Here is a 144,179-nt window from a genome sequence, read left to right on the forward strand (position 1 = left end):
GTCTCTCCCCATTAATCCCGGAACATCTCCTGGTGGTGAGGCAGTGGTCAGGGACTTCCCCCTGCCACCCCCCGCAGCTGGACACCAGATGCTTTCCATTGCTTCTCGTTTATTCATTCCCATTAAGACCTCCTTTACAGGTCATACAATGCAGCCAGGGTTCGACCCCCACCCCATGAACAGTTTTACCCTACATCCAAGGCCTCATCTCTGTTAGAAAAGACAAGCTATCAGACTAAGCCTACCACCCTCCAATACCTAACCAAATCCCAAAAGATCAAGTAGGAGAGCGACATGAGTGGCGAGCTGCAATACTGCATCAGCAGTTTGGCGTAGTTTCGATCCCCCACTCGGTCCCTCTTCAGAAACCCCCAGATAAAGACAGAGTGGGTCAGCAAAAAAAAGTCCTCCCCACCCCTTTCCTTCTCCCACATACTACCTCACCAAATATCACAAATGTTCCCTATTCCTACTTTCTTCGCACCCACTTTTCATCCTTATATCAATTATAGCTTGAATAGGTTTACAGAAATTGTATCTTGCAGTGTTGATCATCTGATCATACCTCATTTTAAACAGTTAAAGCTACACTAAGTAACTTTTTTTTTGTTAAAAAACAACAAAATGTTATTAATGAGAGAGTGCAACAAAAATCCATCCTCCAAACCATGTCTTTACCCAAATACACTTTGAAAAACCTATAATAACTTTTTATATTTTAGAGCTGTTGGGACGGATTTCGCGGGAAATTGCATACATACATCATTCGCCCGTGCGTGTTGACGTCATATCCGTACACAGAGAAAATAAGATCCAGCTACTGTAGTGCTTGTATCTTGTGGGAGTAGCGTGAAGCTGAGAAGTTGTTGTCACATCGAACGAGAAAAATTTACCATGGATCATTCAAAATGGCAAACCTCCGGAGAATCACCAGTTGTAAAAACAAAGAAACCCCGAACAGAGCAGAGTCTACAAGCAAAAAGGGAAAGTGACAAGAGTCCGTAATAAAACCCGAATCAACATCGGCTTGGCTTTTCAGAGGTGGCGACAACTCCGAGATCTGAAAGGGTTTAAAAGTGATCCAGAGATGGCTTTTTTCTTTCTCAACAGTTAAGATATTTTATTGCTATGGTTTATGAATAGTTATGTATAGTTGTGTAATCACACACACACACAGGTCTAAACAAAGTCAAAACAACAGCATAAGATATGGCACTTACCTGCTCAGGTGACGTTTTTGGATATCCGTCTTTTCCATTCTTTCGTTATTTATTTGTCCATTCACTCTGATAAGATGTCCTGTATCCTTATGTACACCGGTGCCTCGAACCACATTCATCAATGCAGAGGAGCAGAGCCGAAGCACAACTTGCGTCATTAACAAAGCAATGTTCTTCCGCAAGACCCGTGCAGTTTTATTTTTTAACCGCTTGAGGGCCAAATGTTACATAGTGTAGCTTTAAATTATTAGAACTGGTAATTGACATAAGTCCACATTTCATGTGTTTTTGTAAATATATTTAAATACAGTTATGATAAATTATGATTACTCAATGCATTGTGTTATCTTGATTTATCACCATTTTTTTTTTTTTTTTGTGTGTGTATGCTCTTGTAGCTTGCAACTGTGACCTTTTTTTAATTGGGTGGACTCGTTTCTCTTTTTCAAACACAGGAGAAATGCCTGGGACCTGATGGTATTCCTGGTTATGACCATGTTATTAACCTGGCCAACAGTTTGGTTGACCTTAGAAACCAGGGATTTATCACGGAGCAAAATGTGGATGAGATTGTCACTCTATGGGACAAGCTATCAGAGCATGACAAGGGCAGTGTCCCACAACTGGGTGGTCATGAAGACGAATTGCACTTCTTGACACCTTGCATAGATGGCCAGAAAAGGTGTGAAATGGTTTCATATGCAGACATTGTATTGGATTTGTTTTGGTGTGTTAATTTACCTGCACTCTTTGTTCTGTATTGAAATTTCTTAAAGATACTTTTTGTATCTTTTGCCACAATATCAGCCGCCTTGTTGAAGCCGTTTGCCTGGCTCTCAGCCGCTTTCACCCTGCCGGTCAGACCATTGCAGGTGTCAGGGTGAACAGGTGGGCTGCCATCCTCCAGGATTACAGCATGATTAGGGCCATAGTCCTGGACAACACTGTGATCATGGCCCGGACGAGGATACAGCTGTTTGACATAGACCAGCGGACACTCTGCCAGTGGTGGGTCTGGTAAATTAATTGTTAATATGCAGCTGTGTAGCTGTATCATTTTGCTTTTCACATAGATTTATCCATCACATCTTTATTGTACATAGGTATAACGCCAGGAGACACCGGCAAGAACATATGGTTTTAAACCAGTGCTTTGTCCACATGAGTGCTCCCTTGGAGGCCTCTGCACCCCTTCCTCCTGTGCTTAAGGCCATTCATCATGGACCTGTAATTAAAGTGGAGGTGGTTGCTTCAGGACTGGACACGTGTGTTCAGGGCCATCCTCTTCCAGTCCAGGGGAGCCCCAAGCCTCCTAATGCACCCCTTTTGCTTTCAGTCCCAGAGCAAAGAACTGCTGCCACCACAACCCCTAGTCTAAAGGTGCCCAGGACCACAGCGTGGAGACGGAAGAAGGCAGAGGAAGAAGCTGCTCAAAGAGGGTTACCTATTAAGCGGCATTACGAACAGTATCTTTGTCAAAAGTGCGGCAAACCGAAGACTAAAGAGTTTGGTCATAGCCAGTTCCATGGGATCCACTTTTGTGCCAAAGCCGCTGGAAAGAGTGTAGAGCAGTGGATGAAAGAAATGAAAAGTGGAAAGTCTGGACAGGGATCAGTGACCCAAACCACACATTTTCTGTTTTAACATTTTTGTAAATTTCCATTGTTTTTATTGTTGTATATAGTTTGTCAGTACCACTTGGATTGTAATTGTCAGCTGTTTAATGTTTTTCATTGTTCTTTGTGTGATTTCTGAAAAGGCAGTATGTTTGAGGAGCCTAACTGGGCCAGATGTCCATGTTTTAGCATTGGAAGATGGAAAGGACGTTTTAGTTCATTTAATTGTTTGGTGTAGTAGCACAGAAATGACACATTTAAAGGAATATTCTGGGTTCAATACAGGTTAAGCTCAGCCCACAGCATTTGTGGCATAATGTTGATTGCTACAAAAATTAATTTGGACTTGTCCCTTTTCGTAAAAAAACAAAAACAAATCTAGCGCGTGTGGAGGCTTCATGCTATTTTCCGCGGCATCCACGCACAACTCACCACGTGCCCCACCGAGAGTGAGAACCACACATTATAGCGACCACGAGAAGGTTACCCCAACCGGGCCAATTTGCTTGCTTAGGAGACCTGGATGGAGTCACTCAACATGCCCTGGATTTGAACTCGCGACTCCAGGGGTGGTAGAAAGCGTCAATACTCGCTGAGCTACCCAGGCCCCCCAAGTTTTATTAAATTTTACAACTTTGTTGCCATAATGACGTGACACTGTAAACTCTAAAACGACTGTTAAAACGACGATTTAAACAACTTTACAAATCAAATAATTCACAAGTTTTAACAGAAGAATTAATGCAAGTGCTTTTATAAAATTATAAGCTTCACATACACTTCCGGTCAAAAGTTTTGAAACACTTACTCATTCTTTATTATAATTTATCACATTTTAGTATAATAGTAAAGTCATCAAAACTATGGAATAACATAAATGGAAATATGGGAATTATGTTGTGACTAAACAAAATCCAGAATAATTCAAAACTGTGTTATATTTTAGCATCTTCAAAGTAGTCACCCTTTGCCTAGAATTTGCAGACATGTACTCTTGACATTTTCGCAACCAACTTCTTGAGGTATCACCCTGGGATGCTTTTTAAACAGTATTGAAGGAGTTCCCATCTATGTTGGGCACTTATTGGCTGCTTTTCTTTATTATTTGGTCCAAGTCATCAATTTCAAAAACTTTTTTTTATTTTTATTTTTTTTAATTACATTTTAGTTTTGTAATGAAATAAATTAATATAGTAGCACAATTATATTTTTGTCTACAAAACTAATTTCAAACATTTAAGCATACACCTTCAGATCAAAAGATTTTAAGATCATGAGAAACATTTCAGTCAAGTGTTTCAAAACTTTCGACTGGTAGGTATATGCCCTTAAACCCTCAAAAATCGGCCCCATTCACTTCGATTGTAAGTGACTCACTGTAACCTCAGTTTTTGCTTTTTTTTTAAAGACAAGACAACATGCTACAAATGCTGTCAGTTGATCTTATCTTCTATAATTGAACCTGGAATATCCCTTCAAACTTTAAATTAATACATTTTACATTGTTAAGATTGAACAATTCTTCTTGATTTGCTTTTATTATTTGCTGTAATTGAATGTGATTATAACTGCTTAACACTATTATATAAAAATAACCTTGGAACAACTCGTTTTTTTGGGGGTCTATTCTTCTTGATTTAGAACTTCTTCACACCACATAGGTGAATGGGTTGTCAAGACCATGGTAGCTTTAAATTAAATAAATTTACAGATTGATTTTGATCATATTATCTTCAATTTTGTATTTTTCATTTTGTTGGAGAAGATCGCTGTGTCTATAGTCGTCTAGCACATGTTGACTTACAAAACATTGAAAGCAACCCAAGTATTAGAAGTATACAATGTCTTTCAGACAGAAAAAATCTAATCTCAGTCACACTCTTGATAAAATAAGTTATCATAAAGGGAAGATAAGGATACTGTAACATTCTTAAAAAAGGGGTGCAGGTCTTAAGGCCATTCCTTTCAGATCATATAATGTGCATTTCTTCTCCTTCCGCATGGACAAGCTGAAGTTTACGGACGAGACGTAAACAATGTGTGTGTTAACATGATTTTAGTGTGATAAAATCAAACATTTTCTGTGTAAAGTTATATCCAATTTTACAACTTTGTTGCCATGACAACGTAACGCTGTAAACACTAAAACTCTAAAATGACTGCAAAACTGATGATTTAAACAACTTTAAAGCTAAAATAAATTTTACCAGAAAAATAAATGTTAGTGCTTTTATAAAATTATAAGCTTCACGTTTCTGCCTTTAAACCCTCCAAAAATTTGCCCCATTCACTCTCATTTTAAGAGCCTCGCTATTACCCAGACTTTTTTTTTTTTTTTTTTTTTTTTACAAAAAAAACAAAAGGACGGACAAGTTGATTTATTTATTTATTTTGTGGTAATCAACATTATGCCACAAATGCTGTTGATTGAGCTTAACTTGTATTGATCCCGTTTTTTAATTTAGCCTTCCAGTCTGACCAAGCTGGTGCTAAGCTGGTTTAGCTGGTCGACTAGGTGGTCTGCCTGACAAGTGCCCCAAACCCCTCTAAAACCAGCATAGACTGGATTAAACTGTTTTAGCAGGTAAAAAAAAAAGAAAGAAAAAAGATGAATCCACAAACAATGGATTAAAGTAACAACACTGTATATATCGCTGGGAAGATTCCTTGGCGTCCAAGAATTATTTTCTTTTTTTTTTTTTTTTCTTGGCGCCCAATAAATGGACTGCTTGCACCTATGTCTATGGTGCAAAGGAGTTCTGGAAAGAAGTAGCCTGGCTTATTTTCTCTGCTTACCACAAACTTTTTATTTTTGAAATAATCAATGTATTGTTTTTGAATTGGGACTCAGGGTCAAAGGAGATGGATGACAGGTTAAAACTGCTAACTCTCTGTGGCCAATTTCATCTCCATAAATGTAAAGTCACTGATTCTAAGCCCAGTTTTAGGCTTTTCTGTGTCGATCTAAAGTTATTCTATGACTCTCTTTGTTAATCATTTAACAAGAAAGTCGCTAAAACTGCTCTGTTGATTAAAAAAATTATGGTTTCATTATAAGTGTTACCTCCTGATTTCCTGAAGGTGACACAAATTTTTAAGTTTCATGTTATTTTATTCATTTATTGTGTTTAATTTCTATTGCTTTAGATGTTTTGTGAATTATTTTTAATTTTAGTAGACTTTCTCCGTTTATTGCATCTTGTTTGAAAATGTACTTTATTGCCTTGCTATACCTCGAGTTTCCTGTTTTCTTAAGTGTTTTTTGTTTTTGTTTTTTGTGATATATGTATCCCCTGTAATCTTTGTTTGGGGGGGGGGGGGGGGGGGATAAAATACAATACAAATAGTTAAGGGTTTCAATACAAACAGCATTATGTTAAATTATACAAATTAAACATCTTTACAAATCTTTTGGCTTTACTATTTTTTACAAAGTTTAATCATGTTTTAATATCCTTGTAAGTTTGTCAAAAATAGGTTAATATTGTTTTTCTTTTCTGACCATTTCAACTTATTTAAAAAGAATCTTCCATAAATAATTATAAAATTGATAATAAAAGAAAAGTTAACTTCTTTGTTATTGTAATGAAAATAAAATGAAACATTGTTTTCTTAAGTGGAAAAAGTATAATTCGTTTTCTACACATAAACTGAGAGACATCCTTCCAGAATCTTTTGACAAGATGGCAATTCCAAAATAGGTGGGATAATGTTTCTGGTTCAAATTTACAGAATGCACATTCATTATTAATTTCAATTTTACATCTTTTAGTAATATAATCTTTGACAGGATATATTCTATGAATAATTTTAAAAGTTATCTCTTTAATTGTATTAGTTATAAGGTATTTATTACATTGATTCCATGTATTTTTCCAAATTAATATCCCAATATGTGACACTAGGGGGAGTATTATTGCTTCTGCACATAGATCTGATATTGCTATTATTACATTTTCTAATATCTACACCTTCTAGAGGAATAAAAGCTATAAAATTTTCTTTTTTACAGATTGGAAAATCTGATAAATTCCTGAACAGCAATTTACTCCTCCAGGGATGGATCTCAATAATTATTCAAACTCTTTGTGACTAATGGAATTACCAAAACGGATAATTTTTTTTTTCTATTATGTTTTATATCTCTATTATTACATGCGCCGTAGTTGCCTAGTTCCCGAAACACCACTTAAAATGTGTTCGAAAGAAAAGGCTGGTGGTGTTATTCCTCCACAGTAGAGGGTACCAACTCAATATCCCTCCATCACACTGTCAGAAATACGTCACATCCGGTGACTCACATTGGAGCCAATGGAATCACAGCAGGACAGGCGGTCTATAGACAACTTTAAATGCGCCAGCCTGGCTGCGGCAGGAGAGGGAAGCTTTGCTGGATCTCAAAGTTTGAAGAAGAGAACGCTGCAGATTATAATATTACAAAGTCAACGAGATGTCAAGCGAAAGGTAATGAGTTCTAATGAGCAAGCATGATATATTAATATGCACTTTATATTGAGCATGGTTCCCTAATGTGGAGACTTGAACATGTTGCTCTAATCTACATTTGCACTCTCCCTCCACTTTGGTGTATTACATGCTTACAATTTAGTGTGTTGCAATGTTAAAAAAAAATGCGTATCGATGTTACAGGCCTACCTATTTTTAACATGACCTTAGGTCGTTTGTGCAGCGATCCACAAGATTGCATTTAGTAAAACTGTTGGGTTCGAGCATGCTGTTGGCGCGCGCCAGCAGTCACCAGTCCCGCGAGCTCAGTTTTCAAATGGTGGCTTTATTTGTGCAAATCTTGCCAAAGTTTACTTGCATCTTTCTATAAGGTTCAACTAATGCATATTTTGTTTAGGCATTGTAAAAATACATAAGTATGAGTACTATGTTTGATATAGGCGCGATCAGAGGTGGCTCGCGACAAATGGCGGGCGTCACAGATCTTGTGAAAGTGAGCGTTCAAGTTTAAAACTCAGTGTTCAGTTTTATTATTATATTACGCATTGTGTAGTGAGTAAACATGCAAGCTACGATTTCTTGAGCTTGTAGGCTGAATTTATAGCGTAGGCTAACTGTTTAGGTTGCTTTCTCCTTTAAAACCACAATATCCCTCTTTTTTTTTTTTTTTTTTTTTTTAAATCACAAGAAATATTCTAATGCTAAATGTTTTCTTGTTATTATGTAGGCCGCTTAAAGAGCTCCCATGTCTGAGCGATAATTTGGAGGGATCCCTGTGCTGGCCGCAGAGGACTAAATTGAAAAGAAAGCCCTCCTGCAGTGGGATGCTTGACACTGAAAACACTCCAAACGAGCTCATCCAGCAGTGGTCGCCCCCACACAAAAAGTCCCTGACTTCTGCCAAAGGGAAAGAAAATGAGGAAAACGTTTTTGTTCTTGCCAGACGTCCCAGGAAAAAGAGAGAATCAACAGGTTTGTCACTTAGAAATGGCTGCGCTTTAGTGCAATAATGAACTGCAATCTGATTTGAAGCATTGTTTCTGTGTTTGTGTCTTGTGAGGTAACTGGGACTTTACTGCATCACTTTTGCATTTCTTTAGGCTTCTTATATTTATTTTAACAAGGTTCCCAGTTAAAGGGTCATGAAAAACCTAAATATCAGGGAATATTCCATTTGTTTTCCAGGCCTGGAACAAATTAATTAAAAGCATGCTTAAAAGTAATGGAAAATTCTATAGTGAATATGCATTATTCTAGTTTCATATATTTTATATGCATATGCCCTTGTGCTGTGTTAAACTTGCTCGCAAGCCATGGTGATGTCCTATTTGTGAACAATAATTTGAGTCCTTTTTCAAAGAATCAGTCAAACCAGTTCTGAATGATTAATTAGGTCTGAATTAAATAGATTTTTAAAAACCCTTATCTGTTCATCACAAATGACTGGAAAAGTCATATAAATTCAAGTGTGGGAACCCTGTTTTCAGCTCAGTTGCACTGATTTCTACCATTAGTGATGCTTGCTAAAGCAAACGAAAATATAAATATGCAGTTAACAGGGTTCAGGCATTCTAGGGCTTCCAAGTACATGCGTAAAAATATATTGAGTATTATTTAGATGGTTCATAAATTGAGATGAAGTGCCATAATTTTCAGAACCATCAGGACCATAGAGATATGGCCTTTTTAAGAGGCCTTATTACTGACTGTTACTGCACCACCTATTGTTCGATCGCCACCAAATTTTGCATGATTGGACTTGATGGCACCTTGGACAAAGAGACTGCATGCAAAATTTCAAGTGGATTGGACCAAGGGGCCCATATTTAAGAGCTACTTTAGGTTTGTTATTGTAGCGCCACCAAGTGGGGGAGGCGCACAGTTGTTTTTCATGTGTCCTCCGATTGACCCTGTACATAAGTGTCCTAAATTTGGTGAGAAACTCTCATTCTCTTTAAAGAGTTCTAACCATTTAAGTAAAAGTGGCTTGACCCACTTCTTAAATTTTGGCGTGCCTTTGCGACGATGAATGAAAAGTTCAAACTTTTTATTTATTTGTATATAATTATTGATATTGGGACTCCAGAGAATGTTTCTGCACTGGTTTGGTTCCAATTGGGTGAATGGCCTAGGACTAGTTAGAAAAAGCAGGTTTTGCAGAAAACCAATGTGGCAGAAATTTTTCATGATGGAAATTAAATCTGAGATATACGTTTTGTACGGCTTGAACCACTTGAGTCAGTGACATACAATTGAGGAGTTATGGCCCATTATGTGCTTTTTTTTTTTGTTGTTGTTGTTGTTTTGTTCACTGTAGCACCCCCTATTGGCTGATCAGGGCGAGTCTATGCGCATGTGTAGCCAAAGTTTCAAGTCTTTAGGTCTTAGGGTTTTGTCTGCATGATCAGTTTTAGGGCAGGAAAATAAAAATAATAAGGAAAATCTTAACAAAAACAATAGGGTTTCAGAATCTAGTTGAATTTTATTTTGGAATTTTTGGAATTGTTTTTAAGTTTATGCAAAACATGGACTATACGGGATTGGCTAAATTGTTAAATTACTCCTCCCCCAGCAGGCCTGTGTTGGGACAGTCTGCCAGATGAGCTGCTGCTCGGCATCCTATCTCACCTCTCACTGAAAGATCTTCTCAGGACGTCCCGCGTCTGCAAGCGCTGGCATCGTTTAGCGTAAGTTTTAGGTTTCCCTTCCCTGCTAAGAAGCTGTTGGAAGTTTTACTCTCGTGAAACTTGTGTTTGAGTGTAGATGTCATAGAAATGACTCCAGTGAAAAAAATGCCCTGTTTGCAGGTTTGATGAGTCTCTGTGGCATAGTGTTGACTTGGTGGGAAAAGCTCTGTTAGATGCTGAGCTTGGGCAGGTGCTCTCTGCTGGGGTCTTGAGACTGCGCTGTCCACACACCTGCATCGGCCAACCCAGTTTTAAAAGTACAGAGTGAGTAATTAATGTTTTTACAGTGCCACAGTTTAGTCATGTTGTGTTAGTCCTGCTTTTATTGCTGTTTCAAACAGTTGTAAGTTTATATACCATCTGTATTACAGAAAGCTTCATGTCCAACATATGGATTTGTCAGGCTGCACAGTGGAGACCTCAGTCTTAGAAGACATCCTGTCCCGTTGTAGACATCTACAGAATCTCAGTCTTGAGGGTTTGTTGCTCTCTGATAGCATTATTCAGTAAGTAATGGTGTACTGCACGACAAATACTTTCATATCCTGTTGTTGGAAGTACTACAAAATCTTTGTTCCTTGTTGTGTGTAGCCAATAGTAAGCTAGGGAATCGACCCTTTGCTAAGCTCCACCGTAAAAGCATTTCTGACCAATCCTATCTTAGCATTTCTCTTACAAGCCATTGCTTTTTCCCCAACGAGAGTCTATGGGAGTAAAGTGTGTTTGATTTGATAATAACTAGATGTTAATTCATTCATGTATTGATAAAGGTCATAGGAAAGACGGTAGTAATTAAAGAGTTCACAGCATCGTTGTGTGTTATGAGAAGTTCTGTTTACTTTAATGTTATCAGGTGTGTAATTGGCATCAAATGGCGCTTTTCTCTTTTCAAGTGACTGTGATAATTGTTTGCCTTGATTCTGATTCACAGTCTCCACACTTTTCAATAACATTACTTTTCAATTGAACAATTTATTTTACAAAAAGTGTCAGATGAATATGCTATTCAATGTCAAGTCTTCATTCCAGCCCATGTAAGAATATTATCAATTCCGTTTATGAGAATATTTTGCACCATTCACAGCAGTCTCCCATTCTTTCCTATAGGGAGTTCTGCAAAGCTGGTCAGAGTGAGTAACAGTAGCCAAGGGGGTGGAGCTTAGTGAAGGGTCAGTTGTCTGTATATAATTTGCAGTTGTATTTTAAAAGGATTCCCACAGTGGAAAGCCTGGAATTATCAGGGAATTTTAAAATTTAGATATTTCCATGGCTGGAAATAAACAAAATCTTTAACCCTCTGAGACCCAAGCATTGATATTGTTGAGATGTGTGTGTATATTTTATATATATATATATATATATATATATATATATATATATATATATATATATATATATATATATATATTTATTTATCTTTTGAACAGTTAAAAGGATAGTTCACCCAAAAATGAAAATTCACTCATTGTTTACTGACCCCCGTGTTGTTATAACCCCACATGACTCGCTTTCTTTTTCTTAACACAAAGGGAAAAATTGAAAAACAATTGTGCTCAGTGTGTGCACAATGGCAGCTTATGGTGACAAGCTCTTCAAGCTTCAAAAGGACACAAGTATAATTCAGAAATCTAATAAATTATTCCACGAGACTCATGATTGTTCTGAATGCATGATGTGGTTTGGTTAATAACAAACCGAAATCTAATGTATTATCTAGTAAAGATCTTGACCGACCGTTGTTCTCCTCTGCGCATTCTTATGACTGCACGAGAGCAACGTTTCATGCAGCCCCCACTCACGAGATGGGGCATTCAATCAAAAACTAATTTGCTTATCTAAAAACAGGTCCATCACAGCGATACTAACAACAGAATACAACATAGCTGCACACAAACCAGAGAACCGAACTTACAAAACATGTCTGAGTTTGTAGTTGGAGAATAGATGCATTTCTATGCCCAGCCTTTTTTGTTTGAAATGGAGTACTCAATCAAACTGAGAGAGATGTCTGTCACCTCTTCTCTATTCTGAACCGGTGTGTGTGTAACAGACCAATGCCTGAAGATAGGGAGACCTCAGCCAAAACATTCAGTAGGTGAAACCTTCTCGGCCAAAAGCAATTAGTTTTAATTTAGCAAGTGAGGTGCTTCAGTATAATGTTATGAGGGTTTTTGGACCGGTGCCAGTTCACAGCAGATGGAGTTACCCAGCATGATCGACAGAATGTACCGTCGCTTGTCACGGCTCATTAGGACAAAAGCTCTGATTAACGTAGAAAAGATAACTTTAATCGTGTGTCGTTTGCCGTCACTGCTGCTAATTATTCTTCTGCATTCTTTTGAAGCTTGAAGAGGTTGTCACCATAAACTGCCATTGTATGACATCACTGAGCACAATTTATTTTATTTGTTTCACAATTTCTCTCTGTGTTAAAATTCAAATGGGGTTATAACAACACAGGGGTGAGTAAACAATAACTGAATTATAATTTTAGGGTGAAATAACACATTTTGCTATTTAAAATAAATATAAATAAATGATGACTATTAATATTGATATTATTTATATTTAATGCTTTATATCTTGAATACAATAATTTTTCCTTTTTTTATGACAACAGCAGAGAAAACAGCTGAAAATTATTTGGAATAGAATGATTTAAAGAATAGTCTCAATTGTGTGAGAATAGAAAAGGTTTGACCACTAATGCCCAACGTTGCAGTTTTTGCTACACTTTGAATATTTGTTTCAAATTTATGAAAGCTGGTAAAAATATATATATATATATATATCACCAGTCAAACACTACTTAAATTTGTTCTGAAAGTGTCTGAAATTGTGTCATCTAACTGTGACCTTTTTGTGTGACTTTAGCAAGCTGTGTCAGTTATTTGTAAATATTTTTTATTATTATTTATTTATTTTATCCTGCCGAAACTGTTGATACAGTTCAGAGTGTCTGCTATTATGTGTAGTTTTGCCTACACTATTTTTAATGAGAATTAGGTATTAATTGCTTTAAATAAACATGGCAATTCTGCTACGCTGGGTCTCTGAGGATTAATTTAAAATTCATGGAAATAATCATGAGTTCCAAGCTAATTTGCAAATAGCTTTTTATGCTCTGCTCAAAATATTTCGTTGCATATACAATGAGAAATTTATAGCCAACGTCTCTAAATTGTTTTACAAATCTTTATCCATATTCTTGAACGATTGAAAAAGTCATGGGAATTCATTGGTCAAAAGGTGTGAGAACCCTGTATAAAGACCATGAATCTTTAAACAAAAATTATCGTTCTATTTTATAGCTATCTGTCTCAAAACCCTGAGCTTGTCCGACTGAACTTGTGTGGTTGTTCTGGCTTCTCATCTGAACCTCTGGCTGAGATGCTAAAATTGTGCACCAGGTAAGATTAATCCAAGAACTTTTTCAGTTTTTTTTGTTGCTGTATATTATGATACAGTATTACTGACCATCATGTTCAATAACCTACCCCCCCCCCAGACTTGAAGAAATAAACGTGTCATGGTGTGACTTCAAAGGTCTCCATGTTCAGGCCATTGCTAACAACATTCCCTCCAGTGTCACTCAACTGAACATCAGTGGTTACAGACAAAACCTCAGCATGGAAGGTGAGGACAGCATTGAGTTTTACTTTTGGATTGTATTTTGTTTCACCATTTCATAAAGTCTATTTGACTTGTTTTTAGAAGTCAAGTCCATAGTGGAAAGATGTCCAGATCTCACAAACTTGGATTTAAGGTAAGGAAAAGATTTTGGAAGATCACGGTAGATTAGTTGCTAAATAGTAAATAGCATGCGGTTAATGTTTGCTTTTTGTGTTAACATTACAGTGACAGCGTACTTGTGACAACAGACACTTTCCCAGTCCTGCAGCAGCTTTACTCCCTTAAACATCTGGCCCTAAGCCGCTGTTATCAGATCCACCCAGCATCTCTTGTGTAAGACATTTTCATTTATGCATTTGGCAGAAGCTTTTATCCAGAGCTACTTAGGGCATTCATGTTATACATTTGATAATTTTGTGTAAAATAAAATATTATTTTCTCCCTCTCTCTGCATCTACAGTGACTTTGAAAAGTTTCCAAATTTGCAGACCCTGGAGGTCTTTGGGCTAATACAGGATAGCTACCTGCCCATTCTTAGTAAAGGTCTACCACACATACAGATCAACACTCTGCCTTTCTCTACTATAGCACGTCCCAGTTCATCGATGCGGAAGGATCACACTCTTTGGGGAATGCACTGTTGGCTTGTGTACAAACATTAATGTTTTTTTCCAGGACGATTATAGGGTAAACAAAAAATCTTGATGGTTTAACTCTCTACTCCTGTTTCCATTTTGAATTACTTGTGATTTTAAATGTCTTAAACATCACTGGTACCCACCAACTTTTTTTAAAATATATATTTTTAAATGCTTTCAATTTTTGTAAAGATGACAATGGTGTTACAGGTCCTGACAATCTTGAATCGAGTGGTATTTTAGTCATTTACACTGCAGTGAAGGTGAATGTGTTAAATTGTAATTGATGGAATCTGGCTACACATTTAAATTTTAGTGATCTGTTAGCTTTGAATGTTTGGTATCATCCAGTAGGTGTTCATTTTTGAAAATGTTGCAAGTTTCACTAGTTGTGTTGGTTCAAATGAAATCTAGATAGGTTCTACTTGTCAAATACAAGATCTGTGTTTTCATGTCAGGATCAAGTATTGAGGTATTAAGTTTAAAAATGAAATGGTTTTATGGTAGTCTTTTATACTGTTCCAGAATTTTGTGGGTACACAAAAGCATTAAACCAGGTCAACAAATGTTTCCGCAAGAGATGTATTGTGAATCGCATTTCTTCCATTTTCCTGACCAGTTTTAACATGGGAAAACTTGAATGAACTGCGCTTGTCAATAGCAATGTATTTTTATAAGTTTACAAGGTCTGAATTGTAAATAAATGCTTTTATTTAAAGCCATTCTCATATGCTTTTGTTTTGTGAATTTATGAATTCCTTTATATTGTGGTCTTTGTTAAAGGAATAGTTCACCCAAAAATGAAAATTCTCTCATGATTTACTCACCCTCATGCTGTCCCAGATGTGTGTGGCTTTCTTTCAAAGTTCTGGCCACCATTGATATAACCTAAAAATCTTAATTTGTGTTCTGCAGAGGAAAGTAAGTCATCCCCATGAGTAAATGAGAATTTAGTTTTTTGGGTGAACTAACCCTTAAGGTGTCCGCTTGAGTACTCTTTCATCTACCACTACATAGAAAACGCATACGGTTTACTACCCAACAAATCTATAATTAAATGTTGCAGCAAACTACATAAAGAATGCAGACACTTTAATGAAGCATCAAGGATATCCACATGTAGTTGTTTCACACAAAATGTTCTTGTCAAACCAGCACCTGAAGGAAAAAATACTTTGACCTGTCGGAACAGTATTCCCACATCTAGACATTTGCTCTAGTGTGGACTTCAGAAACGCATTAAATATCTCAAGTAGGTTGCAGTTTAAGAAAGCATTGACTTATAAATTTATAAGTACCTCTGTACACATTTGGAACAAAAGTGCAAAAGCTCAAGTATAATAAATAATCTTGAGAGCTTGTGATTTAAAAAGCATAAATCTAAATTTGTGAACTCCAAAACAAAACTGTCTAAATATTAAAGCTACTTAATCAGAAAATGTTTCTGTAATGCTTCTGATTTTTCACTGAGTACGGACTGTAAAGAGTTCTAGCATACACCCAACATCTGACATTGTGACATAACACGTGGCACTCAGTCTAGTACTGGTGCATCAAGGGAAAAATATTTAAACATTTATTTGATGATTGCAACCAAGAGCGTCATGTAAGGACAGGCTACAAAAGTGTGAAATACCTGAAATTTGCAAACACAATTGTCCCATAAAAAACAGTCAGAGTTGAAAGAACCCCTGTGCACTTATTCTAGCATTATCCATTTTAAGTCTCAATAAATATGTATGCTCATTGAGCAACAGTAACAAAACGATTTAATCAAGTATGACAGTTCGCAACAGGTCCTCTTCATTTAAGCAGATAGTAGCAATGGCACCATCATTAAACTCGAAGGATGTCCCACCATCTACCACCATGCAGGCATCCCAACACCTTGAGCGGACACAAACCCTGTCAACAAACAACCATTAATACTTCACAGTATTTTCATCAAACATACACTTATGGAGATTAGTAATTACTTAATAATGGAGATTAAAACTCACTTGTTTGCAAAACCTCTTTGTCGGCTACTGGAAAATACTCTGTTGACAATGGGCTCTCTTATACTGAAGAACATTTTGCTCTCCTCTGGGCTGAAGATCAGAGACTCGTTGTATGCTTGTGTCACTGAACACAAAAATAGGTCATTGATTACAATGTAATCATATAAATTAAATAAACTAACTTATGAGGACGAGTAACGCAACGAAATCTAGCACTACTAAGTAACTGAATGGAATTAAAGGTCGTTCACCCCAAAATAAAAATTCTCTCATTTACTCACCCTCATGCCATCCCAGATGTATATGACTTACTTTCTTCTGCAGAACACAAATTATGATTTTTAGAAGAATATTTCAGCTCTGTATGTCCACACAATTCAAGTGAATGGGTGCCAAAATTTTGAAGATCCAAAAAACTCATAAAGGCAGCATAAAAGTATTCCATATGAATCCAGTGGTAAAATCCATATCATCAGAAGCGATTATGATAGGTGTGAGTGAGAAACAGATCAATATTTAAGTCCATTTTTGTTATAAATTCTTCTCCCTGCCCAGTAGGGCGCGTAAGCATGAAGAATGTGAATCACCAAAAACAAAAGAATGTGAGTTAAAGGAATAATTCACCCAAAAATGAAAATGCTCTCATTATTTACTCATCCTCATGATATCCCAGGTGTGTATGACTTTCTTTCTTCACCAGAACGCATTTGAAGAAAAACAGAAAAATTATTTGGCTCAGTTGGTCCTTAAAATTCAAGTGAATGGTGATTTCTCTTTTGAAGGTCCATAAATCACAGACACTCAGCATAAACGTCATCCATACGACACCAGCTGTTAAATTAATGTCTTCTAAAGCGACACGATTGCTTTTGGTGCAAAAAAGATAAGTACTTATTTTTAACTCTAAATCATGCTTCCTGTCGGCAGCGGTACACGCGTATGATGTAATCGCATTGGCATTTGAAACATGCGAGAACTGACGCACGTGCGTCACAGCCAGAAGAGCAATGCTGTTTACAAGTGAGGAGGAACGCTGTACAGTAGCTTGGTTGATTTTGGTTTAGATCTGTTATTATCTATTCTTTACTCACAATGGTGAATTTGTGTGCTCATACTGGATGTCTCAACCGAGTGGAGAATGTGAGATTACCTCGGTATCCATGGTAACGTGAATACGTCACACGAGAGACCGCTTGGACTCCACCCTCTCCTGAAGTGTTGGATTATAGTTAAAAAGTCCATAAATACTGATTTGTTTCGCACCAAAAGCAATCGTGTCGCTTTAGAAGACATTAATTTAACCACTGGAGTCGTATCGATGATGTTTATGCTGACTGTCTGTGATTTTTGGACCTTCAAAAGAGAAATCTCCATTCACTTGCATTTTAAGGACCTACTGACTTAAGAAATGTTTCTATTTTTCTTCAAATGTGTTCTGGTGAAGAAAGAAAGTCACACACCTGGGATATCATGATGCGAGTAAATAATGAGAGAATTTTCATTTTTGGGTGATCTAGCCCTTTAAAGTTAAAGTGGAGATTGAGCAGGGAGAATTTATAGTAAAAAAGGACTTAAATATTGATCTGTTTCTCACCCACACCAATCATATCGCTTATGAAGTCAGTGACTTAACCACTGTAGTCTTATGGATTATTTTAATGCTGACTTACTGTATGTGATTTTTGGAGCTTCAAAATTTTGGCATCCATTCACTTGCTTTGTATGGACCTAAAAATCTAACTCTAATAAAATCTTCATTTGAGTTCAGCAGATGAAAAAGTCATACACATCTGGAATGGCATAAGGGTGAGTAAATGAGAGAATTTTCATTTTTGTGTGAACTATTACTTTAAGATTTTATGGAACATAAAAACAAATTATAATCTATTCTACTACAGATAATGAAAGAAACTGTATTAACTTACCACTCTCAATGAACTCTTGATTTAGAGGAAGATCTAAACCAGTTTTTGATTTACCTAAGATATAGAAAATTGTACTTAGAACATTTTAAACATATTCATGAAACATGGGCAAAACAAACTTGTGCGCAAATACTTGTGTTTCATGAATAAGGCCCATACTGTGTATAAAATACAGCATATTTATTCGAACGGCAGTCATTTTTGTGTTTCATACCTATTTTAAGGACATCTTCCACTGCCTGCTCCACAAGCTTATTAATATTGTAGGACCTGGATGAAGAAACAAAAATTCTGGTTATTTCTGATGAGCTGCAGTAAGAGGTCTTCATTGAAACAACACACAGACACACCAGGCTTTAGATCCAGTTCCAGTGCAAATGCTTAATCCAGAGCTCTTCTGCTTCTCCCATGGTCCGTCATCGATGGAGATCTCATAGTATGAAGCCCTATGAAATGAAAGGGTAAGATGGGGGTTGAAGGATTTATACTGCACCCTGTGGCAGACAGAGATCCACAAATAAGGGGAGATGGGGGGGATGCATGGAGTGGAGGAGGAAAACTGGATGACATGCAATGGAGGAGAGTGGTTCCACAAAGGTTCCACGATGTCAAAAGCAGGCTAAGATATATACCTGGAGGAAAGGGATTCTCCAATGAAGATCTCATTGAGACTACGGACAGGGAGTAGGTGTGGCCTTGCCAGGCTGTCGTGTGTCGTACCTGTCGCAAAAACATGATAGCATGTAATCTCTGTGGTTTTCGGTACAAATGATTTATAACAGTGTTTCCAAAACTTTTTCACTAGGAATCCTGATTTTAAATGTGATGTCAGGGACCCCCCACAAAAATATTAAAATTCTGTATCCTGAGACCAGAGCATGACTGCTGTGTGCATTTTCCATTTCCCTTTTTTATTTGTAACTAGTAGCACCTAATAAACAAGCAAAATGCAAAAGAAGAAAAAAAAAAATCCTAGAGCAAATATTTTTCCTAAAAAATTAGCATCCAATCACTACCAACCATGTTAAAATAAAATGTTGCATTATAAAATCTGAATCAGTGTACTGATTACCATTGTCCCATGTCTGCCAAACATGTTAAGTGGTCCAAACATCATCTGCAGCCTGAAACTTTTAGTCTGATTTTAGGAGTGGATGCACTTAACTGCATAGAAAGTTATAGGATGCACCTTTGCTGCCTATTTAGTGAATGACTTAACCTCCAGTGTGCTGTCTGTCTGCACTAGTCACATAACAGTCCGAAATGCTAATTATTTTACTCCTAACTCCATATAATTCCTCTGAAAGCAACATTTTTCAGCTTTTGGATGAATACATTTATTCTCAATGTGAAACAGCACAGTGAATATAGGAATAGAACAGTATTGTACAGTGATAAAATAAAACATAAAATGTATATTACAATTATGCTAAATTACCCAAAGACATGTAATGTTGAAAGTTATTCAAAATAACTAAGATTTTTTTTTTTTTCAACTTGAGGGAATAAGGTGCCAATTTCCACATATGTGGACATCATGTTTATCAGCGCGCTGACGCCATAGAAGAGCTTAGAAGGAAATCGCCGCCATGCTGTTGTGTCACGTGACACGGTTTGCCAGAAATTTAACCCTTAAATGACAGTGTAGAGTGTTGTGAACAGTATTCAGTCGGTTTATATTAATTTAAATTATGCGTTGCGTATAGCAAAGCCAAATTACAATGTCCACACACAATGGACGCGGGGTCGCACGAGATTGAATAATTAATATTGAAATATTATTTTATTTATTAATATGAATAATTTATTACATTACTATAAATTAATTATTTTATATATTTATAATTAGTACAATAATTAACTGTAAAGTTAAAAATCACGTTATTTTTTTAGTGACCCCAAGGTTGGGTAACCCTGCTTTATAGTCACACCATCAGTGGCATAACTACAAGGAGGGCAGAGTTACGCCACTGACAGAGTGACCAAAAATCAGGGTTACCCAACCTTGGGGTAGCTAAAAAACGTGATTTTAAAGATGTAAAAAAATTAAATACATTATTATAATAATTATAATAAATATTAATAATTTTAATATTTATTATTTTAGTTTTATTTATTTATTATTTTGTATTAATTATGATCACTTCCCCAGAAGGTGAAAACGATCGAGGGGTACACCCACACCACCCCTCAGAAGGTGAAAAAGGTCCCGGTACAGGTGCTTTGCACTGATGCCCATAAGCTCCAAGTTACGCCACTACACAACATGCAACAAGATGTAAACAGGGAACAGTGCACAGCTAGGTAAGCTCTTATAACGCTAGCAGTTAAAATAGACTAAAAGTAGAGACAGGATAAACAGGTACACAGAGCAATGGTAAACACAGAACAGGAACCGTACTTCGCTGGGTCTCTGTGGTGATGCGGTGCGCCTTGCAGTGCTGCTCCAGGCTCAGCTGCAGCTCGTGCAGGTCCACTGGAGTGGGGTTAATACCCGTGCCCTCCAAAAACATTCGGATACGCTGACGCCACTGCCACCTAGTGGGGATACTGGCATTTAAAAAAAGATATAGTGGGAGTGTATCATGATTAGCATGAAACGGGGTCCCCAAAATGGGCAAGGCTTAGCATCTCTGAAGATGTCAGGTATGTTGAACTCTTCATTGAGTATTTTCAATTCAATAGCTATTACAGTTAATCAATGACATTATTTAAGTGCACATTATCATCCTGCTCAGTGCTGAAGCAGCATAGAACTTCCGTGAGAAAGATTGTCACATGACCCCATTACTCTTCTCCACACTGGTTAGGCTGGACCAATCACAGACATTTGTTATTATGGGATTAGGAATTTTATATTTATATTTAGGAATTAATAGATTTAATGGATTAGACTTTGTAGCGGACAAATCTCTCCATTGAGACAAAAAAAAAAAAAAAAATGGCCTTACATTTTTGAAAGCAGCTTAAATGGGCGTGAGCACCTCCCCCCTCGCAGCACACCAGTTTTGCCCCATAAAAAATAACATTAGCCACCCAATGGGTACATAAAGTAAATCTCAAGCACTTAATATGTGGAACTCTTATATTAACTTATAAATTAATCTGACAACTTCTGCACTAGAGGGTGGTGCAAGAAGCACTTTTGTCAAGTGCTTGTCCAGCCAGGATGGAGAAAAACAACTGATTAGAATTTGGATTACTTAGCAAACTGGATTACTGCTACCAAGAAACAATTAAATAAGAGGTTCTCACCTGAACTCACCCTTCCTGAGTTTCCGTAAGGCCTCAGAAAAGGCATGTGTGTAGCGCACAGGTAAACACAGGTGACCCTCTGACCTTCATATACAAACAGTATGGACACATTATATAGATATAAAACAAAATAAAAATGTAAAAATATTATTAATAAAACAAATAAAAAATCTAGGAAATTTTTATTACCTTTCTGGATCTGTATTGACCCCCAATACAGGCTTGTTTTTATCAAACACTTTACTGGCAACTAGTAGCATGGTGCCATCACCTACAAAAATCAACAAGTCTGTTAGAGTTTTACGAAAGGATTGAGGTCACTACTTGCCCTACGCATTTATAATATGACAGTGCATGCAAGAATTAGGTAAGAGATTAACAGCATATGAAACGGAAAAACTGGAAAAACATAGGTCAGACTAATCAGTAGCGAAGCACCAGCAACACAAAAAACAATAATTAAGATTCTAGAGGAGCATTTAACAAACGGAGTCCTTAGCGTCCTGTGTAAAAAATACACACTTCACTGCAAAACAAGCAAGCAGTCAGATCAGTTTAGCTAAAAAGCTCTAAAAGTAGAGAGCCCAAGCGTTACCTCCAGCGGAGATGATGGCATCTGCCCATCTTACGGTGTCCTCGTCATACTCTCCTCTTTTAACAACGTGCACCTCTATCCCTTCTTTCCTAGAATGAAGGACATTAAAGCAGGACTGTCTGGTCATTTATGCGGTTGTCAATCATTTCAGACAAATACGGTCAGAAGTTTTATTGTTGAGCATCATCTTACTGTAGACTGTCCACAATTTGTCCAACACTGAGAGTGTGTATTTTGTGTCTCTCCAGAAGCCCACTGTAACTCGATCCTTTCAAGGCAAGCTGTGATATAAGAAGCAGACAAATTGATGATCAATATAATTATATAAATAAATAAATACAAAAAAATATTGCTTCTTGAAAATATTATAACAAGTAAAACAAAATACAGCACTGTTTTTGGTTTATGAGTGGTTTAGTATCAGAATCAGAATGAGCTATATTGCCAAGTATGTTTACACAAGAAATTTGTCTTGGTGACAGAAGCTTCCCGTTTACAGAGAAAACAACAACAGGACACAGATAAAAAATGAAAAGTGGTTTAATTCATATCTTCTGAAGTGATCAAGTCAGTTTTGGGTGAGAACAGACCAAAATGTAACTCCTTTTTTACTGTACATCTTGCCATTGCAATCTCTAGGCATAATCATGATTTCAAACTCGATTACACTTCCTAGTGTTTGACGCATATGCAGAGGGCTAGATGGTGCAACAGGAAATGTAATCAAGCATGAAACAGAGATTATTTAGCAGAGACGGGCCACTTTTATTAAAATGAATGGGAAAAACTGGAAAATTGGAATTGGAAATTGGATGTAGAAAGGAAGTCCCGCCTTACAGGTAAAAGAGCCAATCACCTTTTAGATAGAGACATCACCTGTCAATCAACTCTAGCACGTGCATGCGCATTAGCTATACAAGCCAGGAAAATTAGTGTAATATGAGGTAAAGAATCACAATTTATGATACCAGTATTGTCAGATTTTATTGCTGATTTGAAATGTTCTTTGATCTCAATCTTGACCGACTGTTTTTGAGATTTTAGTCTCTCCATTCAAGTAGATTGGAGTTGCACTGGCATGACTGGAAATAGCCTCCTGAGAGCGTTCCAAAGACGGCCGACATTGGACTGACTTGCTAGAAAGACTTTGCTTGAAATTATGATCGCCAAAGAGACTGCTGTCAAGATTTATAGTGAAAAAGGAGTTACATTTTGGTCTGTTTCTCACCAAAAACAATTAGACTACTTCAGATGGCATTGATGAATCCATTGGGGTCTTATGGATTACTTTTATGCTGCCTTTATCTGCGTTTTGGAGCTTCAAATGTCTGGCAACCATTCACTTGCATTGTATGGACCTACAGAGCTTAAATATTCTTCTAAAAATCTCTGTTTGTGTTCTGCAGAAAAAAGAAAATCATACACATCTTAGATGGCATGAGGGTGAGTAAATGATGAGAGAATTTTCTTTTTTGGGTGCACTAACCCTTTATCTAATCGTCGATTTTTAAATAAATGTATATCTATATCTGTTATCCAAATATAAATATCCTCCGTAAACCTAAATATAGCAGGGCATTATGGCAATTATCATGCGAATACATTTTTTTATTTTCAATTAATGGCTACCATTACACTCACCCCCTAAACCTCACTCCCATCTGGGTCACGGCACCACTGTGCTAACAAGGAGGCTAAAGGCTACAGCCCCTAGTGTCAGTCGCTAGTGCGCCTCTTGAGGACAGGGGAGTGAGGTTTACACACACTGCACAGCATGTACCAGCTGGCTACCGTTACATGTTCACAAGTTGCTTACCAGATGTTTAAGATCCTCCTCAGACAGCCCCGCATAGCGATATCTCTGCTGCTCAAATTCATAGCGAGTGGTCTTGGTCACGACCGCTACCTTGGCAGGTCTGAAGCCGCATTCAGCTTGCGAAGCAACTTTACACACAGCTGTCTGATGAAAACACAGACGACTACAATAGCTCCCAGTGAAAACCGCCACAAATGGACTTCCATACGAAAGTGATTTTCTTAAAGCTCGAGACAACATTCTCCTACCGCAAACCAGTGTTAGGAAAATATTTAGGGGGGGAAAGAGTATAAGGTGATTATTCTAAGATGAGTTTGGCAGCTTTATTTGTCATTGGGGCTTAAGTCTGCTTCCTAGACCAGGAGGTGCTGACTACTGACCACCAGCCAAAAGCTTACTGACAAACTAAAAACAAACGTAACAGACTACAGCCTTATGGTTCAGAGATGTCATTATTTAATGTTTGCTGCCAAGTTTTGGGCATTAAAGTGTGTTGACAGGTGCTTGGCAAAGCAATCTGAAAAATAAAACCGGTGTAAAACTATGAACCAGACCTGTTAAGTTTGTTTTCTAACAATCTGACACACTAAAATAATTTATCCACGTCTGATCACGAGTTACTGGGAACAGGTGTAAATTCATATAACCTGCAACATTCAATTACAGACAGTCAGCTAACAATGGCAAAGTAACATCTTATTTCCTGAAAAAAAAAAAAAAAAAAAGACAAAAGCAGCTATGAAAGTGATCTAACTTGCTGTGGCAAAGCAGGCTCTCGCCTAGTCTTGGTAGCACAGGTCACATTTGCTGAAGGTTTCGTGCGCGATGTCCTTTCTAACCCTAACCCTAAGTACACAGCATGAGTTTACATGAACAGCTAGCTGATTACAGCTGTCAGTTTTAGCATTGCAAAATGCAAATTGGCCAATAACTCTCTACCTCTCCAAACGCACTAACCGATCACATCCCCATTATCTGTCCACAGACATCTGAACGACGAAATGCGCGAGTCTGAGCGATATACAGAAACTTTAATAGTAAAGTCTGCCTAAATGCAACTCTTCAAGTCACACACTTGAGGCTAATAGAAACGTCAGAGCCCACGCTTCTTCTTCTTTTTCTGGCGGTTGGCAAACCAGCTAATGGTGCATTACCGCCACCAACTGGACTGGAGTGTGCAACATCGAGAATAGGAGGTAAAAAAGGAAGACTAAATTATGTAAACCAGTTTCTTTTAGATATTCCGACAATGCATCATATGCTATGTACTGACCAGATGAATATTGCAAAAAAAGTCTAGAGATATGTTGATACCCTTGTTTCGTAATTTTTGTATGAGCTCGATTCTTTCCTCATCATGTGCTTCACAGGAGAGAAGCACATGCTTGACCGATTCCAGCTGATCACAGTGTATACAGTTTCCTGATACATGCTTTCCTATTATATAAAGTGAACTGTTCAGACCAGAGTGTGCAATACAAAGACGGGAGATTATTGTTTGTTCCTATATATTGTTTTATTGCTTGATGTTATATATATATATATATATATATATATATATATATATATATATATATATATATATATATATATATATTATTGCCCCTAACCACATCCTCCAAAGTTTTAGCAATAAATGCATTGAGTTAATATGCGTTATTAATAAATACTGTATATCCTTTCTTATATGCTAAAATGAGAACTTTCCTGACCCATGACTATATATATATATATATATATATATATATATATATATATATATATATATATAAACATCATTTATATGTTAAGAATATATTTATTTTATTTGTTTCGATTATTTGTCTTCTTTATCTTATTTATGTATACATTTTGGATGGTTTATATATACATACATACATACATACATACATACATATATATATATATATATATATATATATAAACATCATTTATATGTTAAGAATATATTTATTTTATTTTTTTCGATTATTTGTCTTCTTTATCTTATTTATGTATACATTTTGGATGGTTTATATATACATACATACATACATACATATATATATATATATATATATATATATATATATATATATAATTTTTATTTTATTTGTTTATTTTTTTCCTCCACCTGTACTTGTCTTTATGATTGTATTCATACATTTTTGATCTTATTGAACATTTATTTAGAAAAAACTCCACAATTTTACCACCATTTGTGGACTTTTCAGACGGTCCCTTACCCACCGTAGGCAACTTTTCCAACTTATATCAATGTTAAATTGGTGATCTGGAACGATTTCACCGTGACGCCATCAAACTCAAACTCAAAATTATTATTATTTGTCTATTATTGTGGTCTTCTCTGATAAAAGCCATGCTCAGCAGTTTAAATAGGCTACTGTAGGAAAATGATACCGTAGACCTGCTTTGTGTTTATAATTCTTATACTGAAGTCAGTAGATTTGTAGCCATGCAAGTTTTAATAAAGGAGAAGGTAAAGACGTTATTGAAACTCACTATTATTAGACTATTATTGTTGTCTTTTTGGATGAAAAATAATGCTCAGACTGAAGGAAGACCATAGATCTGCTTTGTTCTTTTAATGCTTAAACACTTTAAAGTCTCTTGGTAGATTTCGGTCATGAACGACTCAAAATGATTCACTGACTCACTAATAAGCACATAAGATGCTCATTTGTCGCCACCTAGTGACATTTCCAGAAGGGGTCACTGAACTAATCAGTTAATTAAATTTAACAAATTTTTGAAACAGAAGCAAGCCTCACCAAAATACTCTTTATTTTGCAGCTAATTCTGCACAATTGTAAACTTGAATAAACTTGAATCACTAAAATAGCTGGAATTGGTGCTTTTAGCTTATTCTTTAAAAAATATATCCCCAGAAAAAATGTTCGTGGACCAGTGATTGTCTTACCTTTTTCGCCCCTCATGAGTTTGCATCCCTTTAATTTGTTGTGGCATTGCAAGAACAAATCTACAAATTAGAAAAGAAGCAAATTTGTTGTTTTTCATTACCCATTTAGCGCTCTTGCCACCTGTGACACAGCATAGCCTACCAATGTGATTTTTTATTTATTTATTTATTTTGCATAGCCGAATTTCAAACAGTACAAGTAAACACGCTACTAAGACGGACAGAAAACATGGACAAGTTCTTGAAAAGGAAAAATATTGACGATGGTTAGCCTATGTGGGATAGTGGTGTGCCATATAATTTTTTAGTTGTAAAAAGTGTGCCATGGCAGAAAAAAGGCTGGGAAACACTGGACTAGACAACACTAAATTGTAAGATCATTTGGGAAAATCCCGTAGTACAGTAAAAAAAAAAAAATAATAATAATAATAAAAAAAAGATTAATAAGGGATTTGAGACTGTATTAATGCTTTACATTGTCTTTACAAGTCTTCCGATTCTAGTTTGTAAGGCTTTTATGGAATAAAACACCACTAAAATTGACAAAAATACCCCCGAAATTCAAAACATAAGGGCAAAAAAAAAAAAAAAAAAAAAATTCAATTTAAGTTTTGACATAAAAGGGATGACAACATAACATGTAAAAATGTTTTCTTTGGTTAAAATAAAATGTCACATAAAAGGTATAAAGTGCCCCTGAAAATTAAATCCAGGGGGAAAATATCACACCTTCATAGAAAAATTCATTTCTGACCCTTGTAATAGTAGATTGACTTAAAGATGCCCTCAGCAAATTTTTATTTAGCCTATATTTTGCACTGGCTGATATGACAGTCATCTTGGACTTATGGCACATTTTACAGAAAACTGTTGAAAAGTCAAATGTTTCCAGTTACGATGCCTTTGTAGAAATCTGCTATTTGCTGTCAATTTATTCTTCAGGTGAAAGTGTTGAATAATAGGTGGTTACAAGGAGTATTCAGTTTTACTCAATTCTCCCATGTTCATATTACTCAGAAATCATGTAACCAAGGGAACTTAAATTAACTTAAAGGAAATTAATTTGTTGAGTTGATTAAAAAAAAAAAAAACTGCTTTACTTAATCCATGTGCATTAGGACAACATTAATATTTTTTGTTAGGTAACTGGGCAGAGGATTTCTGGTTCCCAGCATGAGTTGTATGGGACTCGACAGGATAAATGTTAAAATTAGGTGTTATTTTATGTGTCTTTGTGAAGATGATGGGAGATTTGTTAGTGTTTAATTATTCATTATGTTGATCTAGAAGAATTTCTGTTATTGTAGTTTTGGGGGTTACCATCATGTGAAGAGTGAAGTTTGAGCCTATGTTGAGGACCAATACATTTTTAGTTTTGTACATATTGAATTCCATTAAGCAACTGGTGTGCTAACTATAAACTAGTGAATAAATTGCACTCGGCAGTGCTTCCCACCATCATGTTTATTAAACGAACATTTCCTGTAACTAGCTAGCAATAGCATATCACTAATAGAGTTTTATTTATTTAAGTTATTTAGACATGTTAAATTGTGTTGTGTTTACTTGATTCAGTTAGGTCCCCTCTACTTGAAGAATTTAAGTTGAAATTACATGCTTATTTTATGAAAACTCATTTCAAACATGTGGAACCACTGTCCATGACTGAATCAATTTCAGCCAAAGAGACTTGTAGAATAAAACGGCTGTTTTTAGGCCACTGATTGGAGTTATAATCTCATCTAAGTGTAGCCTACATAATTTTAAACAGATTTTTTAATAATTTCTTTAATAATCTTTAGGCATTTGAAAAGGAGTTGTCAAAGTAGTTTGATATGGGCACAGCAAAATCGTGTAACTAGAACAGCAAACAGCATCAGAGAGGTTTATTTGAAGACAGGCTCTCTCATTTTGCTTTATTGTGCAGTGCTGGGTACCCCAGGATACTGCTCTACAGAATAAATAAAGAGTACTTGCCTATGACTAGAAGACATTTGTTCAGTGTTACTGCATGAGTGATCTGTGTATTTCTATAACATTAATACAGCAACATAGGCTTTGTGCATGACGGCTACAGCCTTAAAGGGATATTCTGGGTTAAAGACAAGTTTAGCTCAATCGACAGCATTTGTGGCATAATGCTGATTACCACTAAAATGTATTTAGTCTCCTCCCTCCTTTTCTATAAAAAAACAAAGGTTACAGTGAGGCACATACTATGGAAGTGAATGGGGCCAATTTTTGGAGGGTTGTAAAAGCAGAAATGTGAAGCTTATGATTTTATAAAAGCACTTACCGTACATTACTTCTTCTGTTAAAAATTGTGTATTATTTGAGCTGTAAAGTTATTACAATTTTCATTTTTAGTCATTTGAGGGTTTTAGGGTTTGTTGACATTACATCGTCATGGTAACAAAGTTGTAAAATTGGCTATACCTTTACACAGAAAAGGCTAGTAAGTGATTTTATCACACTAAAATCATGTTAACGCATATTGTTTGTCTTGTGTCTATACTTTTAAAACAGTGATTATTTTGACGTTTACTGATTGGCCCCATTCACTTCCATAATTGTCTCACTGTAACCCAGATTTTTGCTGCTTTTTTTTTTTTTTTTTTTTTAAGAAAAGGAGAGAAGAGTCAAAATGTATTTTGTGGTAATCAATATTATGCAACAAATGCTGTGGATTATTCTAGGTGATATGGGGCAGATAGAAGAAGAGGCGCTGGTATATCTAGAATCACAGATCAAGAAAAATGTAACCTTTCAATATGTCACCTTGTCCCTGGACTATACCACTTATGGTAGGTTCTAATTCTGTTATAAGATGCTGTTTGTCTCTACTGTAAATACACTGTAAGAAGAGGTACCCTGCAATTATTATCTTTAGGAGTTATTACTATCTGATTTAACCCTTACTTGTTTTGATGGTGTAATGAAGTTAGGTTGATTCAGACAAGTTAAATAATATTTTTGACTTGCATAAAACCAGCTAATGTAGGTGTTAGACATTTTTAAAGCACATACAATTTTTTTTCAGTGTAGCCTTCTTGTTGCATCTGAGTTGACATTATCCCGTCAAAGTATTATATTTATCCACAATTTCACCCATTGCGTAAATTATTAATTAGTTGTTGTGATACAAATGTATCATAAGTTATAGAAAACGAGTCCCAATGCATCAGAACTGGTTATCATCCGTAGTCCTTAGAAACCGGCCACTAACGCTGCCAAGATTAGGTAAACAACCACCACGTAGAAATGTAGGCTACTTTTTGCACAGCGGCCCCTCTTGTTATGTAAATTCAATTACGTTTTAACAGACGCTGACGCACAATAATACCACTGTGCAGGAGCACTAACTCTAAAACACACACACACACACACACACACACACACACACACGTCAGCTGGCATTAGAACAATAAACATTGAACGGAAGGTCTTCCCTTTCAATTGAGAGCAGCGGACAGCCAGAGTCCCAGACGCATTGACGGCGGTTCTGACGTGACGGTTCGGTGAGATTTTATATCTTTGCGATTACAGAACTCACTATATTTTGTTACTAATACCATATTGCCAAGATGAAAGTGATCATTGTAAACGCGTAAACATTTGGTTGCCTAGTGTCACAATTTTGTGGACAGAAAGTAGGCAACAAAGAATAGAGAAAGGGACTTTTGCGCGTTGGTTGAGACTGAAAACTCTTCCAATAAGTCTTTCCTAATAAAAAGAGCATGTTTGTAACTTTCCAGTCACATGCCATTGATGTTATGGTTACTGCTTCATTACATTGTAACAGTAGATTATAAACTGGGTTGTAAATAATACGTGCTAAATGAAGCACTGTAAGCAGCTACTTAAAGGGATATTTCACACAAAAATGAAGATTCTCTCATCATTTACTCACCCTCGTGCCATCTCAGATGTGTATGGCTTTCTTTCTACTGCAGAACACGAATGAAGATTTTTAAAAGTGGGCTATATCTCAGCTCTGTAGGTCAATAAAATGACAGTGAATGGTGGCCAAAGGTAGCATAAAATCCATTCGATTCCAGTGGTTAAATCCACAACTTCAGAAGTGATCTGATAGGTGTGGGTGAGAAACAGATCAAAATGTAAGTCCTTTTTTTACTGGAAATCTCCTTTTCCTTTTTGCATTCTTCGTGAATATCGCCACCTACTGATCAGGGCTGGTCAAAGGTGCAGATTTATAGTAAAAAGGACATAAAAATGCATCTGTTTCTCACCCACATTTATCGCATGACTTCTTAAGTTATGTATTTATCCAATGGAGTCATATGGAGTACTTTTATGCTGCCTTTATGACCTTCAGATTTATGACCACCACTTCCATTGAATGGACCTACAGAGCTGAGATATTCTTCTTAAAATCTTCGTTTGTGTTCCGCAGAAGAAAGAAAGACATACACATCTGGGATTACTTGACGGTGAGTAAATGATAAGAGAATTTTCATTTTTGGATGAACTATATTTTAAGTAGCTACTCACAGTGCTCATTCAGCACGTATCATTTACAACCCCGGTTACAGCTATCCCTTTACAACTATCACTTTAATGAATGAGCAGTAGGCAAATGTTTCTTTACACTGCAAAGGTGGCACAGAAGCTGCATCTGAAGTGGTGCATTGGTGTATTTACAAAGACTGTTTATTGCTGCCCAGAGAAGGCATAAATAACCTACATTTACACAGCAGTTACAAATAATGTTATGGGATAAATATTTAAAATACACAATTATGAATATAGGAACATTAAATGAATGAACATATGAAGATATACTTTAAAATGTTAAACTTAAACTGACAATATCAATAAAAGATTAAAAACAAATCATTAATTAATGAGGAAATTATTATTATTGTTTCAGTAGGTTCTGAGTTTTGATTAACGTGATGAAGTTGATGCAACATTAAAATAACAAGCTGTATATTCAAGCAGACAACAACTGTGGTTAATTTAAAAGTTTTTTGAGGATCTGTCTTTATTAAATGACCAGCATGATGTAGAAGTTAAGCTAAATAGCGTGCTTCATGTGATAACATCTAAATTAATTGGTTTTTATTGAAGTCAAAAACATTATTTAACATATGTCAACCAACTGGAATACATTAGATGACAGTGACATCAACAAAAAATGTTTTAAGGGTTAGATCTGGTAGAAAGATAAGGTAACAATTGCAGGTTACCACTTTTTATAGTGTGCCCACAAGACATAATTCTGATTTGATTGATCTTGTGCAGTTCATCAAGTCTCAAACAACATATATTTTATGAACGTATTGATGGATGATACGACAGTTATTATATTGTTTGTACAATGGCAGAACCCTCATTCGTCTCCCTTATGGGCACAACACTGACCCAGTTGACCCAGCTGAAGTTGGGAAAGCTAAAGGTGGTACGCCAACAATTACTGCAGCGAAATGAGCATCAGCCCTTTGTCTCCTGTCTGGCTGGACTTTATAGTTGCCAGTGGAGATGCGACCAGCGCACCCATGCCCAGCCGGGACACTGCTGCTGCTCTAAGGTGCTCCCATATATTGCAAAACACAGCTAATTTATCTGTATATTACTTTTTTATAAAATAAGTACACAAGTTTAGTATTCATCTGATCAAAGTGTACTGTACATAGGCCTTTAAAATGAGAGGAAGTGATGCAAACAAACAGAGTATTGTTCTTTCTCCCATACATTCTACAAGCTTTTGCATCCTTATATGACCTTATGTGATTATTAAAATTACTTTCAGGTCAGGTGGAAAGTGTAATGGCAGTAAGCTAGATATTTGTGCATTATATATTATACATAATATACAGTATGATATTATATAATGGCTTTAATAGGCTAACTGTCTTTAATCTTGCAGCTGGAGTGTGGCAGTTTCGCCCTGATCGTTCTGACCTTTTGTCTCAGTCTGGTGTTCCTGTTCTTCTGGGGTGAAGCACAAAATGACTACAATGACTTTGACTGGTTGGTGTCATACACAAAAATGTAGGGTACAACGGGTCTAAAGGCACACCTTAAAGGTGCACTCAGTAATTGTTTCTTATTAAAAAAGTTTTGAAAGTTTTGTGGGTTTTTGTTAAATGTGAGCCAAAATCATCACAATTAAAAGAACCAAAGACTTAAACTACTTCAGTCTGTGTGCACTGAATTTATTTAATACATGAGTTTCACAATTTGAGTTGAATTACTGAAATAAATGAACTTTTCCATGACATTCTAATTTATTGAGATGCACCTGTATATATATATTTTTTAAAGAAGGTGGTGAGGGGGGCTTTTGGGGTAAAAGGCTCCCAGGTGGTTTATATTGATATAGTGTAGATACTGGGGCAATAGTTACAGGGCACAATTTGTCAACTTAGGTAAATACATTTAAGACAGCAAGATGCTTTTTTAGTAACAAATTAAGATAATGCTTATTCAAAATAACCACTTCAGAAAAGGGTGCATCACTTCTTGTTCATTTAAATCACATCTCAGTTATTCTATAAACAAATTAATCTCCATTGTGATTGGATCAGTCAGTGTGAGCCCACTTTGAAAATTCTTCATAACAAATCTGTATACAAATAATTATTTTGTCTCAAAATAAATGTGATAATTTCAGAGATTTTGATTAGCTACTCTGGTGGCCAAAAGTTTGGAATAATGTACAGATTTTGCTCATTTGGAAAGAAATTGGTACTTTAATTCACCAAAGTGGCATTCAACTGATCACAAAGTATAGTCAGGACATCACTGATGTAAAAAACAGCACCATCACTATTTGAAAAAAGTAATTTTTGATCAAATCTAGACAGGCCCCATTTCCAGCAGCCATCACTCCAACACCTTATCCTTGAGTAATCATGCTAAATTGCTAATTTGGTACTAGAAAATCACTTGCCATTATATCAAACACCGCTGAAAGCTATTTGGTTCGTTAAATGAAGCTTAACGTTGTCTTTGTTGTTTTTTGTTTTTTGAGTTACCACAGTATTCAATAGACTGGCATGTCTTAAGGTCAATATTAGGTCAAAAATGGCTAAAAAGAAACCGCTTTCTCTAAAAACTCTTCAGTCAATCATTGTTTTGAGGAATGAAGGCTACACAATGCTTGGAAAGGCCAAAAATCTGAAGATTTCATACAAAGGTGTACACTAAAGTCTTCAAAGACAAAGGACAATTGGCTCTAACAAGGACAGAAAGAGATGTGGAAGGCCCAGATGTTCAACTAAACAAGATAAGTACATCAGAGTCTCTAGTTTGAGAAATAGACACCTCACATGTCCTCAGCTGACAGCTTCATTGAATTCTACCCGCTCAACACCAGTTGCATTTACAACAGTAAAGAGAAGACTCAGGGGTGCAGGCCTTATGGGAAGAATTGCAAAGAAAAAGCCACTTTTGAAACAGAAAAACAAAAAGAAAAACAGACATTGGACAACAGATAATTGGAAAAGAGTGTTATGGATCTTAACCCCATTGAGCTTTTGTGGGATCAGCTAGACTGTAAGGTGCGTGAGAAGTGCCCGACATAGATGCCACATCTATGGCAAGTGCTACAGGAAGCGTGGGGTGAAATGTCACCGGAGTATCTGGACAAACTGACAGCTAGAATGCCAAGGATCTGCAAAGCTGTCATTGCTGCATGTGGAGGATTTTTTTGATGAGAACTCTTTGAAGTGGTTTAAGAAGTTCAGATTTTAAAAATAAATTGTAATAGTAATTTTTCATGTTATTAATGCCCTGACTATATTGTATATGACTGACACATTATGATCAGTTGAATGCCACTTTGGTAAATAAAAGTACCAATTTCTTTCCATAAGAGCAAAATCTGTACATTATTCCGAACTTTTGGCCGCCAGTGTATATACATTTGCAATATTTTAAAAATGATTACATTTGAGATCAAATTGCCTCAAAATCAACCTTTAGACATCACAAGAAATGATCTAAAATTTTGCAGTGTATAGTGACAAACAGGTGTTTAGGAAATTCCTGTTGAAAATTTTGATGCTATTTAGTGTTTTTGGGGAAAAAAAAATTTGAAGGAGCCTTTGACCCCAGGGGGCTTTTAGCCCGTTGTACCATATATTGTATACACGTAAACTTAGACATGTGCCAAAAGTAGTTTCTTAACAGACTAAATAAACGTAAATATTTGTTTTTAAAAATTGAGAGATGATTCAAGAATAATTAAGAACTTTAAACTCCCCTGAAGGAAAAAAAAATAAATAATCAGGTTGGTTGGTTTTGGAGGAGTTTTGGGCACTTCAAGGTGGTCTGGCTTGGCTGAGAGACCCTCTTAAACCAGCTATGACCAGTTTAAACCAGCTAAGACAAGCCAACCAGTATAGGCTGATATTAGCAGTTTTTTTCAGCAGGGTTAACAGGGATATTAGCTGTTAAAAAAAAAAATTGAATAATTTTCCTCTGTTTGTCTCTAGGTTTAATTTTGGAAATCTTGGCTTCTGGTTTCCGTGGTCCATAGTTTTGTTGATTCTTGCTGTTTTTCTGTTCACTTATGTTGCATTTCTGCTGGTATGTGTTATGAGAGCATTCATTCTCATTTCTTTACATAACCCCACAATTATGAAACCAGTATTACAGATTAATGTGCTCCATTATCACAAATCACTAAATCAGCTTACTGTATTTTGTCAGCGTAGTATTCTTTTGCTTATTAAGCTTAACTGTATAATAAAATGTTACTGAAAAGTCTTTCTATTAAATCTAATAAACCCTTAGCTATAGAATGCATATACTGTACATATGTACATATGCATTTACAGTAATGAGTTTTCATTCATAGCTGCTTGCAGTTTGTCTTCTCTCAGAAGGCCAGAGATTATATTTACATTGGTGTCACAAGGTAACTTCTTCCACATCTTACCTATTATGTATAATAATAAATACTGAAAACTGAGAATTGATGGTTTACATAGAACACATCTCTTTTAATAGATCGGCATCTTGTTAACTTTGATTCTCTCCGTCGTGGCCACATTGGTTCTCACAGATTTATGGAGCAAGGAGTGGATAACTGTACTATTATCTTTTCAGGCAGGTTCACAACCAAATGTTTATCCCACATACATCTACATCATGCTGATCCTCACTATATAATTATTTGTGACATTTCTCATTTAGGTAACTGCTCCATATCTACACATAGGTGGTGTGCTTTTAATGACCTTATTATCATGGCCAATAGCCTTGCATGTCTTCCGGCCTAAAATGAGAGGTAAGACTGATTCCCTATCTGTCACTCACTCGATGTTGTGTCGATGTAGTGACACTAGGGGTCACACTTGGGAGCCCGAAACACCTCTGGTCTTTGATAAAAGGCCAGTGAAAATTGGTGAGTGGTATTTGCATGCCACTCCCCCGGACATACGGGTATAAAAGGAGCTGGTATGCAACCACTCATTCAGATTTTCTCTTCGGAGCCGAACGGTCATGCTCATTGAGCTGAATTCTCACGACTGTTCATTCACCTCTGCTGGATCTGATGGCACATTCCAGTGGCTTCTCCCTCCTCTGCACTGGTGCACTGCAGAGAACGCCCCTGGGCGCTTCGGCAGAAAAAAGAGAACCCATTCTATCAGGGGTGTAGCAGCCTCCTGGGCCCTGGCCAGGGGTGCCTCTCTAACAGACATTTGCAGAGCAGCAGGCTGGGCAACACCCAACACCTTTGCAAGGTTCTATAAGCTCCGGGTGGAACCGGTTTCATCCCAGGTAGTGGTACACAATACAAGCGGATAAGCCAGGGCTAGCCGGCCGGGTGTATCGCTTGCACATAGCGCCTTTCACCTCCTCTGAGCTGAAGACTTGTTCCATTAATTCCCAGTAGTGTTCACAAACTATGTTCCCTGGTTGACTTCTTCCGAGCCCTGTGGCAGTTGAGTTTTCGGAGAGACTCACTGCTGGCCGAGTACACGTGCTAACTAAGAGCCCTGTTCTGGGGTAGGTGCTCCGCATCTGGCGGTTCCCTGTAAGGTATCCCACATGTGATGTATATCTTCCGCTAATTTATTTCCCTGTTGGCAAACTGCGTCTTCCTTGAGCATGAGCCCCCTCTGCCACAGTCTCCATGTTTGTAGCAACTCCTCCCCCGTTGGGTAGTATCTACCGTGAGACTCTCCACATGGTCGGCAAGACCATGTGATGTATTTTCCACTTAAATATCCCCCCCTCTCTTTGGGCGAGATGTGGTCTCCGCAGTGTCCTCCCCTTGGGAGGGACACCCCCCGACTAGACCTGGTGGCCCAGTCGGATAATCCCCCTTCTTTTTTAGGGAGTGGAAAAAAAGAAGGGGAAAAGAGGCCACGACTGGGTTAGCCCTTTTGGGTAGTCGACTTGTCCCCAAAGGGCCGTTCGACACTCATAACTATGTTGGGGGAGGTTACGTGTCAGCCTGGTGCGCTGGCCACGAGGCACACAGTGGTCTGCCCCTCACACACCGCCAGTTCACGTAACACAGTTCAGCCAGTTGCAGCGTTTTGTATAGGGACCCCTAGTGTCACTACATCGACACAACATCGAGTGAGTGACAGATAGGGAATGTCCTGGTTACTTGCGTAACCTCCGTTCCCTAATGGAGGGAATGAGACGTTGTGTCCCTCCTGCCACAACGCTGAACTATCCGCTGAAATGGCCGGACCTTGTCTCGGCTCCTCAGCATAAAACCTGAATGAGTTGTTGCATACCAGCTCCTTTTATACCCGTATGTCCGGGGGAGTGGCATGCAAATACCACTCACCAATTTTCATTGGCCTTTTATCAAAGACCAGAGGTGTTTCAGGCTCCCAAGAGTGATCCCTAGTGTCACTACATCGACACAACGTCTCGTTCCCTCCATCAGGGAACGCAGGTTACGCAAGTAACCAGGACGATTTAATACCATCTTGCCAAATATATTGTGCATAAAGGAGGACAAACACATGATTATACTTTATATAATGGTTTGTTTGCACCACAGTGATGTCATTCTAATACTAAAATAAAGTAATAAATGCATGGACCTTTATCACAGAAAGTCCATCTTCTTATTGTGAATACAGTGCATATTTCATTAATCTTGGTCAGTCAGTCATTTGTGGTACAACTCCTCGTGAATTAACCAGTGTTTGTGTTTGTTTAAGTGAGACGGATGGTTATTCTGGGGCTGTATGTTGCTGTTCTAGTCACTCTGTACCTGATACCTCTGGGTATGCATTCCCCCTGCATTAAAGATAGGAACAGCTTGGGGCCAGCTCCTGCTTTAATTGGACACAGGGGAGCACCAATGGTACGCTTCATTATTATTCTTTGCCGTTTTAGGCTCAAGCACCAACCTTTGAATATAACCATTTGTTTTGCTTTTGTAAAGGTGAAGTTTGTTTTGTGATATTAAAATACTCTCTTGTATCCCAGTTCAATGTGCAGAAACAACTATAAGCAAGCCATTTGCAAGTTGACTTCTAAGAAGCAGATAAACACTGTGACTGTTGCACTTTTAACACTGCTCTGTTTGTTGGAGTGGTTAGACATGTCAATTTTCAAATAAAATTAATAAAATTAAAAACAATTTAAATGATAACATGCACTGTATATGGCTGTGTGGAATTTATAGAACAGCAATTTATTGTATGCATATATATATATATATATATATATATATATTTATATATATATACAGTACTGTGAAAAAGTTTTAGGTACTTGTGAAAAATTTTGCCTAGTGAGGATTTCTTCAAAAATAATGCTATGAATAGTTTTCATTTATAAATTAACATCATACAAAGACCAGAAAACAAAAAAAAAGCTAAATCAATGTTTGGTGTGACCACTTTTGCCTTCAAAACAGCAGCATTTCTCCTAGGTACACCTGGACACAGTTTATCTTGGTTGTTGGCAGATAGGATGTTCCAAACTTCTTGGAGAATTCGCTGCAGTTCTTGTATCTATTTAAGCTGTCTCAGATGCTTCTGTCTCTTCATGTAATCCCAGACTCGATGTTCAGTGGGGGGCTCTGTGGGGGTCATGCAATCTGTTGCAGGGCTCCCTGTTCTTCTATTCTATTCTATTTGCAAAAGGAATGTTTGGGAGTCAAAAATGTGTATTTCATTTTGACTCAATAAAGCTGAAGATATAAATAACCATCTTAAGACAAATGTTTTTGTGAAATATCTTATGTGCGTAAGACTTTTGCACAGTACTGTATATATATATATATATATATATATATATATATATATATATATATATATATATATATATATAATATCTGTTGTATTTCCTCTCAGCTTGCACCTGAAAATACCTTCATGTCTTTTGAGAAGGCAGTGGAAGCTGGAGCTGATGGTCTGGAGACTGATGTCACTATCAGGTCACTTGTAGCTCCAAAGAAAGCCTCTTTAAATTATAATAGATCTATAATGGTGTTCCTCTATTAACATCGTTTCATGTAACATCTCTTGCTGCAGCTATGATGGAGTACCTTTCCTCATGCATGATAAGAACTTGCGCAGGACAACTAATGTGGAAGATGTGTTCCCTAACTGGACAGAAACCTCACCTGCCATGTTTACATGGAGAGAGTTGGAGAGGCTCAATGCTGGATCCTGGATCTTCTCTGTAAGGCTAAGAGATGCATTTTTAATCCCATATCAAGGAGTATAGTGACCCAAAAAGAATGTAGGCTACACTTAAAAATGGATGAATGTTTTTGCATTATATAACAAAATATCAAACCAAGCGGCATTTATTTTAAAGAAAGATAGCAAAAACACACATATCAACCAAAGCAATAAATGAATTGTTTAAAATTAAGACAAAAATACTGTATCTTTCCACTTTCTGGTTGTCAGAGTTGGTGGATCATGTCCATAGTTAATGTGATAAACGTGCTAGGACACCAGAGTGAACTCGAGGGGGACTGACTTCATACATCCACTAAAAATGTCCTTGACACCAGATGATTAAAAGGAATTGCTAAAATGGCTCAATAAAGTTATTTTTGCAGATGCTACTTGATTTGATATTTTGTTATCTAATGCAATGAAATTCAAAAAGTACATTTTGGGGGCACTGTACAGTGTAAATGTATTTTGTTTGGGTAGAACAATGTTAGAACAAATCAAGAGATTTTTTTCCTATTTAAGAAATCTTTAAACAAAGAGTATTTTAAATATTCATTTCCTGGTTTTCTGCTAGCAAGACCCTTTTAGAACAGCTTCCTCTCTGAGCCCAGAGGAGCGGATGCAAGCTCATAATCAGTCTGTGTGCACACTGAGGGCCTTCCTGGATCTGGCTGCTCAGTATGGGAAACTAGTGATCTTTGATCTGTACCGGCCACCCAGGGGTCACCCTTATAGGGACACTTGGATATCCCGCACCCTGGAAGTCCTCAAGAATGAGTCATCTATTCACTCAAGTCAGGTGTGCCGTTACACTGTTAAGCCATTACACAGTAGTGCAATTGAACTTTAAACTTGTAAATGTCTATCTATAAATGTATTGTTTTTTTGCTCTGTATTTATGTTTTGTTTTGTTTGATATTTCTGTAAAGCGATCTTGGGTTATTGAAAGGCACTATATAAATAAAACGTATTATTGTAGTGGTAGTAATCAGTCAGTGTGTAACTTGAAAGTAACTTGGACATTCTGAGCGTCAGGCTAGAGTGGAACCCTCCACTCTCCCCTGAACCCTCGCGGATCAATGATTGGTTCCTGGGCCCAGAGCGCCACTCACGGCCGCACCCCGCCCCGGTTCCTTTCTTCCCAGAAGTGCATGAGGAACTGACAAGATAGTGGGGGGCACCTTTTACCACCCGGTCCCGATCTTTCAGCGCCCCTGCTCTCACTACCTTCGATGGTGGGGCGGCCAAGGGGTATTCGGTGATCCCCCAGGTGGATAAGGTGCTCGCGGTGCACTTGTTCCCGCAGAGTGCCACCACCTGGCGCGGGCACCCGAGGCTCCCGTCCAGGGCCTGTAGGTTTACGTCATCTCTGACGGCTAAGGCCTACGGTGCCGCTGGACAAGCCGCCTTCGCCCTGCACGCCATGGCTCTCCTGCAGGTACACCAAGCCAAGGCGTTAAAAGAGCTGCACGAGGGTAGTTCTGACTCGGGACTGATGCAGGAAATGCGCTTGGCGACCGACCTCGCTCTCCGGGTGACGAAGGTCACGGCGCGGTCTCTTGGGCAGGCGATGTCCACCCTGGTGGTCCAGGAACACCACCTTTGGCTCAACCTGGTCGATATGTGAGAGGCAACGTCGAGTGAGTGACAGATAGGGAACATCCTGGTTACTTGCGTAACCTCCGTTCCATGATGGAGGGAATGAGACGTTGTGTCCCTCTTGCCACAACGCTGAACTACCCGCTGAAATGGCCGAGACCTTGTCTCGGCTCCTCAGCACAAAACCTGAATGAGTGGTTGCATACCAGCTCCTTTTATACCCGTATATCTGGGGGAGTGGCATGCAAATTCCACTCACCAATTTCCATTGGCCTTTTTTCAAAAAGCAGAGGTGTTTGGGGCTCCCAAGAGTGACCCCTAGTGTCACTACATCAACACAACATCTTGTTCCCTCCATCAGGGAACGGAGGTTACGAAAGTAACCAGGACGTTTTCCATGCTTGTTCAATGAACCATAAACAATTAATGAACATGCACCTGTGGAACGGTCATTAAGACACTAACAGCTTACAGACAGTAGGCAATTAAGGTCACAGTTATAAAAACTTAGGACACTAAAGAGACCTTTCTACTGACTCTGAAAAACACCAAAAGAAAGATGCCCAGGGTCCCTGCTCATCTGTCATGAACATGCCTTAGGCATGCTGCATGGAGGTATGAGGACTGCAGATGTGGCCAGGGCAATAAATTGCAATGTCCGTACTGTGAGACACCTAAGAGAGTGCTACAGGGAGACAGGAAGGACAGCTGATTGTCCTCGCAGTGGCAGACCACGTGTAACAACACCTGCACAGGATCGGTACATCCGAATATCACACCTGTGGGACAGGTACAGGATGGAAACAGCAACTGCCCGAGTTACACCAGGAACACACAATCCCTCCATCAGTGCTCAGACTGTCCGCAATAGGCTGAGAGAGGCTGGACTGAGGGCTTGTAGGCCTGTTGTAAGGCAGGTCCTAACCAGACATCACCGGCAACAATGTCGCCTATGGGCACAATCCCACCTTCACTGGACCAGACAGAACTGGCAAAAAGTGCTCTTCACTGACGAGTCGCGGTTTTGTCTCACCAGGGGTGATGGTCGGACTCACATTTATCATCGAAGGAATGAGTGTTACACCGAGGCCTGTACTCTGGAGCGGGATCGATTTGGAGGTGGATGGTCCGTCATTGTCTGGGGCGGTGTGTCACAGCATCATTGGACTGAGCTTGTTGTCATTGCAGGCAATCTCGACGCTGTGCGTTACTGGGAAGACATCCTCCTCCCTCATGTGGTACCCTTCCTGCAGGCTTATCCTGACATGACCCTCCAGCATGACGAATGCCACCAGCCATACTGCTCGTTCTGTGTGTGATTTCCTGCAAGACAGGAATGTCAGTGTTCTCCCATGGCCAGCGAAGAGCCCGGATCTCAATCCCATTGAGCATGTCTGGGACCTGTTGGATCGGAGGGTGAGGGCTAGGGCCATTCCCCCCAGAAATGTCCGGGAACTTGCAAGTGCCTTGGTGGAATATTGGGGTAACATCTCATAGCAAGAACTGGCAAATCTGGTGCAGTCCATGAGGAGGAGATGCACTGAAGTACTTAAAGCAGCTGGTGGCCACACCAGATACTGACTGTTACTTTTGATTTTGACCCCCCCCCCTTTGTTATGTCTTAGTTGTTGAATCTTTTTATGTTCATACAAATATTTACACATGTTAAGTTTGCTGAAAATAAAAGCAGTTGAAAGTGAGAGGACGTTTATTTTTTTGCTGAGTTTAGTTTGTGCCCTCATGAAAAACATTAGTATACAGTCTTGTACCTTTGTCTTTCTGTCTGATTTTCAAATACTTTTTTGCTTAAAATCAAAGCTTGCAATCTTGTGATTCACCATGGAGCTGGTTGGTTTGGTTCATGGCTTGGAATGCTTTTATAAAGACTTTAAAGAAATCCCTATAGAAGAAATTAATGGGTAAAAATATTACAGGAATCAAGATGGCTGAAAAAGTGGACGGGCACTGTTGCGCTCTATTCCGTTTGGTGGCGCAGAAATCACACACTTTCAGAGACCATACTTGCTTTTGGGACGTTAATGAATTTAAGATTACTCTTTCGTGTAGGATGCACAGTATGTGCTTTGTTTGGAACTATCTAATGCATTCATTGTTTCTCAGGTGTTGTGGCTGCCTCCAGAGTTCAGAGAGTTTGTACAAGAAACAGATCCTGAGTTACAGCAGACCACAAGCGAGCAAGCACCAGTGGAGGACCTTCAGCTCAGAAACATAGTTAAACTCAACATCCACTACAGCTCCATGTCAGAGAAAGTTATCAGGCATGGAAAGATGAGCTAAAATCATAAACTATTCAAGTAATTGTTGTATAACGTATTCTTAAAGATATTCTTTGTTATAGGTTATGTAGATTCTAGATGCATATTCTTATAAGCCTTCAGTGTTGTGTTTTCTTGTATATGAGTGACCTATTATTGACCACAGAAAATATGCTGCTGCTAACATCAGCACTAACCTGTACGTGATCAGCGAGCCGTGGCTGTATTCTCTTGCCTGGTGTGCAGGGGCTCACTCTGTCACCACAAATGCTGTTCACATCCTCAAGAACCTGCAAAGACCACTCTTTCTGATGGTAAAGTACACACGTTAGTACATATGTCTGGTCATCGGCACTCTATTTCATTGCAGTTTTTTCTCCCCAGTCTCTCTCATTTACTGTTTCTCCCTCAGACATCAGATGAGTACAAGCTTATGTGGACTCTGACTGATATGGCTTCCTTTGTTCTTGTCCTGATAATCTTTTTGTTTCACTGGTGAGTACAAGTACAGAATTTTTTATATAGAGTAAGGACATGTATTTATAACTGATTTCTTAAATGACCATGCTGTCTGAAATCACTTTATATTCCCTATAAAGTGCACTGAATGGGGTGTCAGCCATTTGTAGTGTTGTTGTTGTCAAATAGTTGTTGAATGGTAACAAAGATGGGAAATGAAAACAGTGTTTTGTTGTTGAATGGCTGCTATATTATAACAAAGATAGTAAATAATTGTTTTTGTTGATGAATAGTTGTTATATAATAACAAAGATGATAAATAATAATTTTTTGTTGTTAAATAGATGTTATACAATAACAAAGATGGTACATAGAAATAGTTTAAGTAGTTGAATAGTTATGTGATAACAATGATGGTAAATAATTGTTTTTATAATAACAAAGGTGGTAAATAATTATTTGTTGTTGTTGCTGAATATTTGTTATATAATAACAGCGATAGTAAATAACAATTGTTTTTTGTTGTGCAATTGTTGTTAGATAATAACAAATATGGTAAATAAGTTGTTGTTGAATAGTTATCATATAACAACAATGGTAAATAATAACTGTTGTTGTTGAATAGTTGTTATATAATAACAATGATATTGAGAAATTATTGTTTTTGTTGTTAAATAGTTGTTATACACTAACAAAAATGGAAAATAATAATTGTTTTCAGCCATTAACTCAGCTTAATGCCATGTGTTTTATCTTTTTTGACTAACTAATATACTATTTAGTGAACTATGTGCCACTTTCTATTGAGGGAATAGTGAACAAGTTAACGAGTGAGCATTTTTCTCTATAACCCTGGTGTCTGTCTAGTTATGTACAGTGTTGCTATCTGTATTGCAGGTGGAGGGAGCGTGGATTGGCTCTATGTGTGGGAAGCAGTTAAATTCTTGAAAAATGGATTATACATACAGTTCAGGACAGGTAAAGAGACATTTAATCTCTCAAACCACCTCCTTAAGGCAAGTCATTAAAAACTGAAGAATTAATCTTAATCTTCAAGACCATTATACTGATCATGTTTTACCTTCCCTCGAACAGAGATGAATGATGTGTGGTCTTTAACCAGCATGAGTGGCTCTGACAAGCCGGGACTATCTCTCTGAAGCACCCAGTGATGCCTAATCTTCAAAAATCATCTAATGATGCTCAGTTATTCAAGCCTATATGGACCACTTTTTATCAAAAAGAAAAGAAAGAAGAACTATATCACTGTTAATATTGCTCAGATGTCTATAGTCAAAAGCCACAAGTGACAGACCAGACAATTTAGAAATCATAAATATTTGGTCACACCTGACAGAACTCCTACTCTGAAAAATGACAGACAGGTGAGCTGTCTGCACATGATATGATGTTTTATAAAAACAACCATACAGTTATCAAATGCCAAATTCTGGCTACCTCACACACAGACTTTATATTTTACAAGTCCAAGTATTATCAGTGCTTCTGTAAAGGTTTCCATTTCATGCATGAACAGAAATATGATAAAATGTTTCCTTTACTAAAATATTAGTGGATTTTGAGGGGTTTTGTTTCATCTTAAGTAGTATTAAACCCCATTTTCTGATTTCAGCTGAATCATTACTCCTTGACTGGACCTAACTGTGTAAGAAATAAATGGTCATAAATAATTTCTTTGCTAATGTTCCTTTTTGTCTTGTTCTAAATTAATGTAGAACTGATGCAAGTAATATTTAAAATAAGCCACAAAGCGAACCCTTGTTTGTCTGGTTTGCTCAAAGGTTCTGACACTGCAACATCTTTAAAAAAGAAAGTTGATTGATCTGACTGGTGGGTGCCATGTTTTGTTCAAATCACCAAATGTAATCATTGTTTGGTTAGTCTCCTCTTTGCCTGCAGAGTGCAATATGATCTGTACGTGTTTGATGATCTCAATCTAGTTTGAGTACATTTCAATCTCTGATATTTGCTCATAGATTTCTAATTGTTTGGATAATTACCTTGTTTATTTACCTTAACTATGTTTGTGAAGACTTACAATCTTACCCTTGTTGCTTGAACAAATTCTGGCAAGAGCATGTTGTTTTCCATTTACTTTTTAAAGAAAACTAGTTTTGCACTCACAAGATTTGCATAAAATGTTACATCACGATTAGGCAATATAATTATTTTTTTTGTGTGTGTGAGAACAGATCTAATTTATAACTAAATATTTTTCACATGTTGCACACAAAAGGATAAGTTACTGTAATATTAACTATTTTAGGCTTATTTTCAGCACCCATCACCTTTGTTGAATTGTCAATTTATTTCAGCATTTTTTTATAACAATAAATGTTCACTTATTGTTCATTATGAATTCATCAACTAAGTTAATCTCTACTTGTTCTTGAAATTACAATATGTAGGGTTTTTCTCATTTCATTTTAGCTGATTTACATAATCAGAACATAGCAAAGTAAAGGATAAGAATATTATATTTTTTCTTGTGCGATGAAGCTGAAGTAGATGCAAGCCAAGGCTGAAGCAATTCAACAGTTATGCAGAACCAAATTCAATACAGAGTACAGTGTAAATATATGTTTTTTTTTTTTTTTCAGGTTTTGATCGCAATTTGCTTGATATAAAATAAAGATAAAAAATTATTTTGGAGTACTTACTTTCGTACAGTCTTCCCTGTGTTTATGATGTCTTGAATGTCTTGAATGTCATTAATCTCAATTAAACAACCATGCCATCTTATAGACAATCTTGTTTTATTTATATACAGCAGCTTCCAACATTAGAAATGACCAGAATTATAAACTACAACAAATGCATATATTCTAAAAACTGAAAAAATCAATTGAATAAAGTCTAAAGATGCAATCATTTATATCTAAATATCTTGCGAAGAAAACAGATTGTAGTCATATTACAGAGAATTAAAGTTTATAAAACACATTTTAATACTTATCTCTGCAATACTTGGTCAAGTCTTTACAAAGGGAAAGAAGAGTCGATATTGCATACTGAAATAATATTCAGAACAAACCATGTGAGGATCTTTTTAGACCTAATTACATTCTAAAGTCATTGATTGAAGGAAAACATTCATGTGCCAATGATTTCGGAAAACAAATAGGAAAATTAAGGATTAAAATGACATAAAAGAAATTGTATATGACTAGGATGAGAATCAAGTGTAGTCTTGAGGTATGTAGCAAAACAAAATATTGCAAAATTTCTAAATCTTTATAATGTATTTAATTGGCAAAATGAGATGCGCAAATCATTTAGACAATAAATAATTCGCTGAAATCAATAACTTTAATTCAGGACAAACTGTTATACTTTCAATTTGGTGTCAGAGTAAGAAACTGTGAGGGGCAGGGGACTTCAAGGCAACAAGTCACGGGCTCATTGTAATGTACGGATTGTCAATTAAACATGTTCTTCATTGACATTGACAAGAATTGCTATAAAATAAATTATACTCACACTTGTCAATTAAGGCTCCAGTATGAAAAAGTAATGATACTAAAAATAGAATCAGTTTAACCTCGTGTATCAAAATGATGTGTCTAAAAAATAATGAGAAAAACTCTGCCAGCTCTGCAGTACCATATAAATATGCCAGCTCTCCATAAATGTTGCATGAATGTCTAAATTCTTTTTAGCTATGGCAGAATACATGTTTAAGGGTTGTTCACACTGTGTGTCTTACAAATAAACCATTGAAAACCTTTTGTGCTACTTGTTGTCTCCACGCGAACTGCGTTGCTTGGTCATAGTAGTCAGCATCTGACTGATGTAAGAGGTCAGAAGGTCATCCATCTTGTATCCCTGAAATCAAAGTCTGACTGTGAAGTACTGTATTGCTGAACAATGCAATAAACTGTGAAATCTACTCAGCATTTTCCAGTCTTCTACGACTCACCAATAAAGTCTCACACAGCAGCTTGCTGCCTCTCACCAGGTTACCAATAGTGATGTGGAAATAGCTATGTCCACTACTCCAGTTCGAGATTTTGGTGAAGGGATGCGTACCCAAAATATCCTGTAAGCAGATGAGCAAATGTCATACAGTGGCCCTGTGTTTAAAGGTGTCTAAATAGTTTTTGGGGTCACTGTATAAAGTTAAAAGCTCAAAAGTTTTGCTTGACTCAAAAGAGAAAGAAAGCAGTTACTGTAATTTCTATAAATGCAACATTTAACCCTTGTGCGACCTTCGGGACATTTTTATCTTTTTCATTTTTGTTTTTTCAATCATTTTGGCTGTGTTAATACCAACGGCATACATTTTGCCAAAGGTGTGTATTTTTGGGGGAATTTTGATATTTCAACCTTAGTTCCTATAATACATCTATAATACACTGTACACAAAATAGTTACACTCAGGACCTTAAGGACAAAAATGTACCCATTGAAACCCATTAAAACCGCAATATTTGATCCCAGTGCCATTAAAGCATAAAATCATGAATTCTTTGATATTATGCTTTTATTCCGAAGCCATGGCTTCAAAATTTTATTTTTTTATATTTTTCCACCAGATGGCGCCATTTTCCCTCATGTTTAGCCTATGGAGCAAATACATGCTTTTTCCTATTTTCGGTTTGCTGTATTATAGAGCACTGCAGTCTAACTGAGTAAATGATGCAGCTAAAATTGTGTGGGTGTGTTTGTATGGATGTCAGAGTGTGTTTTGTATGTGTATTGAGAAATTTGTGCGTGTGTAAAAAATAGCAGTGGCATTATGTAAACAACTGGCATTTAAAGGGTTAAAATCCTGAAAATGAATGAATATTTGGTAGTTATGATCAGGACTGATGTTGGTTAAGAAATCTAAGTCAGTGAAAGTGGAAAATAATATTAATATATAATATTTTTATGGCAGTATTTTTGATGCTGACATTCTTGTCCTCAAAGGTCCTCTGAGTAACTTTTTTTTATTGACACACAAGGATTAAATATGTACTAAAAGCTACAATTATAATATAATTAACCTGTCATTTGCTGTAGCTCCATAACCTTTTCTTTTTTAATCTTTATGAGCACCGTGTAACCCTACCTTTGTTTTTGGGTCAATCAGAGTTACACCGAGCTTGTTGATCGCAATCAAGAGGACTTCTGGGAAATTTGGATCTGTGGATTGCTGTGGGAGAATATCAAACATGGCATACAAGTTCATCTTACAAAGAATAACAGACAGATTTCTAACAAAATGATGAAGAATAGAGAAAAATTTGATTTTTTTACTAAGGTAAGCAGATACTCGGGATAGCATTATAGTGCATTGTGACAGACTTGCCTTGACTTCAAAAAAGGCAGATCCAAAAGTAGGCCACTTGTAAATGATTTCTAAAAACATACGTTTTGCTTCCTCTTGAGATTTTCCTGCATGCTTATTGAAGTATGTGACAATGGACTGCAGAAGAAACAAAAAGACAGACACATTCTCTGTATTTACTTATGAACAGTACTTTCTTTTCATAAATGAGTACACACTTGTGCCGAGTGATTACATAGAAGGACTTTCATATAGTGTTGTTATCATTAACGAAAACTAAAACTGAAACTAACTGAAAACATTTTCGTTAACTGAAATAAAAATCAAAACTGAAATGGTTGGAACTAAATTAAATTGCTTTTCATTACTCCAAAACAAACTAAAATAAAATAAAACTCACTTTTAATTAATTTTATTTTTATTTTTATATACACAGTAGGATTATATGGGCAAAGTGGGGCACTTTTGGAAATTATATACTTTTTTTTTAATCACTGATGCAAAAGCCACATAACCTGACATAATACCTTTATAGAAAGCTAAGGATGTCACCTACCTTAATCAAAAGTAAAAATTAAGAAATACTCAATAAAGGGAAGTATTGAACCTTTGGAGACCCTCTTTTGACCAAATCCCAGAATTTTTTCAGGTATCGTTGGTAAAGTGGGACAGAGGAAAAATTATTCTATAGAAAATATCTACAAATTATTTGAATTAATTTTTATACACAGTACTGTGCAAAAGTTTTAGGCACTTGTGAAAAAACGTTGCATAGTGAGGATGATCTTCAAAAATAATGACATAAATAGTTTTCGTTTATCAGTTAACATCATATAAAGTCCAGTAAACATAAAAAAGCTAAATCAATATTCGGTGTGACCACCTTTGCCTTTAAAACAGCACCAATTCTCCTAGGTACACCTGGACACAGTTTTTCTTGGTTTTTGGCAGATAGGATGTTCCAAGCTTCTTGGAGAATTCGCCACATTTCTTCTATCTATTTAGGCTGTCTCAATTGCTTCTGTCTCTATGTAATCTCAGACTGACACGATGTTCAGTGGGGGGCTTTGTGGGGGCCATGACATCTGTTGCAGGGCTCCCTGTTCTTCTATTCTAATCTTTTCTATTTGCAAATGTAATGATTGGGAGTCTAACATTTATATTTCCTACTGAAACACTAAAGCTGAAGATATAAATAACCATCTTAAGACAAATGTTTTTGTGAAACATCTTATGTGCCTAAGACTTTTGCACAGTACCGTATATATATATTTTTTACACACTTTCACATCATAAATCATCATATGTAACATTTGCAAACAGTAAGTAAACTTTCACTTTTTTTATCACCTTAAAAAAATTTACCTCAAATTTCTATCTCATTTTCTTTACCATTGCTTTTTCCACCAGTGATCATGAAATGAGCTCTGCCACACATCCTGATGTAAAATCATCAATTTAAAACCTCAAAAAGTTAATTGTTCACTTCTCAAAGATTAGTTAAGTAATGATTTTTAGCCATATGGATACAATAGGGGTCAAGCTTAACTGTCCCACTTTACCTATCTTAACCCTATATTATAACATTTAAAATATGTACTGTACAATCTACCCCAAATAAAAATGAAAATGCCACTAGACAGAGACAAGACTGCCCTGAGAAATTTAATGATGTTAGATATTTTAAATGATACCAGAAAATGCTTTAGTTGGGCCTGGGTATCTCAGTGGTAAAAAGACGCTGGCTACCACCCCTGGAGTTCGCCAGTTCGAATCCCAGGGCGTGCTGAGTGACTCCAGCCAGGTCTCCTAAGCAACCAAATTGACCCGGTTGCTAGGGAGGGTAGAGTCACATGGGGTAACCTCCTCGTGGTCGCTATAATGTGGTTCGTTGTCGGTGGGGCACATGGTGAGTTGAGCGCGGATGCCGCGGTGGATGGCGTGAAGCCTCCACACGCGCTATGTCTCCGTGGCAATGCACTCAACAAGCCACGTGATAAGATGCGCGGGTTGATGGTCTCAGAGGCAATTGAGATTCATCCTCCACCACCCGGATTGAGGCGAATCACTACGCGACCACAAGGACTTAAAAGCGCACTGGGAATTGGGTATTCCAAATTGGGTGAAAAAGGGGGAAAAAAATAAATAAATAAAAAATAATAAAAAAAAAAAGAAAAAAAAAAAAAACGCTTTAGCTTTGGCAGCCATAAAATACCAAAAACAAAAACCGAAATAAAAACTTTCTAAACTGAAACTTGAAAACACTGAAAAAATGAAAACCAAACTAAACTAGCAGACAAAGTGTGAAATATAATGAAAACTAAACTAAACTGAAATGACAAATTGAATATAAAATAGAAATAAAAACTAGATTCAAAAACTTTAATAACCCTGCTATTATGACAGTGCTAAAGTAGGACTAGTGCTAGTCACTCACCCGTTTCCAGTCTTCAGGTGAGAGCTGCCGGATCAGGTCTTGAGGAACAAGCTCTTTCAGCATCTTGTGGAGATTGAGAAACTGTGATTTGTCTTCCTCAAACTTCACCCTGTAAATTAGTGCAGCCAGCTGGAATGCCTCTTCAAGAGAGCACTTGTGGTAGCCACGCAGGTACTTTGGAAGCTCCTTGAGTTTTAGAAAAATGGAAAGAGCAAGTGAGTGATATTGTATGTGATACTTCACAGACGCTCTTGTGCCAACATCTAGTGGAAATCTTTTCCTAATGACTGTGGGATTAATGCCTATAATTTAAAATTAAATTTTAAACAAGCATACTGTACATGGGTGTAGTATATGGGTGTCCACATACTTTTGCCCATATAATGTAGTTGGAAGTGGACCTGTATTCACAGCTTAAGACCAGAATTGCGAGTTTAGTGAGAGTGTTTCTTACCTGGTAGTAATGGAAAATGGAGTCAGCCATAGGATCTTTTCCTGGTACAGTATTGGTCCACAGTTTCTTCATGAAAAACACCTGATAGACCAGGGAAGGCACTGTGCCTGTAGAGTGAAGAGAAGCATTGACACCTCTCATGTTTTCTCTCATGTACACACAGGTGCTAAATATGTGATAATTATTACATACAATAAATAAACTAACCGTCTTTCGCAACTCTGGCTTTTTTAATCCAGTCTGTCAGATGCCGAACAAAGTCAAAAAAGAAATCCCCTTCTGGAACACTTATCACCTGAAAAGTTACATGTTTGGAGAACCACAGAATAAATCATTGCAAATCCCAGAACTGACATATCAAAAAGATATTCTACATCAGTTAATGGCAACAAGAGCAGTATGATAAAAGTGTTCAGTAAACAGCTAAATGTATTATTCATAATTTTCAGAATAAACAGTTCTTCTGACAAGGAATGTAGTGAATAGTACTGTTTGTGGTTGCTAGTTGTGTTTATAATTTAACAGCGGCTTCAAACACGGCTCACATAATCAGAATTCAGAGTTGACTCTATCTGTTTTATGAATACACATGAACTGACAAAAAAAACAAAAAAAAAAACTACTGACTACAAAACCCTGCTCTGATTTTAAAACAGTTTGTCTGTATGTCAGATCAAAATGCTTTGTTACCAAGCAACAACATGTCATGAACTCTCACAGGATAAACATCTTTATCTCATCTGAATAGACATTTACATCAGACATGACATCCTCTTAGCCTCACCTTGTCAGAAATTTTGACAAACAAGCTGAAACCCTCAGAGGACTGGAGCAGCATTCTGCCAGCGATGTTTAGACAGAAATCTTTGGCTTTTGTGCTTGATTCAACCTCAAAAGCCTATAAATAAAAAAGAGGGATTTTAGAAGAAAGATCCTGTATCAGATGCCAGTCACTGGGTTTTGGAAGAAAGTCTACTTCAGCAAAAAGTGTAAAATACAGTCGGGCCCACTAGTTAATTTTTTTTTCTACAGATTTAAATGGAAAAATTCAAGATTTTCAATGTGGTCTCAAATTTTGGACTATGCTCCTAATATTTTAATTTATTTTTATTTAATATTTTTCTTTAACTATTCTCATTCTAAAGTAAAAAATGTATATAGAAAATTTTAAGTTTTAATAATTGAATTATGTTTAACATTACACAGTTCAGTTTCATGGAATTTAGCTATTAAATTGAAATGCATAAATCTTAAAAATAGACTAAATATATGTTTTTTTCTGTAAAATGAAAGTCTGGACCATTTATATATGTTACATATATAACCGATCAGCCACAACATTAAAACCACCTGCATAATATTGTGTAGAGCCCCCTCATGCTGCCAAAACAGTGCCAACCCGCATCTCAGAATAGCATTCTGAGATGCTGTTCTTCTCACCACAATTGTACAGAGCGGTTATCTGAGTTCGTAGACTTTGTCAGTTCAAACCTGTCTGGCCATTCTCTGTTGACCTCTCTCATCAACAAGGCATTTCCATCCACAGAACTGCCACTCACTGGATGTTTTTTGTTTCCGGCACCATTCGGAGTAAATTCTAGAGACTACTGTGTGTGAAAATCCAAGGATATCAGCAGTTACAGAAATACTCAAACCAGCCCATCTGGCACCAACAATCATCCATGCTATAATCTAATCAGACAATCATGTGGCAGCAGTGCAGTTCATAAAATCAGGCAGATACGGGTCAGGAGCTTCAGTTAATGTTCACATCAACCATCAAAATGTGGAAAAATTTTATCTCAATTATTTGGAGCATGGCATGATTGTTGGTGCCAGATGGGCTGGTTTGAGTATTACTGAAACTTCTAATCTCCTGAGATTTTCACACACAACAGTCTCTAGAATTTACTCCGAATGGTGCCAGAAACATCCAGTGAGTGGCAGTTCTGTGGATGGAAATGCGTTGTTGATGAGAGAGGTCTACGGTAACTCAGATAGCAGCTCTGTTCAATTGTGGTGAGAAGAATAGCATCTCAGAATGCTATTCTGAGATGCTGGTTGGTGCTGTTTTGGCGTTACAAGGGGGACCTACACAATATTAGGCAGGTGGTTTTAATGTTGTGCCTGATCGGTGAATATATATATATATATATATATATATATATATATATATATATATATATATATATATATATATATACAGTATACAGTATATACACAGTATATACTGTATATATACTATATTAGTCCCTATAACTAAGGAAACTATGCAGGCCAGATTCCTACTATATTAAAACCAAAAATAAAAGGAATCTCCAGAGTCTTGAGTCTATTCATACTTCATCTCACTTATGCCGTTTTCCCCAATAGTACTGCATAACTCTGAGCTTAACTGAGGATTCAGATGAGGTCAGAGAACAATGGGGTTTTCTCTCAGCTTCCTCATGCATAAATGAACACAGCCAGGCATGAGAGAGAGAGAGAGAAATTATTTCTCCCACAGGAGGCTGAAACACAGGTAACAGATGCAACATGCTGTATTGTTTTGAAAACACTCACCTCATCTGTGTCATCAGGAAAGTACACTTTATGAAAGATCTGGGTAGTTTTGTGCTGTATGGCCTCCACTTCTACAAGGTGAGGAGGGTACTTCCTGGATCCGTTTCTGTCAGAGGCAAAGAACATTTTCAAACCTATTGTTTTGAGTCATTTTTGACTTGGTAAAGAATATAAATAAATAATACTGTATATAATACTGAATATAAATACCACATCATTTTTGGTGTTGGAACTAGGCTTTTTGTCATTGTCAAGAATATCTAAACAAACACAATAAAAAAGCTAATTTCATTTAATAAAAATGTGCTCCGTAAAAAGTGCCATCTGTGGTCTTTACGGTCAAATTTGACCCATATTTGAAGAACAAGTTATGGACTTTCACCTTTCAACCCTCTGCAGACATGTTGGAGAAAGAATCGACATTGGCAAGAACATTTTTGTTTTTACTCGCCAGACTACTGACAACATGTAAGCATAAAGCAACTGAAAACTGAAAAAGATATTAAGCAAATCGAGAAGAGGGTATCTTTACATATATACAGTTTTCATATATAATGTATGACTTCATGCAAAATAGTGAGCGAGACTGTTCATTTTATTTTAGGTTTCACTGTGACGAGGAGGAGGCCGTGGCCAGGCCGTGAGGGTGCACGGCCAGCACTGAATCAGCTGATCAGCGGGAGAGCGAGATAAAGGGGAGCCGGAGACGCCCCGGCCTGAATCGGGTGAGGGAGGAGTGTGACAAGGAGGAGGGCGTGGCCAGGCCGTGAGGGTGCACGGCCGGTGCTGAATCAGCTGATCAGCAGGAGAGCGAGATAAAGGGCAGCCGGAGATGCCAGTTTGGGAGAGAGAGAGATGCACGCAGCCGCGCTGAATGTGTGTCTATGTCCTTATGTTTTATATTGTTTTAAGTTAATTTATATCATTAAAGTTTATGCTGACTCTTCATCCGGTTTCTGCCTCCTCCTTGCCCATCCTTTAACTGTTACATTCACTTTTGATCATTTTAGTGACAATTTAGCTTGCGTACAAATGCATAAATTTCACATTCTATCAATTTATATGATGTGCTGAAATTGCACTTTTAATAATGATCCAAGCTGTTGTCACTGTTTGAAATTTCATACACATTTTTAGCACAATATTCACAAGGTTGCAACCTAATAATAAAAATAAAACATTTCTTAGGACAATAGGAGAGAATAATTAAAATAATTCATGTAAAAATAGAAAGATGTGTTTGCATGTGTTAAAGTGAGACTTACCGCAAGGCTTTCTGTAGTCTCTGCATGCAGTCTGGGGCAACTGGATGGAGTTTCTTGGACTGCAGGAACTTTTGGACGTGGGGAAGGAGCATGTTACTGGGAGGGAAGAGACCAGTGCAGAGCCAGAGCAGCTCCCAGCCCTTCTCCTCACTGTACCTGAACACCAATACATACATCAAACCCATTAGAACAAACAAGCAACATGTTTATAAAGGGAGTTTTGTGGCTTTTAGTCCATGTCTATTCACTGTGAACCCATCTACAGTATATACTAGTGTATTCAATTTTTTTAAAATGTACTTTTAACAGATTTACAGTCTTTTGGTACAACAGAACAATAATATTGATGACTCATCCTGCACTAAAAATTTGGTGGAATCAAATGCTCTCTACAATGAGAATGTCCCTCCCCCTCATACCACCTGCAGCCAACTAGCAAGTAGGTTCATAGATGTGACGTAACTAATGTTTTAAAAAGGGATGATCCTTTTGATATGTCCTGCCCAAACTTATAATTTCAGTAAGTTTCAAACACATCAACACAAGCCATTTCATGGGGTCTTTAACATAAAATAGCTTTGGTAATTTACAGGCTTACCACTAGGTGTCAGACTGCTACAAATGTGTGACTAGTGAACCATTTTCACAGTAAGAATTCACACTGGCTGTGTCTGCATAGACCTGACTCACAGTAGCGGCATCTTTGATTTTTGATGGTAATGACAACGAGGCTATGAGGGATAGATGTACAGTTTCTTCAATGGGCTGTACAGTTGTTTATTTCTTTTTGAATCGACAACAGGACAAAACACTCCAGACAACATGAGAAAATTAGATGTGATCTAAGAGCTTTTTGATAGCTTTATGCAGTGCATGTTATTGAAGAGATGGTAAGTCTATCCCTCACAGACTCATTTTAATTCCTGTCAAAAATCAAAGATGGTGCTACTGAAAATGAAGTCTGTTGGCTGGGTGAAAGACCTACTTCACTTGATTCTCAGTCAGCTGCTTGATGATCTGGCAGAAGATCTCATCTTTCAGAGGCTCAGCCTTCAGAGCTCCCTCAAAGATCTGATCAGTGAGCTCATTGACTGGACGACTTCTCTTGGAGGGGTAATCGCCCATATACTTCATGATAGGTACAGTAGAGTCAAGGGTCAAAATGAGCAGCTAGACATTCAGTTGAAAACATTGTGAAGTTAAAGGGATAGTTCACCTAAAAATGAAAATTCTGTCATCATTTAATAACCTTATGTTCTTCCGAAAACCTGGATGACTTTCTTTCTTCCATAGAACCCAAAAAGAGATGTAAGGCAGAATTACAGCTTAAATTACCATTTACTTTTATTGAATGGAAAAAAAGATGCAATGAAAGTATATGGTGACTGAGGCTAACATTCTCCTTTTGTGTTCCACGGAAGAAGGAATGTCATATGGGTTGGAATAACATGAGAGTGAGTAAATGATGACAGGATTTTCATTTTCAGGTAAACTATTCTTTTCACACTTTTAACTGTTATGCAGAGGATATCAGTGAAGGCCTGGCAAGCATCCTGGGCCAGCTCATCATGGTTGAGGACTTTCTTCAGCAAAGGCTGTTTGAGAGGTTCTCTGGTACAGCACCACAGTTTATCCTTCCCTCTGCCTTTAGTCATCACACGACTCAGTGTGCTCTTGACAGGATGTCTACAGGATGGAAAGATACAAAGAACCCACAGGAATCACAGAGGAAACAAAGGCATATGAGATACACATAAATTGCATAATGAGTGTAAAGTAAGCTGGGTGAGATGTAAGCAAATTACCTGAAGTGATCATAGGAGAACTCTTCCAGAGTGTAGGGTTGAACCTTTTCTCCACTGTCCAGCAGATTCGGCTGGGACAAACTTATAGAGTCCTTGCGCTGGTCTGGGGACATGGCAACCAGCGTCTGGAAGAAACGGAAATGAGAAGGTGAATTTGGAAGGACTATCCAGTGTCTTAAATGTGAAGTGCATATTTTTCAATGGTTTTTTATTTTATTTTTTATCCCCTTTTCTCCCAATTTGGAATGCCCAATTCTCACTACTTAGTAGGTCCTCGTGGTGGCATGGTTACTCGCCTCAGTCTGGGTGGCGGAGGACAAGTCTCAGTTGCCTCCGCTTCTAAAACAGTCAATCCGCACATTTTATCACGTGGCTCATTGTGCATGACACTGCGGAGACTCACAGCACTGGAGGTCTCCGCGCTACTCTCCGCGATCCATGCACAACTTACCATGCGCCCCATTGAGAGCGAGAACCACTAATTGTGACCATGAGGAGGTTACCCCATGTGACTCTATCCTTCCAAGCAACCGGGCCAATTTGGTTGCTTAAGAGATCTGGCTGGCATCACTCAGCATGTCCTGGATTTGGACTCACGACTCCAGGGGTGGTAGTCAGCATCAATACTCGCTGAGCTACCCAGGCCCCCATATTTTTCAATGTTAAAATACCCTCCTATCCCAGTTTAATATGCAGAGACAACTACGATATGTTTGAATTTTAGAGTTATTTTTAACATGGATGACTTTTAGATTAATTTATCTATTTAGAGTTTTCCAATGTGTTTTTGTCTGTATTTTTTTTTTTTTTTTTTGCCTCAATTCAATCCTTGCATTGCAAAGCAAAAAACAAAAAACAAGCAAAAAAACAATTTTTTTGATTTCTTTTTGATTTTTTGTCTTAACTAATTTCTTTGCTTTTTGAGCATTTTTCAAATACTTTTTCAAGTAATAGCGTATTCTGTTATTTTTCTCACAAAAAGCACCATGCTATTAAACTTAATTATTTATTTATTTTCAGACATGGTCTATGATAACCCCATGTTTTGACATGTTTAATAGAAAAACCACAGTATTTTTTTTTTACCTAAGAGTACCATGACAGTATCATCAATGAATATAATAATCATTCAGTACCATGGTATTACCCTGATAACAGCACAGTGTCTGTTATAGGGCTCTAATGTTTTTCTTGTCTCATCACTCTTTTCTTTTTTCTCATCTCTGCTCCCTCACTTCATCCAGTCATCATAACTGACACTTCTTATAGTACTTTCTCTTCATTTATTTTTAATATTCATATAATGTTATTTTACTGTATTCTGTTATTAATATATAATGGTTATCATGGTAGACTACATGTCTAAAAAATGGTAATACCATGGCATTTTTCTGAAAGTGATTAGTCTAATAGCTTATTAGTTTCAGCAAAAACCAAACTGGCTTTGGCTGTACCAGACAGTTCTTTCAGTTTATAACAGTTTCTATAAAAGCCATATTGAATTTCTATCACTGAAAAGACACTAGTGACACTAGTGGCGCAGAAATCACACACTTCACTTTTGAGCTCTTCTTGCTTTTTTTTTTTTGGCTAGATGTATTTGTGCCTTTGACCATAAATAGCTTGGTTTACCATGTTTAATACATTTAATTTATTTACTAATATAATAATTAGGGCTGTTAATCGATTACAAATTGTAATCGAATTAATTACATGATGTGCCAGTTAATTAATTTCAATAAATCACATATATCAGGATTTACTGAGAAAGTCCCCAAAATAAAGATAATTTAGAATATACAGTGGTGCTTGAAAGTTTGTGAACCTTTTAGTATTTTCTATCTTTCTGCATAAATATGAACTAAAACATCATCAGATTTTCACAAAAGTCTTAAAAGCAGACAAAGAGATCCCAGTTAAACAAATGAGACAAAAATATTATACTTATATTTATTGAGGAAAATGGTCCAATATTACATATCTGTGAGTGGCAAAAGTATGTGAACCTCTAGGATTAGCAGTTAATTTTAAGGTGAAATTAGAGTCAGTTATTTTCAATCAATGGGATGACAATCAGGTGTGAGTGGGCGCCCTGTTTTATTTAAAGAACAGGTATAGATCAAAGTCTGATCTTTACAATACATGTTTGTGGAAGTGTATCATGGCATGAACAAAGGAGATTTCTGAAGATCAATCCACAGTCAGACAGATACAAATGGAGAAAATTCAAGACCATTGTTACCCTCCCCAGGAGTAGTCGACCAACAAAGATCACTCCAAGAGCAAGGCGTGTAATAGTCCACAAGGTCACAAAGGAACCCAGGGTAACTTCTATGCAACTAAAGGCCTCTCTCACATTGGCTAATGTTAATGTTCAAGAGTCAACCATCAGAAGAACACTGAACATCAGTGGTGTGCATGGCAGGGTTGCAAGGAGAAAGCCACTGCTCTCCATAAAGAACATTGCTGCCCGTCTGCAGTTTGCTAAAGATCACGTGGACAAGCCAGAAGGCTATTGGAAAAATGTTTTGTGGACGGATGAGACCAAAACAGAACTTTTTGGTTTAATTGAGAAGAGTTATGTTTGGAGAAAGGAAAACACTGCATTTCAGCATAAGAACCTTATCCCATCTGTGAAACATGGTGGTGGTAGTATCATGGTTTGGGCCTGTTTTGCTGCATCTGGGCCAGGAAGGCTTGCCATCATTGATGAAACAATTAATTCTGTATTATACCAGCGAATTATAAAGGAAAATGTCAGGACATCTGTCCATGAACTGAATCTCAAGAGAATGTGGGTCATGTAGCAACACAACGACCCTAAGCACACAAATCATTCTACCAAAGAATGGTTAAAGAAGAATAAAGTTAATGTTTTGGAATTGCCAAGTCAAAGTCCTGACCTTAATCCAATAGAAATGTTGTGGAAGGACCTGAAGCGAGCACCAACCAACCCACCAACATTTCAGAGTTGAAGCTGTTCTGTACGTTGGAATGGGCTAAAATTCCTCCAAGCCAATGTGCAGGACTGATCAACAGTTACCGGAAACGTATGGTTGCAGTTATTGCTGCACAAGGGGGTCACACCAGATATTGAAAGCAAAGGTTCACTTACTTTTGCCACTCACAGATATGTAATATTGGATAATTTTCCTCCATAAATAAAAGTATAATATTTTTACCTCATTTGTTTAATTGGGTTCTCTTTATCTACTTTTAGGACTTGTGTGAAAATTTGTTGTTTAAGGTCAAATTTATGCAGAAATATAGAAAACTCTAAATGGTTCACAAACTTTCAAGCACCACTGTAATATTTAAAATATTGACCTCTCTCATCAACAAGGTGTTTCCATCCACAGAACTGCCACTAACTGGACGTTTTTTGTTTTTGGCACCAATCTGTGTAAACTCTAGAGACTGTTGTGCATCACAATCCCAGGAGATCGGCAGTTACAGAAATACTCAAACCAGCCCGTCTGGCACAAACAATCATGCCACGGTCGAAATCACTGAGATCACATTATTTTCCCATTCTGATGGTTGATTTGAATATATCTGCACGATTTTATGCATTGTGCTGCTGCCACACAATTGGCTGATTAGATGATCGCATGAATAAGTAGGTGTACAGGTGTTCCCAATATAGTGCTCAGTGAGTGTTAACAGTATATAGTTCAGCATTTCTACAATACAAAAAGTGGCTTAAAAGTCTAAATATTGTTTGTTTTATTTCCATATCATTGAACATCACCCTATTATTGGTCCACTTCCATCTGAGAAATGTGTAATTGCTGGTCTATGTACTCATGCATCAGACTGATGCTTTTGGAGCATCTCACTTTGGTTGCATCACGTTTCACTAGTTTTCAGTGTCTTTAGTTATAAGTGCTGTGCTTTTAGAATGCTGTGTCAAGTTAAATGTGGTTTGAAACATTGAAAAACGCATCTCGAGATCCTAATCTCACTAAATTAATGATTTAATTCGACAGCGCTAATAATAATTTATAATTTAATATAAACACACTGACCACAATATCATATTGTGGCCTGGTGATGGTAGGCAGCACATAGACGCAGTCTGCAGGGAAGTCTCCTCTCTTCTTGGTTCTGTCATTGACTCCATGAGCCCAACCTGAAGTCAGCACCTGTTCTCCAGTGTGCTCATCCAGAATGATCAGATCTCCCTTTGAGAAGCTTAGGAACGAAGAGTCCTGCCCAGCTGAAAAAACAAAGTCTAATCACATATGCAAAAATAAGCACTTATGTTTCTCTGTAAGAAGCTGAATAGGGCTTTTTTAATTAAGTTGGCCCTTCTTGTCTTTACCCAAAGTTGCGGTCAGAATCAAATGCACTGACTATATTCTTGGTTTCTAGGACTGCAGCCCATATGGCCATCACTGCATATTCACTTACAAGGGTAGTGGCTGTCCACCAGGGCAACCACAAACTTTGACCTTGAACGGAGGCCCTCCAGAAAGGCGACAACCAGGTCACGAATGTCTTCAGCATTATTGGATGTGAAAGTGTATTCATCTCCTTTAATAGTGGCCAGAGTGAAGCTCTGTCCTTGCAGCTTTCCTCCTCTGCATTGGAAGAGTGGGCATCCACAGTTACTATATAGACAATGCTTACATTAAATGAAGTAGGTTTGGTTGAATAATCTACCACACCTGCTGCTGGAGACTGCAGTGATCTCAGGGAAAGAAAGTTCCAGAAGGACCTGCTCCTGCTCATCCACAAAGTAGACACCAGTCCAGTTCACTGCCACTATAACATCATTCTTTGGGAGACTAGGCCCTGTAAACATCCAGAAATACCAGCCTTTGAGACTTTGGCTTTAGCAGATCTAATCAATCACTATGGTCTACTACTTGTTTTAAGTGATTTACAGCCATTTATAGACTTACCATCTCTTCAATGGCACGAATGGTATAAAGCTGTATTAAGCTCCTAGATCACATATGGTTTTCCACAACTCATGTTGTCTGGAGTTCTTTGTATACTGAATGTTCTTAGACAGATGTTTTATAAATGTTTTGTCTGTAGAACGATCCAAAAACACTTTAAACTGCAGTACAGCCATCTGAAGAGACTTTAAGTCTATCCCGCACAACCTCGTTGTCATTCCTGTTAAAAATCAAAGATGGCGCTAGCGTGGATAAGATCTATTGCAGGGATTGTTTGTAGTTTTGAGACTCATGTGATTTATCTAAAGAGAAGACTCACCTCTGACCCATCTCTACTTACCAACTTGACTTAGTGTTTTAAAAATATAATCTTTGAATGATTGCATTCACATAGTTAAACAGAATACCATTGTTGTAAGATTTCTAGAATTTTCTGTACTGTTCACCTGTCAGATCTAAGTACTTGTAAGAGATGATGTCAATTAATTTGCATATGCCTATAATTACTGTTGTTTCTGTATTCTAAGTTAGTTTGAGGTTAATTCCTCAACTCATTTTCTGTTTCTGTCTTTTTCCTTTGGAAATGTGGATAACTTTCTCTTCAGTAAACTCTCTCTCTGTTGATTGAAACTTCAAATTTGACTCCTGGTCATCATTGTAACATACTGGTCTCTCTCATGGGAATAACTGTATGTCCTTACATTAAACCTAAGCCCGAACCCCAACCCTAAACCGAGTTCCAAAGAGATCATGTTGTCATTTAAAAGCTGATTGGTTTGGGCCAAGGCTTAGATATTTTTTTAAATGTCTGTAAGGAAAAATTACATAGAGCTCTAGTTAGCTTACCTGAAAATTTGAAGGCCTCATAGAAACGTGAAAAAAGCAAAGGCCACTTAAATCGAGCGAAATCCACCACCTCCTCCTTAACCCTCTTCGAGTCAAACCTCTTCTGCGTGTAGATTCCCTGTGGACATTCAATCATCAATATCTTCCTCTCAGAGCACCTTAATATTGGTAATTGTCTCCAAGACAACCATCATTCGTCTCGTCAACTGCTTACAAACATAAAATGTAACAACCTCATGCATTACCACACTGCCAGGACGATCCATAAAATTGATCCCTAGCATAATTAAACATTCATGTCCATCGCTTTAGCTAACGAAAGGTAGAAGGGAAACTAAAATGGCCTTTATCCTTAAGGGAAGGAACATGTGATAAATGGTCCCTCAGGAATTGTCAATGATATCTCAACCTGCTCAGTCAATCAAAACTGCTGACTTAACTATAAATCCATAATAAGACAGTAACTGCTTAGTGAGCCTCAAAGAATTTGCTCAAATAATCAGGACCTTGTGTTTGCACTCATATGGCAGACACTGGGAGAGAGTGGTAGACGATACAAGGGTCGCCCCTGGAAACTTGGGAAGTTAATCATAGGCCTGTGAGGTGATATTAGTGGCAGGTGGAGATACAGGTATTGCTGTTAGATAATGAGACATGTTGTCCTTGAGAGAGAATTGAGAGGTCAGTGAGGCTCAAGCTGACACAGTAATGAAAACATAGATGTAGATATGTGGCGGCACATTATGGGCTGCAACAATGCAGTGCCATTAGACTTGTTACAAAATGGAAATTGTTAAAAAGATTTTCTTGGTTGTGGTAATGCAGCCCTATACTGTTCTATAATATATAACTATCCTTCTAAGTAAACTGTGCCCATTGTACCTAAACTTTTCAAGAAATCATATCTTCCCAACTCAGGCCCAAAGTACCAGGGCTAAAACCACCAAAGACATTGGGGAACCACCTAAGGGGGTTGCAGCCCCCCAATATTCAGATTAGGGGCCCTATTTTAAGAGCACTATGCACTAAACACAGCGCTATGCTTTAAGTCATAAGGACTTTTGGAAGTATGGAAATGAAATTTATTACCATCTGCTGGTGGAATCTCCAAACTGCAAATGCTGAAACTGAATTTAGACTTTGCACTGAAAACAGATGTGGTACTGAAACGTCTTAGCGCATTGACCTATTTCTCAGGAAAATAACAAATTGTGCTTTGCGCCACTTCATTAACATACAATTTACCCACAGTTTGCGCGCATACACACGCAAACACTCCCACCCATGCCTGCACTGGCACGAAAATGTAGCTCTCATGAAAATAGAGCCCTAGAGGTCAACAAATATGGGAATGTTAATGGCCAATTCTTAAACTATTAGCCTCAATCTTAAGTATTCTGTTACAGCCTTGCGAAGTACCAAGAGTGATGTTTTGTTTATTGATACTAACTCTAAAGTGCTATATTGATTCAACCCCATCGCAGTAAATTCGTATATACTTATTTATATGAAAAGATATAAATGAGTAAATTCTAGTATTATAACAGATTATATTACACATATAGTTAAAACAAATGAATCATGACCATAAAATTTCTCTTTCAAAACATGTTTTGTGCTAACTTTGTTCTTATAAATATGTTTCAGGGATGAAGTTTAGATGTTTTTGAAAAATTCCAGGAATATTTTGAGTTCCACTGAGGAAAGAAAATAATTTCTTTAGCAAACATCATCACTCCACCAATATTACATATATATATATATATATATATATATATATATATATATATATATATATATATATATATATATATATATATATATATATATATATATATTACATACACACACACAGAACTATATATTGTTGTTGTCTTTTACCTTTTTGTGAGTTGATATGATGACTTGAGCCCATTTCTCTGTGGTTTTGGTGGCAGTAATCTCTCTGTCAGGGATGTAGGATGGAATGAGGCTAAGAAGACGGTCCGGTAGAATCTCTGACCCATAGTCCACATAATACTGCTGAGAGGCCAGCTCGGCCAGGTCCTCCTCCTGACATAATAGAGCACATAAATGCTTAAACACATGGTTAGCACAAGTAATTTATTTATTAGTAATTTTTAGTAATTTACACTGGCGGCCAAAAGTTTGGAATAATGTACAGATTTTGCTGTTTTGGAAGGAAATTGGTACTTTAATTCACCAAAGTGGCATTCAGTTGATCACAAAGTATAGTCAGGACATCACTGATGTAAAAAACAGCACCATCACTTTTTGAAAAAAGTCATTTTTGATCAAATCTAGACAAGCCCCATTTCCTGCAGCCATCACTCCAACACCTTATCCTTGAGTAAGCATGCTACATTGCTAATTTGGCACTAGAAAATCACTTGCCATTATGTCAAACACAGTTGAAAGCTATTTGGTTTGTTAAATGAAGCTTAACATTGTCTTTGTGTTTGTTTTTGAGTTGCCACTAGACTGGCATGTCTTAAGGTCAATATTAGGTAACAAATGGCAACAACAAAAAAAAGAAACAGCTTTCTCTAGAAACTCTTCAGTCAATCATTGTTTTGAGGAGTGAAGGCTATACAATGCTTGAAATTGCCAAAAAAACTGAAGATTTCATACAAAGGTGTACACTACAGTCTTCAAAGACAGATGACAACTGGCTCTAACAAGGACAGAAAGAGATGTGGAAGGCCCAGATGTACAACTAAACATGAGGATAAGTACACCAGAGTCTCTAGTTTGAGAAATAGAGGCCTCACATGTCCTCAGCTGACAGCTTCATTGAATTCTACCCGCTTAACACCAGTTTCATATATAACAGTAAAGAGAAGACTCAGGGGTGCAGGCCTTATGGGAAGAATTGCAAAGAAAGAGACACTTTTGAAACAGAAAAACAAAAAGAAAAGGTTAGATTGGGCAAAGAAATGCAGACATTGAACAACAGATAATTGGAAATGAGTGTTATGGATCTTAACCCCATTGAGCTTTTGTGGGATCAGCTAGACTGTAAGGTGCGTGAGAAGTGCCTGACAAGACAGCCAGATCTATGGCAAGTGCTACAGGAAGCGTGGGTGAAATGTCACCTGAGTATCTGGACAAACTGACAGCTAGAATGCCAAGGATCTGCAAAGCTGTCATTGCTGCACGTGGAGGATTTTTTGATGAGAACTCTCTGAAGTAGTTTAAGAAGTTCTGAATTTTTTTTTCAAATTGTAATAGTAATTTGTCATGTTATTCATGTCCTGACTATACATTGTGATCAGTTGAATGCCACTTTGGTGAATAAAAGTACCAATTTCTTTCCATAAGAGCAGAATCTGTACATTATTCCAAACTTTTGGCCACCAGTGTAGTTCAATGTGAAATATGCACACAATAACTCTCACCCTATCACAACGGTACTCCCCAAATTTGACCCCGCGAACGATTTGTTGATAGACAAGGTTAGTAGCCACACTGTCTTCAGCAGGGTTGTGCCAGGGCGTGAAGATTTCCTTCCTGAAGAACAGCCTCCAGGGGGCGTTCCGCTCCTGAGCTCCCTGCTCTTTTGCATACTGCTCACACTGAGACACAGCATCCATCACATGGTCCTTTCCGCTGCCCAGAGACGACACCTGAGGAGGTAGTATACACATTGTTGAGGGTTTTAAATTGGACCAAAAAGATAAAAAAAAGACAATACATCAAGTATGATTCTCTATGGGAGTCACGTGACGCTATGCGATGGTTGGTCGCTTATAGGCGCGCTCCGCTTAAACTTTGCTACAATTATCCTTTAAGAAATTTTCACCGGTGAGAACTGTAATAGTTTTGTTTGTTAAACTGTGCTGGGAGGGCAGGATGTGGAAAAATTCGAAATCATCGGCCTATGGTGACATTAAAAAGCACTTACACTCTCACACGTCGGACGCCTCACAGGATCAAGATACCAGAGGTCCAGTCGATAGTGACAGCAGCGAGCTTCATGACGTAGGTTGGGATATCTCTAACATTTATGCAGCGTTGACGATAATTTCGACCGACATGGAGGGCCTCACAGAAATAAGTCGAGCGATCACATCTATGGAGGTGAAACTTTCCACCTTGATCACAAGAATGGACGATGTTCAAGTCAAGTTTCTGGAGTCGGCCAAAAGAGAGCTACAGGCTAACCCGCCTTCTTCCAGGGCTGACTTGGAGTGGGTGTGGGAAAAACTAGAGGATATGGAAAATCGGAGCAGAAGTAATAATGTTTATTTCATTGGAATCCACGAGGGAAAGGAAGGTCAGGATATGGTGAAGTTTTTGGACAGGCTTATTGATCGACACAGCAGGCTGCCGGCTCAAGATAGAGCATGTGCATAGAGCTCTCGGTCAGCTTCCCGGGGCGGGTGACAGATCACAATTTATCCTGGAAAGACTCATGTGGTCGGCTGACAGAGAATATGCTCTACGAGTAGCGAGGAATAAAGGCAATTTGTGCTGGGTGGACCACAACATCATGGTTTTTCCGGACTTTGCTAGATTGACTCAAGCAAAGCAGGACAGATTCAAAGAGTGTAAAAATTTGCTGCACCAACAGATGGTAAGCTTCACACTGCTCTATCCGGCTAAGCTGAGAATTGTCGGCAAGGATGGGCGTAAGACTTTTACATGCCCACGACAAGCTATGGCCTTCATTAAATCAATGGAGTGAGTGGGTAACTTTGTCTGCACTCGATCAACAATACAGACTACATATCGTGCATTTTAATGATGCAGCCTGAGAGGGTTTGTTGTTCTGTTGTCTGCCCACTGGCTCCCTTTGCTATCTTGCTGTAGAGCTCATTTGCTAACATTGTGGGTTCGATGTTCTTGTTCACTGGGGCCTATTTTATTTTTTTGATTTTTCATTTTATTGAAAATATTTATGTACAATTTAATGGCATGGTTTATGTTAAGAAAAAAAGGGGGAAAAAACAACAAAACAAACAAACAAACAATATATACACATATACAGTATATGTACAAATCACAGGACTTGAGCAATCTGGTAGCAATAGTGTTGCGGAAAGTCTTGTGAGTGTGCATGGTCCGTCGGATTTATAAGCAATGGACACCAGTTGGGAATGTTATGTGCAAGGTTGAAGGACATTATTTTTCTGTTCTGTGGGTTATTAAGGATGTTATGGTTACATCATTGTTGGATAGTGGTCTATATAATTTAGCCTTGGGTACACAGTTTATCTTTACATGTCAATATGTCACACTTTAATATAGGTAAAATGTTTCTCTCCACGTTGAATGTTAATGGGCTGGGGCACCCTATAAATAGAAAGAAGGTTGTATCTTTTTTTAAGCGTACAGTTTTTTATATAGTGTTCCTTCAAGAAACGCACCTTTCTTCACAGGAAGCTGAAAAACGTGGCAGGGCATGGAATGGGCATGTGTTTTGTAGTGTTGGTTCGAGTAAGAGCAGGGGAGTAATCACACTGATAAGTAAGCATTTACAATTTAAATGTCTCAAACAGATTAAAGATAATTTAGGAAGAATCATTATTGTTTGGGCTGAAATACAGGGGAAAAATGTGATTTTGGCTAATATTTATGCACCCAACACTGATGATCAGAACTTTTTTATAGATCTTGAGGGTAAGCTACAAGCTGCTGGGATCCTTCATGATATGGTTTTGGGTAGAGACTTTAATCTTTTAATGGATCTGCACCAACAGATCATAGTGATGCAAAGGTGTGTAGACCCTTTAGAGCAATGTTGACACTTCAGAGGATGTGTAAAAATCTTGGTCTTACAGATATTTGGAGACTTTTGAACCCATCTGGGAGCGACTACACCTTTTTCATAAGTTCATAAGATTGACTCTGGAATAGATTTTTTTTTACATTTTATATCTAAGTCACTTATTCCATCTACCACTGACTGCTCAATTGGGAACTTTTAGTTTCAGATCATGCTTTGATGTGTTTAGAAATAGATGGCTCTTTAATACATCCCTTCTACAGGAACTAGCAAATAAAATTTTAAAGATTAATTCATTAAGAAGTTAATGCTTATGTAGAAACCAATTGGTCCCCAGTGTCCTCTGTGGGTATGGCATGGTAGGCGCTTATGGCAGTTCTTAGGGGGCGGATCACACAATATGCCTCAATCATTAAAAATATCAAAGCGCAGGAATTCATAGAATTAGAAAAGAGTATTAAAAGTGCTGAAACAGAGCTGAAGTGCTGAAATTCATCCAATGGTTTTAGAGAGTTGACTCAGCTAAAATATAAGTACAATACTATTTTGTCACAGAAGGTAGAGTTTTGGTTATTCAGGGAAAAACAGACATATTTTGAGTCGGGGGACAAGGCAGGGAGACTTCTTGCCAGATATATAAAACAGACAGATTTTTTTTTCCACCATTCCTTCAATAAAGTATCTGGAGGCAATATATTTACTGCTCCCACAGATATTAATAAAGCCTTTAAAGAATTCTATTTCGATCTTTATAGATCCATTAGAACATCCTAAATTGACAAATGATCAAAAAGACTTTCTTGACTCAGATATTACTTAGCTTGTTGAGGTAATTAAAGCCTTGCCAACAGGTAAGGCACCGGGGCCAGATGGTTTTGCCACAGAATTTCTTAGATCTTAGATCACAGAACTGGCTCCACTTATGTTAGAAGTTTACACAGAGTCATTAAAGAAAAGTGAACTACTGCCATCAATGGCGCAAGCCCTGATCAGTCTCATTTAAAAAAAAGATAAAGACCCAAATTAATGTAAAATTTATCATCCAATTTCCCTGATCCAGTTAGATATAAAAATATTGTCTAAAATTCTGGCTAATCGATTAAGCACATTAATTACATTGATTATACATATAGATCAAGTGGGGTTTATACGTGGTTGTAGTTCTTCTGATAATATTAAAAGTTTTATAAATATTATGTGGTCTGTAGCGAATGATCAGACCCCAATCGCTGCAATCTCACTTGACGCCGAGAAGGCGTTTGATAGGGTGGAATCTTTTTAAGATTTCAAAAATGTACGGGTTTGGGAACACTTTTATTGGGTGGATTAAGTTACATTATAAACAACCGGTAGCAGCAGTGCAAACAAATGGATTAATTTCTGATTATTTTTCTTTTGGTAGGGGAACCCAGCATGACTGTCGTCTCTCGCCTTTATTGTTCTATCTTGCCCTGGAACCATTAGCAGCCACAATAAGAAAAGAGGATGATTTTCCTGGCATTGTGTGGTGCATAATCTTCTACTCTACGCAGGTGATATATTATTATTTGTCTCTGACCTTAAAAGATCTATGCCTAGCCTCCATAGAATTATTAATACTTTCTCCAAATTTTCAGGATATATGGTGAATTGGTCTAAATCAGAAGCTCTAGATTTGACAGCATATGGCCCTGTCACGGCTTTCCAACCTGGCACCTTTCAATGGCCCAAGCAAGGCATTAGGTATTTAGTAGGGGTGTAACGGTACATGTATTCATCCCGAACCGTCACGGTACTGACGTCACGGTTCAGTACATGCAGTCAGACGAAGAATACATCTGAGACAGGCGATCCACACTCCAATCCAGAAGGGGGTGCGCGTGGTAATGCAACGCTGTTTGCTAACCACCACAACAGGAAAAAGAGCAGAAGAAGAAGAGACCATCTATGCACCAACCCAAAACAAGAATGGCTTCTACAAATGCACAAGTTTTATTTTTCACTATTCTATTATTTTTTACTTTTATAACACAAGAGATGATTTTCAGCTTTGTAGCTGATTGTGACCAAATACCTTTTGTTTTTTATTAACCCTACAAAAATTATGGCCTATGCAAGAGTGCATTCTGTTTACTGCTTAGTGCTTAATACACTAAAGGAGGCTATACTGTACCAACTTCCTCAGGGGGGACTAAATGCCCCTAGGTGGAACAAACTGTAATTTGCATTACTGTCTGTTCAAAATAAATGAAAAGAAACCTAGCATTTGGGATTTGTTGCTTTTTCCTGTTGTACCAAACTCGTATCGAACCGTGACCCCAAAACCGAGGTACGTACCGAACCGTGACTTCTGTGTACCGTTACACCCCTAGTATTTAGACATTTTATTTCCAGCAAATTTGAGAGATTTAGTTAAAGTTAATTTTGACCCATTAATGAAAAGGTTCTCATGTGATGTGGATAGGTTGGCTTCACTACATCTGTCTATGGCAGGGAAGCTCAATGTTATAAAATGATGTATCCCCAAGTTCAATTATCTACTACAATCTCTCCCTCTAGAAGTTCCTCTTTCTTATTTTAAACAATTTGATAGAATATCTTTTATTTGGAATGGTAAACAACCTCAGCTGCATTTCAGTAAGTTACATAGACCAGTTGACAAAGGAGGCTTAGGCTTCCCCAAAATTTTGTTTTATTACTATGCTTTTAATCTCAGACACCTGGCCCATTGGCTTCTTCCACCTGAGAGAGCCCCTCCCTGAGACAACATTGAACATGCGGTCCTTGCCTCAATCTCACCATTGCAATGTCTTTCTTTTAAATTGCCTAGATAAGCAAAAATGCATCCTATTATTTCACATTTACAATCAGTGTGGAGAAAGGTTTCTTGCATGTTCAATTCTGATCATTACCTAAATGTTGCCTCAAGAATATGGCTGAACCCCAAATTATGTATTAACAAGTCCCCCTTTTTCCGGAAAGAATGGATTGAGAGGGGTGTTGCTACACTTGATGACCTTTATGAAAACAGAGCTTTGAGATAATTTGAAAATATAACACAGCAAATTGGGATTTCTAGGTCTCAGTTTTTCAGGTATTTACAGTTGTGCCATCTACTTTATTCTATTTTTGGTGGTAGTACACAGCCCCCTAAAGCTGCAGACACACTCTGAATGGTGCTCACAACTTTTGGAAAGGGTCATGAAACGTCAGTGTTGGTGATGGGGCCTTAAGTGCTCTTAAGAAGTTATGGGAAAGAGATTTGAACTTGGTATTGGAGGATGGGGAGTGGGAAAGGATTTTAAAAAAAATATTAAAACTATGTCTAAGGATGCAAGAGTTCGCCTTATTCAGTTTAAGATTTTGCATCGTTTCTACTGGACTCCCTCTAGATTGTTTAGACTTGGTCTAAAAGACACACCTACATACTGGCAATGTCAGTTGTAGGATGAAGACATGGCCCATGCTCTGTGCTTCTGCGCTAAGATTCAAGAAATTTGGGTAAGTGGGGCCTGGGTATCTCAGCGAGTAAAGACGCTGACTACCAACCCTGGATTCGCGAGTTCAAATCCAGGGCATGCTGAGTAACTCCAGCCAAGTCTCCTAAGCAACCAAATTGGCCCGGTTGCTAGGGAGGGTAGAGTCACATGGGGTAACCTCCTCGTGGTCACTATTATGTGGTTTGTTCTCGGTGGGGTGCATGGTGAGTTGTGCGTGGATGCCGCGGTGGATGGTGTGAAGCCTCCACAATCGCTATGTCTCAACAGTAACACGCTCAACAAGCCACGTGTTAAGATGTGCGGGTTGACGGTCTCAGATGTATATTGGGTGATGGGGCGGTCATTAAAGTAGATGACAAATATACAAAAAGATGGGTCCAAACTAGTGTAATGATTGGCAGACAAATAATTCTTAGAGGATGGAAGTCAGTTGGTTTTCCCTCATTTCAAGAATGGTTCACCGAATTGGGTAGGGTGGCGGCATTTGGAAAGATGTCATATAAACAGCTTGGCAAAATAGACAAAGATGGTAAGAAATGGGACAGGTATTTGGCCATTCTGGAGGGCTCTCAGTGAGGACCATGTGGAGAGAAACAGAATTGTGGTGGTAATTGTAAATTCTATTCTTTGTGGAGTTCTTTCTTTTCTCTTTGTTTGTTGATTTGTATATTTTTTATGTTCTCAAATATTTTCTTTTGTTTGTATGCTTATATGTGTGCATGGTGTAATTTAGGCTTTGACCACAAGGTTATTTGTTGAGGGGGATGGGTGGGGTTGGTGAGGGGGATATAATGGGAGTTAATTTGATTCTGGATATGTATATGTTCTGTTTATTCCATATTTCACATAAGAATCAATAAAAATGTTAATAGCAACAAAAAAATGTATGATTCTCTATAAAACTCTTATAAAAAAAGCAAAAAGCAAAAACTATGCACAAAGACAAAAGATGGATTCAATGAGAATGAATAAGAATAAGGCTGAAATACTGCACACAAAAGCGGCTCAAGTCTGAGAGTGTGGTAACATACCTTATCGAATAGAGCAATGTATAGGGAGAAACCAAAGCGATCCTTCAGGCCAATTTTGTCTGACAGAGCATTGCAGAGCTCTTCCGCTGTAGTGGCAGAGTCAGTCAGCAGGGTCTTAGTGGTGCCATCCATGAAGGTCACCGGCAACATGATGGGCTTCTTAGATTTAGTGGCCTGGAGGAGGAAAACAGAAATACCCAGACAAATAATTGCTTTTTTGCCTGTGAATTTCTTCACAGCAAGCTCTAATGGGTTTTGTGTGTCACAATGAAATACCTGCAGCTCAAGCCAAGAAGGAGGCTGAGTTCTTGTCTTGTTGACAAATGTTCTTCGTAGTCTCTCCTCACAATAGGGTGCAAATCCAGGGGGCCCACTGTTAATGAATGTCCGTAGATGCTGAAGAAATATACAGATCAAGTCACTCCAAACTGTAAGAAAGAGTAAGCTGCACAATAAAACCAGCCTAAGCTGGTTTGCTGGTGTCCCAGCCTGGCCAGGTTGGTTTGTTTTTAGTGGGGTTTTGTGCACTTGTCAGCTAGTCATGCTGGGAAACCAGTTGGCTGACCAGATAAACAAGCTCAAAACTAGCTTTGCCAGGCTGGAAGATTTACTTAAACCAGGAGGCAAGCAAACAATCTTAGGCTGAATTAAGCAGTTTTTTTTAACAGGGCCATCCATCACTATAAATATTTTGGTTTCCATTAACTGATTGATTTAACCTTTAGAGAAAAATGTAAAGTGCGTTCTTCAGATCTTCAATTTGCCATCCTCACTTCCTGTTCATATTAAAGGAATACTTTCTCTCATTATTTACTCACCCTCAAAAATAAGATTTTTAGAAGAGCAAGTGAATGGTGACCAAAATTTTAAAGCTCCAAAAAGTACATAAAGGCAGCATAAAAGTAATCCATACGACTCCAGTGGTTTAATTAATGTGTGATCTAATCTGTTTTGGGAGATAACAGACCAAAATGTGAATCCTTTTTCACTTTACATCTTGCCATTGCAATCTCTCAGTATGATCATGATTTGAAATTCGATTACACTTCCTAGTGCTTAACGCATGCGCAGAGTGCTAGGTGGTGCTAGGTAGTGTAATAAAGCTTTAAATCATGACCATCAAGGAGACCGCTGATGTCAAGATTTATAGTGAATAAGGATTTATATTTTGGACTGTTCTCACACAAAATCTATTAGATCGCTTCAGAAGACATAGATTTATCGCCTGCAGTCTTATAGATTACTTTAATGCTGCCATTATGTGCTTTTTGGAGCTTTAAAGTTTTGGTTACCATTCACTTTCAATGTATGGACCTACAGAGCTGAGATATTCTTCTAACAATCTTTGTTTGTGTTCTGCAGATGAAAGAAAGTCATACACATCTGGGATAGCATGAGTGTGAGTAAATGATGAGAGAATTTAAGTTTTTTGGTGAACTATTCCTTTAAATCATTAGGATCACTGCAAGAGTGTGAGATCTCATTTTCTGCTGATTAATTAAAAAATTAAGAGCAATTAAAGTGTATTACTTTGACAAATTTTTCAGATGGCGCAAAGCAGCCCACACAGAGGGACAGCAGAATCCAGCCACGGGCATGACTGCTTTTGGATGGGTTCTGACTCAGCTGCTTACAGATCTGACAGTAGATCTCATCTCTAAGAGAGAGGTAACAAACACAGAAATCGATTCCATGTAATACGGTTTGTATACAATGTAAATCTGACAGCACAAGTACACTTTTGTTTGGAATGTGCTATTCAATGACCTTAAGGCAGGGCGTAAAATGCCATTGCCAATGATAAAGTGGAGTTTCTCTAAATTGGAGGTGGGCCTGTCTTCCAGCATGCTGTTTCCATGTAGGCTGTAATCACTGTCTGTCAGCAGTCTGGTCACCTAAAAGAGCAAATATAGTGTATATGATTAGAGGCATTACATAAGCTAGTGAAAAATGAATATCTAAAAAAAATACTTGGATATAATACTCTTTGCTTTTATTGAGGCAAACAAAAAAATGAATAATCAGCCAGTGGCAAACCTCCTCTGTAAGCTTGGATTTCTTCTTCAATGTGAGGGACACTAGCTTATGCCTTGCACTGTTCCTCTTCTGGATGTCAGTAGTGGAACTCTGGAATCAATAATAAAAAGATTTCATACATGTTATATTTTGCAGAGGTTAAAGTCACATTCATTTTTCTTAATTAAAGCAATAGTTCACCCAAAAATGAAAATTCTGTCATCATTTACTCATCCTCATTCCATCCCAGATGTGTATGACTTTCTTTCTTCTGCTGAACACAAATGAAGGTTTTTAGAAGAATATTTCAGCTCTGTAGGTCCATACAATGCAAGGGAATGTGTACCATCATTTTGAAGCTCCAAAAGCACATAAAAGGCAGAATAAAAGTAATTCATACAACTCTAGTGGTTAAATCCATAACGTCAGAAGCGATATGATAGGTGTGGGTGAGAAACAGATCAATATTTAAGTCCTTTTTTACTATAAATCTCCACTTTCACTTTCACCTTCTCATTCTTCTTGTTTTTTTCCGCGTTTCACATTCTTTGTGCATTTCGCCACCTACTGGGCAGGGAGGAGAATTTATAGTAAAAAGGACTTAAACATTGATCTGTTTCTCACTTTCACTTCTCATGTTGCTTCAGAAGGTGTGGATTTAACCACTGGAGTCATATGGATTACTTTTATGCTGCCTTTATGTGTTTTTTGGAGCTTAAAAATGTTGGTACCCATTCACTTACATTGTGAGGACCTACAGAGCTGAGATATTCTTCTAAAAATCTTCCTTTGTGTTCAGCAGAAGAAAGAAAGTCATACACATCTGGGATGAGCATCTGCATGAGGATGAGAAAATGAGCTGTTCCTTTAAAAAGTTTTAGCCCTAATGTTCACGGATAGACCAGTACCAAACCAGTACTAACCAGAATACTCCAGTCTGAACTAGCATAGTGATCCATGCTAGTCTAAGCTGGTCTTTAGAGCAGGGTTGTCCCAATTAAAGTTTTGAAGTAAAAGTCAATATTTTGCTTAATTCGATATTATATTGATAATATGTGAATATTATTTCTCACTCATTTATACAGCAATATCTTTCATTCTTATCCAAGACATATTGCCTCACCTCCTCTTCTCCCTGCAGGGCCTGCAGCTCCCTTTTGTAGGTCCGCTTTCCCAACGTCTCGTAGATTTTAGTCATAACTGGAATCTTCTCACTGCCGTCACTAATACTGATATGGTATTTGGGTTCAGGGAGATCTCCCATAAACCTCAACACTGTGATCCACACAGCAAGAGCCGCCTAATGACATGAGTGAACCATCATTTAATACGAGTAATGCAGCTTAAATATTAGATAGTCAACCTGTCCAACCTCGGATAGGTCAAATCTGTTTATATAACTGGCTGAAAAGAGGTTTGTGATAAGAAGATGCTTACTAGCTGATCTCCTTCATCCTCATGAAACAGCAAAGGTTGCTTCAGTGGTCGCCTCAGATATGTATGTGTGGCATTTCCCTGGAAGTAAGTTGCAGCAAACTTTGCAAACTTATACTCTGATAGGTCTTCCTCTTCATCATCAGGAAGAGGAAGAGCCTCGTTAATGTCATCTTCCTCATACTGTCTTGGAACATACTCTAGATCCTGTTGCATCAAAACAAAAGCAAACCAAATGCAATGCAACCAGCAGGTGTACAGCAGGGATACTCATCAGGTGGTCCACTAAACCAATTTTTTTTTGTTGAGAAAAATATACATCTGAAACAAAAATACAATATTAAGTTGACATCTACCAAAGCTGAAGTTCAGAAATTAAAATTCAGCTAAATGTTTCATTGTTCATCCTACATTAAAATGTAATAATTCAATTGTAATGTAAAAGTATAACGCTCTATACATCAGTAGTTATTAGTAAACTAGTAACAGGGAGTCACTGCTCCATCTCTTTATCCACTAAGGTTGAATCCCCCTGCTCTAAAGAAATTTACGGTCACAAATTCCTGCACCTCAAACCCTTCTGGTGCTTCACCCTCCAGGTTGGGAAGTGAGCTGGCGTTGCCCAGGAATCCGAACATCTTGTCCACCATATCGGAGTCGTTGACCGGCTCCTGTTTCTCTCTCTCCATCTGCTCAAGCAGCTCCTTTTTCCTGCGGGTCTCATCCCGCTCTGCCTGCTCTCTCTCCTCTTGCTCTCGGTCGAGCTGGGCCAGACGCTCCTGATGCTTCCTCTCTGCCTCTGCTCGAGCCCTGCGCGCTGTCATCTGGTTCCTCAGACGCTCCTCCTCAGCCAGGCACTGCCGTTCGGCCTCTATCCGCAGCTCCCTCTAGACAGGGAGAGAACAAATTTAATAACTACACTTATACTGTAGCTAGAAAGGGAAAGTTTTTCAAAACAAACCTGGAATGTGGGCTTGATAAAGCCTTGTCTTTAGGATTATATACCTATTATGTAGTTTGAACCTGTCGACTGACTGACCGACTGATTCAACCTACCGATTCGATCGATAGACAGACAGACAGACAGACAAACCGACCGACTGACGGACGGACCGACCGACCGATGGTATATACAGTATATTCTGCATGGACATTGTGTTTTGTATTTGCTATACGCTATGCATAATTTAATTATATTTATACCATCTGATCTCAGTTCAGGACACTGTGGGCTGTCAGTAAAGGGTTAAACATGTAACAAAGTAATATGGTGCCGATCACAGTGGAGATTTTCTTTGTGAGAAATGCCAACAAAACTACATCTAGTAAGAAAACTAATTAAAATTTTGCATTGAAACCTGTTTGTGTCAAAAGATTAGAGTCTCTAGTTTAGCAGATATGCCATTTTAAAAATTAAAGCGATTTATTGTGAAAAAGCATGCTGTTAAACACGATTACTATAGCGGACAATAGCGCTAGTTTTTCATTAGAAATCCTATATTTATTGTGCATTTTTACATTGAGATTTTTTTTTATTGTTTTTTGCTTTCAGAGGCTTTATATGGATTTAGGATGGAAATAAGCTGCATTTCGTCCGAACTGTTCTGAGACCAGTGCAGTCAGACAGCACACTGAAGATTAAGTCATTAAATAAATAGGGAGCATTCTATAGCTTTCCTATGCAGCGAAGTGCATTCACTCCTAACATCTGACCAAAAGTTCAGTTTCAGGCTACAGATGATGCTTGTACCACTCAACATGTTTGGCAGACATGGGACAATGGTAATCAGTACCTAGATTCAGAATTTTAATGTATAACTATTTTAACATGGTTGGCAGTGATTGGACGATGCTGGCCATAATTGTATCAGAATTATTTATGCTAATATCTGATTCAGCACTGGCTATCACTTGTTTATTTGACAGTGCAAAGAGAGAACATTGAGATTTTGTTGCCAAAGTAGAAAAACAAAAACAAAAACATTGTAACATAAAAGTCAAATGAAATCAAATAAGTTTTATTTGTAAAGTTTTTTTATTTGTGCTTTTCCCGATACACATTGTTCCAAAGCAGCTTTACAGAAATTCAGCTGTAATGTCTGTAACGTCACAAAAAAATGAATAACCAGCCCTCCTGGAAACATAATAAACTATTTACTAAAAAATCAGACTTTCTATGGCTTGGTATTATTCAAAATTTCACAACTTAGTCCCACTTGACATACAATTTTAGCAAAAATATTTGCTCTAGATTGTTTTTTATTAGGTACAACTAGTTACAAATCAAAAATGGAAATTGTTAATGCACATAGCAGTCACTCTCTGGTCTCATCTATAATTATTCTCATTATACTGAATCAATAAATAAAAATCTAAATAACTATATGTTCTTTCTTGCATCTGTCTTCTGTATTTTTTGATAGTCTGTGTACACATTTGTCAAACAGACATGTATGGAGTGGTCAAGTTTCACTGGTTTTCAGAGTCCCATTCCATAAACTTAACCTTTTATGATGATGTGTATAGTTAAAAGTAGTTTGAAACTTTGAAAAACGTATCTCGAGACCCCTGTGTTATGTTGTGCACTGTTGGTTTGTTGCCTGTTTTGCTGAGCGTTGCACTGACTGCCCCCTCCTGACTGGGACTCACAAAAACATGAAGTTGGTTGTTCAAGCTTGAAATGCTTCACTGATAGGAAAATTCCTTATTAAGGAACGGTCAGGGGGCATGAGCAATTGTGCTTTTAATGTTATTTTTCCACATTATTTAATTAATCGCAATGAATTAACATAATAAATATATTTTTGTTGTGTTTTTTCTATTCTTTTTGTCATAAGACAATTTCTTTAGGGTAAAAATGCAATAAATTTACCTCCAGTCTGAGACGCTTGCATAGTCTACGTGTAATCATTCCTCGTGCATAAGCCTGGATGGTGAGTACTGCATGGAAGCGCTTGGAGAATGTTTTCCGCACCAGGAAGCCACGGCATTGAGCCTGGAGCAGGGTGATGCTCGTTCTGGTCGCTTGGTATGCCAGGTACAGCTTTCGCGATCTGTACAAGGCCTGCAGTCGCAAGAAGCCCACACGCATCTGAAAAGGAAGCATATTAAATATCAAAAACCCCTGAGAACACATCATATCAACCTAGGTTTCACTATAAGCACATCAACTCACAGAAATGTAGTGTTTTCTACAGATGTAGCCTCTCCATATCCTCTGTATTACACTCACAGCCCTTTTAACTTTCAGGAAGTTTGCTCTGGAAGAGAAAATAGACAGAGACGTCAAACTTTATTTTGTTCTTGTCCTTTTCTTCTTCACTTTTTCATTTTTTTCTTACCTCACCCTCAAGCCCCTCACTGACTTCTGGATGAGAATGGCCTTGTCAGTGATGGCTTTATCTCTTTCAGTTTCCAGCTGCATGTCATGGCGATCCTATAGCAGATACAGACCAAGTGAAACATTTTCAAAATTCTATTAAAACAGTTAAATCAACTTTTAAATGTAATTTTAAAGGAATAATTACTCCAAAAGTGACAATTTTTTTAATAATTTACTCATTTGTACGTCAAACTGCTCTGAATAGCCCGGTCTCTAAACCCTAAATCAAACTGTGGTTTGTCGCTTTACAAGTCAGTCAGGTGGTCTTTTCCTGTATAAGTGGGTGGTTCTTAGTCAGAAGAAGCTGCAATGACGACCAGACTTAGTTGAAAGTCTTGCTACACAAGCATAGTCGCGCACACACACACACACACACACATACACGTTGGTGCAGCTATCATTATGAGGACTCCCCATAGACATAATAATTTTTATACTGTACAAACTATAGATTCTATCCCCTAAACCTAACCCTACCCCTAAACCTAACCCTCACAAAAAACTTTCTGCATTTTTACATTTTCAATAAAACATCATTTAGTATGTTTTTTAAACGATTTGAATTATGGGGACACTAGAAATGTCCCCATAAACCACATTTATAGCATAATACCCTTGTAATTACCAGTTTGTAACCTAAAAAAGTCCTCGTAAACCACTTAAACCTGCCCACACACACACACACACACTCACAAACACACAAAAAAAAATTATGTGGCAAACCTTCAGAAAAATTTTCGTCTTTCCTATCTGCCAGTCATCATCTCTCTGCAGAACAGATACAACAATGCGCTGACTGGTCCCTCGCAAGTCCTCCTGTAAAAGGGCAGAATTTCATGGCAAATTTATACCAAATTTTTCATCATCAGTACTTGTCAAATAATCTCACCAGATGGCATTTCTAACAGGGCTGTCATGCAAACAACATACTTCAGAACTGCCCTTTAAAACTGCATTAACACAGCCTTAAACTCGCCTGTTTGTATGCTGGTTTGACTCCAGGCATCAGTACCCGATAACGGTCCACAAACTCAGCGAATGTGTAGCGGATGGGATATCCGGCTCTGCGTATACGAATGGTCTCCCTCATGCCAGAATAGCGTAACTGCCTTACACACAGCCCTCTATCAAACATCTGCAGAATAGAGAAAAAGGCACATATTTAAAATATCTGCATTTCATAAAAATACACAGTATCCCACACATTTACTCACCATGGGCTTTTTTAGCTCATTGGGTTTGATGCAACGCACAAAGAAAGGCTGACACACACTCAGCGTCCTCATGAGCAGCTCTAGTGAGCGCTTAAACTGGCTGCTCAGAGTTGGCGAACGCTTTCTTGTCTCCACACCCTAAAAACACAATCCATCTCAAATTAATTGCACACACAAAGGAGCAAATGTTAGACTTACCATGTACATGCACAAATACTTCACAATTACACACCACACAAAGCTACAACACATACTGATCCTATGCACACAACTAAGCCATGTTTTGAGTTTCACCCCTCTGTGTGGCCCTTTTTTTGATCCATTTTGTTCTTGTTTTTACCCCGCCTCTAATATAAGTTGTCCCTGCATCTTGTCTTCCTCTCTGATAATTTTTATTTGGGATCTTCATTGGTTGTGTTGATCCTTTGGTGTTATTCTCTATGCTATCAGAAGGCACTAGTGTGCATATGAAGAAAAAACTCTTCAGTCTAGTAGTTTTAATGATCCTTCTTCACACAGCGCCAGGAAAAAAGCAAACGGAATCTTGCAAAGGACTTCAAAATAATGCTGAACACCAATGAGAACAAGCCACATCTAACTTGAAACAGAACCTCCATGTATCTCTGTGATGACTAACATTTTTCCACAATTCATTTAGAGTCCACTGTTACTGCCACTGTTACAGCTATTAAATTATTCTGTCAGTGTGCCCTCACTGACTGCTTCAACAGAAACCATTTCCAGTGAAGAAAAAACCACAGGAATGAGTTTTAATAAGGGACTACAGAGAATATGTGTGTAGACAGAGTTCAATAGGGACACAAAACCACTGAAGTGATCACCATCGATTACCTTCTGAAGGGATGAAGTGGGCTCCAAATAGCCACACAGAAACTGAGGCCAGAAATAAGGTAAAATATTAAGGGACAGGGAGATTAAGGATGGAAAAAAGAGAGAGAGAGAATTGACTGGTTTTAGCCAAGTCTGCTAAGAATCAGTCAAGAGCGATTAGTGCTGACATCATCACAGAGAAATTAAATTCATTTGAACTGAATTTGAATTGAAGTAGAAAACAGGATGCAGAATTGAAATGCGAATTTGAATTTAAGGAATTCAAATGGAATGAAATTCAAAGCACTTGCTGTAAGTGAAATTTTTAATAATATATTTCCTTTTTCAGGATTACTGTCTGTTATATTTTTCTGTATATTTCTGTTATCATACACACTACATACAGTATGGTATTTCCAGAGAAATAAGATATTAAAGATATTAGATACTACAAATCAATGTTTAAAATGCTGCCTAAAACAATTTGTATTTAATTTATATATATATATTTATATTTATATTAACCTCAGACAAATCAACAAACTCAATTGCAAAATGGTTTGCTGTGAAAGGCTAACGTTCAATAATACTAGTGAAAGGCTTATGTTCAATGATATAGAACAAAACAAACACTAAAAAATGGCCAATTTTTTGTCTAATATTGTCTAATCAATGCTTTACTTGTCTGCTTCAATAATGTAATGTATTTGAATGATCTAAATTATTATGTTTATTACTGTGATGAGGAGGAGGGTTCTGGATGCACGGCCGGTTCTGAATTGTCCTAATCAGCTGGGAGGGGGATAAAGATGATCCGGAGGTGCCAGTTCGAGAGAGAGAGAGAGAGAGAGAGATACACGTGGCCACTGTGTGTGCGTGTCTGTGTGTTTATGTTTGTTTAAGTTGATTTATGTCATAAAAGTTATGTTGACTGTTCTGCTGGTTCCCACCTCCTCCTTGCCCATCCTGAACCCTGTTACATTGGTGTCACTCCTGTCCGCCAGGGGAGGAGCTGCCGCTGTCCGCCAAGGGACGGAGGAGTCACTGCTGGCCGCTGGGAGTCGGAGGAACCGCTGCCGTCAACCAGGAAGGGGATGAGCTGTTACCATCCGCCAGGGGTCGGAGGACTTGCTGCCATCTGCCAGGGGAGGAGTGGCTGTCATCCGCTAGAGGGCGGAGGAGTGGCTGAGGACCAGGCGACAGCGTGTTTTCAGGGAGTTTTTCTCCCTCCTCTCTCTCTGTTTCTCCTCCTCATTCTTTCCCTCTCCCCTCTCCCTCCCCTCACCTCTCCCTAGGCTCCAGAGAGGTGGGGAAGACCTGCCGGCAGAAGGACGGCCTCCAGGAAGGGAGGGGAGGGGAGTACGTCAAGCCGGAGGTTTCCCCGGCCTGAATTGGGCGGTGGAGGAGTGTGACGAGGAGGAGGGCGTGGCCAGGCCAAGAGGACGCATGCTCCTCCTTCCCGGGTTTCGGCACCAGTGTAACAAAATTCAGGATGGGCAAAGAGGAGGCGGGAACCGCTTTAATGACATAAATCAACTTAAACAAACATACACACACACAAAGCGGCCACGTGTGTCTCTCTCTCTCTCGAACTGGTGCCTCTGGCTCGACTTTATCCCCTCCTGGCTGATTAGGACAATGCAGAGCTGGGTATGCGTCCTCACGGCCTGGCCATGCCCTCCTCCTCATCACACTCCTCTATCGCCTGATTCAGGCCAGGGAAACCTCAAGCTTGCATACTCCCCTCCTCCCACTGCTTTACATACAAACCGGCTTCTCGGCTCCGGAGATTGCACTGCCTGCTGGTTTCCCCTGCCCTCTCACTCCCAGGGTGGTGGACCCGTTGTCATGGGCATGGGTGTGGATCCTGGGCCAGTCTGTTGAAGATGCGGGGAGCCTGGGCATTTCCGGGACCAATGCCCGGTGATGGAGGTGGGGACATTGGTTCAGGTCCCCGACGTGCCGCAGGACACCCCCAATTAAGCTTGGACGTATCACATACCCGTGAGTAGTGTCAAGGCTGCGGTTAGTTTGCGCCTCACCCATCCACTAATTTTGAGCATGAATTGGCCAGTGTTTTCCACGTTACTAAGGGAAATTTGTACAGATGGGTCCTATAACAGAGCGTTTCAGTGTGGGATTTGTGATGCGCTGGCTGGGAAGGCGGAGCCAGGGCCGTCTACGTCAGTTCCGCAACAGGATGACGTAAGGGAGGGGGAAGTCTTGGCTTCCCCAGCCCTTAGAGGATTTGCCACAGGGGATTTCCCTCTGGAGCAGACGCGAGACGAGACTCTTAGGCACGCCTTCATCCAAGTGAGAGTGATTGATGGTCACCATCTTCAGCCAGTCATTGCACTCGCCTATCCATACTTTTCTATAATAAATGACCGGTTGTATCGAGTGTTGCAGGACACTCAGACAAAGGATGATACAACCCAGTTATTGATACCGAAGAACCGTCGGGAAATGTTATTCCAGATGGCTCATTATAATCTGATGGCGGGTCACTTAGGGCAGGAAAAGACACTGAAGCATCTAATAGCCGTTTCTATTGACAGGGCATTCGCGGGGATGTTCGCAGATGATGTGCGGCATGCTGTGAATGTCAGCTGGTGAATCCGCCGGCCACACCGAGAGCGCCTTTGCACCCTCTTCCTTTGATTGAGGTCCCCTTCAAAAGAATTGATATGGACCTTGTCGGGCCATTAGAGTGGATGACACGCGGGCATCGCTTTGTGTTCGTTCTGGTGGACTATGCAGCTCAATATTCGGAAGCAGTGCCTTCGTGCAACATCTCAGCACATAGTTTTGCAGAGGCACTCTTCAGAATTATCTCCTGAGTGGCGATTCTAAAAGAAATCCTCACTGATCAAGGCAGTATTTTTATGTCACGTACACTACACGGGCTGTATGAATTATTGGGCATTAAATCTATTCGGACAAGCATGTCCCACCCGCAAACAGATGGCTTGGTCGAACGGTTTAATAAAACCCTGAAAAACATGATTCGTAAGTATGTGCAGGAAGATTCTCGGAACTGAGATAAGTGGCTCGAAACCCTGTTATTCACAATTTGTGAGGTCCCGCAAGCCTCCACGGGGTTTTCCCCATTTTAATTATTGTATGGGCGTAAGCCTCGCGGTGTCTTAGATGTCATGAGGGAAAATTGGGAGGAGGGACCTTCAAACAGCAAAATTGAAAATCAATAGTTCTTGACCTGAGAGCAAAACTCCACACATTGGGGCAACTATCACAGGAGAATTTGCTACAGGCTCAAGAACGTCAGACCCGGCTGTATAACAGGGGAGCTTGGCTGCAGGAATTTACATAGGGAGATACAGTCCTTGTATTACTACCCACATCAAGCTCTAAATTGCTCGCAAAGTGGCAAGGGCCCTTTGAGGTCACACGGCGAGTTGGGAAAGTCAATTATGAGGTTAAATGCATGGATAGGGGTGGAGCACGTCAGATTTACCACCTCAACCTCTTAAAACCGTGGAGGGAGGTGGTCCCTGTGGCTTTGGCGATAGTGGTACCGGAGACGGAGGAGCTCGGGGCGGAAGTGAACTTAAAAGCCAATTGCGGAACCTTGTCACTTGCAGAGACCACCTCTCACCATTGCAAAAAGAATTCTCAGACATGTTCTTGCCCCTTCCCGGTCATACGAACCTCATAATACACAATATCGAAACAACCCTAGAGGTAGTGGTACACAGTCGTCCCTACCGATTACCCGAGTACAAAACAAAATGGTTCGAGAAGAATTAAAGGCCATGCTCAATATGGGGGTAATAGAAGAATCCCACAGTGACTGGGCCAGCCCGGTGGTGCTGGTTCTGAAGATCGACGGCTCAGTCCGGTTCTGTGTAGATTATAGAAAGGTCAATGCGGTGTCTAAATCTGACGCGTATCCAATGCCTCGTATTGACAAACTGCTCGTTTGGTTGGGAGTGGCTCACTTTTAATCAACACTGGATTTAACGAATGGTTATTGGCAGATGGCTGTTGTGGAATTTCTCTCCAGAAATGGGTGGGGGGGTTACTGGGCAGGCCAGATGGCTCCCTGGCCTGAGTCAGGCGATGGGGGTTTGTGGTGGTGGGGGTGTGTTTGAGTACCGGCTTGCGAATGGAGAGCGAGATCAGGCGATGAGAACGGTAAGGATCATCACCTGGCAATGATTTTCTCTAACAGCTGTTTGTCATTGCAGTGAGAGTGGAGACAGGTTTTAAGAGCGAGCCGGACGCCAGTGAGGGGAGAGAGAGTTACGAGACACAAGCCGAAGAGACTGTGTCCACTGAATATATAAAAAATTACATTTAATTAATTAATTAATTTAAATAGACTGGCATCCCTAAATAATAAACATAATTAGTCAAAATATACATTTATGTTTAGTCATTTACCAGATGCTTAAATTGTATGCAGAACATAAGAAGCAATTTGTCATACACAATATCTGCAGTATCGCAATACCAAGTTCTAATAGGTATAGTTCAAAATGTATTATTTATTTATGTTTTGTTGTAAAAGTTGTGTTGGACTAATGAAATTCTTCTGTTGTGTGACTGTGTTGAATTTATTTGAATTGCAATTCAGTAAATTCCTCTACCTGTCATTCTAATTCCAATTCCAATTCCAATTCAACATCCTGTGGGGTGTGACAAATTCAATTCAAACTCCAATTCATGAACTAAAATGGAGCCTATTCTTAAATTTTGGATTTTGCCCAGCCCTGTGAGCCAGTTAGACAGTGTTAGCACGTCACTTCTCTAGAATTGCCCTCTCATTCACAGTGTAGGGCAATTATGCTAACACAAGTCACATATTTGCTTTTAATATGCAGCCCTGACATAAACTTGCATAGCCAACATTTGGCACTCAGAGATCAATGGCCTCACTGGCGTGTCGTGAGCGTATTAATGCTAAGAAAATATGGATTCAGAATTGAAAAAGGGAATCACCATAGCAACATCAGCTTGGAAGATCTGCTTGATGAACTTGTTTTTGGACGAGTGCACCAGTTGGATGATGTCACTGTGGAGGTTGTCTCTGTTTTTTTCCAGGAAACCTGACCAATGAACCAACAGGGAACCAATAACTTTCATGTTAACTTTTTGAAAATATGAAAATAGTTTCATTAATATTTTTATGACAATATTCAAATAAGAATGTATATAATTGATCAGATTAACTACTTAAACCAGCCTAAATTGATTTTCTGGTCTAAGCTTGTCTCCCATCCTGGCCAGGCTGGTTTGTTGGATGTTTCTAGAAGGGCTTTGGGCAATTTTCAGCTTGGCCAGGCTAAGAGACCAGAAAACTGCTTTAAGCTGGATTTTGTTTTTTCGGCAGGGGAGTGCCACTACATTATACATAGAAAAAAAGTGGTTGCAAATAAATCATGTATCTGTAATTTCAGTAAAAGCATCATTTGAATTAATATTATCTCTCATTTTTGTCATTGTTAAAAATAACATTATTCCACTTTGAGAAGTCTCTGGAAGTACACTGTTTAGGGAAATAGAAACAGCTTGAGCTAGTAACGTGTACCTTTTGTTTCATAGTGCACCACTCCAGCAAAGTGCTGAATGCCAAACTGAGTCTCGTGACTGTGCTTAGGGGGGATGTAGTTGGTATTTAATTTGTGCTGGGAGTTTAGCTTATTCAGCATGGTTGCATCTGTTCCCTAAGAAACACAAAAGCAAGTCATGTACATTCATCATGACATGCAGATATCCTCCATTAAACAGATAAATAAAGAAAAATGCAAGAACGACATTCAATAAATCTAACAGCCATACCTTAAAAAGCCTTCGTAATTTATTTAAAGGGGACATGACAAGCATTTTTTATTTGTTTCTTGAGGTTCACATTTAATATTATTAATTGTTTTGCACAAAAAACAGTCATATACTGTATTTGTAAAACATGATAATTTTCCACCCTCATTCTGACCTTCTATCAGAAATGTTAGATTTTGGTGCTGCATCTCCTTTAAGACTTGACAGAAAATGCTCAATGTTATAATGTTCTCTCTGCTCTTCACTGATCTGATCTCTCTGCTTGCCATCTCATTGCTCATCGCTGCTGACTGGGGCTACGAAAGTAATAAGGTAAAGTAGGCATTTACAGTATGTGATTTTTGTGGGGTGGTCAGATGCAAATATTTACCACAGTGTGACATCTCAATGTGGAGGAAGTAGAAAACGAATAATTTTGACAACTTGGTTTCAAACAAATTCTCTTTTCGCACTGAGGAGGAAGTTCTGAAACCTACAGTATGTTTTTAAAGTAAAATTAGCTCTTATATGTCAAAAGATCAAGGAAAATTTGATTCCTCATCTCATGACCCCTTTAAGAAAGAAGCATCTTGGTTCAGTGCTTTGTTCTAGGACACAATAGTGATGACAGATGTGGGAATCAAACCAACAACCCTCCAATTACCAGCCCTGAGTTTTAACTAGTACACTATACCACCCCAGAAACCGCATTCATAATCTTAACAACACATGAGCACGAAGCTTAATGAGAGGGCAGATAACCAGGCTATTCTGTGTGGAATGCGAGAATTCTGCTGAACCCTGTGGACATTGTAATCCATTTTATAATCCACATACCATGTACAGTATAAAAAACCGCTAAATCATGATACTTGACTCTTGCCTCATAGTGTGCCAAAATGAAATTCTAAATCACCCAATCTTCACTTTCTGGCAAGCCGTTTCCCTCATTTTACCTTTGGAAACTTGCTCTCCTCATCAATCAGGGAAATTATATTCATAGGTTTCATGGCAATCATGTCCAATGCATCCTGGTTGTCAGTGAACTCAATGTGCTGCCAGTTGATATCCTCCAGATTGTACTCCTTCTGCTCTAGCTTGAAAACGTGGTGAACGAAGAACTGCTGCAGGTTCTCGTTTGCAAAGTTGATGCACAGCTGCTCAAAACTACAGCAGGAATGCACAATATTAGTAAAGACAAAACTAGAGCCAAGAAATGTTGAATGAATTCCATGAATTCCAACTGGCTGTCCTGAAAAATCCCTTTTAAGCTACACTATGTAACTTTTGGCCCTCTAGTGGTTAAAAAAAACAAAACAAAAAAAAACTGCATGTATCTTGCAGAAGGTCATTGTTTTGGTTGTGGTTCGGCTCTGCTCCTCTTTGGTTTGAAGCACATGAATACAGGACATCTTATCAGAGTGAATGGAAAAATAAATAATGAAAGGAAAAGACAGATATCCGAAAACATGTCATCTGAGCAGATAAGTGCCATATCTTATGCTGTTGTTTTGACTTATTAGAAACACTGATGTTTTGAAATAAATGATGTTACAAAATTCAGGCAACGTTCGTTTACATTAGACATAACGATTGCTAGTCTGATAAGGTCAAACGCTGTAAAGTTTTTATAACTGCAGGGTATTCTGGCCAAATAGACCATGGTAGTTACTAATTTATAGATTGTCATTGTTACCAACTAGTGGTCAACATCATTTCAAGACTCACATGTCCTTGGAAAGCCTAGGACTAAAGGATTTATTTATATAAATTATTGCTGTTATAAAGAAAAATACACATGTGCGCTAGCAAGTGAAAGGTTCTGCCCCGATTACAGTATAATTATTGTATTTCACTACACACACACAGACGTGTGCGTGTGTGTGATTACACAACTATACATAAACCATATCAGTAAAATATCTTAACTGTTGAGTAAGAAAAAAGCCATCTCTGGGTCTCTTTTAAATCCTTTCAGATCTTGGAGTTGTACACATCTGAAAAGCCAAGCTGATGTTGATTCGGTTTTTATTACAGACTCTGTCGCTTTTCCTTTTTGTTTGTAGACTCTGCTCTGTTCGGGGTTTCTTTGTTTGTGATTCCCTGGAGGTTTGCCATTTTGAATGATCCATGGTCAATTTTTCTCGTTCGTTGTGACAAAAACATTCAGCTTTAGCTACTCCCACATGCAAGCTACAGTAGCTGGATATTATTTTCTCTGTGTATGGATATGACGTCAACACGCACGGGCGAATGATGAAAGTAATTTCCCGTGAATTCCGTCCCAACAGCTCTAAAATATTTATAATATAATATCATTATTATAGGTTTACCAAAGTGTATTTGGGTAAAGTAAATACATGGTTTGGAAGATGGATTTTTGTTGCACTCTCTTATTAATAACATTTTGTTATTTTTTTTACAAAAAGAAGTTACATAGTGTAGCTTTAACAACTAACCAACTCTTAAAAACCCCATGCAATCAAAACTGGAGTTGCGGCTTTTAGTCAATTTCTATTTGTTTTAAATCAATATGCAAGTGTACAAAATTTACCTTTAGCACATATATGCATTTAAAATTTACAGTGTTTCTTCTCAGGGAAAATGGATCAAAAATATTTATGACTCATTTTGCACAGATTTTTATCCAACCAAATGCTCTCTAGAATGAGAATGTCCCTCCACCTTATATCCACCAGCAACCAACCAGCAAGAAGCAAATCATAACATAATAGTGACATAACTAATGCCTATTGGCTATTAAAAAAAGGGGATGAGCCCTTAAACAATTCTTGCCCAAACTTCCTGTTTGAATTGGAAATACATTTACACAAGAAAAAAAACTGTGATTGTCAAGTGATTTCATGGGGGCGTTAAGACTTCAGTTAGATTGTTTACCTGAGGCAGACCAGAATTGAGAGAAATACAATTCTCTAGAATCAGTACTTACCTGTTAACAGTGAAATTTTCAAAGCCAAAGATGTCAAGTAGGCCAATGGTTCTACGAACAGCCTTGTTTTCTGTGGAAGGAGCCCTATAGATGGCGGCATTGATTTTATCCACTATCCACACAAATAACCTCCCATAGATTCCCTGATGCAGACAGAAATCATCCAATTAGTGGGTATAGCTTCTGTGACAAATCTTTAGGTGAGCATCAAAATTGAACCATTTGATAATTAGGAACTTCACCTTGACAAAAGCATCACGGACATCCAGGCCCTGGTCCATGCTGAGGGGGGTGGACACACTCTCTCCTTTGGTGATAAGAGTACGGGTGGTCAGGCATGTCATGACATCTTGAGGGTCTACCTGCACAAAGGATCAGCATAGCTCACTGACAGCAGCCCAGCCCAATAAGTGGTTAAAAACAGGTCAATTGACAGCTACAAGATGTGTAGGCTTCATTTTCAAAAACAGCAACATATATGATTACAGGAAGGTTATGTTCAGCAGAATGGTAATGTCTTAATATTTATATTGACTCTGTATAGTGATAATGTAAAGGGATAGTTCACCCAAAAACCCCAAAATGTCCTAATTTACTCATGCCGTTCCAAACCTGTATGACTTCTTTCTTCCGTGGAACACAGTTCTCATGATGTTTCATAATGTGCCACCAAGTGGCAGACACAAGAAAATTAAATGGTTTTGTGAGAACAAAAGCATTGAGATACAGCCATTAAAATCAAACTGAAAACAGCAGCTTACGAGCAAAGACTCTGGACAGTGGTACCATGGCACGGAAACAAAAGAAGAAATTAAAAAGACTGACAGCAGTGCGCTGCCAGCAGGAAGCCTGAACAAACTTGTCACGCTGTGGCAATGTCTATGATAATAACATTAGAATGAAAGTCTGATCTTCACTAATGACTACATTTATCTGTAACTCCCCTTCCTCAACTGAAAAGATAACGCAAAACCACAGAGTTAATGCCTGGGAGAGAGGAATCTGAATAAGACAGTGGAAACAATCCACTTTCTAGTGACAAAAGCTTTGAGATATAACACACTAACTCAAAGAATGGGATTAAATGAAGCAAAAAACATAAACAATGTCTATTTAGAAGTACTACTACTGGTATGGTACTTTTAAGGTGCTTTTTTCTCATTTTTGGAGCTTGACAGCACCTTGTCACAATTCACTTTCATTGTATGGAAAAAGCAGTGTGAATATCCTACCTAAAATCTTTTTTTGTGCTCTATAGAACAAAGAAAGTCATATGGGTTTATGGAATGTCTTTGGAACGTCTTGAGGGTGAGTACATGAAGACATAGTTTTCATTTTTGGTGAGCTATCCCTTTAAGGTTGTGGCTTTTTCACACATGCACATGTACTCCACCTCCAGTAGAGTGGCTGCTTTGGCCAGGTCAGATGAGTGAACCATCACACAGGTATCTAGATTCCTCAGTGTTCGAGCTGTTGGGGCAACATAAAAGTAACATGCTATGTAGCTCATCTGTGACCTGTTGTGGGACTAAATTGACAGCAATTGTAAATATTAACGGCATCTTCTGCATCACGCCTCCATAATGCTACAAATCTCACCCTCATAGCGCAGGTTGCCCATATGCAGGATGGCAGCGAGCAGTTTGGAGATCTCCCAGTTTTCTGTGTCAGTAAACATCAAGACCTTCATGGCTGACAGGATGCTGGAATACTCCTTCTTATCATTCCTCCCCTCACACATCGTACAGTTTCCCTGGATGACAGGCCAAGAGAGAAGGACACAGCAGACACACACACGCACACACACAAACACACACACACACACACACACACACACACACACACACATACATACGCAGACACGCATGCATGCATGAACACAAGCCATTTACTATCACTATTTGATCCTCTACTGCCATTAGGGAAAAATATCAATGTGCAGGGCATGCTTTTCCTTTTATATTAATCAAAATGGTCTACTTATATGTTTTCATAAAATACAAGAAAATAACAAAACATGCTCTAAAATGAACGCATTAGTCTATACTGATAAGACCACGGGCACTCACCATGGTAAGGTAAACATAATCTGTGGCCAGGCCTAGACCTAATTTAGTCTTCTGATCTGGACTCATGCCTGCCAGCATGCAGTAGAATATATGGTAGTTCCTCTCATTGGGTGCCTGCAAAGACAGTTAAATGTAATCTCATTACTGACATCACCACAAATCAATAGCATGAAAGAGAGACTTGCAGCATAATGAGAAATTATACAACAGTTAGTTCTGGTCGACTAATTTGATTTGACAGTGTTTCATGAATGCGTCTTATAACAAAACTAGAAGTTTTCATTGTTTGCATCACTCCACTTGTCCGTTCGTTGCTCTGCGGCACACAGTGATCTTGTTTTGGCTTCTTTTAGAACTATTCTTTTAGAGCAAACATAGACAAAATAACTGGCCATATTGTGTCTAAAATGGAAGTTATTTGATATTAAGTTCTTATGCTTTAAAAAAGCAATGCCACACTCGCAATCATGCTGATATACTGAATTTCAGCACAGATGTGATTACCTGCAGCACTAAGCTGCTTATATTTAGTAAAACAGCATGTATGCTCATGTGATACTGCCTCAGCATTCAATATATTAGTTCCCCTAATGTTAATGTTTGATTCCCATTTGGTTATATTTTGGGAACCAACTCGTAACGTTCTAGGAACGTCCTTTTTAGAATGTATTTTTAGAACAATAAACTGACATTTCCAGAACATTCTGGGAACCAAAAATGGTTAGTGGGGTCCACAGTGAGACACGTTTCGCCATTCGCCATTCCAGTCTCACCTGTCTGCAAACTCTGGATTTCTCCAGCAGGTACTGCTCAATCTTTGCCCCTTCAATAGCTCCCCTCTTGCTGAAGTGAATGTCAATGTATTTCCCAAAGCGGCTGGAGTTGTCATTGCGTATGGTCTTGGCATTACCAAAAGCTGTGGGAACATGTAAAACTTCACAAATCTGAATACCACAGTGTTAGACATTTTTTAAAGACTTCTTAAAAGAGTGACATTAAGTAACTGAATGCAGTTATAAAAGTCCTGCTATCTTTCAAACAAATTTGAGCAAAATTCATAGCTTAAGATTTGAATACATGAATTTTCAATTCACAAGTTGGAATTGGTGTTGAATTGGTCAAATCCATATGATGCTGAATGACAATATCAAAGATATTCAATGAAGTGAGACAACAGAGGGCTTTTATTAATCCAACACAAGTCACAAATCATTTTCTTGGACACAATAAATTCCACTGGCAGTCTTAGGATCAGTGTCAAACAGGCAAGGGTTTGTTTCATTAGGTTTAGAGATGATCATTCTGACCTTCTAAAATAGGGTTGGCTTCCAGAACCTGCTGCTCAATCCAGGAGTGTTGGCCACTGACAGCCGCCAAGAACTGCAAGATCAACTTGGTACTCTCGGTTTTCCCAGCTCCAGACTCACCACTAAAGAGCAAAGCACACAGCACACACATACACTTACAGACAGTGGCGTAACCAAATTAGACCCGGGCTCACCCAGAATATTAGAGATTATTCTTTGACTTCAAATATATATATTTATAAAATAGTTTAAAATAATTCATAAATTCTGATTTCTGAAAGTGTGAAAGAACTGTTTGAATGCAACGCTTCTCTGTTGTTAAGAAAAATTTGGGCGAAAACTTGGCCCATCCATTTTTGTTAAAGCCCACCCAAATGTAATTTCCTGGCTACGCCCTTGCTTACAGAGTCAACAAAGCCATGTGCTCAAACCAGTGCATTACATTTTAGTGAAAGTAACACAAATATAAAGGAATAGTCCACCCGAAAAAAAAAAGAAAAAAAAAGTGTGAAAATGATGACAGGTTTTTCCTTTTTGGGTGAATTATTCCTATAAACTAGCTCTAACTTTAACATGCAGTGATTTACCTGATAATGCAGCATTGGTCCTTGTTGTTTTTTTGCATACTGAAGTAGCAGTTATCAGCAATGCCAAAGATGTGTGGAGGCATCTCTCCTATCTTTTTATTTGTGTAGAGGCGGATGTGGTCAGCTGTGTAGATGGGCAGAAGCTGATATGGATTCACTGCCACCAGGATTGATCCTGTGTATGTCTAAAATACATTATTGTGAATGAATTTACTCGAGAGGTTATGAATAATATTCACAAATAAAACTGAGATGAGAATTAAGAATAAAAGAATATGAAAAAACGGCGGCACACTTGCAAGGTCAGCAAACAGTAAATTAAAGTGAGCAAATGCATGCACTGAACACATTTCCATACAAATGACTCATAGCATGAGTCTATGTTCTTGAATGTCTTGTTATAAAAGGCACGTAGAGCTCCTTGAAAGGACATTTTGCTTGGGTCCACTGATTGAACTGATACACATCAATTTATATGGTGATGCCTATGACGAAGTCACAATATATTCTAGTGGTGAGAACAGCAGAAGGGGATTCATTGATGATATAACACAACAAGTCATATTTCACTGAGGCTTTTTGATCTGAAAACTTGAAACAATATGAATGGCCAAAAAAAGCTATACCATCTAAGAGACCAAAACAAATCATTTATTCATTTCTCTCAATCTTTGTTTAAATTAAAAGACAGGCCCTGAATTCAGATTCAACAACCACTACAATTAACGTAAAATGTTTTAGTCTCTTCACATTGTATGGTCATAATCAATTTTTTTTATCTGTGAGCTAGTTTTGCTGGGTAAAATCTTTAAAAATGTATTTGTCAAAGAAATGGCTTGGAAGTAATCAGGTTGCTAAGACACAAAAACAAGCTGATATTGAAAGAGTAAGACAAACTGAAAAAGAAAAGTCATCTACTGTACAATTTAAAATAAGCACAGCAAAAACCACAAAGAAAACCAGAAAGATACTGTAATCATGTCCAAATAAGGACCTTGAGTTGTCCAGTCAACATTTTCTAAGAACACAACTAACATGAGACCAGAAAGACAAATGACAAGGGTCACACTTACGTATATGACCCTGTCATTGTACCGGATCAGGAGATTTCGGAGGATACCAGCCTCGTTCAGATCCCCGAGACGGATCATGTCTTCTACCCCATGAATCGAGGTTGGGTGCATTGGCTTGATGTTTGTAGCATTCTGGAGAGCGATCCGGTGTTCCTGTGTGGAGGACAGGGTTTGGCAAAATTCAGAATTTAAGAATTGGCTTCCTTTCAATTAAAAAAACAATTAATATCAATAAGTAATTATACCATTAATTTTGACAAATTTCTGCCTATTTATTTCCTGATATGTATAACACATTTTTCCTCCACACATTGAAAGTTAATTTATTAAATATAATGAAAAATACAGCAAATATAAACTACATAAGTTAATCATCTAATGTTTCTTATACCCCATATGTTGCATGTACAGTATGATAACACGTTTATAAGTAATTCATACTAAAAATGTAAATGTGTAATTAAATGTATTACTTATAAGTGTTACTTTGATTTCATTGCATTTCAGTCATACTTCATTACATTCACATTTAAATTTAAAATTCAAATTTGAATTACAATTCATGCTTTCATTTTGCTTCCTCAGTTCAAATGTAAGAATTAAGTTGAAATTCAAAAGGCATTCTCAATTAAATCCTGTATGGCACAGAACCCTGCTGGACGAGAAACCAGAATATCACTAATAATAAAAAAAAAAAAAAACACACACACCTGCCTACTGATGTTCTGATTGAATATGAAAAGTTCTTATGGTTCATTAACTGATTTGTCTCTCACATGATGTACACTACTATCATACTATGAGTAGTAAATATTGAAAATCCCACCTGTCCTTCATCATCCAGGACCTGTATTTGACCTGAGTCACAGAGTTTGACCACAGCACCAACAGGAACATCAAACTCACGGCCTGTTCTGAGGTCCAACCAGACATAGTCCCCCTACAGAGCAACAAGCAATCAAAAATCAAACAAATCATTCAATACAAAATAATAATAATAATAATAAAAAAAATAAAAAAATAATACAAAATAAAAAAATAAATCATACCAAACAACAGAAACAACAACAACAACTTAAAACAGCCAGACTTTTTTTTGTGTGTTTGTTTCAGGTGGTTTAAACTGGTCTGGCTGGTTGGCCAGCCAGTCTCTCAGTCTGTTCAGCTGATTAGTGCCCAAAACCCCTCTAAATCCAGCCAACAGACCAGCGCACCAGCTCATGCAATTGGACAAACACTGCAACTGATTTGTAAAGGCAGCATCATCCTAGTTGAGGAGGAACTGAAGGAACTAAAGGAACTAAACAATGTGTTTTTCTTTTTTGTAAACCTTTTGAGGAAGTGTGTCAACAATGTGTTATGGCATAGCTGGCATATTGCAAAGTCTTTAGAAAAAAAAAGTCAAAAGAAAAAGCACTCATTAAAAAATGTTTATGTTGCAAAGTGGTCTTGGACTTAATACTAACAACTATCAGCATGACAGTTGTTGCAAAAAGCAAAAGTTTTCAGTTACTGGTGCCCTTTTAGAAATAACCTATTCTCAAGTGTATTTGACACCCATTATTAGTTTATTACACAACCAAAATTGTCACACAATATCAGGGTTGCCAAGATAAAGTGTATAGTATTCGCCTGGTCATGTGTTCTTAAGATGTCGGCCCCCATGAGGTGACCTGCTCCATGTAGAATAAAGATTGTTTTAGGCCACTGGCTGGAGTCTTCATACAACATAAAAAATGCAATAAGTAATAAGTAATAAGCACTATTCATTCTTCGTGAAAAAATAAATAGATCAATAAATACTGTAAGTAGGTTAGGATGGAAGAGTGGTCCTACCTGTTGCAGAATGACCATGTTTCTAGTTTAGAATTTTGACATTAGAAGCCACCATGTGAGGGTCCTACACTGGATAAAAATGCAGAGAATAGGAATAAGAAAACAGAACAGAATTTTTTTTTATAAAAGATGGATCAGTGAGAAAAGATCAAAGCAAAAGCCCTAATGGCCTAACTATCTGTAAATGCTATGAAATGAAGTAACAATCTACAGAAAATAAACCGATCTTACACAGAATTGTTGCATTATTTTAGTCTAGGGACACAATAAAACATTAATTCAAAGTAAAAACATTGTGCAATCAATTATATATATATATATATATATATATATATATATATATATATATATATATATATATATATATATATATATAAAAGATAAGATCTTTTTAATAAAAGGAAGAACCTGTGAGCATAAAGCAGAATAGGGCACTCTGAAAAAACTGTAATGTTTCACATTACCATCATCATACTGTACAGCATAAAAAAGGGATAAATCATAATTGCAACAGTGTATTTAAAGGACATTTTTTACAATATAACTTTAATGTTAAGCACTTGCTAATTCAAAGTATACAGTATAAAGGGCCAAAAAACATCTATAACGTTCCAGTGCACGAGAGCTAATTCTATTAGCAATGTGGGTCAAAACACAAAGTAGACAACTAGACATTGCCCCAGACGTACTAGACCAAACAGTCTAAAGATATAAATGGATACTTTCAAACAGAACCAATATAAAGAAAGAATACAAAATTCAGACTGGTGTTGAGCATTAGAAGACCGGGAGGCCACTGCAGATATATATTTATCTTCTTCCAAAGGCTCAGTTTTCATGAGTACGAGGCGCAGCGCCACGTGCAATGACAGTGTGATACGTCTTATCCAATTTCCATGACAGAGCTAATTCTAAACTTAATTTTCATGCCAGCGCAAAGCGCAAGTGGGCATGGGTGGGAATGTTTGCGCTATCTGTGGGTGTATGTGCACAAACTGTGAGTGTGTTGAATGTTAATGAAGTGGCACAAAGCTCAATTTGCTATTTTCCTGAGAAAGGTCCTTGTGCTAAGAAGTTTCAAAAGCAGGTTTGTTTTCGGCACAAAGTCCAAAATCAGGTCCTGCATTTACAGTTTAGACATTCCACCAGCAGGTGGTATAAAGTTCATGTCCAAATTCTGAAAACATTATAGAACATCAAATTATGTCCCTGATAATCGTTATTTTGTGAAACTAAAATTTATGATATTTGTGTTAAACTATCTATTGTTCATGGTTTATTTTTCAGTTATTATTTTTATTATGTTTATATTCAAATTTTTATTATGATCTGATTTGTACTGGTACTTTTCCACCTGTTGTCTTAGAGTGATTTTTTAGTCACTGCAAAAGGGGCCTGTGGAAGAAGTTGGAGAGGGTGTTTGGATTTGATATGATTTTTTTGACCGCTTTGTTATTTTGAATATATTTTCATTTAGTTTGAAGTGTAATTTGAATTTAGAAATCTTTTTGGTTTAATTTTTCATGTTTCAATGAATGAATTACATATTTCAAAATCAAAATCGACCGGTAGAAGTGAAGTGCGTGCCGATACAGTCAATCACTGTTAATACTAGCCATTTTTTGGTCAGTAGATGAAAATTATTAACAATACTTATGTTCTCTATATTGTAATGGAGCCAACATCCAAATCATGAATCACATTTTCCATACGTATAAAAGAAGCTTGTCGCACTGTCATAGAAATATGCCTGACATTCAACAAAGACGCAGTTAATGCACAAAAGAATGTAAGTTCATTGCATAGAGTCCATTTACACTACCAACTTCTTATGAATGTGCTTTCTTTGTTTATATGGCTGGTGCTCGAGGTAATGGACGGTATAATATGATGCAGATGCTGCAATAACTGGAGAAGAACCTCTGAATTAAATTGTACTTGACCCAGCCCATTAGCTCTTTGCGCACACAAATTTGCCAAGACTTGCGCCAAGACTTAACACACGCTTGCATGGAAATACCAAAACTTCATGGCGTTCTTAAAATAGTGCCCCTAAGCCCATAAAGTTAATCATTTTGAATGTATGTGAATATTTTACATTTTTTAATTGATGGATATTGTTCATTATGAATTCCATGATTATGTCAACTACTATGTTTCACCAACAGACAAATCAATGTCAATGATTTTTATTTTTAATTAACATTCCCTTGATCTTTTGACATATAAGAGGTCATTGTACTATATAAACATCCTGTAAGTTTCAGAACTCAAAACTTTCTCATTAGTCTAAAAACAGCTTATATTTAAGCCAATCTGCCAAAACGACAGGATGTGGAATGTGCCACTTTATTACGTAATTGTGTGGCTAAACACCGCCTCCACAGAAGAAGATCAACGCCTGCTTCTACATCACTGCCTGTTTAGCCCCGCCCACCGATTCACGCATGTAGTAGGTAAATAACGAGAGAGGCAAATGCAGGTCTACGCAGAAACCAAAAGATAAAGATGGCTCCGAAGACAACAAGACGCTGTGCATTGCCAAGTTGTGGAAAAACACAGTCTTTGCATTGCCTTCCTTCTGATCCCAACATTAAGAAAGAGTGGATGAACTTTCTTTTTAATGAAGTTCCAGACCGCGCCAGTAAGAACTTGGTCCTTTGTTCACTTCATTTTACTGCGGATTCGTTTACAAACAAGGCACAATTCGATGCAGGATTTTCAGAAAGATTGAAACTAAAAGACAATGCTGTGCCGACTATATTGGATCCGACAGTGATGTTGCACCACACAAGTGTGAGTAACTGTTTTTATTACGTGGTCACTATTGCTTTGTCTGTTATTACAGATCGTTTGATATGTACTGAGTATTTATGCATTTTTAACCTAAATCACAGCAGCGTCCATCTATGAAGGATGTAGGATTTTTAAATATGCAAAACTGTTAGCCAATCATACCAGTGGGCGTTTACTTCCGAGTTTACAATCTGCCACGCCTATTCAAATGGTGTGTTACGATGAGGGGGGTCAAAACAGGACAGTAAATAGCCCATTACTTCTAAATTATGATGTTTTTTTGATGTAAAAATCTTTATAACATTATAAGTGGACCTCAGAGAACAGTATAAAAAAAAAAGAAAAAAAAAAAAGAAAAGGCAGTTCATGACCCCTTTAATGCTTTTTAACATTTGTAATTGTTGGGGATTGTACTAGGTAGAGTATATAAAAAAATGTATTCCTATACATTGATTTGCAGTACATCATTTACAGCTAAAAACAACTCACTTTTGGTGCCCATCACATTTTCATATTGAAAATGGAGCTCAAAATTGCCCATATGTTCACTTTCCAGTACAGCCACTGGGTGCAGTGAATCATATTTCGGTAAGGAAAGACATGAAAAGTCAACTTACTGTTTCTGAAAGAATATGCCCCCCAGGGGTTCGCACAGACCTAACACTTACAGTGCAGTATTAATATATTACAGTATATATTGATATATAAGTATTATATTAATATATACATATTATTTACTTTTAATGTTTATAGTATTTTAAAGATTCAAGTATTGCAAAATAATTGCAAAAAATTGCAAAATTAGCTGCAAAAATGCATCTTGTGGAGCATTTGCTTCTGTGCACAATTTAATTTTTTTCTCAGTGCTTGTGCATTGTGGGATTTAAATGTATCCAAGTGGCTCGAGTGTTTTGACTATGTTCACCAAAATTCCTTCAGATCCATTTAATGATTCAGTGACCATTTCTGGGGATGCCAGAAGGTGGTGACTAATGAGTGTCGTGTGTGAAATTAGTTAGTCACTGAATCAACGATCAAAAGAAAATTTTTATCCTTTACAATTTGTATGTCTACAGACCTACAAAGAGAATTTAGTAGAGAATTTAAGCATTATAAGAACAAAGCAAATCTATAATTTCCCTAGAGTTTATGAGCTACTGAGAATGACTTTTATCAAGACAACAATAATAGTCTTATAATAATTGAGTTTCAATAACGTCCGTATATTTTCATGTATAAAAATGTGTCTACATAACTATTCCCTTCAGTAAAATGTCTAAGTGTTCTAAGAACACAGCAGATCTATCTTTTTTCCTCCAGTTTGTCGACTGCACACCAACATGGAGGCAAAAAACAGCAGCTGATTTTAAAAATAGCTTTACATACTTAACACAGATCTAGTAATCTGCTTTAATTGGCAAAAACAACAAATCAAACTATTACCTCACAAACATAATGTAAAGAGTATAACTTAATGAAGACTCGTACACTGAAATAAACTCCACTTACAATGTGTGCTTAAAGAAGTGTTCTCCTTTTTTTATTTTCTGCAGTGCATTTCACGTAATGCTGCCGATCAAGAATGATATGCTGAAAAATAACTCTCATTTGTGTGTTATTCATCTCTAGATTATTAATTTAAATAAACATCAATGCTGATAAAAAACATGGATAAATGAGCATTTTTGAAAGCAATTTTGTAGAAATCAACGGAGCCGCATTGATTAGACTGTCTGACTGACAGCCTATTATTTAAGGGTTGTTTCGGCTCATGAAACTCACCTGTGATTGGCCAGATGGTCACTCAATTAGCCCAAAGTAACAAAACGCAAAGAATACTGTATACAAATCCACCATTTGGACTCGGTATGGGTTTAGCTTGGAAAAGTGCTGGGGACAAAAATCTTTTTAAAGAGTGCGGGGGACGTGGCCTCCATGTACCCTGTGGCTGCTACGCCCCTGCCTCACCCAACAATATCTTTATTAGGCTCTATTTGCGTATTATCTCCCTGTAAACAACACGTCTCTTTTATGATGTGTTCCTTCTTTTCTCCTAACTAAGAAATGTTAAACTACACAGTACATGATAACCTGTGAAAATTGTGCAGATGAATCAGACAAAATAATAAATCGATAATGATTACTGCAGCACTTCATTTTGCAATAAGATCCACAAATCTCATTTTGAGGCAGAAAATGCCTATTCACAGGGGTAATTTAGCGGTAAAAAATTATATCCGTATACGTATTACTGTAGATACGCATCACATGGAACAAACAACATATCGGCTGTAGTTAATTTCCAGATATTCTTAATCTATGCATTTATATCCTTCGGCAATGAGGATAATTAATAAGGCTGTTTCTCCTCCCCTCTACACAGCTGCAGAACCAACAGCAATAGTTTTATTCAAGCAGAACATTCATGATTCAGCCAACATGAAATACAGTGCATGAGACCCACAAGACCCACAAGTCTCCACTGAAAGATTTAAAGGCTAATAGAATGTGGCTGGAATTAGTCACTTACAATGACAACTAGAAGCTTGGTTTGAGTTTTTCGTTGATTGAGAGGCAATGACATAACTGTCCCTATTATACAGTCACAAGAGTTGTCAGGATCGCAGACAGATAGCAGATGGGCCTGAGCACGCTGCTTCTTGGCCTGCCAACTGGGTCAAAAGGACAATTTGCTCTGTCAACTCCACATGCAGGCTTGTCTCTAAAGCTTTTCACCATAATTTTTAAGTGCCAAAATCCACGTATAACTCTGTATTCCCTATCCCTGTATTTGTAGTGCTTTGTGTGCCTTTGGAAGCATTTGAAAGGAATAGCGTTTGGAATGGCATGAGTGTGAGTAAATAACGACAGATAGGGGTGAACTTATTCCTTTAAATGTCGCCGATGGTCTGATCACTGGTCAGTGAAATAATCCAATCTCAGAGGGAGCTTCAAGCCCATGTGGCTCCTCTTAAGATCAATCAATAAAATAATATGCATCGCCTGCAATGCTGACAGGCGTTTATAAGATGCTCAGGAGTAGAGCGGTCAAATGTCTGGGTCAGTGTCTGAGTCGCGTGGACATAATGTCCTCTCATTGTTTACAGCTACTGGAGGATGTAACTGAGACACACAACACTCAATTACACACGTGTGGACACATTTTGATTTCATCCCTGACTATATTGCCTTGAAGGACTGTACAAAAATATATGTTTTGTGTATATATATATATATATATATATATATATATAAGTGAATCTTCTACTGGTAAAAATGCGTCTGTGTTCTTTTCTAATTTAATAGAATAATAATAAAAAAATGTTTTGTATAACTTATTCAGCTATCTTTTATTGTTTCAGCATCTCTCCAGTCTCCATAGGGTTAACAACAGCAACACCCTCTGGCCCAATGCAGGTCAGCTGGTCAGGTGAGCGGAGGGGAGGGAGAGGAAGCCTTTAGGAGCTTACACAGATTTTTCCGGCTAAGCTTACCACTTTGTAAACTGTTGTTTGAATATTCCAGCTGAATCATTTCCTTGTTTGCATTTTGGTCTCTTTTTTTAACAATGCATTACCAATTCTGTCTTAACATGCATCATTTGTTATCATCTAAAAAAAAGGATTTGGCTATAATTGCCTCTATCTTTGATCAGAGTGCAATGGGTCCATGTCACTTATATCAGTTTGAACATGAGACTGCAGTTTGTGGAATAAGACTGAGGCATATGTTATATCATATGCTGTCTTCACAGCAAGCTCAATAAGAAGATTAACAGGAGTTTTAATCAATTAGATTAAGTACAATAAAAATACCAAGTTTTGTTTTTGAGTAGAGAAAAGCCAACACAGTCAAGGGGTACAACTGCCTAACTGAATTAATGGTTTGATATAGATTTAGACAGGCCCCAAGAAGTATTTGGACACTTTTGGAAGTCTCACTTAAAATGTATGAATTAAAATGTGGCAGCAAAGAAATTATGACATTTTCAAAAACTTCACTTTTCTTATCCATACTTTTAACCCACTGTGTTAACAAGTCTATGTTATTTTGAGTGGATGTATGAAGTCAGTTTCCCTCAAGTTGGCTTGGCAGAGTAACGTCAAGTCTAGTTCATCATAATAACTATGGACATGTTCCTTAAATTTTAACAACCAGAAAGTGTCTAAAAACTTTTAGTCTTCATTTAACACAGTATAACTATTGTTTTATCATTTGAAATCTTAACAAACTTCTTTTTGAGAAATCTTTTGCTTGAAAAGTGTGCTTGTGATATCTGTCTTTAAAATAAATGCCACTTGGCTTTCATTTTTAAGGGAGACTCTTTGGGGCACCTGTAGATCTGTAGGTATTTTGGGATTTTGTTAATTGGAGTTTCACAAACTCGCAGGTAAACAAGACAAGGCCTAGTGCAAATGGAAGGGAATAACGGAAGAATATCGACCTGTTCTGGGTTGGATTAGGCAACAGTCAGTATGTCATATGGTCAAAATTCATTGACACAGAATTGCACTCAGCACTGTTGTCTAAACTGAGATACACACAGGAAACCTATGATCATATTTAAAAAAAAAATTTTTTTTAAAGTAATTTATGATGTTATTTAAACAAAAGGAAAAGCAGATAGTTAATAAGTTGCTCAGGATGTGATTATTATCCTAATTTGACAATGCTGTCACAATACATATGTACAGTGGCCCCAAAAGTATATGGACACATTTAAATCAATCATTCATTTTAAAGCAAGATAGCACAAGCACAAGATTTATTAAACAAAACATTTAGCAAAAGAAATGTGTGAGGATTCAAGTTATAAAACAATACCCCATGCCAAATAAAGGCAAAATGTATTTGGACACTTTTGGTTGTCATATGTTATGTGCTGCTGAACTACACCTGTGAATCCTTTAGGACACCTGTGTAAACTTGAGAGGATCTGACTTCACACACCCACTAAACATCATAATTTTCTTATCAAGTCTAAGAAAAGTTAGTTCTGAGAAAAGGTTTATATGATTTGTTAATGCAATGAAATTCATATGTTTGTGTGATTTGTGTCTTAATGTTCAAGGTTGCTGTCCTTTTTGCATATCGCTGCCCCCTTCCGCATATCGTGGCGCCGTTTTGTGGCGTGTTCTGCATAACGCGGTGGCCCCATTTCGAGGCCGGCCCACCAGGAAAAGTCCCGGTTCTCTCTATGGCCAGTCCGCGCCTGCCTATTGTCATGAATAACCTACTTAAAACACAATAATCAAACATTTGAATAACACAAACACAGTGAAGTGTTGATGAAACAATGTCTGAATTAATATTCCTCATGCTTTTCTAGACTTATGGGTCAGACGTTTGTTTAGATTGTTTCATAAGCAGTCATTTGCCCTGGGCAAAGATTCACTAAAGGTGCTTCAGTCTTCTGCTCCTCCTAATTGCTTTAACCAGCACCCCACTGAGTGTCAGAGGCAGATTATAGGGCCTTTCCCACTGGCGGTACTAAAGCCTGTTTTAGGTACTTTTACCCGGGACTAGTGCTTCTCGTCGCTTTCGCACCTAAGGAACTATAGTTCCTCGCAGCACGGAGCACCACACGTGTGGCTCACGATCCCAGTTAAAACTGTAACCTGAAGACACAGGCTGTGTCCGAAAACTGGAAAATGCTGCCTTCGGAGAGTTCCATTCATCAAAAAACACTGATGTTTAAACCATTAACTGATAAGGCAGCTGCCTATGTTTTCCGATGCAGCCAAAATTTGAATAAAACAGCCCTAAACAATTAAAAGTGTAGCTCCGATCCCAGCGTCCTCCATCATTGTTGTTGTTGTTGTAGTTGTTGCTATTGAAACGTGCATGCAAATAACATCAGAATAAAAATGGTCGATACTAGACGACGTCACTAAGGTGGTTACTTTGTGAGTGCGAACGCAACAGGGGAAAAGTCTCCTCGGGTGTTCCATTCCTCACAAGAGTTCTCATCTAGAAAGTTACTAAGGGAAAAGTACCAGGACTTTAAGTGGGAAAGGGCCTTATAAAGCTGCACACGGCCACTTCCTCTCAGTATGTCTAAGCAGCAGTGTGTCTAAGATAACTCAGTTCTTAAACCCATAGTTAGTTTTCTTTACACATTCTTACACATGTAAACAAAACAAATCTGGAAAATATTTGAAAGCATTTAAAAAAAACAAATGCAGGTATAAACGAAATTTAAAAACAGTGAGAAATTTATCACAAAATCAGAAGTTTGTTTGACTGATTCTTAAAACAGCTTGGGTTCCTCAGATAGGGCATGTCCACTACGTTTTTTTTTAATAAATGTCAAGTTGTCACTTTTTTATTTGTGTCATTTGATACACTTACATTAATTGCTGTTATTTACAATTTATGTTAGTCAGAACAATGAGTTCATATTTTTTACATGTTACCTTTTCCATTTTTGCTGTTTCATGATTTGCTTTGTGCTTCATAATTGTTTTACTGTTTAAATATTGCTGGAAAGCCTATATTTAATGGGAGGTTTCCAAGGTGACAACTTACCCCATATACAGTAGTTAGATAATATGCCCTGCTAATGGGACATGTTGTCACAAAAGGTCACCGTTTGTTCAAAGAAATGTATCTTTTTTTTCCTCTGTAATAATGGTGGAAATGTACATTTTATTTTTTTTCGTGTGGCCAAAACTTGTATGTGCCTAGACAGAAATTGAAAAAAAAAAAACAAACAAAAAAAACATACCTACCCTGAATCATATTCACTGTTTAAATTAGACAAATGTGTATAAATTTAGGAGTAAAAATCTAAAAAGGACTAAAAAGTGTGACACCTATGGCCTAGGGTATTTAGTAAAGCAGCGGGGGTTGACACATAAAAGCTAAATCAGTGCTTGCTTCATAAAGAAGATTACGCTTACTGTATACCCACCCTAAAAAAATCTGTCTCTAATTTATCCAGTAAAAGGTCCTGTATACTCAGACTCTCAACATACACATACACACACAGTCACAATAATATAGGAAAGCATAAATGGTCCCCTCTGGGGCCTGGTACATACAGTAGCATTGCAGAGCAGAAAACATTAAGCGGTAAGAAGCTTTCCGTAAAGCCTTAAAAGAGCATGAGGTGCTGTACAGCTAAGCCCTGAGTCTAAACACTTACCTCACAGTGACTCAAGAATTCTCCTTTTGTTTTCCATGTTCCCTTGTTCTTCTTTTTTTTCTTCTGCCCCAATCTGTTAATAAACTTCCACAAGTCCAGCTTCAATAGGTGTTCAGGAGTCAGTTGATTGGCAGGTGCAAGTTTTAGCAGAGGGAAAAGTACACTCCTCCAATTCTGCAACTGTCCTCTTCTCTTCCACCATGGACAGCTGCACACCTCGTTGAGGTACCTGTTGCTTTGGGATGCTGGTTCAGGCAGTGGCAGTGGCAACAAGCCGTGTATCCCTCAATGGCACTCCTGATCCAGCTTACAGGAAGGCGGGGTTAGATAGCAGGCGGTCACTGTGGGGGAGGGAAGGGCTTGACACAAAGGTCGGCTGGTCATTTAATTGAACCCTTAAATGCATGGGTGTTTCATCATACATTATTACCTCGGGTCTTTAGCGAACCAGCACCTTTATCTATCACAGATGAATCTACAAAATGCCAAGATAATGTTAAATTTTCAAAACATTTTCAAGACAATTAAAAAATAACAGAATAGAGTATATTCTAATATATTTTAATGTTTTATTTTTCATATATTAAAGAGATGATGTATACAACAAATATAGAACAGGATTCATTTCTTGCACACTGAAATTTCATAAGAAGCAACTGGCTGTCAAACACATATTGAGCTACACATACAATACATACATTCTCAGGCACTTTTTGAGTCTAAACAGATGCACAACGTACATCATTTCAATAGTACACCCAAATGACAATAGCCAAATCATACTGTTCATGTGTTAAACTTGCTATAGTTTACCTTCACGTTGTTTCTTTGTCAAACGTAAATCAAGATAATCACTGAAACATCAGCACCATCTTGAGTAAGAAATAGCATGTATAATAGGTATGCGTACATGCATATGGGATAATTATGGGAAACATAAGTGCAAAAATATAAACAGTATTACATCTCGGGACTTTAATGCCCCTCTAGACTTTTGGTAATGAAGCAGTTATAATATATATATATATATATATATATATATATATATATATATATATATATATATATATATATATATATATACATATAGCAATTTTTCCATTTTTTCTTTTTCCATTACACTTTTCAAAAGAGAAAGGTGGAGGAATACTTTAGAGGTGTGGGCATAAGTCCAAAAAAACGGATGAGGTACAGGGGGTGGAATGAGGTCCCGTGTCTCTAAAGACTTGAGATATGCATTCAAGGGTAAAAGTACATGGCTTTTAGTTTCCTGTAAGTCCTATCATGCTTCAATCTGCTCACCAAACTGTGTATGGAGAAAGTCAAGTTTTGTATCTATAAATGGAGGCAGAGCATGGTTGATTTAAATGATTGTAAAGTTTACGGTGAAATGGCACAAGTCCAAAGTACACAATAGCCTTAATCAACCTGCCAAAAACTCCAAAAATAGTACTGTGATAACAAAGGATTCGCTTAAAGGAATATTTCACAAAGAAGTTAAAATCATCATTTTACTCACCCTCATGTCATTCCAAACCTGTGTCAATTTGTCCTTTTTGGATCTGGTACTGTATGCTTTTGCTGTATTGACAAGAGCAGTGTGAACATTCTTCAAAGCAGCTTCTTTTGTGTTCCACGAAACTAAGAAAGGAATACAGGCTTGGAACAATGAGTACATTTTAATTTTGGGGGTAAATATTTCTTAAAAAAAAAAAAAAAAAAAAGTCCATTAATGTAATTTTCATAACTTAACTAGTAAAACAGAACATCAGTGAGGAGAGAAAATAAATGCAAATTATTTACATTATCAAACTCCGAACAAATTTTTGAATAAACGGAGTACCTCATTGAGGAACTACAACAAGATTTTAAATCTTTTATTTCAAATTCATGCCACAAGTTGACAAAATACAAAAGAAAAAAAGTACTTATCATATCAAATAACACAGTGTAACCCAAGAAAGACTTGCACACAAAATGAAACACATTTAAACAGATATAAGATACAGAAACCCTACAATCAGTAAACAGTATAGTATATTGTTTGTCTCAGTCTGTTTGTTTTTTGAACACAAGTTTCAATGGCTAGATGTAAAACAGTAAACAAAGGAATATAAAATGCTGATAAAAAAATGCTCATTAGAAAGGTAATATCAGCTTTGTTTTATAGAATGATACCATGCAAGATATTTGTATATTTCTATCGTGTATTTATACGTCAGTTTCAAGTTCACCATCATCAGAAAAATACAAGAGTATCACAAGCTCATTCACTGGATGTCTGACCAATTTCAAAAAAATGACAAACAGCGATAGAATTCACCCTCTCCACAAGCACAACTGGTTTTCAAGGCTGTACTCTATCAAGATGCCTAGAAAAAGTCAAACACGGCATGACAAGCATTTGTGACGGCTTACGTTAGAGAAGAAAGGTTCACTCATTCATAGTACATGCAGCAGTCAAGGCCAAAGAGCAAATAACACCATGTCATTAATGAGAGGCTGGCAGAGACACTCTGGAATGCCATTCTTGTGATCATACAGATAAACATCTCCAATTACATAATACATGTTGAGATCTGAAAATAGCAGTTACGCAAGAGATTTGGCATACGTGAAAATGGGCATCCAACAAACCTATGCAAATATGCTTAGCCTATGTCTTCCTCATACATGCATTGCATTAGCTGCGCAAACAGTGTAGAGGTAAGAATAATCTTGTTATAAAAAAAAGAAAAAAAGAAAACAAAAACAAAAAAACACATGCAATGCAATGCAAGATTACACTTGCATATGAAAGCAGTATCAAGATCAATACTCCAAAAAGATTCTTCTGATGCTGACAATCTGGAATTGAGTTGATGTGATCTGAAGCATGCAACAGTATCTGAGTGATCCATGACATTCTAAGACCATCTGAACTTTGTCATTCTGTTTAATGGCCAAGAGCTGAAGAACATTACATGAACAAAAACAATAACAAACAAACAATCAAAATATAAACAAAAGAATCATCTTTAAACCAGAGTAGGTTTGGCATGAAAAGGCATTGGAACTTTATCATTCTAGTATTATTTGCCAATGGCTACACTTGTTATTTGGCAAAATAGAGAGGAAAAAAACAAATATTGGAAATGCACATGGCTCCAACTGTACCAGCACATTGGCATCTTTTACAGCATTCTCATTAACCAGAAAATCGGCATAAATGGATAAAACACACAGGAAAACAAAACTAATGAGCGAGAAAGGTTTGTTGTCTAATCTTGAATATAAATGGACTAAATTTAAGGCTATTTCTGTTTACTTGATCAGATTTAAGCAAATCTTTTGTCTGAAACGTTTCAATTGCATTCTCAGTGTTTAAAAAGCAAAAACTAGGAGGGTACATGGTTCATATGTGGAAAATGTTAATTGTTTGAATTTATACTTACTGTTTACTATTAATAAAACATCTATCTGCTTAAAATTAATTGCTGTCTATTTTGTAAATCAGTCATAGAGGTCAAATATAGAGATAATAAGTCAAATCCATTCACAGAAAAAAAAAAAAAGGGATAAATCCCCTGTTTACCCGTCATAATCTGGCCTGTGTAGGTACAAATGATGTAAATGAATGACTGGGCCATTGTTAGGGATTTCCAATTCAATCTGGTTGTATAAAACTGAAATCTAATTCAGCAATAGAAAAAGGATTATTCATTCTTGAAAAAATCATGTTGTCTCAGGCTCCGATGTGCTATAAATCTACTGGGCATGAAAATTTCTTGTTATCCAACACTATTAATCTGATTGGCACTGCATTGTAACACTCTGCTGTTTCTCTCTTTCTATCTATCTCTCCTCATCCAAATCTTTGGGCACTGTGTCAACAAACTCATTTGGATCAGTGGCTCAACTTTAGAAACATTACAAATTGTATAAACATCCTTTGTTATATAACCTAGAGAGATTCTTGAGCTACATCTTTTGACACAAATGATTACAAATTGCAAACAGGCTCTTGGTAACATTGGCAAGTGGCCTTTATAACAGTAACAATTTAACAGATTCATAGAAGAATGTAAAAACAGATAAAAAACTTAAGATAAAGTGACACATTCTAAAATTGCAATTTAAATTAAATTAAATTAAATTAAATTATTAAATGAATCAAAACCCAAACCAAACAAAAACAAAAACAAACCTCTTCAGTTCAGGCAACGATGAATAATTAAAAATGAACTGAACTGGGCAGAGATGATTTATGAATTAATAAATGTACAAATTTTCACCTCAATAACTGACATTCAAATAAACAAGTTAAAGAAAAAGACACATCAGAGGATGCAAAAACATACCCAACCATAATAAAAGACTAATGTGGACTTGTTTCTGTTCTCCAAAACTCCGAAATTGAAATCTTAGCATGAAGCAGAAACAGGACATTGTAGTGCACAAACTGTGTACAAAAGATTTTATAGCAGTCTCTGGTGGAACAGCACAATTAGCCATTGGAAAGGACACAATGCTGGTGAAGATAGTCACCACATGTCTGTAGTTAATGTTCATTGTCACCAAGAGAAGTCAAGAGAAAAAAGTTAATGGAATCGTGCAGCAGTTCTTACAGGTCTCAAACAATGGCACATGCTGTTTGGCAGGAGTCTGGCTAGAAAGTCATTAAGACACAGACAAATCCTTATTTTACAGTCTCATTTTCCTCAGAGCAAGAGTGAGGTATACCCAGAGATTAAGGGTCCAAAGGCCTGCCCTTCACCCCTTAAGCACCACTGGCACTGATAGAATTTTTTCTTTGAATTACACATGCAGAGCCTTTTAATGGACCTTAAAGAAAAAACAATAAAACAAAACCAAAATGAAAACTCACTATTATATACTCACCCTCATAACATTCCAAACCCATATGTCGTTATCTTTTCTTTTAAAGTATCTTCATGTAGGTTTTTGTTCCATACATGACAACAGCTGTCATACTCTGAAATACACAAAAAGGCACAATAAAAGTAGTCCATCTGAATCTTCTGAAGTCATGCAATTGCTTTGTATTAGGAACAGAATATTTAAATAATTATTCACTGATAATCTTCCCCTCCAGTGAGCTTTTAACTCAAGAACTGTTGTGACTGTGTGTTCCTTACACAAAGCTATTGTATGGTTTCAGAAGACTAGGAATATAGAGCACAAGTCGTATAGACTGCTTTTATTGTTGAGGTTTTTTTTTTTTTTCTTACATTTTGACAGACATGGTCACTATAAACTTTCATTATAAGGAAAATATCTGCATGAAGATTCTTAAAACTTCTTATTTGTGCTCTACAGGAAAAATAAATAAATAAATATGGGTTTAGTATAACATGATGGTGAGCAAAGCAAATAATGACAAATTTTCATTTCTGGGTGAACAACTCCTTTAAACACTGCTAGCAATTTTCCTTTGATGTACACATGCATAACCTCTAAATAGTCCTTAAGTTATGTTTGAGGACCAGAGGGTCACACACACAGTCTTAACTGCAGGAAAAAATGTAATTCTAATCAAACATGGTGTATGGTCTTTTTTTTTAATGCCCACATATCCTCAGGCAGTTGGTTCACCATGAAAATGGCATGGCAGAGGATGAGCCTTTGGTACCATGAGTCCGCTGATAATAGCAGAACTCTTCTTCGTGCTTCAGTAGGCTCTATTCCAGACACCTGTTGCTAGGCAACATGACACAGAGAATCCACAGATGTGCCTTCTGTGATCCGTCGGTCACTGCAATCTTTGTTTGTGGAGATTCAATGGAACTCAACTAAATCAGAGCTGATTGGGTCTTGCAAAAAGTCGAGGTCTTTGTAATCAGGTTGATCTCCATGTCGCTCTGCATCTTGAGGGAAGCTGTGTGAATGGGCACATGTTTTGATAGTGACTGAATATGTGAAGACCGAATGCGGAGGAGAAGAGTGATGGAAAAAGAGACGGATGGAAAAATGTATTTGTAACTAGATTTACCATGGCTGGTAATGCTGATTTTTTTAGATGATCTGGCAGGTAAGACTGTGGCTGATCATGTGACTTGGACTCCTAAAGGATCTAATTCTACTGCAAGATCACTTCAGCTGCTCATGCAAATACAATGCATAGCCCTTTATAAGAACATCAGACAATGATTGGGTGGTATAAAATGAATAGTTCAGCCAAAATGAAAATAATGTAATTATTCACTCACCCTCATGTGGTTCCAAAACTGACTTGCTTTGTTCTGTGGAACACAAAAGGAGAAATTTTGAAGAATGCACTGGTTGCCCTATTCCATGTAATTGCAATGAAAAGGAACTGGAGCTTTCAAGTTTCAAAAAGGATGTAAAATCACCATGAAGGTATGACTAAAGTGGTCCACATCACTTAAGCTCTATTTTAGTCTTCTGAAGCCATATGATGACTTTGGTAAGAAACAGCCTGAAATTTAAGTTGTTGTTCACTTATACTCTTCCACCCAGTGAGCTGTTAGCTCAAGAACCATTACTACTGGATGATTGCATTAGTGAGTTAAACTCAAGAACCAGATCAGTCTGATAGCAGACTATTTGTTTACAAATCGGACAGTGCTACTTCTTTTACGAACGCCCAAAAGATAACTAGGGCAGGAGTCAAGATTTTCAGTGAACAAAGACTTAAATTTCGGCCGCACACAAAGCTATCGTATGACTTCTGAAGACTTGAAAAATAGCACACAAGTCATATGTACTACTTTTATGATACTTTCTATGGTGCTTTTTTATCCATTTTGAAACTCTTCAGTCACTATTTATTGTAATTTCATGGAGAAGAGTGACCGGCACATAAATCCAACATTCTCCTTTTCTGTTCCACTGAAAAAATAACAGCATATGGGTTTGAAACAACATGAGGGTGAGTAAATAATGAAAGAATGTTAAATTCTCGATGAACTATTCCTTAAACAGTATATGGAAGACAGGAGAAGGCTGACAGAAGGCATTGTGTGTAATGTGAAGAGCAGATGAGGAATCCAGGCAGAGAGGGAACACTTAGTTAATGATCAAATGTTGGTTAAAGTGGTGCAGGTGATTACGCGCACGATCAGTGTGCCTGGAAGGCTGTTGTCTTGGTGACTGCCCTTGTCTTTAAGGTAAACTGTGTGCTGCTCTTGGCGGTCATTAGGGTCACTAAAGAGAGTCACCTGACCCAGGAAGGTGTCAACAATCACATTCTTATTGAAGATCTTAGTTCATCATGGAACAGTCAAAGGAAAGGGGTCAAGCAGAAGCAGCAGAAGAAAAAAAGAAATAAGGAAAGAGGAATAGGTCAGCATAAGCAGGAAATGGAAGGAGATCTTCAGCAGTTGGTGAAAAAGACTAAAAGATCCCATGAAAGTGCTTGATGAGCCAAGCATTAATATCCAAGATATACAGTATATGAGCAAAGTATTGAGTATTAACTTAATATCACAGCAATGATCCATGATTTGCTATATGCTAGCCGGTTGCAGGTAGTATTAGGGGGAGGGATCTGCTCACTCTAGAGCATTTGATTGGACAAAATACTCTGTAGTGCAAGATGAGTCATCAATATTTTTGGTCCAAGAGATGGGTAAAAATTTAAAATGTTGTGAATGTTGTGAATTTTGTCAATGTTTATGAGCAGCCTACATTCATGAAAATCCCATTCATGTTTTCCTTAGGCATAAGTATTTAAATGTTAACTGATAAACCTTTAAAGACAGACCTACCATGAGGTCTAAGGTTGTTAATCGATGGTATATGCTTCTGTTAATGCTATCAGTCTGTTATTTCAAATAATAGTGAATTTCCTGCACAGTGAATGTCAAAATCGAGTCTGTCTTCCTACACTCTAAAATTACTGCAAATCTGCATATCTCACTATTCTGCAATAACATTAAAATTGTTTCTATACTTATAATCAACAACTTTAAATAAATAGTTTTACATTTCTCCATAGTTTTTCATTTGATTAAGTAATTCGCAATGCTTTTGTGACTGTAGTTCATTCCCTCATTTAAGACGTTAAGTACACAGTCATGTATCTGTGGCTTTTTTGTCCAATTTTCAAATACACTGTGTGCTTTAAATCAAAGTCTGTAATGTTGTGATTCACCTCAGAACTGGTTGGTTTGGTTCATGGCTTAGAACTCTTTTATGAAGGATTTTATGAAATCCCCATGGAAGAAAATAATTAGAAAAAAACGTCCAAAACCAAGATGGCTGAAAAAGTGGGCAGGCTCTGTTGTGCTCTATTTACATTTCATGAGGTCTTTTAAGGAATATTCCGGATTCAATACAAGTTAAAGGTGCAGTATGTAAGATTCAGAAACCTTGTTATTAATGACACCTGTGGCCGTTAAGTAAACTGCAGCCAGCTACCTGTTGCTCATGCTCACGCTCGTGCACACACTCCATAGGGACGCGAGCGAAAGAGCATCGGCCAAAACAATGACGTAACGTACAAAGAGACAGAACGTGATCCACCGGCACCAGATGAGGTAGCATAATTAAAGTTACACAGTTATGATTGTTTTACTACAAACTTTGAGACTAAACTAAAACTACTTATCAGCTAACATAGCATACTGATACACACATACAGCTACATACTACCGAATTATACCAGACAGTTTACTGTTGCACTGCACTGTTATGTTGCACTATTGTATGTTTTGTATGTCATATGTTGTACTACGATCAAGAAACCAGTGTATTTGCTTAAATTTATCCTGTATACCTAACTTTTAATATAAAGAGAAGATCGTTGAAATTATTTGAAAGTTATGAAGCAAGATAGCTTGCAATTCGTCAGCAGGCAAGATCAAGTTAGCTAAAATTACACAGACCAATCCTTATGGCACTATATTTCACATGCTTTGCATTTATGTAAGCTTACGTGTCTATTAAGAAGAATGCCAATTCAGGGTCGTTTTTTGATCCCCAAAAACGAACGAAGGTCCATCCAGGATTCAAATGCCTTGCCGATGTTCACTCTAGTTTTCGCTCGATCAAGATCACGTTCCCGCTTAGCCAGACGGGTTTCAGTAGAAGGCTCTCGGAAGTGCGCATAAATGTCACATCCTTTGGGTTTTCCTGGCAAATCCGACCTGCTCCCTTCGCATGAAAATCAGTCTACAGGCTTTAAAAGGCAACCAAGGAAGTCCAGGAAGGGCTAATTTTTTAAGCTGCGTTACAAGCTGTTCACACATTGGCAAAAAAAAGGTGAACATTACATGAAAATTGTTACATACTGCACCTTTAAGCCTAATCGACGGCATTTGTGGCGTAATATTGAATACCACAAAAATGTATTTTGACTTTTCCCTCCTTTTCTTTAAAAAAAAAAGCAAAAATTGAGGTTACAGTGAGGCACTTATGGGGCCAATCCGTAAACGTTAAAATACTCACTGTTTCAAAAGTATAGCCACAAAACGTAAACAATATGTGTTAACATAATATTAGAGTGGTAAAATAACTTACTAACCTTTTCTGTGTAAAGTTATATCCACTTTTACAACTTCATTGCCATGACAATGTAATGTCAACAAACCCCAAAACCATACAATTACTGTAAAAATGAAGATTTAAACAACTTTACAGCTCAAATAATACATGAACTTTAATAGAAGAATTAATATAAGTGCCTTTATAAAATTATAAACTTCACATTTCTACTTTTAAACCCTCCAAAAATTGTCCCCATTCATTTCCATTGTAAGTGCCTCACTGTAACATCAATTTTTACTTTTTTTAAAGAAAAGGTGGGACGAGTCGAAATAAATTTTTGTGGTATTCAGTATTATACCACAAATGCTGTCGATTGAGCTTAACTTGTACTGAACCCAGAATATTCCTTTAAAGAGAAAGAGACATAATTACATACTTTCAACTCACCTCGATGTGAATGCCTTCCTTTGGCTTTTTGCGGTAGAATATTCCCTTAATGTCAAAGTTAGGGCAGCGTGTGTCTTTGTGCACGGGAGAGCGAACCTTCTCCCCTTCACAGGTAATGATCACATAAGGGTCAGAGGCTAAAGGAAAAAAAAAACCACCTGTCAGCAACACACTTTATTTAGCATGATACTAAGTGACCTGATTCTGCTGGTTCTACCACTGACAACGTAAACATTTCAATGCACATGCATTGGACACAGTCCAAAATGGAGATCAACAAAACACACAGGCACAACAGGTTTTGATTAGAGACTGTACGATTGCGTCATTAATGTGAGTACCACTGTAGGTCCCAACGACATCTGTTTACCACAATAGTTAGGTAACGACTCAGGAGAAGACAGTTGTGTTATTGCAATATTTGTCCCTTAGAATTTACCCTCAAAACTTTTCACGCTCAGAACTTGGGTTTGTCTGCCACAGATGCATTGCAAGAGGTGCAAAAATGTGAGCTGCTCTCCAAAGGCAATTTATGGTGTAAAATTTTATTCATTTCACCTCCACTATTCAGTGTTTCAGCCAAACAAATAAATAAATAGCAGACAGGTTATAGTGGAACATAAAACAACTGAAACATTTCAGAACTAGGACTAATCTTTAAGATTCTCTATGCTTACATTTTTATGAGTGGAGGGAAATACAGGTGCATCTCAATAAATTAGAATGTCATGGAAAAGTTCATTTATTTCAGTAATCAACTCAAATTGTGAAACTCGTGCATTAAAAAAATTCAGTGCACACAGACTGAAGTAGTTTAAGTCTTTGGTTCTTTTAATTGTGATGATTTTGGCTCACATTTAACAAAAACCCACCAATTCACTATCTCAAAAAATTAGAATATGGTGACATGCCAATCAGCTAATCAACTCAAAACACCTGCAAAGGTTTCCTGAGCCTTCAAAATGGTCTCTCAGTTTGGTTCACTAGGCTACACAATCATGGGGAAGACTGCTGATCTGACAGTTGTCCAGAAGACAATCATTGACACCCTTCACAAGGAGGGTAAGCCACAAACATTCATTGCCAAAGAAGCTGGCTGTTCACAGAGTGCTGTATCCAAGCATGTTAACAGAAAGTTGAGTGGAAGGAAAAAGTGTGGAAGAAAAAGATGCACAACCAACCGAGAGAACCGCAGCCTTATGATTGACAAGCAAATCGATTCAAGAATTTGGGTGAACTTCACAAGGAATGGACTGAGGCTGGGGTCAAGGCATCAAGAGCCACCACACACAGACATGTCAAGGAATTTGGCTACAGTTGTCGTATTCCTCTTGTTAAGCCACTCCTGAACCACAGACAACGTCAGAGACGTCTTACCTGGGCTAAGGAGAAGAAGAACTGGACTGTTGCCCAGTGGTCCAAAGTCCTCTTTTCAGATGAGAGCAAGTTTTGTATTTCATTTGGAAACCAAGGTCCTAGAGTCTGGAGGAAGGGTGGAGAAGCTCATAGCCCAAGTTGCTTGAAGTCCAGTGTTAAGTTTCCACAGTCTGTGATGATTTGGGGTGCAATGTCATCTGCTGGTGTTGGTCCATTGTGTTTTTTGAAAACCACAGTCACTGCACACGTTTACCAAGAACTTTTGGAGCACTTCAGGCTTCCTTCTGCTGACCAGCTTTTTAAAGATGCTGATTTCATTTTCCAGCAGGATTTGGCACCTGCCCACACTGCCAAAAGCACCAAAAGTTGGTTAAATGACCATGGTGTTGGTGTGCTTGACTGGCCAGTAAACTCACCAGACCTGAACCCCATAGAGAATCTATGGGGTATTGTCAAGAGGAAAATGAGAAACAAGAGACCAAAAAATGCAGATGAGCTGAAGGCCACTGTCAAAGAAACCTGGGCTTCCATACCACCTCAGCAGTGCCACAAACTGATCACCTCCGTACCACGCCGAATTGAGGCAGTAATTAAAGCAAAAGGAGCCCCTACCAAGTATTGAGTACATACACAGTAAATGAACATACTTTCCAGAAGGCCAACAATTCACTAAAAATGTTTTTTTTATTGGTCTTATGATGTATTCTAATTTTTTGAGATAGTGAATTGGTGGGTTTTTGTTAAATGTGAGCCAAAATCATCACAATTAAAAGAACCAAAGACTTAAACTACTTCAGTCTGTGTGCATTGAATTTATTTAATACACGAGTTTCACAATTTGAGTTGAATTACTGAAATAAATGAACTTTTCCACGACATTCTAATTTATTGAGATGCACCTGTACATGCTAGTGGCTGCTAGAGTCAGTACCTCATGTGTAGAAGTCAGACTGTGTTTTGTGACGGATCAAGCAATGCAGGTCTGTGAGTGGTCAAAAGAGGTTCCTATTTACTAATCAAGCAGTATAAGAGTCTACAGTGTACATGGCTGCAGATAGTAAAGCACTGGTTACAGGATCCATGGGAAGATATCAACTGTGCTAGATATCAAAAAGATATCAAAAAGTTGTTCTTAATATAATCACAGCCAAAACATGCAGTGGCCCCAGTAAATATTTGGACACTTAACCACACATAAAATTTAAGAATGTCTTTGCATTAGATAAGAAAATGTCAAACCATATGGCATTTATTTTAAAGAAATATAACACAATTTTCAAGCAAAATATATCACAAAAAGAAATTTGTGTCCAAAAGTATCCAAATATTTTTTGGGCCACTGTAGAGAATCCAGAAACAGGAAGAATGTTAAAAAATCCAAAATAAAATTTTATCATGGAACTCTGAATATAAACTCTACTATATTCATCTGTTACTCATAAAGCAATAGTAGGCATACCTCCATTGGAGTCTTGGCCCTGCAGGCCATCGGCACTTAACACATGCACTTGTGTGACCAGCTGAGGGTAACCACACATACCGGTCCAGCATGTCTGTGGAGGCTCGTCAAGAGTTAATTCTCTGAGGAAATATAAGAAAGGAAGACATCAGCCCTCCTGGCCAGGTACATGTCCCATAGCCACATAACAGCGGTGAAAGTGCACTTTTTCATCAAAATTATAGATGGAAATACCCAAGAACGTGAACATGCGAGACTACAGAGAACTGGTAGCACACAGTGGAGCTGTACTATTTGTGTGGTGGTGGTGGATGGTCGGGGTTAATAAAATAATGCAGTGCAGGTTCTTAGATTTATTTCAGAGATTTCTTATCTGAAAGCTACTTTACTTGCAGTCTGAAGGCACATCAGTGAAGACTCGGAGCAGGAACTCTCCTTGTTGACAGGTGTCAAAGGTTGTGGGGATTATGACGTAACGCCCCTCCTTTAGCTCTTTCCTTAGAAAGACGCAGCGTGAGTTGATGTAGATTGATCCTGCGACCTTCTGCTGTGCAGAGTGCATTCTGTATTTTCTATTCAACTCCACCTGGTGGTAGAGAAGAGGCTTGATCAAGACATGGAATTTAACAAATAGAATACAAAATTTGTCATCAATACTAAAGGGCCATGAAAAGTATTTATAATTATTTACAATTGAATTTTAATTTATTCTCTAAATGTATAATATATTTTAAATGCACAGTTTAAACTTGAGCTGACCTCAATCATTTCACTGCCTATGCACTGAATGTACAGGTTATGACAAACCAAATACTTTGAATCAGAAGGACATGTATTAGCAATGAGTGAATGTGGTTCTGTACCCTATGGATGTCAAATCCAATGGCCAGGTTCTCGCCTTTGCCTTCTTTGGGAGTGGCTCTGCGCTCCTTTTGTTGCAGGCAGATTAGCACCTCGTCTTCCACCTTTCTCACATCAAAAACATACTGCAGAGAGAAAAACATGCACAAACAAAATAACCCAGTCTCACGTAAATCCAACACCAGAGCTTCATTTTAGCATACAGTACACACACAGGCACACACAGGCACACTAACCTGTGGGTTTTGCAAAAATGTGGCTTTATGGTTAATGCAACCTCCGGAGCGATTGCGGAGTGGGTCGTCTCGATGGATCCAGGAGCCCCTCATCACCTCCTCCTCCCAGGTCTTATGAATGCTCAAGTAGGATGTGTTTATCAGTCGACACAGAATCAGGTCGGTGAAGTAGTGACAGAAATCCTCAAAGTTCATCCTGGTTATGGAGTTTAAAGCCAATGGGGAAACACAATTTGGTGATAAATGGAGAAATTAAGTATTTATCAGATACAGTAGGGTAGGGTTTCACGAATGGGGGGAACTCCAGGGGGTTTGTGAGAGAGTGAAGATTGCGATATAAAATATTTCCATAATTTACTTACTTTTTGAAAAACACGGATGAATAATTTAAAATGTTGTCATTTGACAAGTAAGAAACAAGACAGAACACAACTTAAACCATGCGTGTCAATTTTCCTTTTGAAGCATTGTCTATGCAGCTTCACTCTCTCTCTCTCTCCCTGAACGCACAGAGTATGTGTGTGTGAGAGACAGTCAACAAATGCACGCTCTGGAGAAAACAGCACTTTTTAATGCAAAAGTAAATTACATGCTACTCCCCATACAAAGTTATGACATAACATACAGTAATTACTTTCATTATTAGCAACGCAATCATATTTTAAAAGTAACCTTAGAGTCATTAACCTGACATTGTTTGCCCTGTAGTCCTGAAAAGTCCTGAAGTCCTGTAGTCCTTAGGCGGCCAGCTACTATTTCCTTGAACGGCTGCCGAAACTCTTAAAATATAATGTATAATTTCCAAAAAATATAAATATAATGCTTCATTTCCTAAAAATATTTCCAGATGTAAGGAGGACATGACCCCCACCCCAAGTTATAATGGTTGCTACAGCCCTAGCTTTGTTACTTCAATAAAAAGTCATTTTGAATGACTGAAAATGTAAATATTGGCTATATCATATCAAGATATCAAATGTACACACAAAAATAAGAATGACATATGTTTATACAATTATCAGGGAAATTAAAATAGAAATGATAGGCCATTTTACAAGTTTTTCATTGTAAATTTTATTACTTTGACGAATAATGATTATATATAGTGCAATCTCTGATTGGTATATAAATGCCAATAATGAATAACATAAAATAACATGTATAAATATTATAAGAAAAGAACAATACATATAATAAAGGTTCATTAAAATATAAGTGAAAAAAGTACAATTATTTAAATTTTCAAAGGTTAACATTACTTAAAAAGTCAAGGGTACTTCAAGAAAATCATTCAGGTCAAATGGCCTCAGCTGACAAAGTTTGAGAACCCCTGCAATAGGGTGATCTAGACCGAGAAGGTAAGAGTAGAGTGACACTCACCAAAACTCCCCGTCATCCTGAACAGTGACGCCCAGCTTTTCTCTCTCACTCTTGCTCACCTTCTTCCATTCCTGTGAGCTACAACAAGGACCAGTCATTACTCGGTGAGAGATAAACACCCACCCACCAGCACAGCAGTCTATGTCCATAACCATCAAGTCAGAAAATTGAAGACCCCATGAAATAACTCAAAAGCGCAGTTTTATGCCCTGTGTTGATTTACTCTTGAAACAGGAAGTGATGATGGTACATATCGAAGTTTTCATCCCGTTTTAGCTAAATAGCCAATAGGCTTTGACATAGCCATGAAACATGTTTTGCTATTTTCTGTCCAGGTGCAGGGGAAGGGACATTCTCATTCTAGAGAACATTTGATTGGACAAAGATCTTGTGCAACATGAGTCATGAATATTTTGGTCCATTTCTCTGGAAGAGAAAGACTGTGAATTTCAAATGCACATATCTGCTATAAAAAGAAATGTTGTCAATGTTTAGTACATTAGCATATAGATGTCTCCAAACACTCTTAGGCTTTGTTCACACTGCAGGAAAAATCAGATTTTTTTTCCCAAATCAGATTTTTAGACTGACAGTTCAAACTGCAGGTTATACACATACAGATCAGATTTTTTTCTGTTCAGACTGCAATCTCTTTTGCTAGCACATCCACATTAGTTGTCATAGTAATGATGCAAACTTGCCTATATACACCATGAGTGAGTTTAGCAATGGATTTTTTCATGAGGGCAGTTTCCAAATATTAGCACATTCTTCACAGAAAATGGCTTAAAAACAGGAGAGGTGGCATATGCAATGATTATTGCTGCTAAGGTTTACAACTGTCCTGTTTTTGCCAGTATTTTATCCTATACGGGATGCCTATTGTCCTGCATAGCGGGTAGTAAAACGTCACGTTTTGAAGGCTTTGTGTCCCGTACTGAAGCATTAAAAGGTCAGCATTACTCTTGAAGGGGACTCCCGTCCTGTATTGAAGTCCTCAAAATGCTCACGCGTCCCGTGTTTGTGTGAAACTTTAAACCTTATCGCATTGTGGTGACTTGTAGCCGGTCTGTGCTACTGTACCTTATTACACGGCTCTCTGGAATACTCAATTCTGATTGGTCAATGGCGCCAACCAGTGGTCAGATATTACTCTGTAACAACCACAAATCTGGGGATTAATACACATCAGACCGTTCATCTGGGTTTTGCTAGCCATCTCTCTTGCTTCTTGGCTCACTGTGCGATCTCTACAAGTAAGCTAATCAAATAATTTCAACTCAAATCAATGTTTCATGTGCAATTATTTATCTATTTGGGAAGTAGTCTTGTAATAGGCTGAATAATGAGGAGTCAGACGTTTTACAAAGTAAACATCAACAGAACTCTGACGCAAACCAGAGGTTGATTCCAGCTGTTCAGCGATTTCTTTCTTCTCAAATTACATAATTTAAATGCAAATCAATATTTTATATCCATGTATTTATTTATTTGGTTAGAAGCTGTGTAATAAGTGGGTTAATGCACAGTCTGCTGGTTGTTATTGCACAATTAACCCCTTTAGGGTGATACAAGTCCTGATCACCCTGTCGGGGTTTATTGACTGTACATTATCTCTAACTAGCGCATCTCTTTGGGTGAGTAAAGCCATATCTGTATTATTTTAAAAGATGTTTTCACTGCTTTGTCAGCCCTATAACATATACTTGACATAATGGGTGCGTTCCATTCAGAAGAGATTAGCCCTATTCTCCTCATAGACTTTAACTTCCACTGTCAGAAGGCTGAAAGATGTAAAAAAAATAAATAAATTCTAAACTCAGATTTTTATATTTTTATTTAAAATGATCTTGTAACGATCCTACAGTTGGCCTTCATTATTGTTTTCCCTTAAAATTGCACTGTGAAGGCATCATTTATGCCATTTGGAATGTAGAATATGTCTTTTCGACACAACACCTGACACCTGTCATGCACAACTAATGACGAAAAAACACATAAAAATCCGATCTGACCATTCAGACTGAGACGCTTTAACAAAAATCAGTCTTTAATCAGATTCCAAACCACCTACAAGTGTGGTTTGGATCAGTCTTGTAAAAATCTGATTTTTTTTTTTTTTGTCCTGTTCAGACTACAAAAACCTAAATGTATTTGAGCCAAAAAATTTCAGATCTTTTTCTGCCTGTGTAAACATAGCCTTAGTACCTTCAAATGTACTAAAACCAACAAAACTCTAATTATGATTCAATGGGGTCCTTAAGAGATTTTCTAGAATTTCATGAAAGAAATAAAGCACGTCACCAATTATGACTACTTCTAATCAAACCCTGAATAAAAAATTCACTAAGCAGAAATATGAAGAAAGATTAATTTCACCTCAATAAGATCCTTCTAGCAGGCCAGTAAATAATTCAGAGGCCAATATAATCCTGCTTTAACTGTTAAGGTATTTGAACAAAGAATGTGGAGAGAGTAAGGAGAAGATTTCCCACTCTTAATTATATAGCTCCATTTTAATATTCCACTCTTCCCTCAAGTGGTGTATATTTAGAGTAGGAGTCATCAAACAAGAGCACAGTTATTTAAATGAGAGGAGGTGGAGTTCTAAACACCCCCAGACCTCTCCGTTTCAATCACAGCAGCTCCCTGTTTTATACCATCAGCCTGCCTGGCTTGATATCTCAATTTCACAGCAGCCGGCGATAAGAATAGACATTTCCGCTATGTGTTATTTATACTGAAATCATCTCAAGAGGCGGAGACAGAAATGGCTTTCTCTAGTCTCTGAGGATATGTAGCACTACTTTGAAGGTAGTGTAGAGAAAGCATATCATTTCATGAGTGTGACTACTGCCTGCACTCCTTTTTTTCTGTAGAGATAATATAGAATTTAGTGTTGGGAGGATGACTAAGAAGTATCTTATTACAATGCCACATCACGTTGGAGCTGTAGCCTAGTGGTTACGGCAAGTGCTCTGGTACACTGAGCAGTGGCACTCAAATGAGAATTGTAAGTTTGAGTCTGGCTTGCAACATTCTGTCCCTTCTGTTCTCCTCATCGTTTACTGTCCTCTCTGACCTATCAATAAAGTGGCAAAAGTCCAAAAATGTCACAGTTTCCACTTAACACTATCAGCCACATGAGTGGAAGACTGTACTCAAAACAGTTTTCTATTAAAAGTGTTTTATTCTACATGATGCAGGTCACCCCCCTTCAATGTGTTTCACCATGTTGAAATCACATAACCCGTGGTGTTTCACTAAACGTTGAAGAAGAGAATCCTCCCATTCTTTGGCTGCCGCCTGTGTAGATACTCTTGGTTATGCTTAGAACATTGTTGTTTGTGATGCGAAGAGCGAAAATAATCACAATGAGCTTTATTGCCAAGAATGCTTCACACACAAGGAATTTGTCATGGTAACAGAACACAATGAAACATACTTATTTATCGTGCTTTAGCAGCGGAGACGGGAGATCCAGTAGCTGTTCTGCCGAAGATGCAAAAAAAAAAAATTTTGAAGCAACTTGCTTCAAGCAAGAAGACAGAATGTCTTCATTCGTTTAGTGCAAAGTAGCTTGGTACAGCGATAGTTGTGGATTTTGTGTAAACCATGAAGTTGGTTGCTTGGAAATAAAAGGAGTTCTTCAAATACAGTATTCAAGGACATGCTAAATTTGATCATCAAGAACAATTCTAATCTTTCCTTTACCATAACATTTTGTATCGCTAGATAATTGAGGTTTAGTTTATGCTAAGCTGTTCTCTAATAAAGTTAATAACTGTCTTTAGAAATAACGTGAAATGTAGACAGTCTCCAAAGATTATTGGGACAATAATAATCTGTCCTTAACTGTAGAAGTCTGTTCACTTGATTTCTGACATTTGTTTTTAGGCAAAGCAATTATATTATAGTAGTAATAAATAACTTTAGAAATGACCTCAAACTCCGACATTTTCCAGATGCAAATGATATTCCAAAGCTGATGGGGGCAGCAGAGACGATCATGCTGATCCATGTCGAAAGATGGCAGTCAACGTCTAACTAGATAGCGTCTAACATCACTGTAACATCGGTACTTAAAGTACACGAAGAAGAGCAATGCTAACGCTAGCTAGAGAACTACTGAATGCCCCTGTAATGCAAATAAAACAAAGTGTGGAACATAAACAAAGATATTTTGATAGTAACTCTATAAACTCTATAAACTCTATAAACACTATAAACACTATAGTGTTTATTGTAGACTATCCATACAAAGTAAGTCAAAGGGGTTCAAAACTTTCAAGCTCCAAAAAGGACACAAAGGCACTATTAAAGTAGTCTATGTCCTCTGAACATGCATCAAGCACGAGGAAGTGTATCATTTTGTGGTTATTATTTTTAATAAATTTGTGATTACAGTAGTTCAACTATGGTTACTGTAGTAAAACTATGATTAACCCTTATGAAAATTAACCATGGTTTTACTATAGTAACCACTGTTTAACCAAGGAATTTGTAGTAAAACCATAGTAACCACAACATTAACCATGGTTACTACAATATTACTATAATAAAACCATGGTTATTTTATGGATACTACAGTATTACTGTAGTAAAACCATAGTTAACTGTAACCAAACCATGGTTTCCAACAAAAAACATATTAGAGTCATGGTTACTGCTAAATTACTGTAGTAAAACCATGGTTTCCACAAAAAAAAAAAAAACAGCAAACATGGTTACCACAGTCTACAACATTACTATAGTAAAACCATGGTTGATTTATTGCGAGGGAACACAAAATGTTTTGCCAGGGAACAGGAGCTATTGCAAGGGAACACAAAACCTATGGTGAGGGCACACAAAACTTATTGCGAGTGAACGCAAAATGTATTGCTATGGCACGCAAAACTTATTGTGAGGGCACAAAAAACTTTTGCAAGGGAACACAACACTTTTTGCAAGGGCATGCAAAACTTATTGCAAGGGAACGTAAAATTAATTGCAAGGACACACTAAACTGTTTTAGCAATAAAATCCCTCCCTGTCCTCTAAGGGGCTTCATATTCCAGAGACCTTTACCCACTGGAAAATTTTTCGAAAGACGCATTTTCACTATTGCTTCATCTAAACGGTCAACAATAGGTAAACGACAGTACAATCCATTGAACACTCTGTATTGCAATGTAAAAGCAAAATGCAGTACCTACACATTTTGCAAATCAAGTAATTTTAAAGACATTTCTCTCTTTCTCAGTGATGCCGTAGTTGCTGTGTTTAGCCTTTGTAGGACAGTGTAGACACATATTCCTCACAGCCTCGTTGTCATCCAAGTAAAATTAAATAAGGCATCTAACCTGACTAAGGTCCATATGACAGACGCTCTAGATGATCTAAGACCTCGAAACCAGGACGGGGCAGACTCACCTGTCACTCCAGGGTCCACTCCACTCTTTCTCCCCCCAGGGATTCCTCATACGGATCATGTGTAGCTTCTCTGATTTGAAGTATGCTAACAGGCCGTGTCCAAGGCGGACCTTACGAACATCGGTCACTGCGTAGGCGTGGCCTTTCACTAATCCACAGTCTAGCCTAGTCTCCATGTCCTCCACTGTAGTAGCCTGGTCAACAATAGTTCAACTTTACTTAGTTGCAGCTGAACACCAATTTGAGAAACCATCTAAAAGCATAATGAAGCATCAATTCCCCTGATTGGAATGCAAATAAATTAGCTGATTTTAAAAGTGAAGTTTGTAACTTTTTTGATGTCAAAATACATACAGATATCCCAATTTATTGTTCATAGATAACTATAAGTAAGCCATTCGTGGGTTTACCTCATCCAAAAGTGTAAACACTGAGCCTCCCAGGCACTATCAGGACATTGATGTTTATATTTTGAGTGGCCCACACAACTTCACCCATCCCTTTATATCTAAACCTATAGTGTGAGTTAAGGGTGTGGTTAATTGTAGGAAACTGTTCAACTGGGAGAATATGAACGTCCATGGCAGACGTGTTACAGAGGAAACAAAAGTTAGCTTCGCCAAAATTCGAAAGACGCTAGAAGACAAAGAGACAGAGAATGGTGTAAAACTAGAGTGAACATTTACAAGATGGAGGACTGAGGGATTTTTTTGGGGGTTCAATTCTAGCCATGTTGCTTCTTGACACACTCTGGTATTGTCACACACGTTAGCTCATTACTGTTGAACTTCAGATAAATTCGTAAGATACTCAGAATATGTATCGTTACGCTTACTAGTTACCAAAAACTATCCTACCTCTTGTGCTAGATCCCCAGCACACCAGCTGTCGTTCAGTCCGGCGATGTTATTGGATGAACCGATTCCTCTGCAACGCTTTCTGTCCAGTGTGTTTATGCTATAGTGGTCTTGTTTATTACGACCTTCAACGTTTATCACCTTTTATTTAGTATGGCCTATTTGTTCACATGGAATCAGAGAGTGTGAAAGGGCGTGATGAGTCTGAGGGGTGTTGACAAAGGTTGTTTGAAAACATATTTTATTTTTGTAATTTTGTTTGGTGCCACTAGTAGCGCAGAAATTACACACTTCACCTTTAAATGATTGATTTTGAAAAACATGGCACACTATTTCATGGTACAGTAAAATATGGAGATGATGGAATGAGACAAACCATGCCCATTTGTCACACTCCAATAAGCTTTGTAAATAAGGCTTTGACAATATGCACAGGCTTATAAACTCTATGTGACATGAATAAATCTGTTCTGCTGTTAAAATATATGTTCAAAAGATGTTCATTATTGCACAATGGAGTTCTCTAAGTTTTCAAAGCCAATTTATTTGAAATTCCATTGAAGCCATATAACCTCTCAGCTTTGAATATATTCAAAAATGTTTTTTTCTCTGTGCATGAAAGCACCCATAGTCCATTGATAAGCAAGTCACATATTGAAAGAATCCTCAGAGTCTGGGAAAATAAGCTTTTATGAAAGATGAATAAACAAAGGCAGAGAAAAAAATGATGGATGGACGGACGGACGGACAGATGAGTGTCTGAACACAAATCTTGATAGATGTGAGACCCAGGATAATCAATAATATGTACAATATACAGTATTTTCTGTGAGTTTTGGAGACATCAGGAGCTTAGTTTCTCTATTAATATATTTATAAAAAATGTATAAAAAAAGGAATATATTGCACAGTAAACAGACACCCAGTTTGGGGGGCTTTATAGTTATGATTATGAATAAAGTGATTGGAATTATTAAATGTGGATTTTGGCATACAGAATTTGAAAATCTAAATTACTTAAGATTAATCTGAATTCATTTTTTAAACTTTTTGAAGGTAGCAAACTTGAGGTCAGCGCACATCCAGTTCATGTCTTTCAGGCCCACCCTGGCCCTCCTATATAGCTGGGCCTGTTACCCAGGATTATCCCAGGATTATGATATAGAACAGAAAAATTAATATAGATAATGTCAGATTTGTGCAAACTGTTTAATTTTGTATTGTATCGAGGAGAGTCATGTGGCATCATGCGGGGGTCAGACGTGTGAACGGAAAGCTCTGCCCACTTTGCTAGTTTTTAATTATTTTTGTGTCATAAACCGGTGAGATTTGATACACCCTGCTACACAACTGTTCTAAGAAGTCAACATGTCAATGAATTCAAAATCCTCGGGCTCTGGAGATATTAAAAGACACTTACGTGCTCAAGATGATACCCCAGACAGGGCCGCAGACCATGGACTCGGTTTGGACGGTGCGGCGGGAGAAATTCAACATCAGCTGTCCAGCATGTCTGTAATGCTGGTGAAGGTCGTGGCGGACTTGGAGGATCTTGCGGTAATACGTTGATCAGTCACTTCCATGAAGGCTAAATTCTCTGAGTTGGTTACGAATCGGGGATGTCGAGAAACAGATAGATTATCTGGAGTCATCGGAGAGGGAATTAGCTGCTAAACCTCTAGCGACCAAAGTAGATTTGGAACGCGTTTAGGAAAAGCTGGAAGACCTTGAAAATTATAATTGGCAAAACAACGTCCGAATTGTTGGAATTCCTGAGCATGAGGAAGGCCGAGATATGGTGAAATTCCTAGACGAGCTCTTCCCTAATCTGCTCGACATAACAGGCTATAAGCTGGAAATTGAACAAGCTCACAGAGTCTCGGCTCAGAGATCTACTGAGAGAGACAGGCCCCGATCAATTCTGGCCAAATTTCTGAGATCATCCGATAAAGATCTTGTGATTCGCGAGGCGAGGAGTAAAGGAAGCCTTTCTTGGAAGAACCACAACAGAAGAATTTGACAAGAGAGAAATGTGATCGATTCAAGGAATGCAAGAAACTCTTACATAAATGGAAGATCGCTTTTGCACTGATGTTTCCGGCTAAATTGAGAATAGATACTAAGAATGCCCGCAAAATATTTACTTGCCCACAACAAGCGATGTCTTTCATAAATTCAATGGACTGAGGCAGTCATGGTGTGTTTCTCACGTTGCTCCCAAGTGAGCTTGACTCATTGAATATTCACTTGACCGTCCGAGGAAACAGGGCACCTGTTTTGTGCTGGTTCCGCCTAGTGGCTGGAGTCTGTTTTGTGGAATAACACTCCTTTGGGACAGTTGTGGATGAATCTGCACGTGCCTTGTGTTTATGCCTCCTATTGGCTGGAGTTTGTTTTGTGGAGTATTTTTTGCAGGACACTGGAAGGATTAGGTCATCTGCTGCACTCATGAACAGCCAGCTCACTGAACATTCGTTTGACTGTCCGAGGAAACTGAATGGTCCTTTTATTTATTTATTTTTTTTTTTTGTGCTGGTTCCGCTAGCGGCTGGAGCTTGTTTTGTGGAGGAACACACCTTCGGGACGGTTTTGTGAATTAATCTGCACGTTCTTTGTGTTTATTCTGCCTATTGGCTGGAGTTTGTTTTATAGATTATATTCTGTTATGTAATTCTGTCTCACAAAATTTGTATTGAAACACCGGACTTGAGCAATCCGACGGCAAAGTTGTCGCGGGGACTCTCGTAGGCATACATGGACTATTTGTGTTTAGAGGGATAGACACTGGTTGGCACTGTTGTGCGCGGTATTAATGCGCACGTTTTTCTTTTTTCTGTTTGTTTGGTTCGGGGGGAAGTTTGGGGTTCGACTGTTGCACTAATGTTGAAATGTGGTCTTTATAAGCTTGTTTTTGACACACAATATATGTTTTCTAATGTGTCAAAATGTCAGACATTAATATGAGTGGATTGTCTCTCTCCATGTGGAATGTGAATGGGTTGGGGCACTCCATAAAAAGAAGGAAGGTTATTTCTTTTCTTAAACGTAAGAAATATGATATAGTGTTTCTTCAAGAAACACATCTTTCCCCGCAGGAAGCTGAAAATTTTGGGAAGATATGGGGTGGGCATGTTTTCTTTAGTGCTGGCTCAAATAAGAGCAGGGGAGTCATTACACTGATAAGTAAACATTTACAATTAAAATGTCTCAAACAGATTAAAGATAATTTAGGAAGAGTCATTATTGTTTTAGCAGAAATTCAGGGGCAAAGGTGGATTTTGGCTAATATTTACGCACCTAACGCTGATGATCAGGGCTTTTTTATAGATCTTGCAGGGATGTTGCAAACCGCTGGCACCCCTCATGATATAATATTGGGAGGAGACTTTAATCTATTGATGGACTCAGTCCTTGATCATAGTGAAGCAAAAGTGTGTAAGCCCCCTAGAGCAACATTGACGCTTCTCAGGATGTGTACAAATCTTGGTCTTGTAGATATTTGGAGACTTTTGAACCCATCTGGTAGGGACTATACATTTTTCATCAATCCATTAGATTTATTCTAGAATAGTTTATATATATATATATATATATATATATATATATATATATATATATATATATATATATATATATATATAACTAAGTCCCTCATTTCCTCTGTTGTTGATTGCTCAACTGGAAACATCTTAGTCTCAGATCACACCCTGGTGAGTTTAAAGGTGTTGCCACATATGGAGAAAAAGAAATCATATAGTTGGAATCAATGTTTATATGGAGACCAACTGGTCCTCAGTATCCTCTGTGGGCATGGCTTGGGAGGCACTTAAGGCAGTTCTTAGGGGCCGGATCATACAGTATGCCTCATTCATCAAAAATTCAAAGCACGAGAACTCATGGAGTGAATATTAAGAGTGTCGAGGCAGAGCTGAAGTGCCGAATGTCGCCTGATGGCCTCAGAGAATTCACCCGATTGAAATACAGATATAATACTATTTTGTCATGGAAGGTGGAGTTTTGGTTATTCAGGGCAAGACAGTCATACTTTGAGTCGGGGGACAAAGCAAGGAAGCTTTTGGCTAGATATATAAAGCAGAGAGAGTCTTTTTCTACCATTCCCTCAGTGAAATCTGCTGGTGGTGAAATATTTACCTCAGCCACTGATATTAATAATGCTTTTAAAAAGTTATATCTTGATCTCTATAGTTCCACATCTTCATCCACTGATGAAGATATTAGAAACTTTGTGGAACCTTTAGAACTCCCTAAATTGATGACTGAGCAAAAAAATTCTCTTGATTCTGAGATTCTTTGAGGAACTTGATGAGGTAGTTAAGGCCCTGCCTACAGGCAAGGCTCCGGGGCCAGATGGCTTTGCCACTGAATTTTTTAGATTTTGTGCTACAGAACTGGCTCTGCTTTTGATAGAAGTTTATACGGAATCATTAAAGAATGGAAAGCTTTCACCAACCATGACACAAGCCTGGATCAGTCTGATTCTTAAAAAGGACAAAAGACCCAAGCGCATGTAAGAGTTACCATCCAATTTCCCTGATCTAGCTAAATTTTGGCTAATCGATTGAGTAAAGTTATGACATCTCTTACACATATAGATCAGGTGGGGTTTATTCGGGGCCGCAGCTCTTCTGATAACATTAGGCATTTCAACAGTATCATGTGGTCAGTGGCGAATGATCAGACTCGGGTCACTGCCATCTCTCTTGATGCCATTAAAACGTTTGATATGGTAGAATGGGATTATCTTTTTAAGATTTTGGAAATATATGGGTTCTGGAATACTTTTATTGAATGGATTAAGTTACTTTATAGACAAACGGTAGCGGCAGTACAAACAAATGGATTAATTTCAGATTATTTTACTCTGGATAGGGGCACCCGGCAGGGATGCCCTCTTTCCCCATTATTGTTCTGTCTTGCCCTGGAACCATTAGCAGCTGCGATAAGAAAGGAGGATAATTTTCCAGGGGTGATGGTGGGAGGTATGGCGCATAAGCTTCTGCTTTATGCATATATTTTATTATTTGTCTCTGACCCTACTAGATCTATGCCTTGCCTCCACAGAATAATTAATTCCTTTTCCAAGTTCTCAGGATACAGAGTCAATTGGTCTAAATCCAAAGCTTTGACTCTGACAGCGTACTACCCAGTAACGGCTTTCCAGCCGGGCACCTTCCAGTGGCCCAAACAGGGCATTAAGTATTTGCGTATTTTATTCCCAGCAAATGTTTCTGATTTAGTTATAGTTAATTTTGACCCTTTAACAAAAAGGTTTTCGAGCAATGTGGGCAGGTGGGCTTCATTACATTTATCGATGATTGAGAAGGTTAATGTTATTAAAATTAATTGTATTCCAAAATTCAACTACCTGCTACAATCACTCCCTATAGATGTCCCCCTCTCTTATTTCAAGCAATTTGATAACATAGCGAAGTCTTTCATTTGGAATGGTAAGCGTCACAGACCATTTCAGTAAGCTGCATAGGCCAATTGACAAAGGTGGGCTAGGCCTACCCAAGATTTTGTTTTATTATTATGCATTCATTCTCTGACATTTGGCTCATTGGTCACTTCCACCAGAAAGAGCCCCTCCCTGGTTTTGTATTGAACAGAAAGTTCTTGCCCCTATTTTGCCATTGCAAAGCCTTTCTATCAATCTAACCGTAGGAGTTAAGTTACGCCCCGTTATCTCGCATTTGCACTCGGTATGGACAAAAGTGTCCAGAGTGTTTAAAATCGGATATTTATCTAAATGTTTCCTCGAGCTTATGGCTGAACACCAAATGATGTATTAATAAGTCCCCTTTCTGCTGGTCAGAGTGGATTGTGAGGGGGTTACTAAACTCAGTGACCTATATGATAGTAGTGTGTTGAGATCCTTTGAAAATTTGGTTCAACATTTTGGGATCCCCAGATCTCAGTTTTTTAGGTATCTACAGCTGCGCCACTTGATCTGTACTATTTTTGGGAATAGCATACACCCCCCAAAAGTGGCAGATACTATGGGAGTGGTGATTACTGTTTTTGGAAAAGGTCATGAGGCATCAGTGTATTACTCCCTGTTAATTCAGAGTCTGGGGGACGGAGCTTCAACCTCTCTCAAGAGATTATGAGAGAAAGATTTAAACTTGGAATTGGAGGAGGGAGAGTGGGCTAGGATTCTAAAGACGCAAAGGTGTGCCTTATGCAATTCAAGTTTTACATCGGTTCTATTGGACCCCCTCTAGATTGTATAGACTTGGTCTTAAAGACACTTACAGTGTCATGATTGCCAGGCAGATACTTTTAAGGGGTTGGAGGTCGACTGGAGTGCCCTCATTTCAGGAGTGGGGAAGGGTCATTTAGAAGAATGGGGAAGTATAACTTGTTTGTGGAGAAATGGGGCGGATATATGTCATTTATGGATGTGTGATTATTATTATTATATTTTTTATTTAATTTGATATTTTTTTGTGTGTGTGTCTATATCATTTACGACCACTGGGATGTTGTTGGGGGCCAGGGTGGGATTGGGGATTGGGAGGGGGAAGGGTAATAGTGGGGGTTAATGTTGATTCTGTGTATATATGTTTTGCTTTTCTATGTTCAAATATGTGAATCAATAAAAAATTTTAATCTGAATTTTGTATTGTATCTCACCCTGATAGAGCAGCTGATAAGGCCGTCTCGGTTGTGGACCTTTAGCACCCTCTCAAACAGCTGATTTCTGGCTACTTCATCCTGCGCAAACTGGCCCTCCAAAAGGTCCATGGGTTCCGACACCCCACCAGTAAAGTCCACCAGGGCATCGGCTGTGTTTCCACCATCCAGGGCTTCATAGCAACCATACACTCTTAATTAGTGTATAGAGAGAAAGAACACCACTTTGATTTTTATAGCACTAAATTGCTTCGGACTAACCTTTTAAGATCCTTAAATCCCTCTACATAATGAAGTGCTTACTTGGCATAGGCTTTCTCCACAAGGGCACTCCAGAACTCATTGCTGTCATTTGAATGGCAGTACACCAGCTGGTTATTCACTGTGGGGAGACGGTCATCGATCACCACATCCACCCATTCCCCAAAACGCCAGAAGCGGAAATGGAATATTCCGGCATAAGAGTCAATTTTCTCTGGATCCCATTCCTGCTCTTTCCAATCTGGAATAACCTAAGAAGTGAGTAAAAAGAGAGAAAACATGTTGTTGATACTTATGACTAACACTTGAGTCCTCTGTAAAAGAACTAAACTCAAATCCCTTTAAGTGGAACAAAAACTTAACCAAGTGAACTTAGTTCCCTTAAACTAATAGCCTTACATAGCCTTACAAGTGGACTCAGATCTTATTTTGTTTCATTTTAGTTGTGAAAGTCTCAGTCTACTTTTCATTTATGTTGTTGTTTATTGGAATGTGTACCACTTGACTATTGAATTCATTTGAACATTAATTTGTCTTCTTCATTATTATTATTACTATTACTGGTAATTACTGTATGAACTGAATACTAGAATAGGCAATTATCATACTATTGTAGGCATTTGTGAAAATGTGAACATGACGCTCACAATGCACATTATAAAGGAACCGCACCATAGATTTAAAGCAAACCATACTCAGATCAGTAAAAAAAAGTATAAAAGGACATAAGTCCCAGCCTGATGCATCACATTTGATTATATTTCATTTAAATACTTATGTTTCTCATGCCATTCAGTAATGTCTGTGTGGAGATGGAGGCGTGGCCGAGCAACGTCTTTGGAGAGTGAGGCCAGGAGAGGAAGAGCGGTAATGATTGACAACTGCGGGTAATTATCTCTAACAGCTGTTTTGTGTTGTAGTGAGAGCTGGAGAGGGATATAAGGGCAGTCCAGACTGCCGGTGGAGAGAGAGTGACGCACAAAGTAGTCTTGTGTGTGTGTGTTCAGTTGTTCTACTGATAAGAAAACCGTGTGTGTGTAAAGTGGCGTGTAATAAAGAATTACGTGGACTGTTCGCCTGGCCCCTGCCTCCTATTTCCCAACCGAGAAAGAGATCTTTTACAGTCTGAAAAGTTGAAAACTGTATTTTTTAACAATGCAAATCTGCCCATTTTCTACCGCAAATGTAACAAAATTTTGTTTTGTTTTTTGGCAGATGCTATTTGCACCCTAGTGCAAATAATGGTATATGTTATTTACACCCCAGTGCAAATAGTGACAGATATTATTTGCACCCCAACCCTATATTTAAATACTGAATACAGTATTGGCATCACTGCAGCGTGTTTATTGTGTTTACTTAGAGTCCCACAGACACCCTACAACAACCTCTACCCCTAAACCTAACCTTTACCTTCCCTTAGAAAAAAAATAACCTTTGTTTTACTAGATTAACAATAGTTTTACCATGGTATTTTGTAATAAAATTATAGTAACCACAACATTAACCATGGTTACTATATTACCACCGTATTACTGTAGTAACACCACAGTTAATTGCATTAAAACTATGGTTTCTGCCCAAAAACATGGTTACTACAATATTACTATAGAAATACAGTGATGCAATCTACACACAAGCTATGCCGAGCCGTGGGAGTAAGAGGAAGGGAACAAGTGCTATAGACCGACCCCACCTTTGGATCAAACTCTTCTTCCCGACATTCACCATGAACAAATAACTGTCATGAAATCAACCTTTAGATAATTTTTTTAATTTATTATTCTAATTTCTAATTCTAATATTGCTCTTTCAGTTTTATGTAAATTTGTAGTACATTGTATGCTCGATAATGTTTATGTGTTTTGTTAATGAACATAAATCAAATAAATGGATAATTCTGTTCTGTGTAATTTCTAATGGATGAAGTTAAGGTCAGTGCTTTATATAATTAAACATTTTCAGAAATGCAGTTTAAAAAAATAAAATAAAACATGCATTTCTACACAGTGCTTCTCTTTTGCTGAAAGTTGGTAGGACATCAGAGTGATTTAGAAGCTGTGTAGGAGAACTGCAGCTCTTTCATCTCGGCTGAGACCTCCGGGACAGTATGAGATTAGATCACAAGTGCACCTCTGTGGTAGTTGTTCCAAGAGGAGCTGGTCCATTATCTATCAGGTACACATTGTGATACTGACTTTAGGTGAAACACTGGCCCACAGTACTGTTCACCTTTAACCAGAGATGGAAACTTTAGTCTGAGAAAAGGACTCAAGCCTCACTTTAATGACTAGTTCACCCAAAAATCTTTCAAGAAACTCAAAAGGAGATGTTAGGCATAATGTTAGTGAATGAAAGTCATCATTCAATTTTATCACGTGTTTTTACATACAATGAAAGTGAATGGTGACTAAAGCTAACACTTTGGCTAACATCTCCTTTTGTGTTCCACAAACAAAAAAACAAACAAAAAAAAACTCATACAGTTTGGAAAAACATAAGGGTGAGTAAATGATGATAGAATTTTCAATTTTCATCACCACTTGTTGCCACTCTTCATCGACAGAAACAAACACACATGTAGCAACACACAGATGTCTCAAAATCCCTCTTGGGGAACCCTGCCTTGCAGCTCAGACTACCATCTTAGCATTGCTGAAGCTAGGAGCAACAAGTCTAAACATCTCAACAGAAACACCCACTATGAAATAAGTAGCTTTCAGAGTGTGAGGGCTCATTTTTGCAACATTCATATAGCTGAAGACATCAGCACAGTAGCAGGTGAGGAGCTCAAATTGTGGATAACAAGCTTTAATTCCAGCCTGACAGTGGAGAACACAAGAAATAGCAAATTAATCCGTGTAAGAAGGCCACAGCAGTCAGGTTCCAAAGCATGTCTCTTGAGTTGACATTTAACCCTAATATCCAGCTGATGGAGGTGATGCGTCTGCGTGTGCAGTCTTTGCAGCAGCGGGGACAGAAAAGACAGGAAGGAGAATGTTTCCTGAGGTCCAATGAGCACGTCTATCGCATGGACTTCTCCGAGCAGGCCTTGCATTTTACCCGATGGAACATCTGCATGTCTGCACCTGGCCACCTGAACATCATTGCCACATCCCCGCTCTGGATGCCTGACCTCACCAACCTCATGACGTGCCAGCTCCTCGAACCTACAGGAGTCTTCTGGAGAAGCGCAGGTGATGACCCTGACGTGCCCATCCAGTGCTATGAGGCTGACGCCCAGGAGTTCGGTGAAAGGATAGCTGAGCTAGCCAAGGTGCGCAAAGTGATGCATTTTCTGTTCGCCTTCAAAGACTGCTATTTTGGTCTGGAAAGTATCGAGTGCTCCATAGAGTTCGAGATCTCTAATTAAGAGAGACTGAGGGGTATGAGTGATCAATACTGTGATAAGGATAGGAGACAGGGAACAGTTTATTCTTATAGTTCAGCTTCACACACGCACACACACAAAGCAAAAAGGCTCTTGGTGGCCAACTCAAAATAGCTTTCTCTCTGAATGATCTGTTGCTCTGGGCCACTCTCTCTCTCCCAATGAGAGAGAGTGCCCCCCCATTCCACAAACACGTTTATTCATCTGAGTGGGTCTTTTCTCAAGATGCCCTTTCTGGTCACTCTGTTTAACAATCTCTCACATTAATTATGAGACACATTTGTGTTGTACTGAAGATGTAGGTGTGATATATGATATTATTATTTTAATTTTTTTGTGGTATCTTACCTAGATAAGTTTCAGTTAGTACTTTAAGCCAGGAGTTTTCAAACTTTCTAAACATTACAAATACATTTCAATTAAATTAAAAAAACATTTCTTCAAGTTTACATGTAACGTAACTCTAATAGTGGTTAAAAAGACATGCTATTAACTTAATAAAAAGTAAATATTTTCCAGATAATATTTAAAAATATATATTTTTGATTTAGTATAATGGCAATATAAAAGCCAATATTTTAATTTTGCAGTCACCTTGTAGTGTTTGTAATATCATGCCTACTATTTTTATTTTACAGAATAAATGGGTTTTATACATGAAAATACTTAGCTGATTTTATATTTTAGGAAGGGTGTCCCTCACAAATGGATTATCATATCTGGGGGTTCTTAGCATCGAAAAGTAAAAAAAAAAAAAAAAAAAACCTGCTTTAAGCAGTTAAACTATAGAAATTATTTCTCTAATGACCTACACAATTGGATTTTGTAAATTCATCTCTTAAAATTATAACCAGAGTTTGTATTACACAAGTTCTAAATGAGATCCAAACTGAAATCGCCATGGTTACAAAACAGATTTCCGGTGTCAAGACATTGCATTGGTACTTTTATTAGCTGTTTGTTCACATTAATCAATCTTTGCAGTTTGTTAGCTTTTTTGTGACACTTTCTTCTGTGATGCAGCTGTAAATGAGTTAACTCATCATTGGCAACCTAATTCAAGAAAAAATATGAATGAATAAAGTGAAACTTGTGTTTTTAGTGGTCCTAGTCATTAATACTTTCAAAATTGATGCAAATATCTACAGTAATCACTGGGTTGTGATGGCTGTGACCTTGAGTAGGCTAGGCATACATGCTGGGATCAGAGTGCATGCGATTGGGTGGGACAAAAGGATGCTGCAAAGACACAGGGCATAGACAGTAGCACACACCCTCATTTATCAATGCCCGAACCTGTCAGGAAAACAAATGACAGGAAGGGTAACAGGAGTCACATGGGAAAGCCCCAAGAGTCAGGCCCTTCACGATGATGTGTGTTTCTAGGGGAGAGGAAGTATTTCCCTAGGCAAGGGGAAAACACCTCACGCACGAGGGAGGATGCAGGGAGACATAACTTTTACATTTATGACTAAATAATGGTTTAAAATAAACAGATAAATCAAAGATACAGCATTTATTTAATTCCAGCTCTTAGTTAGTTTCAGCATCTCACTTCAATCAAATCTATAACAAGCATGATTAGGACATAAAAAGTTAACATTATGCCTGTGTAGTTCCAGTAGTTCAACTGGTACAGCATGGTGCCAGTAATGCCAGGGTTGTGGGATCAATTCCCAGGGAACACACAAACTGATTTAATGCATCCCTTGAATGCACTATATGTTGTTCTGGATAAAAGCATATACCAAAATTAATAAATGTAATGTAAATGTACAGTTTTAACCTGGATACCACCACTAAAGCAGTCAGTGGAAGCTGAATATCAGTTTGACAGCTTAATCAGCTGTTTTGGGTGGAATTCAAAGTATAAAAGCTGTTGGTTCATGAGGCCACAGGTAAGCACATTTCTCCTATGTTGAACACTCATCAGTTAATGGTTGCAAATAGAGCTCACATCTCTTATATCAGTTTGCCACTTGCAATCGCTAATAGAGCTCAGAGAGACTGTTTAGCTCATTCTCATGGCTTTTCACACTTAATATTTAAATAGGGCTCAATGGTAAGGACTGTTTTTCTGCTAGGCTGATCAGTCCAGAAATTCACATTTTTACTTACCCTGACAACATTTTCAGACACCCCCACACTCTCCCAAAAAAAGAAGATCAATTTAGCAATCCATTTTTATATGTGTCAAGAACAAATATCAGTAGATACTTTATTTAAAATATTTTTGCGTAACAACAAATAATAATAATAATAATAATTAGCTTTTTAATTAGCAAAAATAGCTTGAAGTTGAAAAAATTTAAACCATTACTGATATTTTTAAGTTACTTGTAGTTTTCAACCAATTCATAACAATGCTTCCAAGACTATCAAAAGTAATTCTTGCAATTACAACAAAATCTGTTAGTCAACTAGATAACATTACCTTGTTTAAATCAGTGTCGTTTAAAGGGGTCATAATAGGGGGATCAAGTTTTCCTTGATCTTTTGACATATAAGAGGTCATTGTACTATAAAAACATTCTATAAGTTTCAGAACCCAAAACTTTATCCTCACTGCAAAAAGAGCATTTGTTGAAACCAAGCTGACTTGTTCTCTACTTCCTCCACATTGTGATGTCACACTGTGGTAGACATTTGCATCTGACCACCTCTACAACAACTCCTACTTAACCTTTTCTCTTCTGTAGCCCTGCCAGTAGAAGTGAGCAGTGAGATGGCAAAGAGAGATCAAGTCAATCAAGAGCAGAGAGCCAATCATAACAGTGGCCATCTGACAGAAGGTCAGAATGTGGGTGGAAAATGATCATGTTTTACAAATATATGATTGTTTTTTTGTTTTTGTTTTTGTTTTTTTTTGCAACCACAACAACAAAAAAAAACTTTATGACAATATAATTTAACCTCAATGAACATTTTAAAATAATAAAGAAGGCATGCCATGACCCCTTTAAATGACCTTACATTAAAATCTGCAGATTTCACAAGAACAATGTTCAAAACTTCTTAGAAAACTAAATTTGAAGGGCATAAAAAAAAAATAAAAAAACCAGATAGTGCAAGTGACAGTTCAGAGTGACAGACTGGCCCAAAACTCTCTCAAACTGGCACCAGGCCAGCAAACCATCCTTACTGTTGAGCCCTGATAATCTAACAGATATTAAAACATAGATATTTTGGGGTCTGGGTAGCTCAGTGGTAAAAGAGGCTGGCTACCACCCCTGGAGTTTGCTAGTTTGAATCCCAGGGCGTGCTGAGTGACTCCAGCCAGGTCTCCTAAGCAACCAAATTGGCCCAGTTGCTAGGGAGGGTAGAGTTACATGGGGTAACCTCCTCGTGGTCGCTATAATGTGGTTCGTTCTCGGTGGGGCAAATGGTGAGTTGAGCGTGGATGCTGCAGTGGATGGCGTGAAGCCTCCACACACGCTATGTCTCCGTGGCAACGCGCTCAACAAGCCACGTGATAAGATGTGCGGGTTGATGGTCTCAGACGTGGAGGCAACTGGGATTCATCCTCTGCCACCCGGATTGAGGCAAATCACAACGCGACCACGAAGGACTTAAAAGTGCACTGGGAATTGGGCATTCCAAATTGGGTGAAAAAGGGGAAAAAAATCCCCCCCCCCCAAAAAAAAAGACAGAGATATTTTGACATATGCACTTTTTGTTTCCATGATGCAGGCCTATCGGTAGAATTTGATCACTGCAAGCCTACAGTATTAAGGAAAATTGATACACATAGGATACACATTCACGGTGCACTTACTTACTTTCTGCCACAATGACTCTCGGGAGGCCAAGCTGGTGCAAGCCGCCACGAACCAGCAGTTTCCCAGCTGCCCTTGGTGCAGGTCATGGGCACTGATCCCATCAACAAACAAGTGAGGATCATCACACAGCTCCTGATGGAGAAACACAGAAAGAGAGAGAGAGACAGAAATCAGAGTGGAAATTGGTGAGAAACAACAGGAACGATAGAGTGAACAGCAATGCTCCTGGGGTAAAAGAGAAAAAACATCCTAAAGGTGTCCCGCTGAGATAACTAGACAAAAAATAAATAAATAAATAAATACCACGTAACAGAGAGAGGAAAGAAGAGAGACAGGAGAGGCAATCCTGTTTTAGCAGAAGCCTTTGCCAAAAACTCGGAAAAAAAGAATTCTCACCAAAAATTAGGTGGTAAAAGTGAAAGTAAAGTACATTGAAATTAGTGTCAGAAATTAACAAGGCTAGAAGTTAACAAGAAATGCCGCCATAGTGTTTTCATCTGATTTTTTAAAGCCGTTATACAGTATAACATTTGCTATATTTCATAATATTGCTGTATATTATAGGCCAATCTAGTGATGGGTGTAGCACCTTTACAGTCACTGTAGCTGTCATATTTGTTTTGTATTCAGCAAAT

General features: G+C 37.8%; 6 protein-coding genes across 9 annotated transcripts in view; 3 read left to right on the forward strand and 3 right to left on the reverse strand.

The window, feature by feature from the left end:
- The first annotated feature begins 7,175 nt into the window (after window positions 1-7,175).
- On the forward strand, window positions 7,176-14,991 carry LOC127431103 (S-phase kinase-associated protein 2-like). 2 transcript variants are annotated; one of them, XM_051681361.1, is made up of 10 exons: window positions 7,176-7,300; window positions 8,031-8,275; window positions 9,876-9,990; window positions 10,111-10,254; window positions 10,362-10,496; window positions 13,302-13,400; window positions 13,499-13,626; window positions 13,705-13,756; window positions 13,849-13,956; window positions 14,084-14,991. In XM_051681361.1, exons 1-10 carry the CDS (start codon window positions 7,287-7,289, stop codon window positions 14,283-14,285), a joined length of 1,242 nt encoding a protein of 413 aa, XP_051537321.1. In that variant the 5' UTR covers window positions 7,176-7,286; the 3' UTR covers window positions 14,286-14,991. The 2 variants fall into 2 exon arrangements, with proteins under 2 accessions (XP_051537321.1, XP_051537322.1); XM_051681362.1 differs by having other exon boundaries at window positions 9,879-9,990.
- Window positions 14,992-15,141: 150 nt separating this feature from the next.
- LOC127431102 (NAD kinase 2, mitochondrial-like) lies at window positions 15,142-24,967 on the reverse strand. 2 transcript variants are annotated; one of them, XM_051681360.1, is made up of 12 exons: window positions 23,853-24,967; window positions 22,229-22,317; window positions 22,037-22,125; window positions 21,631-21,712; window positions 21,442-21,525; window positions 20,588-20,724; window positions 18,819-18,906; window positions 18,537-18,632; window positions 18,401-18,456; window positions 18,187-18,240; window positions 16,262-16,385; window positions 15,142-16,166 (listed from the first exon to the last, which is right to left on the reverse strand). In XM_051681360.1, the coding sequence occupies exons 1-12, from the start codon at window positions 24,090-24,092 to the stop codon at window positions 16,031-16,033; spliced, it is 1,275 nt and encodes a 424-aa protein (XP_051537320.1). In that variant the 5' UTR covers window positions 24,093-24,967; the 3' UTR covers window positions 15,142-16,030. The 2 variants fall into 2 exon arrangements, with proteins under 2 accessions (XP_051537320.1, XP_051537319.1); XM_051681359.1 differs by having other exon boundaries at window positions 20,588-20,736.
- A 5,199-nt stretch (window positions 24,968-30,166) lies between these two features.
- On the forward strand, window positions 30,167-46,498 carry LOC127430799 (glycerophosphodiester phosphodiesterase domain-containing protein 5-like). Of its 2 annotated transcripts, XM_051680873.1 has the most exons (16): window positions 30,167-30,290; window positions 32,121-32,323; window positions 32,663-32,766; window positions 35,235-35,328; window positions 35,600-35,659; window positions 35,752-35,850; window positions 35,938-36,031; window positions 37,932-38,077; window positions 39,075-39,157; window positions 39,255-39,405; window positions 39,985-40,209; window positions 43,131-43,288; window positions 43,452-43,599; window positions 43,698-43,780; window positions 44,642-44,722; window positions 44,840-46,498. In XM_051680873.1, exons 2-15 carry the CDS (start codon window positions 32,141-32,143, stop codon window positions 44,682-44,684), a joined length of 1,671 nt encoding a protein of 556 aa, XP_051536833.1. In that variant the 5' UTR covers window positions 30,167-30,290; window positions 32,121-32,140; the 3' UTR covers window positions 44,685-44,722; window positions 44,840-46,498. The 2 variants fall into 2 exon arrangements, with proteins under 2 accessions (XP_051536833.1, XP_051536834.1); XM_051680874.1 differs by lacking the exons at window positions 43,698-43,780; window positions 44,642-44,722; window positions 44,840-46,498 and having other exon boundaries at window positions 43,131-43,324; window positions 43,452-43,582.
- A 7-nt stretch (window positions 46,499-46,505) lies between these two features.
- On the reverse strand, window positions 46,506-108,333 carry LOC127430798 (unconventional myosin-VIIa-like). The gene is made up of 48 exons (XM_051680872.1): window positions 107,975-108,333; window positions 98,032-98,100; window positions 97,022-97,135; window positions 96,196-96,348; window positions 95,123-95,307; window positions 94,536-94,657; window positions 94,002-94,144; window positions 93,229-93,342; window positions 92,759-92,912; window positions 92,553-92,629; window positions 91,402-91,521; window positions 91,160-91,302; window positions 89,166-89,376; window positions 87,980-88,115; window positions 87,391-87,497; window positions 81,598-81,735; window positions 81,360-81,518; window positions 81,107-81,199; window positions 80,343-80,437; window positions 80,177-80,261; window positions 79,874-80,092; window positions 77,571-77,888; window positions 77,005-77,208; window positions 76,691-76,867; window positions 75,589-75,678; window positions 75,319-75,446; window positions 75,082-75,208; window positions 73,828-73,947; window positions 73,552-73,725; window positions 66,712-66,939; window positions 65,195-65,365; window positions 63,314-63,431; window positions 62,231-62,357; window positions 61,974-62,143; window positions 61,589-61,779; window positions 57,561-57,685; window positions 57,287-57,441; window positions 56,741-56,894; window positions 55,756-55,911; window positions 54,491-54,596; window positions 52,713-52,826; window positions 52,136-52,223; window positions 51,929-52,035; window positions 51,475-51,660; window positions 49,059-49,175; window positions 48,819-48,902; window positions 47,685-47,804; window positions 46,506-47,590 (listed from the first exon to the last, which is right to left on the reverse strand). The coding sequence occupies exons 2-48, from the start codon at window positions 98,047-98,049 to the stop codon at window positions 47,498-47,500; spliced, it is 6,534 nt and encodes a 2,177-aa protein (XP_051536832.1). The 5' UTR covers window positions 98,050-98,100; window positions 107,975-108,333; the 3' UTR covers window positions 46,506-47,497.
- A 6,521-nt stretch (window positions 108,334-114,854) lies between these two features.
- The window catches only part of LOC127431245 (calpain-5-like), a 43,277-nt gene continuing 13,952 nt past the window's right edge, over window positions 114,855-144,179 (reverse strand). Inside the window, exons 3-13 of the mRNA XM_051681596.1 lie at window positions 143,545-143,676; window positions 136,417-136,625; window positions 136,114-136,306; window positions 128,600-128,793; window positions 123,185-123,262; window positions 121,805-122,000; window positions 121,571-121,693; window positions 121,097-121,293; window positions 120,708-120,829; window positions 117,872-118,008; window positions 114,855-115,197 (exon numbers count right to left, since the gene is read on the reverse strand). Coding sequence (XP_051537556.1) covers window positions 115,015-115,197; window positions 117,872-118,008; window positions 120,708-120,829; window positions 121,097-121,293; window positions 121,571-121,693; window positions 121,805-122,000; window positions 123,185-123,262; window positions 128,600-128,793; window positions 136,114-136,306; window positions 136,417-136,625; window positions 143,545-143,676 — 1,764 coding nt within the window. The 3' untranslated portion in view covers window positions 114,855-115,014. The remainder of the gene's footprint in view (window positions 115,198-117,871; window positions 118,009-120,707; window positions 120,830-121,096; window positions 121,294-121,570; window positions 121,694-121,804; window positions 122,001-123,184; window positions 123,263-128,599; window positions 128,794-136,113; window positions 136,307-136,416; window positions 136,626-143,544; window positions 143,677-144,179) is intronic.
- Window positions 139,268-139,747, forward strand: LOC127431244 (olfactory marker protein-like). Its single transcript, XM_051681595.1, has one exon. The coding sequence runs from the start codon at window positions 139,268-139,270 to the stop codon at window positions 139,745-139,747; it is 480 nt and encodes a 159-aa protein (XP_051537555.1).

The sequence above is a fragment of the Myxocyprinus asiaticus genome, chromosome 40 (assembly GCF_019703515.2).
Source record: "Myxocyprinus asiaticus isolate MX2 ecotype Aquarium Trade chromosome 40, UBuf_Myxa_2, whole genome shotgun sequence".
Lineage (NCBI taxonomy): Eukaryota > Metazoa > Chordata > Actinopteri > Cypriniformes > Catostomidae > Myxocyprinus > Myxocyprinus asiaticus.

Excerpts from the sequence above, each read along its gene's own strand:
- LOC127431103 (XM_051681361.1), top strand. Across the intron at positions 10,497-13,301 it reads CTCTCTGATAGCATTATTCA|CTATCTGTCTCAAAACCCTG; the intron begins GTAAGTAATGGT and ends TCTATTTTATAG. Across the intron at positions 13,957-14,083 it reads ATCCACCCAGCATCTCTTGT|TGACTTTGAAAAGTTTCCAA; the intron begins GTAAGACATTTT and ends CTGCATCTACAG.
- LOC127431102 (XM_051681359.1), bottom strand. The coding sequence starts at position 24,092 with ATGTTGTCTCGAGCTTTAAGAAAATCACTTTCGTATGGAAGTCCATTT. Across the intron at positions 18,457-18,536 it reads GGAACTGGATCTAAAGCCTG|GTCCTACAATATTAATAAGC; the intron begins GTGTGTCTGTGT and ends TTCTTCATCCAG. Across the intron at positions 16,386-18,186 it reads TCAAGAGTTCATTGAGAGTG|TGACACAAGCATACAACGAG; the intron begins GTAAGTTAATAC and ends TTTTGTGTTCAG.
- LOC127430799 (XM_051680873.1), top strand. The coding sequence starts at position 32,141 with ATGGGCACAACACTGACCCAGTTGACCCAGCTGAAGTTGGGAAAGCTA. Across the intron at positions 32,324-32,662 it reads GACACTGCTGCTGCTCTAAG|CTGGAGTGTGGCAGTTTCGC; the intron begins GTGCTCCCATAT and ends TTAATCTTGCAG. Across the intron at positions 39,158-39,254 it reads GAGACTGATGTCACTATCAG|CTATGATGGAGTACCTTTCC; the intron begins GTCACTTGTAGC and ends CTCTTGCTGCAG.
- LOC127430798 (XM_051680872.1), bottom strand. Across the intron at positions 88,116-89,165 it reads AGGAGAGCAAGTTTCCAAAG|GGAACAGATGCAACCATGCT; the intron begins GTAAAATGAGGG and ends TGTGTTTCTTAG. Across the intron at positions 73,948-75,081 it reads CATCTGAAAAATTTGTCAAA|CATCTACGGACATTCATTAA; the intron begins GTAATACACTTT and ends ATATTTCTTCAG.
- LOC127431244 (XM_051681595.1), top strand. The coding sequence starts at position 139,268 with ATGTCTCTTGAGTTGACATTTAACCCTAATATCCAGCTGATGGAGGTG.